The sequence below is a fragment of the Erpetoichthys calabaricus genome, chromosome 1, assembly GCF_900747795.2.
Source record: "Erpetoichthys calabaricus chromosome 1, fErpCal1.3, whole genome shotgun sequence".
Classification (NCBI taxonomy): Eukaryota; Metazoa; Chordata; class Cladistia; order Polypteriformes; family Polypteridae; genus Erpetoichthys; species Erpetoichthys calabaricus.
The window spans coordinates 157,121,628-157,265,806 of record NC_041394.2 but is presented as its reverse complement, the minus strand read 5'-3'; the positions used below and the strand labels follow the sequence as shown (position 1 = coordinate 157,265,806).

At 39.8% G+C, this 144,179-nt stretch overlaps 3 protein-coding genes across 4 annotated transcripts in view; 1 reads left to right on the top strand and 2 right to left on the bottom strand.

Annotated features, from left to right (window-relative positions):
* tmem121b (transmembrane protein 121B) overlaps positions 1–1,584 on the top strand; it is a 3,052-nt gene extending 1,468 nt beyond the window's left edge. Inside the window, exon 1 of the mRNA XM_028807937.2 lies at positions 1–1,584. This exon is cut by the window's left edge and continues 1,468 nt beyond it. The gene's annotated coding sequence lies outside the window, so the exon portion shown is untranslated.
* Positions 1,585–52,851: 51,267 nt separating this feature from the next.
* On the bottom strand, positions 52,852–134,082 carry il17ra1a (interleukin 17 receptor A1a). The gene is made up of 13 exons (XM_028807924.2): positions 133,658–134,082; positions 112,052–112,076; positions 98,016–98,165; positions 90,741–90,865; positions 75,985–76,108; positions 71,904–71,951; positions 68,214–68,380; positions 66,697–66,771; positions 65,156–65,219; positions 63,009–63,026; positions 60,403–60,507; positions 59,917–59,940; positions 52,852–58,132 (listed from the first exon to the last, which is right to left on the bottom strand). Exons 1-13 carry the CDS (start codon positions 133,763–133,765, stop codon positions 56,787–56,789), a joined length of 2,379 nt encoding a protein of 792 aa, XP_028663757.1. The 5' UTR covers positions 133,766–134,082; the 3' UTR covers positions 52,852–56,786.
* Positions 134,083–139,950: 5,868 nt separating this feature from the next.
* The window catches only part of nup205 (nucleoporin 205), a 193,212-nt gene continuing 188,983 nt past the window's right edge, over positions 139,951–144,179 (bottom strand). For both annotated transcript variants that reach the window (XM_051920262.1, XM_051920268.1), the window contains exons 39-40: positions 142,894–142,970; positions 139,951–140,220 (exon numbers count right to left, since the gene is read on the bottom strand). In XM_051920262.1, coding sequence (XP_051776222.1) covers positions 140,074–140,220; positions 142,894–142,970 — 224 coding nt within the window. In that variant the 3' untranslated portion in view covers positions 139,951–140,073. The remainder of the gene's footprint in view (positions 140,221–142,893; positions 142,971–144,179) is intronic.

The window sequence follows — 144,179 nt, the reverse complement described above, 5'->3', positions numbered from 1 at the left end:
AAAACAGATATGGAGACAGTGAGTGGTAAAGGCATAAGAACGTTGTCATGATGGTAAAGTTTAAACCTGAGTCTATTTGTACCATTAACATATACTTGCTCCCTATTTTTTAACTTAAAAGTATTTATTATTAATTGCACTTTAGCCAGCTTTCAAAATGTTTGCTCAAATGTGAATTGCTATTTCAACAAAATAAGGTAAAACTGAAACTATAGTTATTAGTTTATTTCCAATGTAAATATTAATAAACCGTGTGGCAGTATGCCATGATATACTGGTTATGAACAGAGTTAAAAAAGAATACAGAGTAAAAAAAATCCATAATCCATAAAGGATGTGCACACTTGAGATCAATGGCTTTAATTAATTACTCTTTAAGAATAGGGTCAACCTTTTTTATGGCTCTCATACATTCATCCTATATAGAGATCCTGCAGTTTTTCCTAAACTTTTTTTTTTATTTTAAATTTTTTTTGGCATATTCAGGCATTACTCATTTTAAATAATTCCATAAACCCATGAAAAGGGGTTAAAAAACCAAAGGGTATAAATGATTCAATTTTCAGAATGTGCTGCTTTTTCTTTCTTTTGGTTTTCCAAATATTCTACAATTCACTGGCTTATTCCAATGTGAATGACTTTCATTGTTTCATTATTGGTTCTTTGCATGTAGTTCTGATTTGCATAATTTTTGTTTTGAAATGAAAATGGCATAAATGTGTATCAGCGTAATTTATAGATTCAGACACAGTACACCTTTCAGTACTACTGTATAAATAAAATATTTTACCAGCTTGGAACACCTTTCAGCTTAATAACAATTATGTCTGTGCACAGTTTTCGCATGTTTTGCCAGTTCCAAATCCCTCCAGTAGGCAGTTAACTTCTTTGTATTGTAAATAGCAAATGTACTGTACCTTGTATTTTCCTTGAAAAATATCCCTAGCTGTATTAGTAGTTGTACTTGTTATAGTAAAACAGTGAGAACAGCAGTAACCCTAAATGTTCTTTTTTGGTTGATTGTTTTGGTTACTTATTATAGTGGTATTTTTGAAATATATCTTATTCTTTTGTATTCTTTATATGTTTCACAACGCACTGTAGGGATCTTTATTTGAAGATTCCCATCTAAGCTAAATAACAGTTGGTAGCCATTGCTCCTGAGCCAAGGGTATAAACAACTTTTGAAAACTTTTTATTGGTGAAAACGTTAGCAGTCACTGCCTTTTTTCCTGTGAATTTTTATATCATTTAATGAGCCATAAATCAATGAAATTTAGTTACATATACAACAGAACATTCTTAGGATACTGGAAATAAGGGCTAGAGGGTACAATGACATACTTTTAATGTAACTCTTCCAAGTACAGTAGTTTACAATCGACTGTCAGAATGCCGATTTTCCCTAGGTTTTAATGTGAGCTCAGTCTGTAAAATGTGAACCTTCTGTTAGTGCCCTAGCCAGAAATATTTGTATGCAAAGAATGTTGCGTGATCTACCTGTATTTCAAGTGCAGTTTAAATTGGTTGTTATCTCCTGGAGGTGTGCCTTCAGAAAATAAGTGATTGTTTCTTTCTAAATGTATCTTCTAAACTTAGTTTTCATTTTCCAAATGTGTCAGATTCTCAATCAGAAATATTGAAAAAAAACTCACACCAAGCACAATGAATATACAGTAAAATGGAGTACTAGGGTATTGTACCGTGTTAGCCATTATGAATGTAGAGAAAAGTCAAGCAAAATGACTCCTTTTATTGGCTAACTAAAAAGATTACAATATGCAAGGTTTCGAGGCAACTCGGGCCCCTTCTTCAGGCAAGATGTAATCAAATTTAGATTACATCTTTAGATTTAGATCACATCTTGCCTGAAGAAGGGACCCGAGTTGCCTCGAAACCTTGCATATTGTAATCTTTTTAGTTAGCCAGTAAAAGGTGTCATTTTGCTTGACTTTTCTCTACAGTAAAATGTAGAAATGCAGTAGTGATTTTCAAAGTGAGGGGCTAGATTTTGTTTAGTGATTACAACCTGCATCTTAGGTGTAGGTTTCACAACAGAAAGAGAAATTGTCTGTAGGAGAGGAGATAGCCATTTATACAAACTTTTCCTGTCATTCTGTGATGAAGGGCAATAGATTTACCATTCTGAAAATAGGTGCTGTTTATTGTAAGCAAGGTAAAGCCAGCTAAACATAGTGCATGCATTATAATATGTCTTAGAAAATATTGTACATCAAATAATATGGTACATAAAAGTCTAGATCAGTTTTCATCTAAGATCATAAAAGCACATTTATGTTAAACTAAGTAATATGCAAACGGAAAACAATTTGTGAAGCACAGTGGTGCAGTAAGTAGCATCGTTACCTTATTGAGGCTGAGTTTACTCCTAGCCCAGTTACTTTCTGTGAAGAGTTTGTATTTTTCTAAGTGTTCATGTGATTTTATCCAAAGCCTTGCTGTTGGGTGGCTGACAAATCAAGGGTGTGTGCTTGTTCCTGTGTTGTTCTTTTTAATGAAGGGGTTTTCCCATTTTGGATTATAACTCCTTAAAGATGGGTTCTGACATTTTCCACCATGGATATGATTAGAGGTCAAACTGGATAGTCAAATGGGTGAATAAAATAAATGTAATTGTTGCCTTGGTTATTCGTTTTTAAAATGTACTTGGTACAGATGACAGGAAGAATTTCTACTCATACTTCTGTAGACACTCCTCTCCGACTCCTCTCCATCTATCAGTCAAACTTTATTTTATATATAGTAGAAGCCTTTACAGTGAGCACCATGGAATGGTGCTTTACTTCACACTGTATAAAACAAACTAAAACAATTCAAGGTAATATTTTAGTCTAAAAGAATATCCCATTTTCTACATGAGTTAGTTCAGTGGAGTTCTCTCAGGGTGAGATTGTCCAGGAGATGCTGTGAGTACATTGGACATGTTTTCAATTCTGCATTGATTTTAAATTTTTGGGGGGCTTCTGTGTTAATAAACAAATCAGAAACCAGTGAAGTGCTATAAAATGTGGAGAGTTACTCATTTGGTTAAGGTGTGACAGGGCATGAAAGTGGCATCAGGGTGACATGGAGCAAGTGAAAGGTCCAGTATGGGGGAAAGATTGAGAAAACTGCACTGGCAAATGGAGAGTACTTTTACATTCCAATGTATGCAAATGGGCATCATCAGGGGCTGGTATACTAAGTTATGCCTTAGAAGTGATTTCTCCAAAGGTATTAATGAAAGTGAGACCTCACCATGGTGGTGGCAAGTATATCTCCTCCAAGCCTACAGCTAGCAGCAGAGAAATTCAGTGTTGAATAGATGCAAAGACTCCAGGGGTCAAATGAGGAGATTCTAAGCTGGTAGCCTTAAGTACCATCAGTTTGACCCTGTAAATGATTTTGCATCTTGGCATGAAAGTATTTCTTAGATAGGATTCAAAGGTTTGTCCCAGGTAGTTTGTTATTTTGGTGTATACTCAGGAGGACCAAGTGAGAAGAAGGTTTGCTGTGCACATGGAAGGCAGAGAAAAAAAGTAGATGACATGTGGGAAGGAAGTCTGCTTTTGTAGTCCTTTGGGAGTTGAGAAATTGGCAAAGTTACCCCATCAATCTTTCATCATCATCCTGCACTGGAAGTCCCAGTAGAGTAACTAGTTTAACTCTGGTTTCCTATTTTCTTTGATGTTTTATGCATTCTCTGTTACTATATAATCCATGTGTGTTTTTAGTCTGTCCTATTTATATTATACTTGTGGTCCTTGTTGGCATCACCCCAGGTGTGGTGAGACACAAGGTGGTACTAGCCTATTTCATTATGAAAGTGTATCTATTTGTAATTTTAATGTTATAGTTAATGGTATTCCCACCCAGTGAGAAGTGTGCTATTTTAAAAAACTCCATTGCAATGGGTGATGTACTAAATGTATATTGATTTGAATATTAAACTATTTTATGTCATAGATATATATTCATGTTAATTGAACTGTTGTAAATTATATGGTAAAAATCTGTCCTGATGTAAATCATAGTAGTTATTCTTTTAAAAATGAAAATCAGATATCAGAGGAAGCTTTACCTTTTAAACATTTTTATAGCCTTAGCACAATGATATGCACTTTTTTAAAAAAACAAAACAATCACCATAAACCCTCAGGACACACAGCATACAGCTTTTTCCAAATTCTTTTTTGGAGGTTAATTTAGCATAGTTTAACTACCCTTACAATATAATGTTTCATGCAAGTGCAGAGAAATGCAAATCAATGTAATGTATATGTGTAAATTTTGCACAAATATTTAATTATTGTAAGACACAGCTAATCATTAAAAGACGAGGACAACTGAAGCACCCAATTGTGTGCTGCATGTAGTGCCTACAGAAAATATCTACCTGCCTTCAGCTTTCAAGTTTCATTTTTGCAGGAATTTTTTACCTTCACCTATTATGCAACAAAAACTATATAATTTTACTTAAGAATTTATCCATGTGTTTAGAAAGCTAGTCAGTTCCTGTTGGATATACCAGTATAAACCTTGCATATCTGAATTGGAAATTCATGTAGGTTTACTTAAGTTTGCAGATTTTCAGTGAGACTCAATTCCGGGTTTTGGCTGGACCACTAATAGCCTTTCATCTCCTTTTTCTGAAGCCACTCCACTACTGCTTTGATTATATATTAGAATATAAATCTTCACTTTGGAATAACATTTTTAGCTCACTGAAACAGACTCTTCTGAAGGATTTAATTCTCCCCTCATTGATCATTCTATTCTAATATGTCTCACAGTCAATGGCACTAAAAAGCATACCAATAATATAAGTGTGCCATAACAATACTTCAATACAGGTATGGTGTTACACAGATGAAGAACTATGTTCACACTGTAGTTGGCCTAACACTTTGTATTGCAACATAAATAATTATTTTCAATTCATTAGGTCAGGCAATTTTTTGCCACATAATTTCAGTGTCAGCAATGTGCCAGACACACTGTTTAAGAATGTAGCATTAATTTTTTAGACTGTGTCACCAGTTTTACATCTGAGGAGTGCCGTATAGACTTGTATGGTTCTAATTTAGATCTTGATTGGAAAAGGAAGGTAGACAATACGGCTTCTTCAATAAGATATGCATTTCACAAATCCTGTTTAGAATAAGCAAAATGATGTGATGGATTTTGACTTTTCCCACTAGAAGTTTTGAATGTACATTTCCAGATTTATACCTTCTTACATGCCTCTCATGAAAGGGGTTCTGCTTTGATAAGCATAATCCAGAATTGAATCATTTAAAAGAGTATTGCTTCTGAAACCATGTCAGCAAACTGAAGTTATCACAAGCAGATTCTGATGAAGACGATTTACATAAATTATGTTGAAATGCCATATCCAAATTGGTAAATACCTTTGAAAAACCTCCATCCATCACTTTATTTTGCAACATGTTTAAGCAGTACAGAGTCATAGCGCTAGTAACACATTAACATTTTTGATGTTAGATTAAATGTATAAAACTTTGATATTATGAAGTAATGGGGACAAATAAAGTTCAATCTAATATAATGTTTATATAAATGACAGGAATATCAATTGATAATATTCTGTTTAATTAATTGCAAAACAGGAAAACAAAAAATCTTGAGGGGCAAATATTTTCTGAAGGCACTGTAAATGCTTCTGTATTAAACTCATAGGCATGATACACCATATTGTAAATGTGCAATGATATTTTACAGAATCATATGTTATAAAATATTTTAATGCACTTGAATTAGCATATTGTTTAAATGTCTATTAATATCAGTTAAAATATAATGTACAGCACTCTGTTGATATATTTGGCTTACAAATTGAAATATAAAAATTTCTAAAAGCAACATTTATTAAACTTAGAAGAATATATCATGTTAGTCACTGCAAAGCCAGTTATTTGTGGTGGCTTTGATTAGTTTATGGTTCTTGTAAGGATTGTGCCTTGAAAATGCCACAAATAGACAACATCAGAAAACATTTCTGTTGCCTATTCCTGCTTTCATGACCAAGACTCAATTTTTAAATACCTGTTTATCTATTTGAGTACATGGTAAGGTCTGTTTAAAATTCCTGCTAAGGTAGAATTAGGGAACAACATTTCCCATTAGGTAGAAATAAATGCAGTCCAAATTTAATTTAAATAAAGCCAGAAACCGTATTAAACGTCTGCTGCAGTTTCTCATTTTAATTTGTTTTAGAAAGAAAAAAAATTCTTTTATCGATGTTTAATACTGGTTGTATACTACACATTGCAATGTAAAAGGAACCACATTTATTTAACCAAGCACTTCTTCATTTTTAAATTCAGGAAGGGTTAGCCAAGACCAAGGACGAAATGGGAATAAGTTATTTGAAATAGCCTTAGATTTTTTCATCTGCAAGAATATGGTCAGATAAGCATACCTGGATAGTAAAAGGCAAATATTATTTCTAAGCAAAGAGCACAAAATCATTTTAAAAGGTGCCAATAAGAAAGTAATGAATGAAAAGTACATGGAATGTTTATTGTGATAAAATTGGACATGCAAGCAACTCAGTCCTGTATCATGCATACATGTTTATATTAAACTAAATTATTTTCCCAAGAATATTTGAAACCTTATGTCTGTGTTTAATAGTAAAGCAAAGGAAGAGTTCTGTTTTCCAGGAAACTCGATCTACAAACATGAACACTTTGCCAGTTAGGAAAGGGGTAGTCTTAGAAGTGATTGCATGTTTTTCTTGTTATAAGGCATGTAACATCTAAGCCCTACATGTGGATGAGGCCACTTTGTGCAGGATGTCTTTGCTGTAACTTCATAAGCAAATCTGCCTTTGTCAAAAACTAGTTATGCAGTTCTTGGCCTGGGTTTTTCCTGCATGGATTTTACACATTCTCAGCTGGGCGTGCGAGAATTTTGTTTCTCTACTCATTTTTCTTCCAATTCCCAGAGATTATTAATTAGGTTTGACGATATTGTAAATGATTTGGAGGAAGCAAAAATTGTGCAACACATATCAAATATAGATTTATCAGTAGATAGGCAACTTGGATTTAAAAGGCAAAAATTATGCTTAATTAATTCTATGACAAAACAACTAAATCATGTTATCAGGGAGGTATGTATGATATTTGTTTTTTTAATTTTTAAAAAGTACCATAAAGTATTGATGGTTACAAATTTATCTAAAACATAGTAAACAATGAGTTATACTTTGAGGACAAATTTCTACAGGGATTGGTTACATGACCACTGCTCTTTTTAATTCAATTAAATGTTTGAGATAAAAAAGATAAAGATAAATGTAAAAAGATAGTTAATCTTGTTATGTGCTCAGATGTCGGAAAGCAAGATTGAAAGGCTCATATACTTAGGCTCACTGCTGATGGACCTGAACAGAATTCAGACTTGGGCAGATATGTGTCGGGTGAAGTTTAATGTAACAGTTGTAAAGTTTTACCCATAGAAGTTAAAAATAATATAGTTATAGACTGTGTCCACCTTATGAAAATGAGTTGGGAATTTCAGTGGATTCATCAGTGGGTACAGATGATTCAAGAAGATGGGATACTGGGTTACACAGCATGTTGTTTTGAGTACACATTGTGGAAAGTTTTGCTTTGGCTGTGCATGAAGGTTTTATTTGGAATAGCATCGTTTCATAGTACATAACAAAAATGACTGTGGTGGAGTCCACAGAATGCCTGCTAGGGTTTTTTTCAGGACTGCAGCAGTGAGAAAACATTCGAGGAGTTAAATCTTTTCTAATTACGTAAATGAAGATTAAGAAGTGGAATGATATTACGTGTTTAAAATTAAGGGTGGATGAGTCTGTAACTTTAAAATTAGGTCTTCAATAAAGCACATGGGGCACAGATGAAAGCTGAGTAAATTTTGCACAAATATTAAAAAGTATTTCTTTCTGTGGAGAAGAATACTTATGTGAAATTAGTTACCAAATAATGTACAGTAGTAGGTAACAGTACTTTGATCTTGTCTTGAAATATTTTGAAAGAATTTAGGTGAGTAGGCATTGCCGAGCTACACTGACCCGAAGGGCACGTTCGCATCATATATTTATGTTTTTATTTTTGTTGAAAACTCTATTGATCTTATATGAGTGGGTGTATATGATGGACTGACATTAAATCTAGAACTGATTCCTGTTTTGTACCCATTATAGCTTAATTTAGGCTTCTTCTACAGTATATGCAACTCTACAAATTAGCTAGCAGGTTTAAAACTTGGATGAATGGGTAATAGTAATTAGGTGTTACAGTGTAATAATCTTAGAAAGTGAACAGTGGAAAATACAATAAAAACTAGCATGACATTCTCAAACATGCTAAATCCAATTTAGATATATAGTGGGGGCGGCACGGTGGCGCAGTGGGTAGCGCTGCTGCCTCGCAGTTGGGAGACCTGGGGACCCGGGTTCGCTTCCCGGGTCCTCCCTGTGTGGAGTTTGCATGTTCTCCCCGTGTCTGCGTGGGTTTCCTCCGGGCGCTCCGGTTTCCTCCCACAGTCCAAAGACATGCAGGTTAGGTGGATTGGCGATTCTAAATTGGCCCTAGTGTGTGCTTGGTGTGTGGGTGTGTTTGTGTGTGTGTCCTGCGGTGGGTTGGCACCCTGCCTGGGATTGGTTCCCTGCCTTGTGCCCTGTGTTGGCTGGGATTGGCTCCAGCAGACCCCCGCGACCCTGTGTTCGGATTCAGCGGGTTGGAAAATGGATGGATGGATGGATATATAGTGATCAGAGCCTATCCTGGAAGCACTGGATGCAAGACAGGAACCGACAGTGGGAAAGGTGCAAGTCCATTGCAGGGTCTACTCACACACATATCCACACCCACCAAAGGCTGTTTTGGAATAACTATTTATCTTAGGGGATGTGAGAGGAAAACCAGAGTAGCTGGTGGAAAAGGTACACAGTTACTGATAAAAAGCATAAAACCCCTAAGAAATACCATTAGGTGCAGGAATTGAGCCAGGGGCCCCTGGATCTGAGAGGCAGCAATGCTAATCCTCTGTCCATTGCTCTACCCTACAAGGTGGTGTTTTTTATTTTTTACAGTTAAAAAATGCAATCTCTGTAATCTCAAAAAATAAACTTACTTACCTTCTTTCTTGCAATTTGGTCAAATCTAATTTTTTTCCTTTTACATGTTTACCTGTTTATAATTAATAATTTAATTATGGCAATATGTTTTTCATTAAACACTGTCAATTAAAAATATTATTTTTGTTTTATTGCAAGTCTACAAAAATAGTCAATCATAACTATTTGTAATTTTAATTGCATTATTTAAATTAATTATATTTGTTCAAGAGAGGTGCTGAGGTGGTGTTTAGCACTTCTGCTGCTCAGCTCCAGGGGTCTGGGTTTGAATCTTAACTTGGTCACTGAATTTGCATGTTCTCCTGTTGTGTCTGTTTTTTTTTAACTAGAGATAAACACTTTTCCTCTTACATCCCAAACTCATAAATGTTAGGTGAAATGGTGAGTCTAAATTGACTCAGTTTAGGAAGGTGAGTGCCTTTTGTCTAGTGCCCCATCCAGGATGGGTTCCAGTCTCAAACTCTTTGCTATCACGATAAGCTGTGGCCCCCTGCTACTTTGTAATAGAAAAAACTGGGTCAAAAACAAGTGAATGAATTATGTAAATTAATTAAATATGCTGTAATTGCCATTTCTTTTAATAGCCAGTTCTATACTTTTTAAAATTGCATGTCACCTAGTTTTAATCTAACAGGTCAGCGAGTCTTCTTGCTAATTTAATATAACAAAACAGTATCATCACTCCAAAAGCTCCAAAGGGAATTTGAAAAATGTGCCACATCAAAACTGAACTTTTCATTAATTTAGTCAGATTTTGATGTAGTGGCTTTCAGTTATAATGCTGGGTTACTTTTGAGAGGGGAGAGAACTATGCTTTAAAATGAACAAAATCATATTTAATTAGCACTCTCATATCCAAAAAACATCAAAGTACATCACGGATAATGCTTCCTTTCTTGACGTTAAATGTGATGTTCCCTGATATGTTTATCCATATTTTAGTATACCATTCGTGATGGGGGCAGTGCCTATGTATATGCATCTCAATGTAAATAGAAGACTGTAAAACGATCATTATGGAAAGGCAGAGTGCTGTGGTCTTTATTTAAAAAAATGATAAAATTTCTGAATAGTTTTTTATTTGGTTCTCATTTTTTAAGTGCTACATTATATTACTCATGTGCCTGTTTTAAAATTTGTTGTATTTTCCCTCTAAATGTTGTTTTACAATCAAAATTTCTATTTGTCAGATGTTTGTATAGTGGTTTAATTCCAAATTCAGATTGCCTGCTGAGATGACTGACTATTTTACAATAAAGTATGGAAAGTTAAATCTTCTGGTCGACTGGCTTTGATCCATTTGCCTTTCACTAATGAAGTTCTTTAACAAAGCTTTTACAGCTGTGAAAACAAGGATGAACTGCAAATGAGAAAGTGTTATCAACATAACTGACACTCATGAGATCTATCACTGTTAAAATTCCTTAGGGAAAATTAAAGTACTTGTTTTAATTTTAAACCATATGCAATTATAACTAGAAGCTTTCAAGCACCTTTAACTATGAGCATTCTGCTTGAGAAAGCAACTATAGTTGATATCATTACAGTGTAAATGCATCTATTCCTCATATACTGCTATGTAAGAAGACCTTAACAAAGGCTTCTTTTGGTCTTAGTAACACATACAAAACATCAGCAAAGTGGTTATTCCTGTTAGTGCAATGTGGAATATTAATTTGATATGCTGAAAAATTACTTCTGAATATTAAGGATTCACATGTCTTCTAATGATGGCAATATGAAGAGAAATGTGTCCAGCCCACCAGCTCTAACCATTCCAAAATGAAGTTATTTTACTAGGTTGCATTGTACAGATGAATAACCTACAACGTATTTATTGATGCTTTGTAAGTGTAATTAAAGGCAAAAGAAGCCTTTGTTAAGGTCATCTTACAAAAGAGTATTTGAGTAATAGATGTATTTTTATAGTACCTAAAATGTTACCAGAATTTGTTATATTTCCAGCTTTAAAAATACTTCTGCTGTGAACAAAACTCACTTAGTCATTCATTTTTGTTTTTTTAATTTCTTAGTCCAATAGAGGGTCACAAGCAGTAAGAACCTTTTCCAGTAGCATAAGAGGCATGGCAAGAATTATCACTATCATTTATAAATTACTGAAAAAAGATTTTAATAAAGTAAACATATATAATAGTAACATAAAGAAGGAGACTGGTTATGTAACTTAACTTCTATTAGGAAATAGGTATAACATTTTCTGTTTTTTTTTTTGTTTTGTTTTTTTTTAATTTAAGTTGTCTGCTACATTTATTTCTCAGGTCTTTTAAAAATGTCCTTTAATAAAGTAATGTCATTACAGGAAGCCACCATTCCTTTTAGACATTTTTAGAAAGAAAATGAATGAACGTGGGCGGCACGGTGGCGCAGTGGGTAGCGCTGCTGCCTCGCAGTTGGGAGATCTGGGGACCTGGGTTCGATTCCCGGGTCCTCCCTGCGTGGAGTTTGCATGTTCTCCCCGTGTCTGCGTGGGTTTCCTCCGGGCGCTCCGGTTTCCTCCCACAGTCCAAAGACATGCAGGTTAGGTGGATTGGCGATTCTAAATTGGCCCTAGTGTGTGCTTGGTGTGTGGGTGTGTTTGTGTGTGTCCTGCGGTGGGTTGGCACCCTGCCCAGGATTGGTTCCTGCCTTGTGCCCTGTGTTGGCTGGGATTGGCTCCAGCAGACCCCCGTGACCCTGTGTTCGGATTCAGCGGGTTGGAAAATGGATGGATGGATGGATGAATGAACGTATCAGCACCACAGAAATGGAGGCTTGACATTCAGTGCTCTGTGTTAACCCTCTGGTTGAACATCATACCAATTAAAATGAATAATAGAAACTTTACCACTATGCCAGGAGTTGATCTCAGAAACTCAATTAAATTTTACCTTGGATGACTCTGTACACAATACTGTTCTTCAGATTCTTGTCAAATGAATATTACAAGTTTACAATGAAATTAAATGTAGTTGAAATCTTTCAACAAGAAATATTATTAAAGCATTACTTTGCAATAAATGTTTTTCATTGTCTTGGAATGCCACTAAAGACTAGTTCTAAAAATTGAAACTTGAAATTTGCATAAAGAAAACATATTGTAAATAATGCAACCTCCTTGACATTGGGTTCAGATCATATGGGTACGCCAGCTCTCCTCCCATATGTCAAAGATGTTTGTGCTAAATTGATTGGCCATGCTACCTGCTAATTGTAATTTAGAGTGAGCATGCATGTAAGTTTGTGCCACGAAGAACTGTTGTTGGTTTCTGCTTTGCATGCGATGCTGCGGAAATAAAATATGCCAATATTAGAATTGATAGGTTCGACTGAATTATGAATGAGAGCCACTCAGTAACTCAGAATATTAACCTAAAACTTACAGATACAAAAATGATTTAGTTCTGAAATAAAATTACTGATGAGAAAGAATACCACAAATAAACAGTAAAATAAAACCTAGGGCTTTTTGTTTATCTACACAAATATTTAACCCTATGTACCTGACTTACCTCAAAGCACCACAAGCACTCAAAGCTTGCTTACCTCAAAGCACCACAAGCACTCCTAAATTCACCTCATGTCTCTCTCTAGGTCTCTATGTGCTCTGGCCTGTCTTTTTCTTAACAGGTTAGCCCTTACTTCCATTCTCTTCCTGAAGCTGAATCTGGAACCCTGACAACTTTAAGCTCCATGCTGAGATTACCTCTGGGCAAATCACACTTCTTATGATAAGGGTGGCTCTATTTTTGCAACAGGGATCCCCAAACTAGAACTCCCTCTACCAACCACTGGTGTCACTGTACTCCAGTGCCTTCAGCATCCTTGGCAAGGCTAAGGACTTCTCCAGTCCCCAGGATTTTAAGCTGGTTTCTGCTAGCCTAGAGATGTTGTGGCATCTCCTAAATCCTCCAGACCTCCCTCTCTAGAATAAGTGTCAAGTATCCCTAGTATCTGCCAATTAGCCTGTGCTCCAGCAATCATTACCATTTCCTTCCAGGTCTCTCTTCTTTGTTTTCCTTTGGGTGTCCCTGCCTTTAGTCTATTGCTTACACATGGTATAAGGGGTATACCTCCACCTGAAGGCGTGCTTCATGCTACACTGGTGTGACATTTTCAACTTGTTTGCAATTGAGAATTGTCAATCAGTTTCTCTGGTGACATTTATGTCAGAGATAGCGGGGCATATAGTTATTTAAGAACTCAAGTCACATCACATTAATCACTTCTGTTTATAAGGTCTTAGTGGAAATAAATGCCAGTTTAGGCTTGTAAATTACTGATTCATTCCAGAAAAAAGAAACTTTTTACTATCTACTAAGAAATGTTAATTAATTAATTTTTCCAACCTGCAAAATGCATGTCTTCTAACATGTTTTCTTTATAGTTCATTCTTATCTATTGATTTTTTTAAAATAAAATTTAATGTTTTGTTTTTGTTTTTTGCTGAAAATAGCATCATCATAAATATTTGGAAGAAGTTAATTTAATTTTAATCATTAGTCACTTTAAAAGTCTGAACTGACAACTTATTCAGTTTGCAATTTCAATATTAAATCACCATTGGCCTGGTTGCGGAATCAAATGTTACTTATGAAGGGGAAAGGGTGAAATTAATGTTCCACACCACTTTTTAACATTCTGCTTTGAGATGAGAAAGCATTGACATTAATCAGCATAATTGATCCCTTGACAGATTAAAGGTTCTGTGCGGCAATTGGATAGAACCATCTATTTTCAGATGACAGCGGAAATTAAAGACAACGACAAAAATCAATACTGTACTACTTTCCCAGATTAAAATGGTCTGCGAAAGCAGGTCAGACAGTACATAGTGGAGAAATAGTTAGCAAAATATAAATGCTATATATGAAGAACTTTTGGCATTGAGTTGCAAAATAGTGCTTAATTCTTCATGATTCTCACAACATCAACTAATACATTTAAATGAACTTTTGATTTGTATGCACTTTAAATATATACAAATATAAATATATGCATTTCTATCTATCTGTCTGTCTATCTGTCTGTCTGTCTATCTATCTATCTATCTATCTATCTATCTATCTATCTATCTATCTATCTATCTATCTATCTATCATGTGTGTATGTATATATCCATTCTGAGGAGCAACTGAACTGTATTTCCTATCAAGAGAGTTTTTCACACAAGACAAAATAAGTTGTATCTTTCATGGTGAACACCATCCTCTGACTGCTACAGTATATTGGTTCAAAACAGTCATAAAGTATTGATTTAGAATCATCAGATTATTACCAAACGTTGATTAAATATGTAGTATTGCTAAAACAAACTCATATAAATGTCAACAAAAAAATGCAATAAACATGTCAAAATTACATGTTAAAACATTCCCACACTCATCTTGTTCAAGCTTCTTAGGCAGGCATTATCTCATCTCATTTGTGAAATCTTGTCATGTTCTTTACATTTCATTTCTTGTGGTTACCAGGGCTTTTTTGTTATTATCAAATAATATTCTGTACATGAACATGGCTGTTTGTAAACAAATAAAGTGCAGACATTTACCATAAATGTGTTTTTAAATTATCTTGATACCCCACTCTTAGGGATGCTCAGCCCCATTTACTTAACAGTTGCATGCAGTACATTGTAAGATCTGCTGCTTCACAGCTCAAGTGACTCAAGTTTTGTTTTAGCCTGAACACTGGTTTTGTGAAGCTTGCAAGTTTTTGAAGGTTTATACCTACATCTGAAAGATGTGCATGTTGGATTACCTGTAGACTCTATAATTTGTGAGTGTAGGTAAGTTTATTGAAGTGCACTGTAATTGACTGCTCTCCCATCTATGATTTGTTCCTGTCCTTTGTGCAGTACTGCTTAGGCAAGCTTCAGCTCCCTGTGGTCCTGTAAGGAAACTTCAAAAACAGATGCATATAATAAATGCATACTACTAAATGTTCACTTAAACTCCTACCTTGAATAAGAATTTGAAAACGAGGTCAGAAGTATCAAAATGACATTTTATCCCAAAGTACACAAGAAAAAGAAAAACAGTGAGAAGAGTGAGCACCAAATGACAACAATTAGAAAAATCTGCAACTCCACAAACTAACCAAGCTGATTTGTTTACCACTGCCTGCCAGGTGAGATATTTTCCCAAATGTCGCACCTTTCTATTATCACATTAGTGCTCTCTTACAGTGCACATGGCATTCTATGCTGTACTGGCTTCTGTTCCTTCTTATTAGTGAGGCTGTCATTTTATTCTCCTACTAAACTCAGACTTATATTACTACTGATTTCCACTTTATCATTCCACAACTTACAACATATATATTTTGAAATCAGAAATAATGAACAAGAAAGACATTTACTTTTATCAGATTATGTAAGTCATGTCTAGTGTGGTAACTGTTAGTTAAAGTAAGCTAGTACTTCTAGTACTTCCAGTACCATCTACTCAAGCAGCCATCATACTGATTCAAATAAGGCTGTATTTGTTTCTAAAATGTGTCTTGAGGAGTTCTCATGATAAATTCATGTGTCTTTATCATTGTACAAGTGTAGGCGTTGTGTTAATTTATTACTTGAGCAATGCAGAGGCCCTCTTTCTAAAAATCCCCACCTCCTACCATAACTAAATTTTGTTTTCCATGTTTGACCTTTTAAGAATGTGTAAAAGAAAGAACTGTAAATGATAATCTTGTAGATTAATATTAAAAGGGTGTACTTTATCTGTTTTAATAGAAAATATTTAATGGATCAAATACAATTCAAATTAAGGGTGAACAGAACATATTTAAATAGGTCCTTACCCCTTTTAGTCTTTTTTCTCCTTATGTCTAAAATGACATAAAATGTGTCAATATAAAAAATGCCTCTCTGAAGGCAATTTTTGGATTAAAAGAAACTGAATTAATGTATCATGTACTGGAAATAACAGAACAACCACATGATGACCGTTATGAGCAACCAGTGGATATAATATTCATACATTCCTTGTAGACACAAATTCACGCCCCATTTTACACTACCAGGTTCAAACAGAGACTCCAGGTGTATGGCTGCATGCTGGCTTTTTTGTCTAGAGAGTGGACCTTATATCATAGAAAGTCATTACAAGAGGGAAAAATTCTGGCACAATGATGATGCCCTCCTAACCAGAGTGTTCACTGGAACAGATAATACCAAAAGATTTTTCCTTGTGTAATATTATATATCAGCGATGCCAATGGAACTGTTTGGAATCTGAATATGAATTTTTATTTTTGAGTTTCTGCCAAATGCATTTGCATTTGTAGGCACTGCTTTGAATACAGTTGCGGTGATGATTCATTATTAGCACTATCGCTGATGTGGCAGCAAAACAATGTAACACCCTATGATGTGTATATATATATATATATATATATATATATATATATATATATATATATATATATATATATACAGTTAGGTCCATAAATATTTGGACAGAGACAACTTTTTTCTAATTTTGGTTCTGTACATTACCACAATGAATTTTAAATGAAACAACTCAGATGCAGTTGAAGCGCAGACTTTCAGCTTTAATTCAGTGGGGTGAACAAAACGATTGCATAAAAATGTGAGGCAACTAAAGCATTTTTTTAACACAATCCCTTCATTTCAGGGGCTCATGAGGCTGGGCAATGTCATGCACCAGGAGGAACCCAAGACCCACTGCACCAGCATAAGGTCTGACAATGGGTCCAAGGATTTCAACCCAATACCTAATGGCAGTCAAGGTACCATTGTCTAGCCTGTAGAGGTCTGTGCGTCCCTCCATGGATATGCCTCCCCAGACCATCACTGACCCACCACCAAACCGGTCATGCTGAACAATGTTACAGGCAGCATAACGTTTTCCATGGCTTCTCCAGACCCTTTCATGTCTGTCACATCTGCTCAGGGTGAACCTGTTCTCAGGAGAAGTTGGACTACCTGTGCAACCTCTTTAGGGTCCAGGTATCGCCTCGTGCTACCAGTAGTGACACTGACCGTAGCCAAATGCAAAACTACTGAAAAAACAGTCAGAACAGATCAGGAGGGAAAATGTCATTGGCCTCCACCTGTTAAGCTGTTCCTGTTTTGGGGGTTGTCTCATTGTTGCCCCTCTAGTGCACCTGTTGTTAATTTCATTAACACCAAAGCAGCTGAAACTGATTAACAACCTCCTCTGCTACTTAACTGACCAGATCAATATCACAGAAGTTTCATGGACTTGATGCTATACTCTGATTAAAAAGTGTTCCTTTAATTTTTTTGAGCAGTTTATATTCATCAAGATGCTGCAAACATTCCTCAGGGATTTTGATCCATATTGACATGATTGCATCACACAGTTGCTGCAGATTTGTCTGCTACACATCCATGATGCAAATCTCCCATTCCACCACATTCCAAATGTGCTATATTGGACTGAAATCTGGTAACTTTGGAGGCCATTACAGTGAATTCATTGTCATGTTCAAGAAGCCAGTTTTGAGATGATCTGAGCTTTTTTCCATGGTGTGTTAATTTGCTGGAAGTAGCCATCAGAAGATGGATACACTGCAGTCATAAAGAGATGGACATGGTATGCAACAATAATCAGGTAGGATTTGACATTTAAACAATGTTCAATTTGTACTAAGTGGCCCAAAGAGTGCCAAGAAAATATCGTCCCCACCATTACACCATCATCACCACCAGCCTGGACCATCGATACAAGACATGATGATTCCATGCTTTCATGTCGTTGATGCCAAATGCTGACCCAACCATCCAAATGTTGCAGCAGAAACAAGATTCATCAGACAAGGCATCATTTCTCCAATCTTCAGTTGTCCAATTTGGTGAGCCCGTGCAAATTGTAGCCACTGTTGTCTGTTCTTAGCTGACAGGAGTGGCACCTGGTGTGGTCTCCTGCTGTTGTAGATAGATAGATAGATAGATAGATACTTTATTAATCCCGATGGGAAATTCACAGCCCATCTGTTTCATTGTTTGACATTTTTTGCATTGAGAGATGCTCTTCTGCATACCTCAGTTGTAACAAATGCTTAATTGAGTTACTGTTGCTTTCTATCAGCTCAAAAAACTCTGTTCATTCTCTTCTGACCTCTGGAGTGACAACTACCACTCACTGGGTATTTCATTGGGTATTTTCTCTTTTTCTGACCATTCTCTGTAAAACCTAGAGATGGTTGTGTGTGAAAATCCCAGTAGATCAGCAGTTTCTGAAATACTCAGACCAGCTGGCCTGGCATAAACAACCATGCAGTGTTCAAAGTCACTTAAATCACCTTTCTGCCCAATGATGCTCAGTCTGAAATTCGGCAGGTCATCACAATGTCTACATGCCTACATGCATTGAGATGCTACCATGTGATTTGCTGACATTATGTTAACAAGCAGTTGAACAGGTGTATTTAATAAAGTAAGAATCTTTTGGAGATTTGGTGATTTGTGCATTAAGTGTATTACATCAGTCACTTTGTATGAGATCCGGTTCTGAGTGAAGATCATAAAATGAAGCACCAGGAGGAAAGAATTCAGTGAGCACTTGTCAAATATTGTGTGGTGGCAGTAAACAGAGAGCTAGATAGGCCCAGATAGGGTCCCAGTTCTTATTCTGCATCTGCAGCTTTATGCCACACTCCCATGCCATTAGATATTCATAGCTTTGAGTTATGATGTTTCTTTCACTTTACAACTTTGGTGCATTCATGTGAATTCCTGGTGGTCTTGGTGAATTATTTGAAGAAACAAGAGGATGTTGTTGATTTGTTACTTCGACTACACAAAAAAGCATTGGAAGATAAACTGTATCATTTCCTGAAAAGAACTAAAGACTAAAAGTATTAAATTTGTATCATTTCAATCCAAATAACATTCAATCAAATAAATGACATTCCTGGCTGACTAGGTTATATTTTTTTATTTTTTTACAATTCCCTAGAATGAAAGCTCAGTGTTATTTAACAACTCTTCGAATTCAGGTATCTTTGTTTTCTTTGAATTGACCACCTTATAGCTCCAGGTTTGTAGGGCATTCACGTGGAATTTACGACTCGAAAACTCCTATCTTCCATTTGTTCCACAGCACATGAACATGGCATTAAAACTATAAAGGACACACGCATACACACACACACGCACACACACACTCATCAATGTAATATTCACAAACGGGGTGAAGGAATGGCTACCCAAATTGTGCTGCTGACTATGCCATTTGCTTTTGCCTACAGTGTTTAATAGGCTAAAGGAGTCAGTACAAATGGGAGAACCTGCATGGTGGGAATAAAGTATCCTTGGTTGGTAAGTGTATATCAGCCTCTATATGTCCCAGAGACACCCATGTGTGGTTTGTGCAAAGTTAATAAGTTCCTATGTGAGGTACTGAGAAGACACTGGCAGTGTAGGCATCACTTATAATCAGTGCTCAAGTGGGTTTGAGTCCTAGTGTGTGCGTATTTGTGTAAAATAGTTGCAGGGCACTTAGTGTTTTGAGATTGCTGCTTCTGTTGGCCACAGGGTTTGGCACGTTGAAGAAAAATATCTTGCAATAGAGAACAGTATAGATGAGGTCAGACATTGTTGGTTGGTAAGTGGCATTAACCACCAAGTCTTTATTTGTCTCAGGAATACCCGTTAAGTTGTTCACATCACTAGTGAGCTCCTTTGTGGAACACTGAGAGTGACAGGCAGTGTAGGCATCACTCATAAACAGTACTTAAATGGTTATGGTCTGTGTGTATGTGTGGGTGACTGTGCATCAGTTTAGGGTACAAGAGTAAACCAACCCATAACAAATTTGGAAAATAATATCAGATTAGGACAGTAGACTCAGAAATGTCTAAATCCATATTGAAGTTAGCCATCTTCCATTGGACTGCCAGGTCAATGTAGGTTCAAGCTGTGAAATGGAAACCAGTTTCGCAGTTGGTAGACAAGACAGGTAAGCTGAGCCAATCATGCCAAGAATGGAAATGAGTTGGAAGGATTAAAAGTAGAAAACGGAAACCAGGTGTAAAGAAGACAACTTCTGTCATAATAGGGTTATTTTGTAATTATTATTGGTAATAAAGAAGAACAGCATAGAGAAGAAAATAGGAGTGACAGAAAGTGACAATGAGGTAGTTAGTGCATGAATGTTTAAAGTCAGTGTTTGAAAAACATAACAGTTGGCGTGAAAAATGCAAGATGTGAGTGTGCAGAATAGCCACTTCCAAAGTACAAAGCAGACAAAAACAAGTGACGGGTGTCTTACCTGAGGTATAATAAGAGTTCAGGTGAAGAGTAAGAGTGCAAAAGGAAATGAAAGAAGGGGGCTATAAGGAATGAAAAAGCAAATGGGGTTTCTTTCCATTTTTCTCCACTGCACCGTATTCTGTGTGAATTTTCTGTTTCATCTAATTGCCAGGATTTGTCTGCTGTTTGCACACTATGGTGGATGGCCAGGACCCTTGAGGGACACCTCCACGCTGCACGAAGTGCGGCTGGAAGTGTAGCAACGAGCACCTGGAGCACTTCCGGGTGGGTTATATAAGGGGACAACAGAGACTACTCTGTGAGCCAGAGTCGGGAGGAGGGAGACAAAGCTTGCCGGAGAGGAGTGGAGTTAGAAAGAATAAGAAAGAAAGAGAAAGTAAAGTATTGTGATTGTGTTTAGTGCTTGGACTGTGTTGTGGGCTCGTAGGGACGGGGAAGATATTCCATAAGAGCAAAGAAAAATAAAAAGCCTGTGTTTTTATAAGTGTGCCTCCCGTGTCTGTCTGTGTTGGGTTAAGCGCTGGTTTAGATAGATAGATAGATAGATAGATAGATAGATAGATAGATAGATAGATAGATAGATAGATAGATAGATAGATAGATAGATAGATAGATAGATAGATAGATAGATAGATACTTTATTAATCCCAAGGGGAAATTCACATGCTCCAGCAGCAGCATACTGATACAAAAAACAATATTAAATTAAAGAGTAATAAAAATGCAGCTAAAAACAGATAATAACTTTGAATAATGTTAACATAAACATACCCTATATTGAGTGGCCCGGTGCGTGCAAATTGTTTTTGTGTGTGAGCAACAACTTCTAAAGACCAACAATTTTTGAGTGCCAGTATTAGCAATGCATTTCTGTATATAGCACAAAAACAACTTATGATTATTTACTGAATTGCATATTTAATGTTACATATCAAAAAATTAACTGATAAAACTTTATAAAAAGCTTAATCTACTCAAAATTTCACAGAATATTTTTTAAAAAATCTCTTCTGACCTCTTCTGTGTTGCATAAATTATAAAATCATGCTTGGCCTCTCAACCATTTCTAGATTTTGCTTTCATTTAATTTATTAGACTAAATCCTCTTTCACAATCAGAACTCAAGGCCTGGAATGAGCCACAAATGTCCCAGAGTGTTCCTGTCATTTAGTAAATGTAACCATATCTGAAAATGTCTTTAGGGTTCCAGTTTCTAATTTTTCCTTAATCAGTATCTTGAACCTGATTTTGTGATTTAAATGCAAACACATCTTTCTCTAAAGCTTTAACAAGTTCTTTAAAGTTTGTCCCCTTAACAGATGACCTGCAGAAAAGTGTGTTAATAATTCTTAGTAAAGTCTCAATGCCACTCATCAGGCAGAATGTCTTTCCAAGCATCATCTCTGCACAGGTCCTCACGATATATACCACGTAATGCTGCTCTGATAAGTGTGCACTGGACTGCCACAAAAGAACAGCCATACCTTTTTGTTCACCTTGCATGACTGATGTGCTGTCAGAGGTAAACACTGATATCTGGTTTAAGTTTAATGTGTTTTTCATATAAAACTGTTGAATAGCCCCAGGAGTAGACAAAAACTGTCACATGTTGTTAATATTACTATTCCAGAGAACAGAATGGTTACTGTGAGAGCAAACACAGTTTTATGAATGGATTTGCTTGCATTCCTAAATTTAATACTTAAAATTAACATTTTTAAAACTGTCATATCAGTTGATTCATTGAATATCTAAGTGAAGTAGGCCGATTTTCTAATTTCATTTTAAACGTCAGTTTTGATTGTTAAATTTATGCACTCAATGAACCCAAAGGTATAATTCTTACTTTGCCAACTATCTGGTATTTTCACGTATTTGGCAACATGATGATGAATATCCTGGACCTGGAATTTATTTTCACAGCCAATTTGTGACAACTGCCATCTCAGGTGTTTGCGATTACATCAGGTGTGTTTCATTGGTGCAGCCATAAGATACCTAGACTTGCTTCTACCCTTTGGAGTCTGTAGTTGCCATAGTTCAACATGCGTACAAGAGTTGTGCCAATAAAACTCAAAGAAGACATTATGTGGCTGAAAAACAAGAATAAAATCTTCAAAGATATTAATAGTTCATTAGGATTTCCTAAATCAACTGTCTGGAATGGCATCATGAAAAAACAATGCACTGGTGAAGTCAGTAGTCACAAGGGGACTGGTAGGCCAAGGAAGATTCCCACTGCTGATGACAAAAGAATCCTCACTATGATGAAGAAAAGACCCAAACGCTTGTCCCACAGATCAGAAACTGACTTCAGGAGGCAGATGTTTATATATCGGATACTACTATCAGCAGAATACTTCATGAACAGTAATACAAAGGCCACACTGCAAGATGCAGACCAATAGTTAGCCACACAAACAGATTACAGTTTGTGAAAAAGTACTTAGAAGAGCTTGCAGAATTATGAAAAAAGGTCTTGTGAACAGACAAAGCAGAGATGAACCTGCATCAGATTGGGCAAGAGCAAAGTGTGGAGACAAAAAGGAACTGCCCAAGATCCACAGCATACCAGGTACTGGCACACTTATCTTCATTGGTAATGTAATTGCTGGCGGCAGTTGCACAATGAATTCTGAGGTGTATAAAAACATCTTAACTGCTCACATTCCAGTTAATGTCTCCAAACTCATTGGACAGTGCTTCATGCTTCAACAAGATAATGATCCCAAACATAACTGCTAAGATGTTTTTCAAAGTTAAAAATGGAAAATTCTTGAAAGGCCAAGCCTGTCAGGTCAGCTGGTTTAAATCCAATTAAGCAGGTATTTCATATGTTGAAGAGAAAACTTAAGGGAACAAACCCCCAAAACAAACAGGAGCTGAAGATGTCTGCATTAGAGGCATGGCAGAGCAGCACCAGGGGCCTCATATATAAATGGTGCGTACACACAAAAATGTTGCTTAAGAATGTTTCCACGTTCAAATCGCGATGTATAAAACCTAAACTTGGCATAAAGCCACGCACATTTCCACAGTAGCTCATACCCTGGCGTACACAAGTTCTCCGTTCTGTTTTGCAGACTGGCAGCACCCAGCATCAAAGTAGTGCTACTGTTCCTGTGTGGTTACCCTTTCTTTTTTAGATCCACATCTGTGATGCGGCTTTATAAATACACTCAAATTAACCGCATATTGTTTATTAAGGAGCCCGGGAAATGTTTACTTCCACCGCACCCGGGAAAATGGAGGATGATCCTTCCAGGGACGCCCGGAGTGCTTCCGGGTGCTCTCCTGACACTTACGCCACACCAGGAAGTGTCGTCAGGCAGAGCATCTGGAGCCCATCGGGGTCATTATAAAAGGGGCCTACAATCAGAGAGCTAGAGTCAGGAGTGGGAGCAGGACGAGGCTCCCGTGGAGAGAGAAAAGGCGGCCCACGAACAGTGAGAGAGAAGCCCGGAGGAGAGGTGATTGGTGCTAGGAGCACAGTGTGCTGTGCGGGACTGTTGTGCAGAAAGACAAATAAACGTGTGACTTTTGATAAAGATGTGGTCTCAGTGTGGTGGTGTCCGGGCATGTCTCACAATTGTTAATAATTAAACATGTGATTACACGGTGTCGCTGCTCTAGCAAGGATCTGGCGCTCTGTTCACGGATTTTTCCTGCCTCGCACTGTATTCTTGCTGAGACTGCCGCGATGCTGAATGTATAAAATAATTAAACACGTATTACAAAGATATTTCAATGTTACTTAAAAGTTTTGAAGAATTGGCGTTCTAAGCTTACAGATGGCTTAACGTCTATTACAGAGCTGATTGTGTGGCAATTAGGTATTTGGAGAAAGAAAAGGAAGGACAGGAATTGGCTTTAGTATGTTTGAAAGAGACAGTACTGCTACAATAAATTATTTCATCGAAGGTCGCACATGGTGCAGCAAGCATCTTGCGTAAGACATGAACAATCACTGCACCACCATGTTCCCATGTTTAATAACATGCTTTAACTCCTATCATCATGAAAATGATATCACGTATACATCTCAGTATTTTAATTATTCAGAGAGCTGTAATATTACGAATGTAATGGATTCTATGTCCTGTCGGAGGAAGAGAAAGCCCAGAAGCACGTAGTGATTCACACACATAGAGCACATAGAAGATCAAATACAAAACAAAGCATTTCACGTGCTACTTTAGTTACAATAGGATTTGAGAAACTAGTAAATTAAACGATTTTAAGATGAAGTTTATGATATTCTGCTTTAATGACAAAATAAACTACGTGATTAAAGTGGAAATTTCGAGATTAAAGTTGACATTTCGTGCTTTTTTCCCACTGTGTGCCTTTTTTTTTCTTTGTACCCATATAAGCTTTCATATGACACTCAGACGGTGGGCTACGACTTGCCTTTTCACTGAGACTTTGATATGTGACAATTTCTTTTTTATTTCGGATACTGTGCGACTTTGTGAATTTGAGCTTACGAGTTTCTCCGACACGCTATGTCACTCGATCAGCTTCCTTTTATTGATTATTTTGTAGCGGGGCTACATAGTTAGTGTTGTCAAATGTCAGTTCTGAGTGCGTCTTGTTTCCATTGTCCCGTTTGCTGTTTATGTGTGTATCAGTAAATGCCGTCCCCGTAAAGGGGGGCGGATGATGGAAGAAGACCACAGCCTCTAACCTGGAAAACACCTGTTCGCAATTAATCAATTACAGCCGTCACAAGGACTATTTAAGTAATTAGAAAGGAGAGGGGAAGAGAAGAGAAGATCTTCTCTCAACTACTTGCTGTTTTTCCACATCGCGCCTTTGCACCAGTTTGTTTTTCATTTTGCCGGACTGCTTTCATCCTTCATCTGCTGAGACCCCGGGGTCGATTCGCCATCCACCACACGGCGAGGAATCACGGTGAGGTTGTTCCATTTGCCAGGAAAATCAAACGACTCATTTACCACTAATTCAGTCATCTGTATTCAGGACAGTTTTTATAACCGGACTCAAGTTCACAATCATTCAGTTTATCATTCATTTTTGTTATTTGTGTTGTGTGTTATATGTTACAGGGGCAAGGGAGGGTTTTGTTGTATTTATATATGGTGTTGTCTCTTTGTTGATGTGGTGTAGGGATATTTATATTTATATATGTTTCTATTTTTGCATTTGTCTTGTGGTTTCATCTAATACATTTAATCAGTTTATTTTTACATCATCTGCTTTTTGCTTACTTGTATTTACACCGTCGATTGTGGGGGGAAAGTGTAATTTGTTAGAGGTACAGCTTGATAGTGAGATTCATCTCAGTAAATTATCCAGGCCACAGGTCTTGGAGGTGTAGTTGCCGGCTGGGTACGGGATCGGCCGTTACATAAGTGGTGCCCTCTCTGAGGAATCTTAATAAATACTATCGCAGTCTGCTTTTAAACATTTCCCCAATTAACATGTCTTTAGTGCGTGCCGAGCAGGACGACACCATTGCTTCGCCGCGGTGTAAGGAAGGAGTAGCCAGGGCGTGGCACGTCATGGTCAGAGCGTGTTCAGCGGTGCAGGAGGTGGTGGATTCATAGCAGTCGCTGTACCTCGAAGATCATCATGGACCTGAAGAGGAATGCCTGGAGGATGTCTCGCCTCCGTGGGAAGATCTGGCGCAACAACTAACCTGGCTGGATGAGAAAGTCCGCGAGGTTGCTGAAAGTGCGCTCGGGCGTGAAGATGCCTTGCGGGCGCACATCAGCAGCTCCCAGGAGGAAATAAAAGAATACCTCAATGAGCAAGTTCAACTCCTGGGGCGGGAAATCGTGTTGTGCCTCCAGAGGCGAGAGCAACGCTGGCAAGAAACTCTTCAGGGGGAAGTCCGAAGGAGTCTCCAGAAGTTACGTCAGTCACCCTGTCATTCAACGCCGTACGGGTCTCGTGGGGGGGGGGAATACATCAATCGGCCCTCTGTTCCTGGGGTGCGCCTTTCCTTTCCCAAGTTGGGGGCTCCATATAACATCGATGATGTCCTCAACTTTGTGGAGGACGGGGAGGCGTATCTGGCTGTTAACCCTTTAACCCCAGAAGAGCTTATGGGGGTGATAGGGGCATCCCTCTCGGGGCTGGTGCGGAGCTGGTGGCTGACGGCCAAGAAGAACATTAAAGACTGGGGATCCTTTCGTCGATCTTTCCTTGCGGCTTTTCTTCCGGAAGATTATGAATCCGAACTGGAGGACAAGCTGCAATCCATGGTGCAACTGCCTTCGCAATCCACCCGGGACTTCGCCTATGAATATCGGGTTTTGTGTTTGAAGTGGCGGCCGGCTATGTCTGAAGAAGAGGTGGTCCGCCGCATCCTTAATGCCTGTAACCCACGGTTAGCTGGGGGTCTCGGGGGTGGTGGGGTCGGTGGAAGACCTGGTAAAGGTGGGTTCGCAAGTGGAACGGGACTGGGGAAACTCAAAAATGTATTGGAATAAAGTACAAGCCAGTACACGAGAAACCCAGCCCCTAAAACCCCAGCGAGCCAAACCTTGCCGGTCAGAAGCCGATCTCACCATCATGCAAGCGAGTACGTCCCTCCTGATCGTCCCAGTGAAGCTGCGGGGGTGGCAAGTGGATGCGGTGGTGGATACAGGGAGCCATCACACCTTAATCCTCTCAAGCATGTGGAAGAAGATTAGCCGACCGACAGACAACTTAACATCTGCCCCGTCTGTCCGATTTGTATTGGCAGATGGGAGTGAACACAGGGCCCTGGGCAAAGTCCCCTTGAGGTACAGTGTACTCTCCACCACCTGGGAAATGGATACATATGTCCTGGATGACTGGCACCTGTCCATCCCGTTACTCCTTGGGCTGGACTCTTTAACCACCATGAGGATGACCATCCATCTCAGTCCCAGGGGGTATACGGTGCCGGGGGAAGGGGTATTCGAATTCATTCATAAATCCAAAGAAGATCTGGGCTCGGAATTCATTGGCTTTTACACAGCAGTGAGGAGTGACGCAAGCACCTCGGCGGCAGCCCCTGTGGAGGAACAGCCCGAAGAGGTAAGGCCGGTGCTGAAGAAGTGGGCCGAGGTGTGGACTGAGAAATTAGGAGTCGCCCGTGGAGTTACCCACGTGATCCACACCTCGGACAAAATTCCAGTAAGGCACCGAGCATACCGCGTTTCTCCACTGAAGAAGGGCATAATTAAAGAGGACCTTGTTCGAATGCTGGCCAGGGGAATAATCGAACCATCTTCCTCCTCCTGGGCGTCCCCTGTGGTCCTCGTGAAGAATACAGATGACACCTATCGTTTCTGTGTGGACTACAGGGGGGTTAACGGAAAGACGAGCCTGGACGCATATCCCATGCCCCTGGTTCATGAGATTCTGGAGTCACTGCATGGGGCTGCAGTTTTCAGCACACTAGACCTCCGCAGTGGCTATTGGCAGGTGCCAGTGGACGAGGGGAGTAAGAGGAAGACGGCAGTCATCACCCCTGAAGGCTTGTTCCAGTTCAAAGTCATGCCTTTTGGGCTTAAAAATGCTGGAGCTACCTTCCAGCGGCTCATGGAACAAGTCCTGAGGGGGCTGATAGGCAAGATCTGCTTTGTTTATATCGACGACATCATTGTTTACTCCCTTTCTATTAAACAACATCTCCAGGACTTGGACACCATCTTCCAACGATTTCATCAAGTGCACCTTACGCTGAACACAAAGAAATGTACCTTCATTCAACCCCACATCCGCTTCCTCTGGCACATTCTTTCATCTGAGGGGGTCGCTGTAGACCCCGAGAAGACCTTAGCCATCCGAGACTACCCCACGCCCATGGATTTGAAATCTTTACAACGTTTCCTTGGGTTAGTGGGGTGGTATCACAAGTTAATCCCCAGGATGGCAGATATAGCGGCTCCCTTGAACTACTTAAGAAAAAAAGATGTCCCGTGGGAGTGGACAACGGAGTGCCAGGACGCGGTCGAGCAACTAAAAAGCCATCTTCAAAAGCCACCCGTTCTGGCCCAGCCAGATCCGCAGCTCACTTTCCAGGTACAAACAGATGCCAGCAACCTGGGGCTTGGCGCCGTGCTCACTCAGAAAATCCACCAGGCTGAACATGTCATCGCTTACACCTCTCGAGCATTGCACGGCGCTGAGCTGAATTATTCGACGGCTGAAAAAGAGTGTTTGGCTGTCGTGTGGGCTGTGGAAAAATGGAGACACTATCTGGAGGGGGTTGAATTTGAAGTGTACACCGACCATCACGCTCTGACCTCTGAATCACCCGAAGACCTCCTCCCGTCTAACCAGGTGGGTACTACGCCTCCAGAATTTTTACTTTCAAGGTGACCTATCGGAAGGGCTGTGGCAATATCGTGCCTGATGCTGTGTCCAGGGTATCAGAGCCACCGGGGATGGTGTGTTTGGCAGAGGCAAAGAAGATGGTCCTCCCTCTGCCAAGAAGCCTTGAAGACCTGGCCCAAGCACAAGCCAACAGTCCATTCTGCCAGAACATCGGGGAGGGACTGGAGCAGCAGCGTACTGACCGGGTACACTTCGTGGACCTTCAGTGTGTTCTGCATAGGACCACTCCATCCTCCCTTGGGGGTCTGCAACACCAACTAGTGGTCCTGGAAGAGCTCCTCCCCGACTTTCTGAGTTACTATCATGACAGTCCTTTAGGTGGTCACCTTGGAAGGACAAAAACTTTATTGAAGTTTCTGGGGGTTGCGTGGTGGCCGTCTGTCCGGAAAGACATTTGCCACCACGTGAAGTGCGTAACCTGCCAGCAGCTCAAAAACCCACCTGGTAAACCGGCAGGATTTTTACAATCAACAATCGCTGATGGACCGGGGGAGACTTTGGGAGTCAACCTGATGGGGCCATTTCCTGTTACCAGCTCGAGGAAAACCGTCCTGATGGTGGTGATCGAATATTTTTCGAAGTGGGTGGAGCTGTTTGCATTAACAGACGCAAAAACCAAGAAGATATGCTCCACCCTGAAGAACGAAATCTTCACCCGCTGGGGGGTGCCGAAGAACATCGTCTCAGACCGGGGTCCGCAGTTCACAAGCTCTGTATTAGATGAACTTTATACAGCCTGGGGAGTGAAGAAAAACCTGACAACAGCTTACCATCCCCAGGCCAACATGACAGAGCGAGTGAACCGGACCCTGAAGAACATGATCGCCTCCTATGTGGGTGAACACCATCAGGATTGGGATAAATGGCTCCCCGAGCTCCGGTTTGCCCTGAACACCGCTGTGCATAAAGCCACAGGTGAGACGCCTGCTTTGGTTGCGCTGGGCAGACAGCTAACGGGCCCGCTTGACCGACTCCTTCCCAGAGCCCCTACTCCAGAAACCACCAGCTACAATAACTTATTTAAACTAGAAGAATTACAGCGGAGAATCCAACAGAGGTTGGTGAGTTCGACATCCAGACATGCCAAGTTGTACAATGCCCGGCATAAGGAAGCGCACTTTCAGCCAGGTGATTTGGTCTGGATTAGAGCTCACCATCTCTCGGATGCCAGCAAAAGGTTCTCCGCCAAGCTAGCACCTAAATGGTTAGGTCCAGCCAAAATCATATCTCAAACGGGTCCAGTCAATTTCCAGATCCAAAGGGGTATCGGCACTGACTCCAAGCTAGACACAATCCATGTGGCCAATCTCAAGCCGTACTTCGTACTCCCTTGTCCATGGTTTGGGGGGGGAGGGGGGGGAATGTAGCGGGGCTACATAGTTAGTGTTGTCAAATGTCAGTTTTGAGTGCATCTTGTTTCCATTGTCCCGTTTGCTGTTTATGTGTGTGTATCAGGAAATGCCATCCCCATAAAGGGGGACGGATGATGGAAGAAGACCACAGCCTCTAACCTGGAAAACACCTGTTCGCAATTAATCAATTACAGCTGTCACAAGGACTATTTAAGTAATCAGAAAGGAGAGAGGAAGAGAAGAGAGGAGAAGAGAGACCATTCGTTTTTCAACCATGCATCAACTACTTGCTGTTTTTCCACATCGCGCCTTTGCACCAGTTTGTTTTTCATTTTGCCGGACTGCTTTCATCCTTCATCTGCTGAGACCCCGGGGTCGATTCGCCATCCACCTTACGCCGAGGAATCACGGTGAGGTTGTTCCATTTGCCGGGAAAATCAAATGACTCATTTACCACTAGTTCAGTCATCTGTATTCAGGACAGTTTTTATAACCGGACTCAAGTTCACAATCATTCAGTTTATCATTCATTTTTGTTATTCGTGTTGTGTGTTATATGTTACAGGGGCAAGGGAGGGTTTTGTTGTATTTATATATGGTGTTGTCTCTTTGTTGATGTGGTGGAGGGATATTTATATTTATATGTTTCTATTTTTGCATTTGTCTTGTAGTTTCATCTAATACATTTAATCAGTTTATTTTTACATCATCTGCTTTTTGCGTACTTGTATTTACACCGTCGATTGTGGGGGGGAAAGTGTAATTTGTTAGAGGTACGGCTTGATAGTGAGATTCATCTCAGTAAATTATCCAGGCCACAGTTCTTGGAGGTGTAGTTGCCGGCTGGGTACGGGGTCGGCCGTTACTATTTGTTGGTTTAAACAGTGAAATTGTACCCCCGTGCATTTGCCATTGTCTTTTCACAGAAGGCTGAGCTTAAGGGCTATTTATATTGATTTGCATATTCAAAGAGACGTAATTCTGGGAGGAGACGGGGTGGGACAGCAGGCGCGTGCACGTGCGTTACTTTTCACGCTGACCGGGATTTATTTAGCAGAAGAACGTGGAAGTTGGCATATGCACAGATTTATGCATCTGGATTTTTTTGTGCGTAAGCACATATACGCTTTTGTCCGTTGCCATGTTATAGTGTGGATTCTTTGCACGCCGTTATACATGAGGCCCCAGGAGTGACACTGGAAGCAGTGGTGGCCAAGCCATTCCAGTGAGTCCCCAGAAGCAAGTTTCATTGTTGGCACCAGGCCAACAGCCAAGAAGATGAGATGGACAGAAAGTGCTTTGTCACTTTCCATTTTGCAGACCTGCTCATAGAGCATAACAAATACAAAAAAAGGACTGAAGACCAAGACCTAAAGAAGAACTGAAAAGACCTTTTGAGGTTTAAGTGAGAAGAACTCTGAGTTATACAAAAATGGAACTAGTCATAATATTAATAGATTTAGAGAGTATGTTAGGGACCTAGGATGTTCAAGCACAGGGTATTGAAGTCAGTTACCAATTGAAGAGGTTGTAACTGTGAATCTGCTAGAATACCAAAATATAAACTCAAAAATATTTGCCCTTAAAAGTGTAGATTCTGGGTGTTAATTATTTACATGGGGTAATTAAAACAATTATTAAGAAATACTGTAGATCCACACTGAGTAAACTGGAGGAATTTTCAAATAAAACTGGTACAGTAACAAGTCAGATGTGCTTCGATAGTTGGATATAGTCTAAGCGTTTCTAGGGTTGTCATCTGTGGTACAAGCACTTCTGAACTGAAGTGTAGAATTGTAGAACAGCAGGTATGCATATTATGAGCAAACAACCATAGAGATGGGCTACAGGGAGAATGACAAGGATTACGTTCCAATGATGTCTCTCCTGTTGAACAGGAAGACACTTGCTGCCCATGGTGGTGATGCCAGTACTGTATATACTGGTAAAGACTGATGGCAGTCTGTGTTACACTACAAGTGTAAAAAACAGGAAAGGCAATCTAGTTGGCCCCAAATGTATGAAAAAGGACAACAGGAGCTGGTTTGTGAACAGTTTATGCAGGGCACACAGGCTGTCACGTGAGCGGAGGTGATTGGCATTGGCCCCTGTGGGATGTTAATGTCCAAAGTTTTGAAGTTAATGGTACAGCTGCATGTGCTTTAATGAATAGTTCAGGACAACAGTCTGATTAGATAGACCCTGGCTAATTTAGTGAAAGGTGTCAACTTGTCTCATTTTGAACCACCAGACAGAAGATAAAAAAAGAAGATAAAATAGAAGTAGGACCAAATGGATGAAAGTCATCAGTCATCTGAAATAGGAGTATGTCCAAGTTCTTCGGATTGTCTTTAAAATAAAGATATTGATATGTTTGGAAAACTAATCACCTACAACCAGTGATGTAGTAAACCAGTTGTGATCGCAGGAAAGAGCTATGACTGCAGCTTGAGGTTGCATTTGTGAAACTGTTAGAATGATTAAAACTGTGATCATAATAGACATTATTCAAAAAATTATCAGAAGTGGAAGGTAATGTAGAGTAATATTTAATATTTTGATAATTGTACATTGTCATTAGTAAATAAATTGATGACATCTTTCTAGAAGTAAGCCCTTTTGATTTCCTCCTCCAGAGTTTTAGGAATTATTGATATGAAGAGAAACTGGACTGGTGAGGGTTGGAGGCATTCATCGATCTGCTTTAACTGGTTTTCCAATGGTACTTTTCTGTATAGACCTGGCACAGGAATTCTCTTAACTATTTGAGAACTCCTTCTGCCTCCAGGAAGAGAGTGTGGAGGGTGAGAGACAGGCTTTTAGATTTATGAGCCAGGCTACTAAGGAAGAAAATTGTATAAAATCAGATTATGAGCTGGATAAAAAGAGAGAGCAGACCAGATGATGACATGATGAGAGCTGACCAGAGAGAATCGAATGTAACCACAAGATTTTGCATTGCCTGAAACTAAACATCTAGCATTGAAAGGTTATATGGTTTGCAAATCCACATGCTATTTGCTTTTGTGTATGGCACTAGTTATAATATTTGAAGATTAAATCTTACTACCTAGAATACATAAATAAATGTTTAACTTTTTCTCCTGCCTGTTTTGGTACCCTAATTACCCAGGGTTACAAAGGTAAAACAAAGAGGGAACAGAATGGTAAGAATATGGGATTTTGGACATTCTTTTAAGGTCCACACCCTAGGCCCCCCTAGGACCCTACCACAAAACAACATCAACTCAGACTAAAGTTTCTCAAATGTAGATGTAGCTAAAATATTCCCCTGACCTTGCCTTCCAAATTTTTTGCACCTGCAAAGCACAGTGAAGACTGGGTGAATACAGAAAAGGTTGTAGTGTAAAGTGACTTTTCTAATTTAATAATACCTGTATTTATTTTGGTAGAATGCGATTCAGGTCTAACATGGTGCAACAAAAACAGCTGATTTAGGACTAAAAAGGAGTCTTCCAATAATGCATCTCTTTAAATGATCTGAAATTCAAGTAAATACCTAATAGAATGGCTCAGAAAGAAGAAATATGAGGTAAAGAATTGCCAAGTTAAAGTCTAAATCCAAATCCTTTTGAAATGTTTGGGGGGTGGGGGGGGAGTTAAATAGGATAATATATAGCATCGTGCCAAACTGAAGTCATTTTATATGGATCATGAGATATAGATATCTCTTGGTTGATGTAAGCAGCTAATGTACATGAAGTTATTTTTGCAAAAAGTATGATCAACACCAGCACTCTTCTTTTCCACACCAGAAAATCACATTTATGTGTTTTTTGTTAAATATAAACAATGGTCAATCTTTTGATGCTGTTTTATATATTAGATCAAAGGCACCTTTCCCATTGTGGCTACCACACCATACCAAAGAGTGATGTAGCTAATCAGTATGCTTTCCACAGTGTATTTGTAGAAGTTAATGAGGTTCCAGAGGGATGAATCGACTGTTGTTAGCCTCTTGAAAACGTCACAGTGCTACAGAATCTTCTAATGAGAAAGGAGAAGATGAGGAGCCATAAAAAGTCTTCAGTAACATGCACCCCAAGCCCAAATCAGCTTCTTTTTTTTTTTGCTGAATTGAGGGAAATTGATGCTACTGTGCCATTTAGTAGGGAGTATCCCCTCACTGTCTACTGCACCGTGATTGTTGGCATTCTGTCCCAAATCAGATCACAGTTTCTATTTTTTCAGTTTGGTTTTGACCTTGCTCCACGCATCTGTGCCATCCCAGATAAAGACGATGCATCACAGACGTTGAGCTGCAAACAGACTTCAGTGTTCATCCATGTTTCTAAAGTATGCAGACAGAGCCATACTCTTGTGATTTCAACACCATAAAGACATTGCCTGATCACTGTAATCCGTTAATTGTGATGTATATTCTTGTATGTTAGAATGTGTCTCCTTAAGTGGCACCCACTTTGAGAAAATTTCCATCAATTGATTAAAAACATACATGGAACATGTGGCCCATGATGTCATCATTTATGACTGGAGTCATTTTAGCAGCTTTCTGTATGAAAGGAGCAGGAACAATATAAATATTGCCTGACTGCCTTGATCGGTTAGGGGGACTTGGACATGTACCAATCTGCAGTTGATCTTCAATGTTCCCCCCTTTTGTTGCAGCATACTCAGACCCAAATAATCCAATTCAAAGTTACAGGAATTAAACTGTTGAGGCAGGACAGGACACAAGGCGAGTGACATCTCCTCAGTCTTACAGGATTAATTTTTAACTGCCAATCTTTAGGACAGTGACAGGCCAACCCGTGCAGACATGAAGAGAATGTGTAAATTCCACAGAGACCCAGGAACATGGAGGCAGCAGTGCTAACCAGTGTGCCACCCTGGTCAGAACACAGGCTAATGAAATTTAGGAAGAAATAATGCAACAATAATGCTGTCCTTATTTGCTAAACTCTCCAAAAAGAAACTTAAGTGCCTCCTTCATATTAACAAATGGAAGAATGTAGACAGTAGCAATTATATTACAGTAAAATTCTCTAGGCAGGTGAAAGGCCTAGCATTTTATCATTAAAAAGTCCAAATAAAGTGAGCGGCAGCTTCCCACACTTACTACGTTTGCATACTCTGTGTTGTTCAGAGCAGTTTAGAGCCCCGCATCTGCTCTTACTGGAATGGAAAGCAGAAATGTGGAGCAGGATCTGGGATTATCTCATCAAGTCTGGTGTCCTTAGATGTAACAGTCAGTGCTCCAACGTGCAAATAAGGTGCACCTGAATAAACGTTTATCTTAGCAGAGTTTGTTCTTTTTTCAAACTAGTTGCACTTTTAAGAGGCATCCTTTGTGCTTGTCCTAAAAACTATCAGAAGATGGAGCATGTTGATCAATGCATTTTATATACTGCTGAAAAAGATTAAAGGAACACTTTTTAATCAGAGTATACCATCAAGTCAATGAAATTTCTGTGATATTGATCTGGAAAGTTAAGTAGCAGAGGAGATTATTAATCAGTTTCATCTGCTTTGGTGTTAATGAAATTAACAACAGGTGCACTAGTGGGGCAACAATGAGACAATCCCCAAACCATGAAGGGTTTAACAGTTGGAGGCCAGTGACATTTTTCCCTCCTCATCTTTTCTGACTGTTTTTTCACTAGTTTTGCATTTGGCTATGGTCAGTGTCACTACTGGTAGCATGAGGCGATACCTGGACCCTACAGAGGTTGCACAGGTAGTCCAGCTTCTCCAGGATGGCACATCAATATGTGCCATTGCCAGAAGGTTTGCTGTGTCTCCCAGCACAGTCTCAAGGGCATGGAGGAGCTTCCAGGAGACAGGCAGTTACTCTAGGAGAGCTGGACAGGTCCGTAGAAGGTCCTTAACCCATCAGCAGGACCGGTATCTGCTCCTTTGGGCAAGGAGGAACAGGATGTGCACTGCCAGAGCCCTACAAAATGACCTCCAGCAGACCACTGGTGTGAATGTCTCTGACCAAACAATCAGAAACAAACTTCATGAGGGTGGCTTGAAGGGCCCGACGTCCTTTAGTGGGCCCTGTGCTCACTGCCTGGTACCGTGGAGTTCTATTGCCGTTTCCCATAAAATACTGGAATTGGCAGGTCCACCACTGCCGCCCTGTGCTTTTCACAGATGAAAGCAGTATCCCCCTGAGCATATGTGACAGACATGAAAGGGTCTGGAGAAGCCATGGAGAATGTTATGCTGCCTTTAACATCGTTCAGCATGACCAGTTTGGTGGTGGGTCAGTGATGGTCTGGGGAGGCATATCCATGGAGGGACGTACAGACCTCTACAGGCTAGACAACGGCACCTTGACTGCCATTAGGTATCGGGATGTAATCCTTGGACCCATTGTCAGACCCTTGGACCCATCGTCAGACCCTATGCTGGTGCAGTGGCTCCTGGGTTCCTCCTTGTGCACGACAATGCCCGGTCTCATGTGGCAAGAGTTCCTGTAGGATGAAGGATGAAGGAATTGATACCAAACCCAGCCACAGGGGATTCACAAACCAGTGTGTTTCTTCGTTCTGGTCCCAAGCCCAGATAAATAGGGAGGGTTTTGTCAGGAAGGGCATCTGGTGTAAAATTTTGCCAAATCAATATGCAGACAACAATACAAATTTCCATACCAGATGGGTCGAGCCCCAGGTTAACAATGACCGCCACCAGTACTGTTAGCCAACAGGGTGCTGGTGGAAATTGGGCTACTGTTGGCTGAAGAAAAAGAAGAAGAAGAGGGGGGAGACGTGTCCGGAGGCAGGAGGAGAGAAGGAAGGTAAAGGGAGTGGAACTGAGGGTACGAACTTTGAATGCTGACAGTATGACTGGTAAGGGGAGAAAGTTAGCAGATATGATGGAGAGAAGGAAGGTTGATATATTGTGCATGCAAGAGACTAAATGGAAAGGGAGTAAGGCCAGGTAGATCGGAGGTGGATTCAAATTGTTCTATCATGGTGTGGATAGGAGGAGAAATGGGGTAGGGGTTATTCTGATGGAACAGTAGGTAAAGAGTGTTTTGGAGGTGAAAAGAGTGTCAGACAGAGTAATGATTACGAAGCTGGAAATTGGAGGTGTAATGGTGAATGTTCTTAATGCATATGCCCTGCAAGTTGGGTGTGCAATGGATGAGAAAGAAGGTTTTTGGAGTGAGTTGGATGAAGTGATGAACAGTGTACCCAAGGGACAGAAAGTGGTGATTGGAGCGGATTTCAATGGACATGTTAGTGAAGGGAACAGAGGAGATGAGGAGGTGATGGGGAGATATGGTGTCAAGGAGAGGAGTGAAGAAGGTCAGAGGATAGTGGATTTTGCCAAAAGGATGGACATGGCTGTGGTGAATACGTATTTTAAGAAGAGGGAGGAACATAGGGTTACATACAAGAGTGGAGGAAGATGCACACAGTTAGATTACATACTATGCAGAAGAGTCAATCTGAAGGAGATTGAAGACTGCAATGTGGCGGCAGGGGAAAGTGTAGTTAAGCAGCATAGGATGGTGGTCTGTAGGATGACATTGAACATCAAGAAGAGGAAGAGAGTGAGGGCAGAGCCAAGGATCAAATGGTGGAAGTTGAAAAAGAAAGACTGCAAGGTTGAGTTTAGGGAGAAGGTGAGACAGGCACTGGGTGGTAGTGAAGAATTACCAGACAGTTGGGAAACTACAGCAGATGTAGTAAGGGTGACAGCAAGAAGGGTGCTTGGCGTGACATCTGGACAGAGGAAGGAGGAAAAGGATACCTGGTGGTGAAATGGGGAAGTACAGGAGAGTATACAGAGGAAGAGGATGGCAAAGAAGAAGTGGGATAGTCAGAGAGATGCAGAAAGTAGACAAGAGTACAAGGAGATAAGGCACAAGGTGAAGAGAGAGGTGGCAAAGGCTAAAGAAAAGGCGTATGATGAGTTGTATGAAAGGTCGGACACTAAGGAGGGAGAAAAGGACCTGTACCGATTGGCTAGACAAAGGTATTGAGCTGGGAAAGATGTGCAGCAGGTTAGGGTAATAAAGGATAAAGATGGAAACATACTCACAATCGAGGAGAGTGTGTTGAGCAGATGGAAAGACTACTTTGAGAGGCTGATGAATGAAGAGAACGAGAGAGAGAAGAGGTTGGATGATGTGGAGATAGTGAATCAGGAAGTGCAACGGATTAGCAAGGAGGAAGTAAGGACAGCTATGAAGAGGACGAGAATGGAAAAGCCGTTGGTCCAGATGACATACCTGTGGAAGCATGGAGGTGTTTAGGAGAAATGGCAGTGGAGTTTTTAACCAGATTGTTTAATGGAATCTTGGAACGTGAGAGGATGCCTGAGGAGTGGAGAAGAAGTGTACTGGTGCCGATATTTAAGAATAAGGGGGATGTGCAGGACTGTAGTAACTACAGGGGGTTAAAATTGATGAGCAACAGCATGAAGTTATGGAAAAGAGTAGTGGAAGCTAGGTTAAGAAGGGAGGTGATGATTAGTGAGCAGCAGTATAGTTATATGCCACGAAAGAGCACCACAGATGCAATGTTTGCTCTCAGGGTATTGATGGAGAAGTATAGATAAGGTCAGAAGGAGTTGCATTTTGTCTTTGTGGACCTGGAAAAAGCATATGACAGTGTGCCTCAAGAGGAGGTGTGGTATTGTATGAGGAAGTTGGGAGTGGCAGAGAAATATGTAAGAGTTGTCCAGGATATGTACGAGGGAAGTGTGACAGTGGTGAGGTCTGCGGTAGGAGTGACGGATGCATTCAAGGTGGAGGTGGGATTATGTCAGGGATCAGCTCTGAGCCCTTTCTTATTTGCAATGGGGATGGACAGGTTGACAGAAGAGATCAGACAGGAGTCCCCGTGGACTATGGTGTTTGCTGATGACATTATGATCTGTAGCAATAGTAGGGAGCAGGTTGAGGAGACCCTGGAGAGGTGGAGATATTCTCTAGAGAGGAGAGGAATGAAGGTCAGTAGGAACAAGACAGGATACATGTGTGTAAATGAGAGGGAGGTCAGTGGAATGGTGAGGATGCAAGAAGTACAGTTGGCGAAGGTGGATGAGTTTAAATACTTGGGATCAACACTACAGAGTAATGGGGATTGTGGAAGAGAGGTGAAAAAGAGAGTGCAGGCAGGGTGGAATGGGTGGAGAAGATTGCCAGGAGTGATTGGTGACAGACGGGTATCAGCAAGAGTGAAAAGGAAGGTGTACAGGACAGTAGTGAGACCAGCTATGTTATATGGGTTGGAGAGCTGGAGGTAGAAGAGTTAAAGATGCTAAGATTTGCATTGGGTGTGACTAGGATGGATAGGATTAGAAATGAGTACATTATTGGGTCAGCTCAAGTTGGACAATTGGGAGACAAAGTCAGAGAGACGGGATTGCGTTGGTTTGGACATGTGCACAGGAGAGATGCTGAGTATATTGGGAGAAGGATGCTAAGGATAGAGCTGCCAGGCAAGAAAAAAAGAGGAAGGCCTAAGAGAAGGTTTATGGATGTGGTGAGGGAGGACATGCAGGTGGTGGGTGTATAACAGAACAAGATGCAGAGGACAGAAAGATATGGAAGAAGATGATCTGCTGTGGCGACCCCTAATGGGAGTAGCCGAAAGAAGAAGACTGGCTGCCACGCTCGCCTGACCTCAATCCAATAGAACACCTCTGGGACATTATGTTTCAGTCCATCCGCTGCCGCCAGGTTGCACCTCAGACTTTCCAGGAGCTCAGTGATGCCTTGGTCCAGATCTGGGAGATCCCCCAGGACACCATCCGTCATCTCATTAGGAGCATGCATACAAACACGTGGGGGCCGTAAACTACTGAGTACGATTTGGAGTTGCTGCAATAAAATTTTGGCAAAATGGACTAGCCTGCCACATCATTTTTTCACTTTGATTTTGAGGTTAAATATTTGCCATTTAAACAAATGATTTCACATTTTGCACCTCAAAAACCCATTTGAGAAGAAGAGAGCATTTCAACATTTGGCATACTGTAAATGTATAATAAATGATGGTACATTAAACACGTCCACCATTTTACTAACAGAACCCCATACAAGAACACGTGCAGCATTTGTTGTTATGACTGCCTGTTCTGTAATTTATAACGGTCTCTAAATCAACTGGTGTTAGTGTGAATGCTGTGTAGGTGGTCATAGTTCATATGTGTTATTGTACATGTTATTACTTCTTTGGCCATGAGGTGTATTGACATCATATGCAGTAATTAACCCTTCACTTCTTCCTTTCAGTTTATAATGTTCACTTTAAGGTGTTTGCAAGTGCTTACATTTAGCATAATTAAGGATATGTCTTAACTTTCTGCAATACCAAGTGATATATTTTGTTTAAACGATCCACCATTCCACCCTAATAATGCTGATAGCCTTTGGGATAGAGTTACCTGTTACACCATGATAAATTACAGTAATGTATTTGTGGTTATTGCTCTTGAAAGTGTAACATGCTATGAAAGATTATGGCTTTATAATAATTCAGATGCACATAGGAGTGGGGTGGCCAACACAGAACCAGCCTGATGCTGTACACATGAAAGTGTGCTGCTGACACTTTGAAGCTGTCCTACCCATGGTGCAGGGGATGACTCCCTTCAAGGCTCGCTCCCCATGCTGGTCTTTGTAAGTCAAAGGCAGCCAAGACACCGCAGAGTGAACTCCAGAGCGGAGGCACGGCCATACCTTATGCGCTTTGGAAAATAAAGCATTTTTGAGAAAAAGGCGTCTTAGATTTTGTTGGCTTGTGTCAGGTATCTGAAGGCAAAATGTTTATTTTATTTGTATTATTTTTGCTTTTCTTTGTTTAAGTCACCTTCTGAACTTTATTTCGCAATTTCCGGTTATGTGTCAACATGTTATGATATACTGTAGGTCATTATGATTTTTTTTCTGTCACAGTTGTGTGATTTTGCTTTTTACATATTGCTGTTGACATTTTGTGGCATCATTCACAAGGCTGCAGCCATACTGTTTCTGATAATGGCTCTGGTAGCTAATAACTTGACAGAACGTTGTGTTGTCTGCCTTTAAAATCATTGCAAGCTTACAGCACACGTGCATAAATAAAAATCTACCACAAAGAATCTTATGATTAATTGCAGTGCAGGAAAGGCAGTTTACCTGCTTTTCTAACTATTCTTTCTTATAGCCCCCACACTCCTTCTCCCTAATCACTAAAATCGAGTCTGTCTTTTGGACTGTGTGCTTTTTTTTCCCCAACTCTGGTCATTCTTATGACATCAAGTGTCACCAACTGGAAGCTATCTTGCTGTGACATGCAGGCAGTGTAGTGTGGTGGCTAAGGCTTTGGACTTCAGACCCTGGGAGTCTACTGACACTGTCGCCATGAGCAGGTCACTTCACCTGCTCATATGTTAAAAGTTGACTTGGAAAAAGGTGTCAGTCAAATAATAAGTAATAATAACAAAGGGGGTCTGGTTCCATGGTACTGGCAGCCATCTTATATAACAAAGGTGTCCTGCTCCGATCCTGTAAGGCTGCAGTGGTTGTGGATTTTCCTTCTTGCCACTTTCTTAATCAGTGACCAATTTCTACTGTTAATTGATTACTTTTCCCTTCAGTTTAATTGTTGTGTTTTTAAGACTCTGTCCTCCGAATTGCTTTTTTATTCCTTAAATGGCAGCCAAACAAAAATGAAATATGAAGTGAGCCAGCAAATGACCATCTATTTCAGAGCCTTCAGACTCCTAGCTAGTTTCTTAAATAGAAGCCAGTTCTTCGTGTTAATTAAACCCGTCATTTAATTCAGTGGCATGTTGCTGCTCTCATTCTGCCTCAACAGACATTTTCAGAGACTATTGATTTTCTTTTTTCTAGGAACACTGTCACAGTGTTTTGTGGACTTGAGCAGATCAGCGTTACTGAGACCTCCACCTTTCTTTATTTTCAGAGATTGTATGATGGTTAGCTGGTTATGTGTTGGTGCATTTTGTCTGTCATTATTGTTTGGCTGATAATTAAGGAAAAACGAAATAATTTGGGAATCTGAGTCTTAATATTAATTGACTTGCTATTTAATGCAAAAATTAATTAGAGGCAAAAAAGCTGTGCACAAATTAAGAAAAGGGTGAAAATGAAAATCTGCAGCCACTGTAGATCCTCCAGGACCAGAGCTGGACACCCATTATATAAAAAAGCATGTTGCATCCTCAACAATTTTGCTCACTTTTGTGAAAAGTAGAAAAATATCACATTTTTAACAATTTCATTCCTCCATCTTGCAGGGAAAACATAGGGATGTGGTGGCATTATTGGCTTTCCAACCACTTTAAAAAAACTTCACACACCTCCAAAACAACAAGAGTGGACTCCTTTCTGCTCTCCATGCTGGAGTAGCTGTGCTGCAGCTGCCCATAGGAAGACTACTCGCATTATGAAGGCAATGGGAGGAAATGGGAGTCAAAACCGCCAGTAAGCCAATGGGGTCAGGCCTGTTGGGGATTGGAACTGATGTGGTGCTGAGGCATTGTCCGCTGCACGGTAGCACTTGGGTCCACATTTAAGATGACCCAACCAGGTAACCGCATGGAGCATCTTGTCTCTACTGCATGATGATCATTTTCCTCTGCTGTTGGAGGAGTTTTGTAAACTCCGCTTTTTTTATTGGCAGCACTGTCTGAGGTGCGCAGACCTGGGACTGGCCAGATCTCTGTAGGTGGGCACACCTTTTATTGGTGTGGTTGCTCTGATGGCTATCATAGTCAGGGAGTAGCTGTTGCTGTGACAGATTGGCTCCTTCCAATGGTGTCCTTTGCCACTGTTTTCAATGAGTGTATTATGAGGCACAGATTAATACACTCTCTGGGTGCCATGTCTGTTGCCTCAGAGTATGTTCCAACTGTGGTGAGTGATGTCTCAGTGAGGGAGACATTTTATTCGCAAATTCGGTGGTTGATGTGTGCCTGCGAGGTGACACTCCTCTGATCATGGGTGATTTCAATGCGACCACTGGCACTTACAGGGCTGACAATGAGGATTGTCTCTTCCCCATGGGTCTGGCAACCGAGGTGAAAGTTGCTCCATGTTCCTTGACTTTGCAAAAGGTCAGGAGCTGCAGATCATTGGATCCTGCTTCCAGCGCCCTGAGCCGCATCGTTGGACTTGCTACTCCAGTACCAGTGGTGCAGTGAGGGAGATCGATCACATCCTCATGGGCAGACACTGGAGGCTCGTACAAAACTGCAGGAACTACAGACATTCCCAGTTTGTGAATTCTGACCACAGACTTGTTGTTGCTACTTTGAAGATCCAGCTTAGGTCCAGTAGGCTACCACCTACTCGGAAAATGTTGCTGCACCTCCAAGATCAGGCTGTTTTTAATGAATTTGCACGTAGTTTGTGTGAGGAACTTACATACTTGGGTTTGACTGCTGATCCTAATGTGATGTGGGAGACCTTCCATGACAAGACCCTGAAGGTCGCTGAGGGTTGTGTAGGTGTTACCAGTGTGCCCAGAAGGAGGAGTTTCATCTCGCTGGGCACCTTGGATATCATCAAGAGGAATTGCAGCACACAGCTTGATGGCAACTCCGGTCTGTACCGGGAACTGAGAAGGATGGCTGCTAGGGCTCTAAAGGCAGATAAGGAGGCATTTGTTAGCAGAATCTGTGAGCAGGTGACACACCATCTATGGTCTAGTGACTCATATCCAAACCTTTTTCTTGGAGAGTCGCAGTCAGGGCAGGTTGACAGAACAGTCCTTACAGATGACCCTGCAATTGAAGATGTGAGTTCCAAAATCTGCTAATTACACCTTTTGGTAAAATTTACTGAACACGTGATTGTGACTTTTCATGCAGTTGGTCATGCACCGAAAATATGTTTGAGCTTCAAAACCTGCTAATTGCAACAGTGTAGTGCTACAGTTTTAGGGATTTAGTTTCAAAATCTGCTTACGGACCCAGATTTTCCTATTTATCTACAAAATGTATCTTTTACTTAGCTGATTTTGGAACTGAGCTCTTCAATTGTGACCTGCTGGGCTGGCTACTTTGAGCAGTTGTTTACAGTTGATCTTCCGGCAAGGACGTTGGACATCTCTGGATTCACGGTTCTTAAGGCTGATCCTCCAATTAGCTGTGAACCACCCAGTCTCACTGAGATTGCACAGGTGGTGAATCAGTTGAGGGGAGGAAGGGCTGCAGGGATCTGTGGTATCCGGGGTGAACTTCTCCAGGCTGGTGGTAAGGCTGTCCCCCTTGCACTGCAAGCAATCCTTGCTTCCATTTGGTAGGTGAGCATCATCCCAACTGAATGGAAAATGGGACATGTCATCCCTATCTGGAAAGGGAAGGGTGATCGCCTGGATTGCGGCAACTACAGGGGGATAACACTGCTGTCGGTGCCGGGTAAGGTCCTTGCTAGGGTCTTCCTTAATAGGCTCTGTGATTACTTGCTCACTTACCAGCGACCAGAGCAGTCTGGTTTTACGCCTAAGAAGTCTACCATTGACCACATCCTGGCACTGAGGATTCTCATGGAGCACAAATGCGAATGTCGGCCGAGTTTCTTTGCAGCCTTTCTTGATTTTCATAAAGCGATCAAGCTGCCCTGTGGGACATCCTGAGACTTTGCAGGGTCCCCCAAAGTTGCTGGATATCATAGCCAGCCTGTACACTGGTACTGTGAGTGTTGGGCAGAGTGGAGGCAGAACCTCTGCGTTTTTACCAGTTGATTCTGGGGTTCATCAGGAGTGTGTTCTTGCTCCTACTCTGTTCAGTGCTTGTATGGACTGGGTGTTGGGCAAGGTTGTGGGGTCCAGCGGCTGTGGGGCATCTGTTGGTGAAGATTCACGGATCTTGACTTTGCTGACGATGCTGTGATCTTCATGGAGTCAATGGAGGCTCTGATCGGGGTGCTTGAGAGACAGAGCGAGGAGTCTGAGTGTCTGGGCTTGCGAGTGTCCTGGATAAAAACCAAGATCCAGGCCTTTAATGACCTCTTGGGCACAGCCATCAGCAGTGTGTCTGTTTGCAAAGAGTGTTGACCTTGTTGAGAGGTTTACTTACCTTGGCAGTGACATTCCTTACCTTGGCAGTGGTGACTCTTCCTATGAAGTCAGTAGAGAAACTGGGAGAGCATGGGGAGGTCATGAGGTTGTTGGAAAGGGGTTTGTGGCACTCCTGATATCTTTGCAAAAGGATGAAGGTCCAAGTCTTTAGAGTCCTGGTCCTCCCTGTTTTGCTATATGGTGGCAAGACAGTGACACTATCCAGTGACCTAAGACAAAGATTGGACTCCTTCTGTACTGTGTCTCTTCAGGGAATCCTTGGGTACTGCTGGTTTGACTTTGTGTTGGATGAGCAGTTGCTAAAGGAGTTCTGAATGAGGCACATTACCTGCATTGTGAGGGAGCGTCAGTTATGGCACTATGGCCATGTGGCGCGATTCCCAGAGGGTAATCTGGCTCACAGGATCCTCATTGTTGGGGACCTAAGTGACTGGACCAGGCCAAGGGGATGCACATATAATACCTGGGTGCGGCAGATAGATGGTCATTTCCAGGGGGTGGGACTGGACTGCCTCAGGGTTGCCAACCAGGAACCGACCTGTCTTGCCATGTGGTGGTTGTGGCAACACGCTGTATCAGTACGTGCTCCCTGTCCTGACCTGTAGTTTGTTTTTTTCTTGTAATGATCCCTGTGACGTTTAGACCTGTTTGGGCCATACGCTCTTAACTCACTACAAAAGAAAAGTACTGTTTGTTTATGATTGCTAGCATTTTGTAAATGGTTTCTAACAACAATTTAAATAAATTAAGGTTTAGTGCTTTTTCTTAACCTACTGATGCTAAGCCTCTGTAAATATACCCAATCCCCCAGAGTTCAGTGGGTTCCAATGGCACCAATGACCATGGCTAATGTCCTTTCAGTGGAACGATACCCAGCCAGTCTTATGGAGTCATACTGTCTATTCCAGGAGCTTCTGCTTAAATCTGGTTGTATGTTGTTCCCAAATAAATCAGTTATTTTACTGTACAGACATCTAATGTTGTCTAATATTTCCAAACAGACACACAAAGGTGGACAACCTACAAAAAAAAAATACAAGAAAGTAATTCATACCTGGACTGTTAATGCCAAATTAACTTCTTGAAACAAACAACTATTAAGGCATTGGAAGTCGGAACATCAACAGAGGAACATGAGCCAACAGTCCATTGACATAGCAGGCACACGAACAAGTGAGACTTTGGCTCTTCATCTGTACTCAGATGGCATGGTTTGCAGAAAACTTCCAAAAGCAGGATGAATCCATGAATTAGAACCAGACAACACTGACTTGATCCCCTTTGTGAGCAGCAGGATGTGTCATTCAAACCATTATTACCAAAATAACTCCAATAAATGACACAGTCATGATAAACACCCCCTTTTCCTTCTCTAATAAATATTCCAGGAAATTCTAAGTTACATAAAAGCTGGTGTGTCTGACCTTCAGCACTATCTTGTTTTTAGATTTTTTGTGGATGTTTACATTTGAAAAGGGCCTTATGTTACACTTTAAAAAATGATCTGTATGTAGCCACCTACTCTAAGCAATAAGGTGTTATACAGTAGTACAGGCAGATATACTGTGTGTATCATTTTGATTATACATCATAGTGACATTGGCTACAGTACTGCTCACTGCACATCTAACAAGGACAGTCTTTATTCCCAAAACGTCTGGTCCCCCTCTTTATGACAGTCTACAAATAAGTGGTACTCTTGGGAATCAATCAACACCCGGAACCATTTAGCCAATATAAGAAGTATACAATTAGACTGATGATATTCTACATAACAGAAGATTGTAATTTAATTGACAAACCTCAGCTTGCCCCTACATTTGCAAAAGGCAGCACACAGTATCTGTGGTTACAATAAAAGTCATGTGTTTTGATTTATTTAATCAACTGTGTTGTATGGTGTTATGTGTGTTATGTCGTTACCGTTATGGTGTATTGACTGCCAGTAGAATGAAGGCTTTGTCTCCGCCACCTTGCAGAATCTGCCATTCTTAAATGATGACCGTGACCTGTTTCTGGCCACCAGCCTGACCTTTAAATAGTCCTGACCCTTCACTCTTACTCCTTATCTTCTGGTGGAAGATGTTCTACAATACTTTCTATCCACTGATTCAACACTCACTTTATATTCAAAAACCTTCCAACACATTGGGTTTTTCCACTTGAGACCCAAACCCTTTATCTTTTTTTTTTTATTATTTACAAATCACATACTCCCAAGTATCTTCTTGATTGTACAAGCACTTTTTCTTATACCATATATGTAGCAAATGTGCTTAGGCTGTAGTTATTAAACGACACATCTCTATAGCTTTAGTCTTTAAGTTAATATACTGAATCAGTGAACCATACAAAGGAAAAATACATTTTGATAAGTAATTTCACCAAGAAAATGTAAAATTACTTATTATTCAACACACAGTTGTCTTTCTATTTTAAATGTTTAATGAACTATAAACTCTTTGGCAAGGAATCATCCCACTTAACCTTATAAGAAAGAAAAAAAAAGTGTCAGTGAGAAAAGCTTCTTACAAACGTTCCTAAAAATAACCACCAAGTGAAAATGTACCCACCGCCTTCCAGTGGCACAAGAGCGCCATTAATGAGGTTCTACTGCCACCTCCTGGAATTACTAGAAGTGCATCATTGTGTTTACTACTTCAGTATAAACATTTGGAAGGTCCCATTTTACTATAATTACAAAATGAAGACACTCTGTTGTATTTCCTATAATTCGGCAAAACGTGTTACAAGTTCCTGTGTAGACTTTATATTACCCGTGGCAGGCATCCTTTTATTTAAAAAGAGAAAAGGAATACACCTGAGCAGTGAGTTGAGAGGCATAGGAATTGGGGAATGGTTAGCACAGGTCTGGGTCAACAAATTAAATGTGTCAACACAGAATCATCCAGGATCAACAGAGAAGTTTGTGACCCTGATAGCATCCTAAGGTGAGAGGGTGACACTGTCAAGGGCAATGCGTAAAGAGAGGGGTCTGTTGGTGAAGAAGAAGTGGAAGTACACAATAGCGAAACTAGAGAAGTCTCACTTCAAAAATGTGTTAATTCATCTGTGTCCTGAAGCTGGAGACACAGTCGTAGATGGGCGCAAAAATAAAAAGTTGAAAGAAGTAAACAAGAAATATATACAGTGATCCCTCGCTATATCGCGCTTCGCCTTTCGCGGCTTCACTCCATCGCGGATTTTATATGTAAGCATATTTAAATATATATCGCGGATTTTTCGCTGCTTCGCGGGTTTCTGCGGACAATGCGTCTTTTAATTTCTGGTACATGCTTCCTCAGTTGGTTTGCCCAGTTGATTTCATACAAGGGACGCTATTGGCAGATGGCTGAGAAGCTACCCAACTTACTTTCTCTCTCTCTCTCTCTCTTGCGCTGACGTAGGGGGCTGTTCGCACACCTAGACGATAGGGACGTTGCTACCTTCTGTGTGCAGCTGCTTCCTGAAGGACATGCTGCACGGTGCTTCGCATTCTTAAAAGCTCGAAGGGCACGTATTGATTTTTGCTTGAAAAACAAACTCTGTCTCTCTCTCTCTTTGTCTGCTCCTGACGGAGGGGGTGTGAGCTGCCGCCTTCAACAGCTTTGTGCCGCGGTGCTTCGCATACTTAAAAGGCAAACAGCCCTATTGATTTGTTTGCTTGTGTCTCTCTCTATCTCTGTGACATTCTGTGCTCCTGACACACACTCCTTTGAAGAGGAAGATATGTTAGCATTCTTTTAATTGTGAGACGGAACTGTGATCTCTGTCTTTTCATGGAGCACAGTTTAAACTTTTGAAAAAGAGACAAATGTTTGTTTGCAGTGTTTGAATAACGTTCCTGTCTCTCTACAACCTCCTGTGTTTCTGCGCAAATCTGTGACCCAAGCATGACAATATAAAAATAACCATATAAACATATGGTTTCTACTTCGCGGATTTTATTTTGCGGGTGGCTCTGGAACGCAACCCCCGCGATGGATTAGGGATTACTGTACAGGTATATGAATGCTGAAGAATCAAATTTATTGTCAATACATTTTATTGTTCTTCACAGAGTAAAGGCTCGTGACACACATATTTACAGGTATAATGTATACCATACAACTTGATAAGATATGATATGATGACCATGTAAAGTCAACAAGTAGTACAATTGAGATAAAACCGCTGATGACAAGGGAGCGGGAAACAAAAACCACAGTCCAGTCAGCAGCTCTCCTGCAGCAAAGAAGAGCCTGGAGGTCCACAGTTGGGTCTAACGAACAAAGAATGTACTGACAGACAAAGGGCAACAAAGTTGAGAAGAACTGCCAAGGAGAGGACAGAACCCAATATAAAGAATTCAGTCAAGTACACAAGTCAGAATTCCAAGATTACAGAAAGAACAGATAAGCAAAGTTAATTGGTATAACTTTATTTTATAAAATTTCATATGAAATGCACTTAGTTGTTTAGTTTTAACCAACAGTTCCATTGTACAAACACATCTGCTGACTCACAAATTCCATTTCTGGTTAGCATTTTGAAGGCACTTTCAGAGACTATACAAGGAATGAACGACTGACACATTTTCTTCTTGCAAATGTCTGCCATATATGTGATGCGAAAGTTCAGATTCCAGCCATTTTAAAATTGCAATTCAAAATTTACAGTATGTTTTTCATTTCACAGTCCAAACAGTCATAAAGTGCTTTACAAAATAGTAAAAAATCTCTAGGCCAGAATAAAATGATGAGACTATTTGCACTGAGAAATTCTTAAAGGTAAGCGGTGTGCATTTTATTTCAAGCACATCAGTAATGAACAAAGGTTTATATTTTTATATTTCAGTGTGTGGTTTTCAGAGGAATCCTGAGGTACTTAATGAAATGTGCATTTGAGAAACCTAGCTGATAATATTCTAATACATCAATTTCAGAAAAAAGTTAAAAATATTTTTAAAAAAAATAACTTCAAATTTTGAAAATAATTTAGTCAAAACAGTTCTAATGCAGCATTAAACATCAAAATTAAAATAAACGATAAAAAAAAAATCTTAATTTCATTAACAAAATGTACACCAGATGACACAAAATCCAGCAGGGAAAACCAAAGCAAATTACAAAAAAGCAGAAATGGGGTTAACATAAAACAGTTTCTAGGTTTGTTTTTTGTTTTGTGATCAACTATTTATTGTAATAAAAATAACAAAGAGAATAATGCAGTCCAGACCAAACGACTCCCACCTTCACAGCGTCTCCCCCAAACATGACATAATAAAAGAACAGTTGAAGATCCATCTAATGGCACTCAAGGAAGTTCAAACGAATTTTTTGATAATTGGGGTGTCTACTAAAACTACTGAAGTCCATGAGCCAAAGACAACTGGAGGGAAGAGGTTTATATGCTGCCATACACACCAGTACGCAGAAGGTGGACACATGTCCTTCAGCAGATGAGAAGAAATAAGACAGGGAATGAAGTGGAAGAGCAGAAAGGAGCACAGAAAAACTGAAATCATACATCAAAGTAAAAAGGCAACAAAAGAAGAATAAAATGCGACTAAAGGGACAGGTGCCCACAATTATTAATCAGCCAACCAGCTACACTGATCTCCAAATTAATGATGACAACCAACTTATATTTGCTATATAAATTTGAATACTACATTGAATTATTTTGGCGGGTTTACTCATTTCATTTTTGCCCATCATTACCATTTGTTTAGAGGGGTTGTGCAGTGCCCAACTTGTCCTAAATGTTTAAATGACTCTGCTTGTAACACCAATTTCCAACTAATGCCTTCAGCTGAAAACATGCTAAAAATTGGATAAACTTGGATACCAAAGCAACTTTCTCCTCACTTTTAAAAAATGCATTTTTAATGCAAAGATCCAGCAATGCTTCTGCAATAATATGAGGTGATTTTTTGTTTTTCACAAACTCAAAAAAAGCTTCACACCATGCAACAAACAGCGCATGTTCATTTCCCACGTTTCATAGCTTGTCAAGCAAAACTGTTATAATTGGAAACAACATGAAGGGGGCATTTGCCATCAAATGAAATATCTAGCATTGCTTTATAAAATAATATATTAAACCTATTAATATGTGGCAAGCTTTCACTCTGCTGCAGTACTAGGGTGCTGTACCGTGTTAGCCATTATGAATGTAGAGAAAAGCCAAGCAAAATGACACCTTTTATTGGCTAACTAGAAAGATTACAATATGCAAGCTTTCGAGGCAACTCAGGCCCCTTCTTCAGGCAAGATGTAATACAGAAACTCTTTTGCAGTAAATGGAATAATCAATGCTGCTCTGCTTCAAGCTGTTACAAATTAATAGGCTACGTAATTATTGCTCACACTTAACATGTTTTAGAGGACATGGTAGAGGCAGCATTAACACACGCCAGATATAAACATTAAATCATTCCATGCACACATACTGTACATTCCCAAAAAGAAGAGTCAATCTAGTTATGTTGAATAAATTAATGGAATTACTCAGCTCTGCTGCTCTTCTGGTTATTGACCTACAAAGGCAGTTGAAGAGACAAACAAGCATTGACTGGAAAGCCTGAAAGAAGAAATTTAATCCAGAATGTCACAAGTGTACATTCCCATATACTGACGCCAAACAAGTACTGAAATGAACATACAATGTCAGATTGGATAACATGTTAATATTATTTCACACATTTTTTGGTAGTAAACCTAAAATAAACATATTTTCAGGAACATAATTTTTTCTCATGTCTACTTTCCTAAAACAGAAATCAGACAAAAATACACTTGCAGAATTCAATTGACCAAAAACTCCAAGCCAAACCAATTTGGGGTGGTCTCTAAGGCCAGTTGATACTTCACGCGACGCAATGCATGCTCCAGCGGATGCTTCTGCTACGCAAGCATTGTACTGTTTAATACTTGTGCGCGTGTACTTTACGTAAATCTGGAAGATTCCACCAGGTGGCAATGCGAGATATCATCACGGTGAGAAAACGTTCGGCTTCGCGGTTTTGTGAATTGGCCTGAAACATCCATTAAATTCCGAGGACACCTTTCCACAACATCTCTGAAAAGGATGTTTAATGATTAAATCCATCAATCCAGGGATGCACCCATTCCAGCTAGCATTGGGCACGAGGCAGAAACAATCCCTGAACGGGGCATTAGCTCATCGCAAGGTGAATACAAGCACACACACACACACACGTGTCATTTTAGTGTCACCAAATCTGCATATCTTTGGAAGGAAACCAGAGCACACTGTGGAAACCCAGCAGGAAAACATGTAAACTCCAGGCAGGGAACACCAGGGACGTGACTCCCTGCGAGACAGCAGTGCCGTCGATCCGCCACCTTGTCACCCCAATGTGTGTAACGAAACGAAATTAACGATTTATCTGGAAAATGTAACATACACACTTTAATGCATTTCATCATGAAAGTGATATCAAGTATAAATCTAAGGATTATAAATGTGCAGAGAGTTGGAATATCATACATTTAATGTGTTCTGTGTGGCGATTGCTGCTGTCAGGACTGGAGGAAGCCCCAGAAAAAAAAGACGGCACAAAAGATGGTACGTGAGACTTTTAAATTGTATTGTGTCATCACGATCGGGAATATGCGACTCTTGAATATAAAAGAACCATGAATGCATCTGTATGTCGGCATTTTGCTTCACTACATTGAACCATTCATCAAACATCAAAGCGCGCACATCAATCCCGTAGGATCCTCAAAGCGGCTTTCTGTCACATGTAGATAGTAAACAGAGACTCTGATGTCACATTCCAACTTTTATCACACTACGCCCCCCGACTTTTTGCTGGTACTGCAACTCGCACATGCGTTGTGTTAATTTCTGAGGGCCTGCTCAGAGGACGCATCAAATGAACGCTGGGAACACGTGGTGGCCATGATGCATGCGCGTATGCATTCTGAGCGTGAAGTATAAACGAGCCCTAAAGAGTAGCTGGGAGCACATATAAGCCTCATAGTCCAGCAGAACATACGAAATACCCACCAGGAAATGAGGGGAGCCAAATGTGAAGTCAGTATGTAGTGATGACCAAGATGATGATGATGGAAGAAGGAGAGAGAGAATACACAAGAAAGTCCAATGAAAGAATTCCATATCCGGTAAGGGTAACAATCAGCCAAAAATCTATTATTTAAAAGAAAAGAGCTAAATCTCCAGTGAGAAACATGGGGAGAGTAGCAAGGCTGGATGTAGTTACAAAAGAAAGCACTTGATATCTTAGAGAGGGCAAGGAAAATAATATATTTAAAACTAAAGAGCCAGACAGAGACATAACACGAGTATAGTTACACTACAAGCACATTTGATTTAACAATTTAACACCCCACCAAAACGAGTTGCAAGGGAAAAACATGCAAGATGCTATCTGTATGTGAGTAGCACTAAATGCAACACACACCAGCATAGTCATCTAGAGAGCCTAAGTCAACCCTCACTTGCTCAGATAACCTGACATGTCAATTTTTCTACCAGCAACACTGATTTGTCACCTTATAAGTAAAAGAGTGACAGATCCTTACTTGACATACACACTTATCATGAGCAAGTGCTGCCAGATTCGACTTCATCGTCTGGATGCTGTGCAAGTAGCAGCCTTTTTAGAGAAGCTCCATATTTATTTATTTATTTATTTATTTAAAGAGCTTCTGGAAAAAGCCAAATTTCCCCCTGCAGACAAATGAAGCTCTATGTATCTGGTTTCTTTTATTACCGGAACTAAACCACAGGTGTTGTTTCAGTGTTACATTTAGTATACAAAGTAGCACGTGTTCATGCCAATTGCATACTTCTCCATTGCAAATGTTCACTCATGAATGTCTAAGCAGTTATTGTGTCTCAGTCTTGAAAGGAGTCTCAGGAAGCAATCACAGCGCTGCCCACTCATCAACATTCCCCCCAGCTGACTTGAAGCAGGCAGACCACACAGAGCCGTAGGAGTCCAAGAAACTTCACTACTCGCTGCCTTTTTTATGGTGACTACAAGGAAATCACAACACAACTGTCATGGGTAATTGTGGAGTGGTTTTCCAATTTCACATCGGCACTTTCTGTGAGCACTTTCATCCATGACGGATTTCCATGTCCTATCACAAGTCATATCACCTTGTACTAAAAATAAAACATATCCTTATATACAGTAGAAGACAAAATGTTAAATGAAATGGTGCTGTCCATTTACTGGCAACCAGCATCCATCATTATTCCGAATTTCTAGTTCATCTACCACTGCTTAGCTGCTGCATACAAACATCAATTATTGAAGAAGTTTCCAAAAATAATTGGAATTATGAAATGAAGATTTGTTGAATAGATAATACAAAAAGCAGTAAAAAAAAAAGTATAAAAGAATGAAAAAAGGTTAATTTATTGTACTATAAAATATATATTCATACATTTTTACATTGGTAGTTTATTTATAAGAGGACTCAAACCCCCTTAAACATAAAGATACTCATTCTGTGTAAGCACAAGCTTTAAGTCACATGTCCCATCAGGTTTAGAGTAGGTGAAACACTTCCAAGTAATTTTTACCTTCATGAACACTCATGTCCTGAATAGGCTGCAACTCCACCACTATGTAAAATTGTTTAATGGTAAGGATAACAAAAGGAAATTCTATTGCAGAGGGACTAAGCAAACAGAAGCAAAAACAAACTTAGCATGTTTATGTAAAGAAACCGTGGAGTAAAGGAATGCAATGAAGCAGCAGAATGGAGGGCCTATTTACCAGCAGACTTACTGGTACATTTATGTCAGTGCTGATAAACAGCTTCTACCCTTGGAACATAAAAGTCGACTGGCAAAAATCCAAGAAGAAGTGCAATGTGGAGTGTGTGATTATGCAAATAAGATAGCAGTTTACAGTTCCCAACTGTAGTATCAAATAACAAAGATGGCACAAGTTACATTAATTTACAGTGTTGTTCTTAAGAGAATGATCACTCCAGATTTCTTTGATTAACCAGAAGAGGAAGATGTGACCCAATAACATTTATCTTTACAACAATGAAGATCAGCTGCCAAAATCAGAATCAGGGAACACATGGCGGCTAGACATTTCTGAATAGTAACTGACCTAAATGAGACAATACCACTTTAAGGAGCTCACTCATAGTTACTCCTAATATCTTACTACTACGGCCCATTCCCTAACCTTTTTCCTACATAATCCACAACCTAATAAATATTGCATACCCCTCAACCCCCATTTATAAAAACTATATACATAATAAAACAGTAAAGAAAACCATGAGAATTACTGGCCCCATCCCTACCCATTCCCTGTCCTCTGTATACAAAACATTTAAGTATAGGGAATTGTGGGAAATTGAAGCCCATGGTGGTTAAACTGAAACAGCATCCCAATAAACCAGAGGAAACAGTCAGGAAAAAGCACACTAACAAGAGAGAAGACTATTAAGACAGGTACTGTATTAGCCATGAACCCTCTAATCTGTATTACTCAACACACATCTCCATCATTCTGATTGAGAATCAGAATATATCTACAATATCTACAACTGTATGCATAACTGTTGCCAAAGTAAAGGACATAAAGTTCATCTGAGGTGGATATAACAGAAAAAAGCCGAGGGCAATACATACAATGAGATCAAATATATAAAGTGCCAAAGAATGAGAATGAGATAATAGGCTGGTGAATAATGCAAATTATCCAGGATGGAAATCAGTGCAGCAAAGAGCCAGTGGGGATAAACTTATCTGCTGCTGCAAGAACCTATTCCGGAGAGTCGTGTGTGAAGTGAACCAAATCAAGATGTGGTTTTAGCTTTTCAGAGGTAGAGCAGGAACAGTTAAAGACCATGAGCTCAGGCTTTCTTAAATGTGGGATCCATTACTTTCCTGTGTTGATCTGTAAAAGGACTAATTATCAGGGGAAAAAAAAAAAACTGTCGCCCCCATATGCAGACTTTTTTCAGGATAATATGTTAGTTCGTGAACCCTAAAAATGTAATGATGAGGGAATCGGACTCTATTGAGTCAAAATACACCCTGTGTGCTCACATTGTCTCCAAAACAAAATTCAAGAGATGTAGGAACCATATTGGCAACACACTGTCTTCTCGAGGAGTATGTTTAATTTTAAGGACGCTGAGTTATTGCTGCAGAATATTTACATCAGAATTATGACAAGCAAAATAGAACTTCAGAGAATTATTATTGCCCATTCTTCTTTGATACAGACAATATCAGTTCCATGTTCGTTTAAATTAACTTGCATGGTTGTATTCAAGGTGTTGGTGTGATGGTGTGATGGACAGCAGGTTCCTTATATTGCCGAGTTAGAGCTGTCACTATCAGCAACATTCATAGTGGAAGATTAAATCTTCTTTAGCAAGTTAAAGGCAGCTAAATGTGTTTAGCATCATCGAAAGGACACCACCTTTGCTGCAATGCAGGCAAACGTTCTGTGATCACTCCCAGAAATAAGTTTGAGAATTAACAGCCAAAGAGCAAGCAGTGGTAGATGTAGCATGTGGAAGCTTTACATCATCATCACCATTAAGCGCCACACAATTCTATCTCTGCATTTGTTTTCATGATTAGTGGAATGAATTTACCTTCTTTTAATAAATCAGATTTGAGACACATGGTATTTAGTAAAAGTATCAGAGTCTCAGGCTTTCCATGTAGCAGTCTTGCTGCAATTTTATAAGTTCACTTATAGCATCAGCATCATCTAGATCAGTTTGGTAGGTAGAGTTAGGCAGTAATGACATATACCCTTGGTCTGTCTCACTGGACTGCCTCTTACCATTATTCAGCTCTGTGCTGCACATATTGAAGTTTTCTTGCTCTGCAAAAGAAAAAGGAAATTGTGCATTCTGCATGTTTTGGAGAACCTGAAGCTGCTTCCAGGATTCAGATGATAAACTTGATTCATTACTGCCCATTTTAGTTTTTTCATGAGGCAGCTCTAGGGCAGTTTTTTCATACATAGCAACTGGAGATTTCCAAAATGAAGTTTCAGTTCTAAAACAGCTCAAGTTGCCTTCCTGCTGTGAGGAAATATGAAGCTCAACTCTGTCACAACTGGTCTCTTCTCTGTCTCGTGTGTTTAGCTCAGACATAAACATTTCACAATCTTCAACTGCAATACTAGGCAGAACAACTTGGGATAAAAGATTTTCCTTCACCTCTGAAACAATAGGTTGTTGGACACAGACCTTACCAGGAACGTTACAGGTCATAATGTTAATGATGGATCCCATGACAGGGTCTTCTGAAATGTTGTCATCTAATGATGTATATGTCATTTCTTTTTCTGTCTTCACACACTCATTATGAAACCAGTCAGGGTTCTGTGTCTGATATTCCAAGAAGTCTTCAATTGCATTTCTCAATTCTCTCCCACAAGGTTTTTTAAAGTATTCATCTGCAGAAATACCTTGTACATGATGAATCCTTCCTGGTTGATGTTTCTCCTTGTCTACGATCCGGAAGTAGATCTCTTCAAAATGTTTCATAAGTTTGTATTTCACACTGATGTTAAAAGGGTCAGGAATATCCTGCTCACTGCTGACACCATCAAAATATGCAATTATATATTTTCCAAACTGTGCCGGGAGCTTGAAATCAGGAAGGATTAGATTTAAAGCAGGAGTAAACATGTCTCCCATCTCAGAACAGATATCCTCCTTAAGAATAACACGCTGTGATGTCTCTTGGGTCAACATTGCTTGCCATTTCATTTGTACACCCTTTGAGCAGAGGATAAGTATTTTGTTGGAGGAATTCTCAAATTCTTGCTTCTGCCAAGCCAGCCAGTTCATGTGTCCCATTTCTCCAACTTGTTGTGTATTTAGGAGATCTAGGACAACATCTATACCACATTCTGCTTTCAAGAATGCAGTAAATTTAAGTACAATCTCCTTGTACATTGGGTGGTCAAGAGAGTACAATATGAACACTTTTCGATGGGTGTCTTGTTCAGTAAAGCAATCATTTCCATTATCTGTAAGTAAAAAAAAAATTCAAAATTCAAGCTATTTGCAATTAATTCTAACTCAAAGACCTTGGAATTAGGCACATTAAAACTATCTTTCAATATATTATCATTCATTAGCATGCTGAATTGAAGGAAATTATTCTAATTTTACTTTCAATATCAAATATTAAAATAACTAAGTAAATACATTTTTGAAAAGTCATACAAGAAACTCATGTTTATTAGCTTTCTTTTATTGGGTGTTAGGGTTTTAGATATTTCAGAAAAGTCTAACACTTCATCCGCTAACAACAAATGTGGTATGATTGCCTTAAAGACTTTTATTTAAACAAAGTACCCCTTTAAAGCTGTCACAGGAGGCTGGGGGACACACCCAGCCGGGACTCTTGGAAGGACCGGGAAGGTGGCATATACATCCTCCGGGCCATGAGGGGGCAACCGCCCTGGTTCTGGAGAGGACCACGGGAAAGGAGCAAGAAGGCTCAAACCCATTGGGGCCCATGGCCACTGCCAGTTGGGCACCCCAAGCCTCAGAGAGCCCGGGAAACATTCACTTCCACCACACCCGGGAAGATGGAGGAAGAGCTTTCCAGGGATGCCCGGAGTGCTTCAGGTGCAAGAGCAGCACTTCCGCCACACCAGGAAGTGTTGCCAGAAGAACATCATCGAGCACCTGGAGCACGTCTGTGTGAACAAAAAAAAGGGCCGCCTACCTACAGTCTGGGAGCTAGAGTCGGGAGTGGGAGCAGGACGGAGCTCTAGTGGAGAGAGGAAAAGGCGGCCCACAGATAGTGTGAGAAAGGCCCATATTAGGGGTGATTGGTGCTGGGAGCACTGTGTGCTGTGTGGGACTGTGTTAAATAAACATGTTCTTTTTATAAAGATATGGTCTCAGTCTGGTGGTGTCCGGGCGTACCTCACAAAGCTTGGTGGTGTAATGTCAATAAATAAACAAAATGCTGCACACCTTTTGATGTTCATAACTATCAATTTTGACACCTATGAAGTACCTTTATTTGAGTGCTAGAATTAATGTCCGGATTGGGATTTAGTCTAGATGTGTGGATGATGAAAGTCAAAAAGAGCAGGGTGTGTGTGAATACGCACAGGCAAACGAGGTTAGCAAAATCTGAAGACATGGGGAAGACATGGAAAAGCAAAAAGAAATTCATTAGCTCAAAGGAACATTTTCACAAAAAAGGAAAATGGACAAATAAGAACCAGGAAAACATAAACCCAGGGAATTAAACTTAAAATATACTCAAGAATGAACCCAAATATGTAAAAAAAGTGTATATACATATTGTAATAAAATTAAATAAAAACCAAAAAGCTAGCAGGTTATTGACATGTTGCTGCAAGTACTGTATGTTGTGGAGCAACTTCTGCACGCTACAAAAACAGGCAGGCCTAAGGAGAGGCAACAATTCAAAAGTGAACAGTGGTCCAGAATCAGAACTGGCTGAATGTAAGGGTCAAATATTGATCCACCCTTCCATAAAATAATCCTGTTTCTGCTGTTTAGGGTTACAACTTGCATCCATCCATCCATTATCCAACCCGCTATATCCTAACACAACTTGCATATTTGGCTAAATACAAATTAGTATTTAATAGTAATAAGTTATATATTATTTCAGTACCTCTGTTTTTAATATCTCATTTAGTAATTAAAGTAGATTGAGCTGCAGATATTATCAGAATTTTATCAAATTGAAACTAATATCACATATACTTAACACTGTCAGTCTTAATATTTTCAAGGAATATTTTATAAAGTATCCACTTACCTTCATCCGTCTGAATTTTAACACCTGAAAAAATTGTGTATAAAATTATTATGTTTTCTCAGACTTGTGGTTAAGATGATACATACACTATAGTATAAAAATATCCTTGGCAAAAAATGAATATTAGAAAATGTATGCCCTCCATAAAGCTAACTAATTTCAAAAATAAAAAATAGGGTTCATTATTATGCCTGAGCTCCTTCCTATACTGCATTTAGGAGCTGGCATAATCCGCTATTAAACAGTAAGCCTTGTTAGTTTTCATAAGATGGAATGAGATGCTTAGTACAATACCTATTTAGAACATAAAAAAATATTTTAAGTTCTGGTCCCCACAAAGCTGATCTAGTAGCTAATTCAATGTCATTTATTTAAAAAATTCAAGTAAAATTTTAAAGAGCACTAAACCTTTTCTCCAAGCACAGAAATGCAATTTAGACTAACAACTGGAATACACCAAGAAATTAAAACTATATATACACTTACCTAACCCCTTGTTTCGCTTCTTTTTAATACATATTATTGCTAGGACAATGAAGAGGAGCAGTCCAAGCACAGGGATGACCCAGTAATGTGAGTTGTTATTATGAACTGTAATGACAATGACACCAGTTACTACATTCTTATAAAAATGGTAGACAATTTTCTGATATTTTTCATAGGGAAAACAATTAAAAATGCAACAGACCTGTTGTTTACATCCATGCTACAAAGACAGCAGTGAATAACATGAAGGAACAATCACACAGTTAAAGTATTGTTTAGATCAGTCTCTTTGTACGGGGCAGTCAGGTTTAAAAATAGTTTGGTAATACCAATCTGCAAATGTACCTATGTCAGATGTTGGTATGGAGCAATATACTATGTTTTGTTGCAAAAGAGCTTCACACTCATCAGAAACCATCAGTAGGTACTGAGTGTTTGAAAACAATGTTGTCATTAATTGCCATTTAGATGAAGAGCAATGGCTAACAGCATTTTGCGAATTTTCTGAAGCAGACATAATTTTCGTGTGAAAGTAAACCCTGTATTTGTGTACTATGATGTCTAACAAATTTACTGCGTACTGTACTGGACTCTGGATACAGTGCATTTTATGTGCATTACTTTACCCTGCTGTAAACAAAATCTCAATAAAGCCCACAGTTTGTAACATATATTTCACTGATGGCAAACACATAACTTCAGAATTCAGAATTTGATATTTAAATTTTCAAAATAAAGGACTTCATTCCATTCATAGCATCAAAATGCCCAAGCTATATTCAACTAATTTCATTAAGGCAATGAAATACTACCCTATAAGGAACACAGAACTGAAAAAATGAAGATTTCCCCTGCCTTATTAGAAAAACATAATATAAGTTATAAATGACCTATGCCGATGGAGCTGAAGGGCCAACTAAAGCCCTACATACATCATCAAGAAAATTTGGAAGACAAAGGGAAAAGTTTCTTTGGGTGAAAAAAATTATTGTATTGTTGGGGCTGTTCCATTTCCAGCAAAAATGAGAGCTGTAGGAGGAGGATCATAGATGCCCATCTTCTAATACATGATCACGTACAGTAAGTGGTGGCTTTTCAGAGGATGGGTATTTCGTAAATTGTGTTATGACTGAATATAATGATTCTGTGTAATTAAAAAATATGTTATAATGCTTTTATTTTATGGTCCTTGAGGGTCTGACTTTTACATGAACCCATGTGCCTGTGAACTAACACCATATGTTAGTTTGAGGTGGCAGAAGTAACACAAGTGGATGCTTCAGGATTATTAACACACACCCACACTCTTTCCTATTATCAGCTGCTAGTTAATCAATCATGAAAATCTTTGTGATGGCAGAGGAAAACACATGAATACACAGGGAGAATGTCAAACTCCACACAGATGGTGCTCAGACTCAGGATGTGAACCGTAGAATATCAATGTCAATGTCAACTTTATTTATATAGCACATTTATATAAAACAACATCGGAATGCTGTGGCCAAAGTGCTTTACAATAATAGAATTAAAGAAAAACATACAATTAACATGAATGACATAAATAGAAATAAAATAAATGAACATAAATAATAAATAGAAGTAATGTTACATAATCACAATGAGGAAAACATCAGTATTACTGAAGGTCACGGAATACAAGTGATTAGAAATGAGTCTTTAATCTTGTTTTAAACAGTTCAATTGTAGACGACTCCTTTATGTGATGATGTAAGGAGTTCCACAGGCGAGGAGCAGCAGCTGCAAAAGCCCTGTCCCGCTTAGTTTTACACTTGGCACGAGGGACAACAAGAGACAACTGACCAGAAGATCTAAGCACTCTGGATGGCTGGTGTAAAACACACAATTCGGATAAATAGGCAGGTGCAAGCCCATGTAAAGATTTAAAAACTAGCAACAAGATTTTAAAATCAATTCGAAAACTGACAGGCAGCCAGTGTAAAGAAGCTAATACTGGAGAAACAGAGTCATACTTTCCTGCCCTAACCAGAAAGCGAGCGGCAGCATTTTGTACCAACTGTAAACTGTGTATCAGGGATTTGCTAATCCCAGAATACAGCGAGTTGCAGTAATCAAGGCGAGAAAAGATAAAAGCATGAGTAGCTTTCTCAAGATCCCTAGAAGATAAAAAAGGCTTGATCTTACCTAATAGATGAAGCTGGAAAAAGCAACTCTTGTCTACAGAATTAACTTGTTTCTCAAAAGAGAGGTTACTGTCAAAGTTAACAGCAAGATTGCGGACTTGAGGTTTGCAAAAGACAGAGAAAGAGCCGAGAAGTTCAAGACCAATTTGGGCTTTAGCTGATGGACCCACTATAAGCACCTCCGTTTTATTTTGATTCAGATCAAGAAAATTATTAGCCATCCAGGATCTTGTATACTGTATGTAATGGTAAACTAAATTTTATAATTGAACAACTGTCTGCAAAGCACTGCTTCTACAGTGAACAAAATAGGATCATAACATTCATGCTTGCAGTTGCCTGCTGAAAACTGTCTTTTCTGGCTTATTTTTTAAAAGTCACCTTTCTGACTTTAACACAGTAACAATGAAGAAGCAAGACACTTTAAAATAGTTGTGTTACCTATTAATACACCAACACCTGCAAAATATGAAAAAGAAAAAAGAAAACATTAATTCTATTAAAGTGGGGTCATTTTTATTTCCTTAATGCATATTGAACACAGCTAAGCAGGCATTAATAAACAGATTTACTATTACACCAGATAATGGGAATTCAAGCTTCACTTTGCAGGTAATTACTAAAAAGTAAAATTAAACTGTAGTTATCTTTAAGTTTTAACAAAGTATTAAATGATTACTCATATATAGGAGTACCAATTTGAGAATGAGCAAAAAATAAACATCAACAGTGGCATGATTTAATATGACTATGGGATTTTTGTTAAGATTGTGAAGTATTCCAGCTGCAGGTTCACTGACCTTTTCTTATCATCAGTGCAGGATTTACGTATAAGCTACACAAGCTATAGCTTAGGGCCCCCGCCTTCTTGGTGGCCCCCAAAACAAATTGTCCGAGTGAGCAATTGCCATATATACTTAAATATACTACAGCATTATTTGTCCCAATCAGGCCCGGCCTTAGGCATAGGCGAAGTAGGCGACCGCCTAGGGCCCCGGCGTCCGGGGGGCCCCGGATCGACTCCTTGGTCTAATTTTAATGCATTTCACAGAGCTTCCAGGGGGGCTCCGCCCCCTTCAGGGGGCCCCTGGACCCCCCTTTCACCTAGGGCCCCATAATACCTAAGACCGGGCCTGCTTATCATCTCCTGTCAGATGATCATAAAACTAAAACAGAATTCTGTCAGATTGTACAGGCTCCATATGCTAGTGTTAAGAACTATATTTTTGAAAAAGGTACAACTATGTTGATAATGAATAGATTTCAAACACAGATTATGAATACTGTTTAACATAAGAAATCCTGTATCCATCAAACAATTAGAAAAAAAAACAAACTTGGAACTGGTGGTGAAACTAGTACGTCTCCACCAACCAGAAACCAAGGCCAACATATTGCCCATTAAGAAAACTGAATGGTTTAAGCTTCTCTATCAGATTGATAGAACCACCAGTGGCATTGTCCTTAAGCACTTGTTTTGCTGCTGACTTCATTTAACGGCTATTAATAGATGACTAGTGTTGAACCCTTAAGCTTTTTTTTTTTTTTTAGGAACTATTTTCTGGGTACACCAGAGAGCTTATAAGAGAATGGAATATTTATTCACACTCTTTCTGTTTCACTCTTTATAACTGAAGAACACAAACCAAAACAAGAAAGGCATCACTTCCACCCCACCCCTTCTGGACCAAATAAATAAATTCATCATGTCTCCTCCGGACATCACTAAACAGCTGCTAGACAGCAGACAGAGCAGACTGTGCTACTGAGTGCTTGGTTTCCTTTTCCTTGCCAAATGGTGAGTCTGCAGCACTACAACAACCTTGTTTTGTCGTTTTACTTCTAATTTATACCAACCTTGCTTTGTCTATTTACTGCCAGCACAATCTGGCAATTAAACAGGGTTTACCTGATAGAGTACCATCTCTTTATTATCTATTGTGTCCTTTCATTTTAAATTACTTACATTATAGTAAATGGAACGGACACTGAACTTTCTGCATACCCTATGCTACTGGCATTTGCTTACTCCACAGTTCTTCCCAATTCTGATTTACCCAAAACTCTTTGTTTCCCCATACTTATAAATAAAATCTTAATCAGTTCCATTATCTAACAGTTCTTTTACACTGCATGATTCTTATTCTTTATCTTTCTGAGTAAAGATACCCTAAGCTAAATATGTTAGAAAATGTCAACTGAAAGATAGCAGACAATCACAAAAGAAAATATGTGAAGAATAGTAACTAATGAACAGTTATATACTCTCCATAGTCCAGATCTCAATTATAAATAGTGTCATGTGAAAGAAACAAAGTGTGGAAATGTGGATACACACACACACACACACACACACACACACACACGCACGCACGCACACACACGTACAGTACATACACATATACAGAGAGAGAGAGAGTGTACTTTAAATCACATTGTACTGTATATAGTTTATTTTATTCATTTTATTCCAGTGCAGGAATGGTTTCATAATGTTACAGCTTATTCTACCTGATGTGCATTCATGAAATAGTGTTATGATGCTCAAATATTGTATTTAGAAAACTATTTGAAAAAATGAAACTTACACTTATTAAATATTTTAGCATGACGTACACAGTCATTTTTACATCTGAAAAAAAAGGGTTGAATCTGAAAAAGACAAAAGTCTCATTATGAATTTCACTTTTTACAATTCAAAATGAAGTTACACAATAATGTGCTTTTCCTTGTACAATTAATTCTTATTGAATAATTATACAAACACGCTACTACAAATACAGTATGTTGCTTTAGAAATGTAGACAAGTTATAATGAAGTTCCCAAATTCAAATAAGGAATAAAGTCAGACTAGAAACCTGCACAAAAAATGTATTTAGGATCAGAAGAAAACTGTAATCTGCACCCTTTCAAAAATAAAATCTATTCAGTTATTTTTAAATGAATATAAAGTATATCCAATAAATCTATTATATATTATTTTTTACTACAATTAGCAAAAATCTACAGATGCAAATTAATTTTAGTACATATAGAAATACTATACAAATAATTACTGAAGATATCTAGGCACTATAGAACTGAAGTCATTTTTGCTTACTGTTCAGACAGTATTACTTATTTCTTAGGTATTCATTTATGTAAGGTTATTTTCTAGTATACATTAGGTATTGTGCTGCATAACTTTATAAGCACCGCCCAAAGCCTGCATTTTCTTTCATGCTGCAATAAATTATAAAAAATATAGAATATTTTAGAATGGTATTTTTAACAACGTTCCTAGGTTTGATTCCTTTTAATATAACTAATGAAAAATGGTTTACGTTAAACTATCATAAACGACTGGCTGCTTTGACTGAAATTTGGTGACGTTATAGAAAAAAAGTAGGCAACCCGTGTATTTTTATTTGTTGATAATAATACTGTACTAAGTACAGTATGCTAACATGCTGCACAGCGTTGACAGAAGCCTGAAGACAATGAGTGGCTTTGGCCTGTTTGAAGCATGCCATTGTATGCAAATGAAGGTCTCCAACAGAACCTATGAACGGTGTAGACAAACAGCACCACTTATCAATAATGTGGACTGACATGTAAAGAAGGGGAGGTGTCTTAGATAAGAAAAAGACAAGTCATTTACATGTGCCTTGCAGATGGAGCTGAGAAGTGGGTGAAGGGGTGGACGTTCCTGCTAAAAAACTGTTTTTTCCAAACACAACTGTTTTAAGTTGTATATTTGTTGTGATCAATTAAAATGGAATTCCTTTGGATTGATAACATACCAACTCCTCACTGTGTGATATAAAAGGTAAAGGTGGATGGAAATTGTTTATTTGTCTATCATTGCATGAATGTGCTATGGATGTATTAGGTTAATACATTTGGCATCAGATTGTCTAATTTGAAGTGGGACAGAGGGAGTAGCACCATGTTTTCTTTAAAAACACAAATGGTGACAACTGCAATGATGTTGTAATATATATGAATGATATGCAGAATTCCTTAACCTTCACTACCATTTGCTGCATCAGAAATGTTTTAAAGTTTATTTGAAGTTTGCATTTAGCACTTTTTAGCTTTCCTATTATTTACCTTTATTTGGAAAACTATTGCACCTAAGAAACTTACCTCCACGGAATAGTTGCAACAACTTCTCTTCCAACCAGATGTTGAAATTTTCACACTGGCCATTTTCAAATTTTCCTGCAGCATTATTATAAATAAAAACATTAAAGAAGCATTTTTAAGATGAAATACCACTGCTTAAAGTATCACTTTAATCATCTGAGGGTATCATTACAACTATCTTAAGTATGACTCTTACAATTACAGTATAAATCAATCGATAATTAACATGTTACATTTCTCCGTTTATTTTATAAATCTGGTCAAGTTTGAACACCTTTCTGAAACAAGAAAATAACTGCTAATATCTGCTCTATAAATCTAAAAATTCTACTGAATGATGGTAAAACTCTGACTATGTTTATTTATTTATTCAGTAGCTATTACTGCTATGGAATAAATAAATTCTTTCTCTCCAAATGTTTAAATAGGAGGATGTTGTATAGACCAAGCATAGGTAATTCCACGCTAGGTCAGGTGGTGGCAGGGTGCACTAAACCTTCTCCTGTTATCTCTGCAGACCAGCCGTGGGAAAACCTGTCTGATTCAGAGCAGAGGACGTCACTTCTGGCACCCAGAAGAATATCACTTCCGGCACACAATCTGGCAGAGGAACATCACTTCCGGTTCCCTTACGTCACTTCCTGTCTGGCCGCCATCTTTGCAAACCCTCGGCAGTTCTTTTTTGGATTCCGTACTAAGAACATCTCTATACTATTTAAAAGCCTTTTGCAGCCAGGAATAATATACGGGTGGCTGCCCAAACCTTTTTAAGTGTGTCGATTCTATTTATTTTACAATACGTTTGATACAACAACTTTTTAAAATAAGAATTAGGGTAATTACTTTGTTGTGCATAATATCTATTCTTTTTTCTGTGTCCACACTGTAGCCACACTAAGTTTTTAACAAAGAAAGCACTGTGTAGATTTTCATTTGATGTTTCCACTTTGTACTAAAAGACTAATAACAAATTTAAATTAAAAAGTATTGTGAACAACATGGTGAGGCTGGAGAAATGTAGACCCAGAAGAAGAAATGGTGTTTTTAATAGCTGTACAGCAACAATGTCTGCAGTGGGCTGGCGCCATGCCCGGGGGTTTGTTTCCTGCCTTGCGCCCTATGTTGGCTGGGACTGGCTCCAGCAGACCCCCGTGACCCTGTAGTTAGGATATGGCGGGTTGGTTAATGAATGGATGGACAGCAACAATGTATCTTCATGTTTGTGTCAAACATCTAAAATCTCGGGAATACTTTGGTGCATTGGTTAGTATGGCTGCTTAACAACTCCAGAATACATAGTTCTCATCCCAGCACACTCATTGGACATGGCATGTTCTCCCAGCTTCTTTTGGACTTTTCAATGGGTGCTCCAATTATCCCACCATACTTTAAAAATATTCATGCCGAATTAAACAGAAAATGTAATATATATGCACAATATGTAAACAAGTAAACTATTCATATTCTGAAAATAAAGCAACTGTTGAACAGAAAAGACAGGAAAATGTTACACTTACAGAGAATGTAATGTTAGTGATTTCTTCTTTTTTCTCAGAACACTGACTTCCATCATAAAAGCTCTTCACAAAAACCACATACTTTTGCGCATCATGGTCCAACTTAAAATAAACAGAAGCCTCTTTTTCATTTGTCTCAAGTGAAATATTTGGTTCCCATAAGTTTCCTAGAAATGTTAAATCACATAAATGTCAAGCTTTAACAGAAGTATGACTGAATTAGTGTTAGTTTCCTAAAAATTAGTAGCCACTTCAATTATAAGATATCTAATACATAAAACTCAGTATCTGTGTGTGTGTATATATGGTATGCAAATTCACTATGTTGGACAGATCTCTGCCAAAATTTGCACACCTCTCTCATTTAATCAGTTGAAGACTATAGACTGTCCCAGCACAAAATTTGCACCTTGGGGTACCTTTGGTTTTTTTCAATCATTTTAACTAATGTTGAATGACAGTGACAGTTGGTGGCTCAGAGCAAGTAAAATACCAAAACAAACTGAAGCCAGACTAGCAAACAAATGGACCAGAGCTTAAAACTACTTATCCAGACAATGCTGGGTGCTTCTTCTAGTAATAGAGAGCAAAATATTAATATACTCTGAATATCAATTAAGTCAGTTACAAAGTCTACCTTCTTTTATAAGCAAATACACAGCACACTTATTGCACTATCTCTGTATACTGTATATTTGCATACTGGATTTTTTATTTAATAATGGATTAATTTTGGACTTTCATGATGCTATTGTTGTTTTTTTTTATATGACTGTGGTCTTTGCTACACATTGTAGTGTTTTACAGAAACATGTGACACGGTACAGACAAGGCCAAAGCCCTCACCTAAAACAGAGTGTCTTACTCTCTACAAGTGAGCAGGAAGCAGCTGCCCCAAGTGAAGAAATGTACATACAGTGACTGACAGACAGACAGACAGACAGACAGACAGACAGACAGACAGACAGACAGACAGACAGACAGACAGACAGACAGACAGACAGACAGACAGACAGACAGACAGACAGATAGATAGATAGATAGATAGATAGATAGATAGATAGATAGATAGATAGATAGATAGATAGATAGATAGATAGATAGATAGATAGATAGATAGATAGATAGATAGATAGATAGATAGATAGATAGATAGATACTTTATTAATCCCCAAGGGGAAATTCACAAATGCCTTGCTCATGCATGAGAAAAAAGGAACCTGTGACACTGACCAGCTGATCAGCTCAGCAGCAGCATAATGTTGGACAGTGATGGTGAAATGGGAATAAAGTACTCTGACAAAGTTTTCAATTTACTGGTCAACTCAGGGAATCACAGTCAGTTATAGTCGCAAGTTTTGGACAATGACTCAAAGAATGAGGTCTTGGAAAAGGGTGGTAGTAATGAAGCTTTTGCAGTGTTGCTGAGTGACAGGGTGAGGAGTTCAACAGCCCAACAAGAACTTGGAGTAGAACTCCTGCTCCTCTGTATCAAATTTAGCCAGTTGAAGTGGTTGGCATGGGAATAACTCAGAAGGAGACCTTGCTGCTAACGGCCACAACTCACTCTGTTGCTATGGTGACTCTCATCAGATAAAGCAGATCAAAATGAAACAACATTACAGACATTTTCAGGTCTCTTAAAGAAAGGCATATGACAATGAAAATTTATTTCATAATTTGGTGATTTGCTATTTTTTTAATATTGAGCTGTGGTAGTGTGTCCAGGGTCCATGGCAGATTAGTGCAGGTAATAGTACAGCTCAGATCCCATGAGTGTGGGTTTGTGGGAGAAAACCCAAACAACCGTGGAGCACTATAGGGTAAAGTGGCTGATTGTTGGTTCATGGGTAACAGCATGATTAGCTCAGCTCTCCCTTGTTGGTGCTCCAAAGGTCGTTAATGAGACCCCTGAAGCCATGCAGCCATAAAAAGTCTGAGAAGGAGAGAGAGAGAAAACAACAGAGGAACTCTGAGACAGACAGAAAGAAAAAGTGAATTGGGCAATGGGGCCAGTGCTGTGAGATGGAAGCATTGCAGTCAGGGACCTCACAGCAGATCTACAATGGGCAGTGAAGGATGACGGTCAGGATCTTTAGCCAAAAGAAAGTTGACAGCAACTGCACATCTCTCAGCCCTGCTGAGAACACCCATTGGAATGAGCAGGGGATACTAATGACAGAGAGAGAGAGCACTGGTGTACAGCACGAGGGCTGATAAAATTAAGGTTATAACCAAATTGTATGTATCATGGACTTAATTGATTACTCAGTTTTAAGACATTTCACTGCATCTTGGATTTTATGGATAATTTATTGAAGAGTGTTGTACCTGCAGTTTTAGCACTGGTTGAATAAAATAGCACTATGCACTATGATGTATCAATCTTGTTCTTGTATGCACTGATTTCAATAGTCCATCATAGTTCAGGACTACCAAAGGACCCGGGTTCAAGAAGGAGATGCCAGCTGCAGGTAACCCAGGCACCACACGAGTTCTATGTCTTGTAACTCTTCAAATTGTACACCACAGCTAAATTGGACTGTGTACAGGCATAAATACATTGTAGACCTACAGCATTTGATTTTCTCTGTAATTAAAATATGAGCTTAGCAAATGTATATTTGAAAGTTCCTTATTCCTTCACCCTATCTCCTCTGTATTTGTGCTTTCATATACAGTACTCTGCATCACTTTTATTTCATGAATATAAAGGAAGAGAGGGTAATCCTAGTTGAAAATACATATTAAAAGCAACAGAATGTCCTGGAACTTCAATGTTCAAGTTTATATGCAGAAATTTGATTAACTCCTTTTCACTCAGGGATTCCATAAAACATGCCATTTGAACAATATATTTGCATACAATTATACACAGCAGTTTCCCTAAGGATGTGAATTTCATTACCTCTCCATTACCCTCCTGAAACGGGTGACAATTCTCCTTTATTGTGAATTTATTTACACACATACATACATTTTAAACATGAAATCTAATTGCAACCTGTGTCTTCCACATGAAATGTCAATGAAGGAAACAAAAATACTGTCTTTCACTAGTCACTGAAGCAAAGGTCTGATTAAAATTACATGCAATTTGAAACTTCACTGTTTCAGCTGTCTGCGGTGGAGATGATATAAATTATTTGACCAGTTTGACTGATGTCATGAAAGTGCTTTTTTTTTCACTGAAAAACTACGTTTTGAAACGCCGCATCCAATTGTAGACACACCACATGACATATGCTGTGTTTTTTAATTTGGAAATACAGGCACCAAATTTGAGTTTAAGGAAAGAAAAACAAACTGGAGAAAAACAAATGAGTATTGGCCACCCAAACCAAGCTGTTCTGAATGAATAATAACACAAAAAAGACATGGAATTTCTTTAATTAAAACATATTCTTAAAAAAGAAGGACAAACAGTTATTTTTAACAAATGAGTTTTAAAAAATGACTTTTGGAATCCATATGAAGGTTTCCAGTAATTTTGGGTGATATGTGCCAGTGATGACCACCAGAGAATAGGATAGTAAGGTTATACATTATTAAAAAAAACAGTAAGCAACATTTAACCCAAAACTACGAGAGGCTTTGACCTTCTTGTCATAACTAACTGAAAGTGTATTTTACCTAATATGTGTTTATTTACCATTAACAAAGATTGTAAAGTAAAACATTGAAACATACCACTTAACTGGCATGGCTTTGTTCTATTTATTCTAGGATCACTGCAACCTGAATATGAAAGAGATCAAAGATATAAAATGTACAAATCTGTAATCCTTTATATTGTAGCACTGCTATGCTAAGCACATAATAAATGATTATCACTTATTGTCATTTGACGTTATTCAGATATGGTCAATATATACAATTATCTTTATATTTTCTTAACCCACTTATTTTTGTTCAGAGTCTTCAGTAATACTAGTTCATCATAACACTATCTAATACAAAAATGTGAAATGTTATCAATTTTGCTTTTAAAGAACTCTGTTCATATTATACATTTACTCCACAACCCCCTTGATTACACAAATGTATTGTTTGTCTGGACTGTTGTTAAATCTTAGTAGTTTTTGTTAAAATCAGGTTCTGTGCTACAGACAGCAACTAAAAACTTAACACACAGCATTCTAAAAAGTAACATATACTTTAGGAAGGAGTTTGCACTATATAGCACCAGTAGTACAAATATCTAACATTTAACAGCTTCACTGTGCAACCTAAACAGGAAGAAACATTCATCAAAGCGACAGTCCCACTAAAGTACAATATCCATTACAAACTACTGAAATTAGCTTTAAGTGGTCTGCCTGCTAGATAAATTACGCAAAATTATTCTTTTTATCAAAAAACTGTTCAGATTGTAGTGTTTAAAATATTGACTTCAAATTACATTTATGTGCCATTTATTGTAGTATTAATAGTCTGTTCTTTGTAGGCTGCATGTTTAACGGTTAAAGATAAATAAGTGAATGGCAGATGTAGAAGCAGATAGGGACAATAAATTGAGACAGAGACCAAAACTGGCAGTTTTGTTTGATTTCAGCAGTTTTGATTCAAGCAGCATGTCTCCATCTACAAATTTCAGATCACTCGGGACCTCCTTGATAGTCCCTGTTACTGCTCAGAAAAATTGCCTAAGACTTCTAATTATACATAGTTAATACTGAATTACTTTATAACATTAAGTACTGAAGACGATACAAATGGACTGGAAGGTCTTTTAAGACAATTTTAAACATTAAAGATTTACAAATTAAGTATATTTCAATTTTACCTCTTTAATGAGTTTAGTTTTTTCTTTAACTTTTCTTTTAATGTTTGCAAAGCATTTCAGCAACACTTATGTAAAACAATATGCTGTATAAGTTAATTCTATACTAACTGAAGGGGTAATAATGCCAATCCCAGAATTATACAGTTGTTTTCTTTTAAACTTAGGTATAAATACATATGCATACATTTCAGTGTTAATTTTGACAATACATTTTGATTTAGCTTTACTCTTAGTCTGCTGACTAAATTGCATTTTAGTTTTAGTCACATTTTAGTCATTTAATTATTCTTAAGTTTAGTCTAGTTTTATTCGACAAAAGGTAAATTAATGTTAGTTGAGAAAAAGTAAATTGGTTTTAGTCAACTAAAAGTAAAAGTAAATTAGTCAAACAGTCAAAATCAGGTGGATATCTTATTTCACATATGAATATGTACAGATGCACATCCTGTACCTCCAAACTATTATATTAACAAGCACACTAATGAACCAAACCAACCACATGTAGTGATTACTGAACTTAAAATGAAGAGTAGGTGTAGAAAGGATTTCCTCCAAAAGATCTTGATCAGATACTGTCAACTCTGGTCTGTCATCACAGTTTTCTGGCCCTCAAAATGCCTTAGTTATGCTGCTATATTACCAAAAAATGTATATGACAAGTGCTTTTACTACATTCTTCACATTTTATGGGTTATGGTCATAAACATTAGTTTGCCCTCAAAAACCAAATGAATAACACAAACTTAGTGTTTGCATATTTGTATTTAGCAGTGAATCAGTGCTGTTTTCACGTACTGTACGTGTGCATATCGTATTAATTGGGAGATGCGCTTCAAGCTCTTCAAAACATTTTCTGTTAGTATTAACAAATGGAGCATTTCATTTCATCAATGATTGTGACAAGCTAAACAGCCACTTCGTTTGAAACCTGCCTCGATTTTTAATTGCTATGAATGTTTTCATCACGGCCACTGTGTCCGTATGTGTAAGTGGATGCATGCAAAATGGTTTCACCCCCAACCCTGAACTGTATCCACCAGTTACAAAATGAATGGATGCTCAGACAGCGGAAGTGTGTGAGACACTGTATTAGAAGTGATTAATCCCCCTGTCATTTCATCTGTAACAAATGTATTACAGTACAAGCTAATGTCACACACGTGTGTTTAGGAGTCAACTAAAGGGCTTGAGTACATGTAATTCCACGTCGGACCAGGGGGTGGCGAAGTGCACTAATTCTCTCTCTCTCGATCTCTTGCAGACCGTTCTAGGGAAATCCTGCTCGGCTCTGGGGCAGCCAACAACGTCACTTCCAGTTCTGGTCCTGATGACATTACTTCCCTTACTGGCCTTTAAACCCGCCATCTTGTTGATACTAAAGCAGTTCTGTTTTGGACTCAGTCATATGAGCATGTCTGTCATATTGAATCAGTTTTGCAGCCGGGAAAAATTATACTTCTGGCTGCCCCAAACCTTCGCAATGTCTTATGGTCATTCCTGTTACACTAAACAGTTACAACTCACATCTGAGGCTGAGCGCATCTGAGGGAATCCGTCTCTTAAGTAACTCATAAAGGGATAAAACTGGGAATAACAAAGGCCTATGTGAGTCTGTGTGTTGGCTTTTCTTTCATTAATAAGCATATTTTGCCCAATCACACGCTGAAATTCTCCAACACACAGCACTGCCAGACATGACTTCTGCTATTTTTCTTTTCGACGTGTTGATGCGATTCTGTATCATCACCACTGTTCAGACTTTTTCATATGTAGATTTTACTCACATTTTTCTCACATTATTATTGTGTCATCCGAAGTTATTCATATATTTCTGGTCACTCAAGAATGCACTACCGACCTTGCTATGGATGTGACATCCCTACTAGCAGCACACCTAAAATAAACCGACACACTTGATGCGTTAGTATTAGCAACGTCAATAAGGGCCAGAGGTAACGGTATTGGCGTCGGGCATGTCGCCACCTAACATACATACCTAGACATAAATCTCAGGATTGGACCCCTCTTTAGGTTTGTGGTGCTCTTTACTGTTAGCTTCATTCTACATGGTTTACACTGGGTTTTATTTCCATCAGCGCTGTAATTAAAGTTGGTCCATATGTCTGACCGTTATTTTTACCTGAGAATCACGTTGGCTGACATAGTGGAGCAGAGTGGATCAGGATTCTAGCTGTCGTGATTATTTCCTGATGGTGCCCAAACTGGTTTTAGCCAATTACAAACATGCACACAAGTTTTTAAAATTAAACCGCTGCATTCAAGCTTGTTATTTGTTGGTGGACCATGTCATGTATAACAGAAATGTGCAAAAAGCTTCACATCGCTCATTGTCCAGTGGTCTGTTTGTAAACATTTTCGTTTTGTTTTGTTTTCATCAACAATAACTTTAAAAGCGTCCATCTTAGTTTTCGTCATTAACGACATAGTTCTATTTAGTTTTTGTTCTATTTTCATCACAGAAAAAATGTCGTTGAAAAGAAATTTTTGTCTTCGTTCTTATCATCAAAATTAACACTGATACATTTTTGTGTAAACTGTTATATCAAAGTTAATCTAAAGAATGGTTAAAGCTATGAAAATTCTTAGAAACTACATTTCTCCTTTTATTGGTGCGTGCAGGTGGCTTTTTCACAGGCCAGCTATGATAAAATTATATTTCATACCCGCAAAAACAACAAATAAGTACCTTCTGCATTTCAAACTCCTCAGCATCTACTGTTGCATTTCTGAAGCCTGGTTAAGTTATTAATGTCATAGAAAACAGCCCAATCCCACTGCCTGTTTCCATATGCAATGAATTAAACTGTAGATGCTCAATAATAGGTGCATCAAAATGCAGACTAAATTTGGTCCATATTTGGACTAGTTTCCTGCGTTGGCAGTATTCACATTTCAGTGGTTGATTTTAAAGCAAGCTGAAATTCTAGTGCAAACTGGGTGTAATATGACTAATTTACTTCTTACCTGGAATTTCAACACTTTTAGATATGGAATTAATTGAATCACTGTTAAGTTGTGGAAGATGGTATACTGAGACCAAGTACTTCTGTCCAGGTCCTGCGATGAACCTATTGAATGAAAATGACCACTTGTAGGTCGTAGTTTGGAGAAAAGAAAGAAAGAGGGACAGGGAGTGAGAGACAGAGAAAATATAAGTGTTACTGTTGCCGAAACATTACATATTACAATGTGTAGAACTATTTCTTTCTTTAAAGCTATACAATAAGTTGATGCCTCAAGCAAACATAGTTAAAAGTGAGCTGACTTAATTGTTGTTGGGAACTATAAAGCTTCTGGCTTAATGGGTAATTATTATTACAGCATCAACTACAGTTGACACAGCCTCAAATGATATGTTACCTACACTTTGGAATGATCTGCAAGTAACAATGCAATGCTGCATCAGTCTCAGTATTTAATTTATGATGTACAATTCATGCTACAGCTGCTGGTATTTCTGTACATAATAGATTTCAGTTTAATATATTTTTATTAGTTTGGGAACCTGGTTATTTAATCATAAGATGGTTCCACTGCATCCCTGTGCTCTGTCAATAAGACAAACATACACAGTAAGAAAAAGAAAAAAACAGAATTTACAAAGAATTTTCTTTTATTCATTGTCACACACGTGTGACTAGGAGGACATTGTATGGACTAATTCCATGCCAGGCCAGGTGGTGGCGGTGTGCACTTAACCGTCTCCTGTTCTCTCTACAGACCAGCCGCGGGAAAACCTGTCCGATTCAGAGCAGATGACGTCACTTCCGGTTCCAGCGCCCAGAAGAATATCACTTCCGGTACCCAATCTGACATCCAAAGAACATCACTTCCAGTTCCCTTACGTCACTTCCTGTCTGAGCCCTTAAAGCCGCCATCTTTGCAAACCCTCAACAGTCCTGTTTTGGACTCCGTACTGAGAACATCACTGTACTATTTAAAAAACCTTTTGCAGCCAGGAATAATATATGGGTGGCTGCCCCAAACCTTTTTAAGTGTGCGAATCTATTCATTTTACAGTGGCGTAGTCAGCAGGATTATGACCTCCTGGAGAGAACAGAAGTCAGACCAAAACAAAGACTCGACACACTATACACAATGCAACAAAAGGCAAAAATCGCCGAGTGGGGGTCAGTTGGGGTGTGTCAGGGAAAGCTTGAGGATGCTTCGACCCATCATCCTGTTAAAGGTCCGGGGAAGAGTAGAACTGGGACCCACAGAATAGAGCCTGGTGTGTCTGGGAACACACTGGGGACTTATTATGGTCTCCCGAGTATGGGGACTGCCCCTAAATATCCCACAAAAGGCAAGCTTTTTGATGAAGGTGGGAGAAACCCAGGCTGGCAGGTGAAAAACCTAATGGCTTGGACATATAAACCTGCTAAAGCAGCTAAAAAACAGGCAATGGCTTTATGGGCTAAGGTGGTTAGTTGGCTAAAACCACATAAACAATCGAGCCATCAAATAGCGGAGCAGGTGGCCTGCACTTTGTTGCTCCATACCCTGCCCAAAAAAATCGCTCAGCCGGCCTGGGGCTATACTGATATTGTCTCGCTAGCCGTGGCAATAGAACACCTCAGGGCAGAAACCGACTTGGGAGTATCAGAACGGGACTCGTGTGAACCCAGGCGTACTTGCGTCCCTAACATAGAGTCTCGTAGCTACAATGAGAAGCGTATTCTAGGGGAACCTGGGACGCGTCGGCCGGCTCTGCGAATCGATGAAGGGGTCTGCAGAGTGATATGGGGGGAGGCACGGTGTGTGCTCACTAACCCTCTGGCCTTTTCACATACGGGGGAAGTGCTAGTTAATGGAATTAAGGTTATAACTTTATTTGATTCCGGCAGTAACATTTCTATTGTTGCTCGCCATCTGGTGTTACCGCGACAGTGGCTAAAGATTAAAATCTGCATTACCTGTATTCATGGGGATGTCTGGTATTATAGATCTGCTAACTGTTATATATTTCAGGACGGTGTATTAAAAAAGTTGCCGGTGGCAGTGATGAATAATCCTCCCTTCCCTGTGATATTAGGCAGAGATTGGGTAGATATTAAAAGCGGTAACACAGACGCTTCTTCCCCAAGATCGCTAGGTTTAGTCACAGACGCAGAATCAGCACCCTCAACTTCTTCCACGCCGTGTATACAGCCAGCTGGGGAGCAGAGTTCGGCCTCTGGTGATGATGGGGAAACACCCGGAACATCTCAGCCAGATACGTTATCAACAAGCGCCGAGTCGACTCGGATGAAATCCCACCCCTTGAGGTCAAATCCGATCCCCTCACATGCTTGCAGTTTCAATTCAGGCAGACCCTGGCTTCATTTAAAAGGGAGCAGTGGAATGACGACTCCCTTAAGTTTGCAAAGAATGCAGTCGTTCTGATAGATGGCCAACACACAGTACATCCGATGCCACAAGGTCCTCACTTTGTGTTAAATAGATAGATAGATAGATAGATAGATAGATAGATAGATAGATAGATAGATAGATAGATAGATAGATAGATAGATAGATAGATAGATAGATAGATAGATAGATAGATAGATAGATAGATAGATAGATAGATAGATAGATAGATAGATAGATAGATAGATAGATAGATAGATAGATAGATAGATAGATAGATAGATAGATAGATAGATAGATAGATAGATAGATAGATAGATAGATAGATAGATAGATAGATAGATAGATAGATAGATAGATAGATAGATAGATAGATAGATAGATAGATAGATAGATAGATAGATAGATAGATAGATAGATAGATAATAACCTGTTGTACCGGGTGGCAGAACATGAGGGAGAGATAAGGTCACTGCTGTTAGTGCCACGGACTTACCGGCGACAAGTCTGTGAACTAGCACATACCCATCTCCTGGGAGCCCGTTTGGGACCCAAAAAAACACTTGAGCAGATTAAGCTCCGATTCTTTTGGCCCAGGATTAATGAGGAGGTTTGCTGCTTTTGTACATCCTGTCCGGAGTGTCAATTGAGGCAGATTCCTAGGAGGGACCGTGCTCCTCTTGTTCCATTACCCTTAATAGATGTCCCTTTAGAGCGTATTGGGGTCGACCTGGTAGGACCCCTAGAATCCTTAGCCAGAGGTCCTGGTAGATTATGCTACCTGGTTTCCGGAAGCTGTTCCGCTGCGCTCAGCTACTTCAAAAGCTATCGCATGGGAATTAGTAGGGGTCTTTGCGAGAGACAGCACCCCTAAAGAAATCCTGATGGATCAAGGGACGCCTTTTACCTCGCAGATGTTCAGGGAGACTGCCAAGCTACTTCAAATAAAACATTTAAAAACCTCGGTATATCATCCTCAAACCAACGGTCTTGTAGAGAGGTTCATTCAAACTCTCAAACAAATGTTAGGTAAGGTAGTCAACGAGGACGGAAGGAACTGTCATCAGCTCCTCCACCTCGTCCTTTTTGCATATCGGGAAGTCCCACAAGCCTCCATGGGGTTCTCACCTTTTGAATTACTATATGGACGACAACCCCGGGGCATATTAGACATTGTTAAAAGAAGGCTGGGAGGAAAAGGCCATCCCGTCAACAAATATATTGGAATATATTGCGCAATTACGTGATAGATTTGAAAATTAGACCTATATTGAAAACGCACATTTGAAATTAAGGAGAGGAAGGGACTTGTTCATTATTTGGTGAAACAACCGAATCGTCATCCCAGCGAGTGGATTTATCATGTCAATTTGCTGAAACCGTGGAAGGACAGGAATTTCAAGCCCTCCTCCGGACAGCCCTGCTCTCTCTTTGCTCATAAATTACACCTTAATTTCGGAGATAATCTGACTCGTCAACAACAACAGGAGCTCAAAGTAGTTATCCTGTCTGTTCTTGAGGTATTAAGTGAAAATCCAGGGCATGACATTGTGACGAAACCTGGGGTTATAGTCCGAGAACACCCGTACAGAATTCTCGAGGCAAAAAAGGCTGAAGTGGAGCTGGAGATCAGACGAATGCTGGACCTTGGTGTGATTGAGGAAAGTTATATTCCCTGGTCCAGTCCTATTGTCATGGTCAGTAAGCCTGATGGAAGTTGGAGGTTCTGCAATGACTTCCGTCGGATTAATCAAGTCTCCCAGTTCAATGCCTATCCGATGCCGCGAGTGGACGACCTCCTCAAACGGTTGGGTAACTCCAAATTCTAAACTACATTAGATATGACTAAGGGGTACTGGCAGGTTTCCTTAACGGAGTCCGCTAAGGAAAAGACAGCGTTTAGCACCCCTAGCGGGCATTGGCAGTATCGTGTTCTCTCATTTGGATTGCATGGGGCGCCTGCGACATTCCAACATCGGGTGGACAAAGTGCTCCGTCCTCATAATTCATATAGTGCTGCCTACTTGGATGACATTGTCATCTATTCCAGCACCTGGGAAGAACACTTACAGCAGGTTCGAGCTGTATTGCAGTCACTAGCAAAAGCTGGTCTTCGTATTAATCCGAAGAAATGCTACTTTGGGTTAGTCGAAGCCAAATATTTAGGCTATCTAATGGGCTGGGGTATGGTGAGACCACAGTGTTCTAAAATAGACGCTATTTTGAATTGGCCCTGTCCGATAAACAAGCTGCAGGCTCAGGCCTATCTCGGCTTAGTGGGTTACTATCGCCGGTTTGTACCCCGGTTTTCTGAGAGAGCAACGCCCTTGACAAACCTCACAAAGAAGGGGAGACCTAATCACATGGTATGGGATGAGACATCTGAGGCTGCATTCAGTGACCTGAAAATGGCCCTTACGTCAGCTCCTATATTGAAAGCGCCTGACTTTTCTATGCCTTTCATCCTCCAGATGGAGTCTTCGGTCACATGTCTTGGAGCCATACTGAGCCAAAGTTTCGATGGAGTTGAACACCCCATTATGTATCTGAGCCGGAAACTGCTGGATTGTGAAACCAGGTATGTGGCAATAGAGCGGGAAGCTTTGGCTATTATATGGATGATTACTCAGCTGAGATATTACCTCTTGGGGTGTGAATTCACTCTTGTGACAGACCATGTGCCATTACAGTGTATGGCCTTGCATGGGGAGTCGAATCCATGCGTCACAAGGTGGTTTTTAGATCTACAGTCTTATAAGTATTCAGATGTTTACCACTGTGGTGTACTGCAAGCCAATACCGATGCCTTTTCTTGATGCCACGACTTCTCGGACAGGTGCGCCCGACCCGATGGGTCTGGGCTGGGGGGTTGGGGGATGTGGGGGATGGGATGTCACACACGTGCGACTAGGAGGATGTTGTATGGACCAAGCAAAAGTAATTCCACGCCAAGCCATGGGGTGATGGGGAGTACTAAACCTTCTCCTGTTATCTCTACAGACCAGCCGCAGGAAAACCAGTCTGATTCAGAACAGATGACGCCACTTCTGGTTCCGGCTCTCAGAAGAATATCACTTCCGGCACCCAATCTGACATCCAAAGAACATCACTTCCGGTTCTCTTACGTCACTTCCAGTCTGATCCCTTAAAGCCGCCATCTTTGCAAACCTTCAACAGTTCTGTTTTGGACTCCGTACTGAGAACATCTCTGTACTATTTAAAAAACCTTTTGCAGCCAGGAATAATATACGGGTGGCTGCCCCAAACTTTTTTAAGTGTGTCGAGTCTATTCATTTTACATCATTTATTTATTTATTAATTTAAATCTAGTCAAATCACAGTTCTTGTTTGAGCTACTTTGTACTGTAGTTCTGATTTCACCTTCCATTTATAGTACAAAAGACAAGCAGGATCATTGAGGGTTTTATGATGCTTTTTAGAACAAGATCTGCACATAGCCATTTCACAAATGTTCTGATCAATACAATTGACTCTGTTTATCCTTTAATCGTGTACTACATTGTAGTGTTAGCTTGGGCACACACAACACATATCAGACTAAAAGACAAAACATTTCATAAAACAGATACATGAACATTTTTAGGAAATACAACAGTTATTATTTAAATGTTTCAACTAAACTGATAAATTCAGAAAAATTGTGTAGGTTTTGATGGAATTTTTAAACTATATTCAGGCCTCATACTGTACAAAGATTTCAAATTATTAATTTTTACAAGTATTAGTAGAAAGTGGCTTATTTGGAAATATTCTTTATAAGAATTAACTAAATTGAATTAACCTGATTAGGCAGAACTACTGTTTTTGTCTTTCTAAAGTCTACGACAATTTTTTTTTGTCTTCAGGGATGAAAGAGTATAGTAAAAACTGGTGATATGTCAAAAGAAACTTTATAAATTGAGAATGCTATTGAAATATTGTTAAACTATTACAATAAGGAAACAAACTATATATATAAATTACACTGTGAAGTATTAAATATGCCCATAAAAATCGATAAACACCATCCTAACCAGGTTCTAAACTTACTCCAGATGTTCAAGGGTGTTGCTTTAAATGACTAACAAGGCAATGCCAGCACAACTTGCTATTTGCCAAGTGCTGAAGGCAGCATGAGCGTTTGACAGCTACAAGTTTTTGGAACAGAAGCCTGTGACAACTTGCTGGGACTTTTGGAAAGGCAACTTAGAGAGCTAGACAGCTTTTCAGTGGCATCAAGTGTTGTGAGGATGCCGACACCTGAAAAGGTGTGCCTAGAGTTGTGAGAGAAGTGCACAAGTTGCAAAAGTAATAGTTTGTGTTAGGAAGGTCAAAGCAAACATAGAGCTACTATTCAGAAGTCAACACATAGACATCATGTTAAGTGGAAAGGGCAAAGTAGGCACCTGGTCAAAAATTAAATGAACTGTATAGATGTGCTGAACAGCAAATAAATACAACAAATGCATACCTACAAAAATGGGGGAACCACAATTAAACATAATTAATTATACACAACTTCTGCCTGCAAAGAAGCCAAAGTTATTTGCTTGCTGAACCAGTTTCCTGACCTTCATTCTTGTAAGATTTATTAATTTGATGAACTTATGTCATTGGAACATTAGAACAGGCCATTCAGCCCAACAAAGCTCGCCAGTCCTATCCACTTACTTCTTCCAAAAAAACATCAAATCTAGTTTTGAAAGTCCCTAAAGTCTACTGTCTACCACACTACTTAGTAGCTTATACCAAGTGTCTATCGTTCTTTGTGTAAAGAAAAACTTCCTAATGTTTGTGTGAAATTTACCCTTAACAAGTTTCCAACTGTGTCCACGTGTTCTTGACGAACTCATTTTAAAATAACAGTCTCAATCCACTGTAATAATTCCCTTCATAATTTTAAGCACTTCAATCATGTCACCTCTTAATCTTCTTTTGCTTAAACTGTATAGGCTCAGCTCTTTTAATCTTTCCTCATAATTCAACCCCTGTAGCCCTGGAATCAGCCTAGTCGCTCTTCTTTGGACTTTCTAGGCTGCTACGTCCTTTTTGTAGTCTGGAGACCAAAAATGCACACAGTATGCCAGATGAGGCCTCATCAGTGTGTTATAAAGGTTGAGCATAACCTCCTTGGACTTGTACTCCACACATCGTGCTATATAACTTAACATTCTGTTAGCCTTCTTAATGGCTTCTGAACACTGTCTGGAGTTCAATAGCTTAGAGTCCACTATGGCTCCAAAATCTTTCTCATAAGTTGTACTCTCGATTTTCCGACCGCCCATTGTGTATTCAAACCTGACCTTTTTACTTCCTATGTGTAATACTTTCCATTTACTGACATTAAATTTTATCTGCCACAAATCTGCCCAAGACCATTTGCTATCCAAGTCCTTCTGTAATGATATAACGGATTCCCAATTATCTGCTAATCCACCTATCTTGGCATCATCTGCAAACTTAACAAGGTTGTTATTTATATTCCTATCTAAGTCATTTATATATATTGAAAATAGCAGTGGCCTTAGCACTGACCCCTGTGGAACACCACTCTTAACACAGGCCAATTCTAATGAGGTTCCTCACACCATAATCCTCTATCTACTTCCTGGGTCTGAGCCAATTCTGCATCCATCTTTTAGTTTGATGCCCAACCTCTTATGTGGCACCTTATCAAATGCTTTCTGAAAGTCAAGATAAATAATATCATATGCTACACTTTGATCATGTCAATGCTGAAACTGATTTTTGTATTTGAATTTGAACTAATATTTCATTGCAACTGGTGGAGGAGAGAACGCTTAAAGCATGTGCATGCAGCATGCAGTGATTAATGTAGTCCACAGCAAAAGTGTTCAGAAAATGATGAAGAATATATAGAGACTTTGTACAGTCAATAAAGAGATTATTGAGTCTAGCAATTCTGAAAATAAATTGTCACAATTATTGAAAGAGGAAAAGAGGAATGATAAATGTCAAAGCTTTGTGTAGTCTTATTCCTTCCAGTAATGATAATCCCAATGCAGTTATTTCTGAGGACTGTTTATATCTTTGGACTGAACAAGTTAAACTTATGGTTGAGGAGAGTATTGCAGTTATTCATATAAAGACATTAAAAAAATTGTAGAAAGTCTAAAGGAACATATTTTAGACATTATTCAGGCTATAAGAATGGCAAATCCCACAGTTCCTGTTTCAGTATATTCAGTAGCTCTAGAGGAAAGCTTTGGGATGATGGAGTCTGGCGAAGATATCTATTTTGATTTTAGAATGCTAAGGCAACAGTCAGAGGACAACTTCCCATAAGAATAGAGAGCTCTAAAAGTGCTGAAGAAAGGAGGTTTCCAGCCAGCCTTGTTAAAGCCCAAATAGAGGCACTTATATGAGGAACCACAGGGTTTGAACTTATGCACTTGCTTTGTAGATTGAGGAAACAAAAAATGAACCCTCTTCTTTCTTAATATTTTTTACCCAGATTCAGGAGGGGAAAAGTGTGAGGAGAGGAAAATGTAGCAAAGGTTACATGTAGCAAGGTTAAAATGTAACAAGCTCAACTCTGCTTATCTTAGTGAAGATATTAAACAAAAACAACTAGAACTGAAAGCCAGGCAAAATTAAATCTAGCAATTAAAATCCAGTGTAGAAGAGAGGACTGGTAAAAAGCCCTGGTTTCCCTCTGAAGGATTAACCAAAAGAAAACAAAAGAAAAAAGGCTGGGCTATGACAGACAGTGGCCGAACTGAGTAAAGGAAAACGGAAACAAGTTCTAAAAGTGCAGTTCAATGTTAAGGCTATAACAATGAATGTGAAACAAAAATGAGATGGCAAAAGCAGCAAAGCTAGAAGTGACAATAGCAAAATAGAACACCTAAGATGGTTGGGATTTGGGCCTCTAAGTGTGGTATAACAACAACAGCACTGTACCTTTGTCCAATTAAAACAAATAATGGAACAAATGTTTACTTCTATAGAAGTTATCTGTGTGGATACAATGCTTTACAAATAATAATAATACATTTTATTTTTATATAGCACCTTTCCCATGCTCAAGGCAGAGTATACAGTATATAGCATTGTACTAAACCAGATAAATAAAGAAGATTAAAACAGTAAATTCAGAGAAAAGTCTAACAGACAACATAATTGATGGTCTTGCACACACACACACAGGTTACATGAGCATCTTGACACAGAGGTAAACTGAGAGAAGGGTAATAAAGTCAAGTAGAGCTAAAAGCCTTCCTGAACAGATGAGTTTTGAGTTGTTTTTTTAAAAGAATTCATGGAGTTAGCTGACCTGATTAATTTCGGTAGGTCATTCCAGAGTCTGGGCGCTATACAGCTGAAGGTCCTGTCACCCATGGAGTGTAGATTAGTGTGGGGCACAACAAGATTACCAGAATCAGAGGACCTTAGTGGGCGGACAGGCACATAGTGATGGAGAAGATCACTGATGTAGTTTGGCGCAAGGTCATTTAAGGCTTTGTAGGTTATTAGTAGAATTTTATATTCGATTCTGTAAGACACAGGGAGCCAGTGAAGGCGAAGCAGGATGGGTGTTATGTGCTCGCTGCTGCTGCTCCAAGTAAGGACTCTTGCAGCTGAGTTTTGAATAAGCTGGAGCTGTGGTATAAGATTAGAAGGGGCACCTGCCAGTAGGGAATTACAATAATTGATGCGGGATGTGATAAAAGCATGAACGACTTTCTCAGCATTAGAAAAGGAGAGGAAGGAGCGAACATGTGATATGTTACGGAGGTGAAAGTAAGAATGTTTCTTAATGTGATTTATGTGGGCAGAATAAGAAAGGGAGGAATCAAAAATAACACCACGATTCTTTGCAGTAGAGGCAGGTCTGATGAGATCACCACCAAGATGGACTGCGAAAGAGCTCATTTTATTAAGTTGCACTTTAGTCCCAATTTGCAGGAGTTCAGATTTGTTGCAATTTAATTTTAAAGATCGCACTTTTTGAATTCACAAAGTTTGCTGTTTTTGTTATAATGACATTTTTGAACCTCCTGTTCGTGCTGCTGGAAATCCACCGCGACAGCAAATAATCTAGAAATCTGAAGCAAAACGACCCGATCGAAAAATCTCTTCCCATGAGTTGCACTGCGAACCCGAAGTCCATTCCTCCTGAAAAATATTCAACACCCCTCACAGTCAGTGGCCAAATAAAAGTTCGAACAGACTTAAGCCGGTAGATGCCTTAGCAGCAAACAGGAGAAAGGGAAAACAGTTCCCCAGGAGGTCAGGTCATCATGGGCCACCCTCTGAACTACCTGTTTCAAAGTCTTGTTAAATCGTTCACTCAGGCCATTCATCTGCAGATGATAAACAGTGGGGCTCAATTGTTTAACTGCAAGGCTCTTACACAGCTGCTTCAAGACATGTAAAGTAAAGGGCGTACCCTGGTCAGTTAAAACCTCATGAGGAATGCCAATATGCGTGAATATTTCTGGGAGAGCCTTAGTAACAGCTTGGGCATTGGCCTTCCACTGAGCAGCCACCTTGGGGTATCTTGTTGCATAATAAACCTACACAAGCATAAACTGATAACCATTCTTACTCTTGGGAAGTGGGCCAACAATATCTAACCCAACCCTTTCAAAACAGACACCCAAAAAAGGCACTAGTGAAAGGGGAGCCCAAGCAGGTCTCTGAGCAGAAACAATTTGACAGTCAAGGCAAGACCTATAAAACTGCTCCACATCTCAGCCCATACTCAGCCAATAAAAGCATTTCGAAATGCAATCCCTCGCCTTCTCCATGCTGAGATGACCCTCCAAGACATGGGTATGACGAATTTTTAAAACCGTCTCTGTATGCCTGCTTGGGACCACCAACTGTTCAATCTTCCCTTCCCCTAGGCAATCAAAAAATCACCAGACATAAGAAACCATCCTTAAATAAAAAGTGTGGTGTTTTGAAATACAGGCTCTCCAGCTCCAAATAGAGTCATTTGTAATATGTGCTTGTTTAATTGCAAAGTCTAAGCTGCTGTCGGTCCATTGCAGGTAGGCAAACTCTGTATGAGCATCACTCCCCACTCTCCCAGGGCCCGACACAGCACCCAGTTCTTCTCCAGCCATTGTTTCTCTGGGGTCTGTAGCTGCTGTCAGGCTTGTGGAGGTTGAAGGTGCGAGTGACTGATGTGAACAGTTCTCCAATTGTCCTGGACCCTCAAGTGAGGGTTTGTCCCCCATCTCACTGGACAAATCAGGTTTAATCTCTATGCTGGCTCCTTGACCGACCTTGTCAGCAGTGAGCCTTTCCCTATCCACTACAGCTCTGCAGGTGGTTAGAGAAGAGGGAACATTTAAAACCAGCCACTGACCTGGCCTTACGCTCACTTTCTGTCTCCTCTCTTGTGCAGGAAAGCTATCTATTCTTTTGAACTAAGAAGGGAGCAAATGCAGGACTACAACATTGTCATTGCTTACATGCTGCTTGTGCTTGAGTGATTTGAGAATGTTCCTGTCTTCAAAAAAATAAAGCTGATTTTTTTGTAAACTTGGACTCGCCTCCTTCTCTCTTGTGCAAACCTATGATCCACACATCACAAGATATATAAATATATACTGTGACGGACGGCTGAAACCCTTTCCCGGCCAGGAGGCCATCATACAGGAAGGACCTGGGAAGCAGATGTTCACATGGTACTGCCTCCCCTGTTTTGCAGTGGTGCCTCGGATTCCTTCAGGGCTCTACTGGAGTTGGAGTTTGGCACAGCCCTGTTGGGTTTAATGGTGGCCGCCATTTGTAGCTGCGGAGCCCTACTATACAGTATGTATATACTATATATATATGTAAATAAATAAAAATGCATGAGTGTGTGTGTGTGCGTGTATGAGAATATAAATATTTCATGGTGCTATGTGTTCAACACTGTGTCATGATTATGCTACATTTTTTTTGTTTTAAAGATCTATGTACATAATGCATGGTCTTTTTTCATTGCATTATTTCTGTTTTTGTTACTCTCTGAACCATTAAATTTTTTGAAAGATTAGATCAGAAAGATAAGCAGTAGAGTGAGGCAGAGGTATTTTATGGCAAGACAGGAAGAGGTCTCTGTACAGAACTTAGGTTAATAAACAGGAGATAAACAACTAAAGTAAAAGGAAATGGCAGACTCAAAGTCAGTGAAAATATCAAAAGCAACATTTTTTCTTGAAAGAAAAAAAAATATAACAAGCAAAAATTTGCCTTAGTGGAAAAAGATATTTTCCTTTGTTAAAATAAAGTGCAGACAATTACTTAACTTCTTGCTTGCTTTTACATAGGATGGCTATCAAAAGTACACAACTATGTCTCTGTACCATCACACAAATGCATACACACGAAACATTGCCATTATCATTGTACAACATTAAAATACTATAGGGGGAAAAAAAGAAGGAAAAAAAAAGAAAATCATAAGAGGATCAAATTATATTATAATTTCCTGATATTTATGTGTAGTATTGTGCAGTATTTTAATTATACTATATTTGTAAATATGTTACACACTCTCATACAATAAACACAAGTGTGCTTCATAAAAATAAATGTAACTGAATTTTATTTTCAGTAAACTTTAGTAAGATAATGTAACTTTTTCTTTGTGAACAAAACTACTGATTCTGTCTTACACTTTAAGTGCAGTCTAAGAAAATGTCTCAACAATAAAGTATTGTACAGCAAAATATTGCAGAATTTCACACAAAAAAAGACATAAGGGTATCCTAAGCACTGGATAATGAACTGAATGATTTAATGTCACTGAATGATTTAGGGTAACACCATCAGATTAGTCATCCTATTTACAATGCAACACTTGAACGTCCCTTACACACAACCTCTCCCTCCACTTCTATCTGTCTGTACTGCCAACCTTTGATGCACAGCAGATTAAAACATCTGCCAAATGTCACTTCTCAAACCTTACTTTGCACTGGAAGAACAGACTAACATTGTTAAAGAAAATTTTTCAAGAAGGAGAGAATTCACAGTTTTAACTTTTGAGGCTTGACAGTCTGGTGACACTAAAGCAGACTTTTGTGTTTATACAATTCTATGTCTATAATATTTTTCACTGTGCAATTTTTAATAGCATTCATTAATCATTTGTTGCAATATACTTACATAGTTTATTTGCTGAATAATGCTGAAAAGGTACCAATTAATTTGTGATTCTTTCAATGCTTCCACTCATGTTTTGTATGTTACCAATTCTAAACTGTACATCAGTTTTAAAACCTAATTAAGTTCAGAGTTACAGGGACTGGAGCCTATCCCTGCTGTCTCTAACAACTAACCCAGGACAATGGACCAGTTTATTGTAGGGAACAAAAACACACATCCACGCTCATTCATACCGATCCAATTTAGAGCTGCCTTCAATACATATTTTTGAGATCTAAGAGGAAAACTGGAGTTTCTGGAGTTCCCCCACAAAGACACAGGAACAAAATGCATATTCTACTAAGAAGTTAAACATACATTTTTAAGTCAGTATATGACACATATTGTATAAAATGTACTCAGAAATTCCAAAATATACGAGATGTGATCAAAAAGTTCAGTGAATGTTGATGCAGAGCACCATCCAAGAGCAATGCAAAACAATTCAATGCAGGTTCTGACATGTCCATCCTAGAGCCTAGTTTGTGACAAGTTTCAACTTGATTGATACTGTCAGTCATTTTTGAGACACTGTTGAGTTCAAGTGTGTTTGTCGTTAATAATGGATATCGAGCAACGCATTAACAAGAAATTTTCTTTCAAATTGCAAAAAGCTCAGGAAACCTATCAGATGTTAAAATCGGTTTATGGTAACACTGTTTACAAGTGGTTTGATCAATTTCGTAATGGATCGTAAAAAAATCAGGACGTCCTTCAACATCAATAACCGAGGAAAATGTTGAAATGGTTTCATTCTTCATCATGACAACGCTCCTTGTCACACATCCCTTCTAGTACGACAATTTCTGTCGAATAAAAACATTACGCTGTGTCCACATCCACCTTATTCACCGGATCTGGCACCGTGTGACTTCTGGCTGTTCCCTAAATTGAAAATGACCTTGAAAGGCAAACGATTTCAATCCATTGAGGATATCCAGGCAGCCACAACAGCGCAACTAAAGACACTCTCGAAAGAAAACTTCCAGAACTGCTCACAAAGTGGCAGGAGCGTTGGGATAAGTGCATTCAAAGTGGAGGAGAGTATTTTGAGGGTGACTAGTAGTGGTAAATCTTGTACTGTAATAAACATTTCTTTTTTAAAACATTCACCGTATTTTTTGATCACACCTCGTACATTTAGACTTTTTAAAATTACAAAGTTTTTATAGAAAGTGAGGACTACTGTAAATATTTCTTACCGGCTGCTTGTTAAAGTTGACTTGTGATGTAATCTTATTATGGAACATATAATTAATGCAGAACAATGAATTGTCAGATGCCTGCAATATTTTGACCTGAGCTCCTTTAAGATACTTGATGCTGGCTTTAAAGAGAAAAAAAAATCATTTTAAATATGTATGCAGATGTACTAAATACAAAATACTTATTATGTACAGGACAATAATTTAAAAATCAGATTACAGTAAAAAGAACTATAATCAAGAAGCACAATTCAAAAATACAAATCAGAGGTATTTTCAAACTGACACCACATTATTTATTCAGTACAAAAACATAAAATTGGTTAGTAAAAAAAAAATCAATATCTGCAGATGTAAGGAGAGATAAACTTCACAGATGGTAACAAACATATTGACAATATATTACCTTTTTGTTGAACACCACTCATTTATTGACTTACTTTCATCAGATTTTTTTTAAATCAACCTATCTCGATGATAGACCAATCCATTTCCACGAAATATGCAATTAGTAGCACTAGCTGGATTGTATTGTTATGAATTACAATGCTGCTTGGCAGATCTTGAACAGTTGGACACTTCCGGTGTGCAGTCTGCATGTTTTTCTCATGTTTAGATAGGTTTCTCTACACATTCCATATCATGCTGATAGCTGAATTAACTACTGTAAACTGGTTCAATGTGAATTAGTACAAAAGTACATGCTGCAATGGACTAGTATCCTATAACAGTGTGGCTCCTTTTTTGTGCTAAAGAAAGCATCTACAGTATCTTCTCTGTGATCCTGTAATAATTGAGGAGGTTCACAAACTGAACTGCATAGACATCCATCTCCTATAGTAGATACTTTTATTTTCTTCTGAGGAATTCCAAAATGATTTTAAGCCAGTAAACTGATAAATTTTTTCTAATATATTCTGGGTTTACCCTGGTCCTCTACCAGTGGACTTTGCCTGATACACTCAGAGTGCAAAGCACTGGCATTGTAACTACAAGTCTAAACCACCTCAACTAACTCTTTTCAATCTATAAAAGTACCAGCTCTATTCGAAATCCTGCTGCACTGCTGAACTTCTCACCTTATGTGAACAGTGAACCACGCAGCCCTGCCTGCATGTTAACTCATTTTAACCACTTGTCCTGACTACCAAAAGCTCATGATGATAGGTGAGTAAAAGAATTTGGACTGACAAGTAAGATGAAAGCTTCATCCAAAGATTTATTTCCCAATTCACTACAATGGCCTGCAGAACAGCTGCTGCTGCACCTGTAAGGCTTACAGTAAATGTCTGCTTTCCAACTGAAATCCTGAAGGACCCAACACAATTTTTTGCGGCACAGGACTAAAATTAAATAGTAGTGAATAATAATAATAATAATAATACATTTTATTTATATAGCGCCTTTCCCATGCTCAAGGCACTTACAGAATATAATAAAGAACGGCAGAATATACAGTATATAGCATTGTACAAACCAGATAAATAAATAAAGAAGATTAAGACAGTAAAGTCTGAAAAAAACAGACAACATAATTGATGGTCTAGCACACACACACACAGGTTACATTAGCATCTTGACAGAGAAGTAAACTGAGAGAAAGGTAATAAAGTCAAGTAGAGCTAAAAGCCTTCCTGAACTGATGAGTTTTGAGTTGTTTTTTAAAAGAATTCATGGAGTCAGCTGACCTGATTAATTTTGGTAGGTCATTCCAGAGTCTGGGCGCTATATAGCTGAAGGCCCTGTCACCCATAGAGTGTAGATTAGTGAGGGGCACAACAAGATTACCAGAATCAGAGGACCTTAGTGGGCGGGCAGGCACATAGTGATGGAGGAGGTCACTGATGTAGTTTGGTGCAAGGTTATTTAAAGCTTTGTAGGTTATTAGTAGGATTTTATATTCGATTCTGTAGGACACAGGGAGCCAGTGGAGACGGAGCAGGATGGGTGTGATGTGCGCGCTGCTGCTGGTTCGAGTAAGGACTCTTGCAGCTGAGTTTTGAATAAGCTGGAGCTGTGATATAAGATTAGAAGGGGCACTTGCCAGTAGGGAATTACAATAATCGATGCGGGATGTGATAAAAGCATGGACAAGTTTCTCAGCATTAGAGAAAGAGAGGAAGGAGCGAACACGGGATATGTTACAGAGGTTAAAGTAAGAAAGTTTCTTAATGTGATTTATGTGGGTGGAATAAGTGAGGGAGGAATCAAAAATGACACCAAGATTTTTTACAGTAGAGGCAGGTCTGATGAGATCACTGCCAAGATGGACTGGGAAGGAGCTCATTTTATTAAGTTGCATTTTAGTCCCAATTTGCAGGAGTTCAGTTTTATTGCAATTTAATTTTAAAGAGTTCTGCTCCATCCAGGTTTTAATTTCACTAAGGCAGGTTGTGAGCTGAGAAAGCTCTGATGAAGTTCCACTTTTAACATTGAAGTAGAGCTGGGTATCATCTGCATAAAAATGATAACCCAATCCATAACTACGGATAATATGGCCAAGGGGAAGCATATAAATACAGAAAAGCAGAGGACCAAGGACAGAGCCCTGAGGGACTCCTTGTGTGACTGGCACGGAGTTGGATCTGCTGTTGCCAAGACTAACAAACTCTTGCCTATCAGTCAGATAGGACTTGAACCACTGGAGGGCAGTGTCAGAGATACCCAGCATGTTCTCCATTCTGGACAGCAGGATGTCATGTCTGACTGTGTCAAATGCTGCACTGAGGTCTAACAGAATTAATATGCTAGTTTGTCCAGAGTCTGCTGCCATAAGCAAATCATTGGTTACCCGTAGCAGAGCAGTTTCACAGCTGTGCCGCGCCCTGAATCCAGACTGAAAGGGTTCCATCAAATTATTAGAGGTTAGGTAATTGGTGAGTTGGGAAGCTGCAACACGCTCAAGAACTTTTAACAGGAAAGGTAAGTGGGAAATAGGCCGGAAATTGTTAAGATTGTCAGCATCAAGGCCAGACTTTTTTAACATTGGGGTTACAGAAGCAATTTTAAAAGTGAGCTGCACGGAGCCAGTGTCAAGGGATGAGTTTATTATTGTTGTAATAGATGAAGGTGAGCAGGCGATATGATCAGTTTCATTAGAACATTATGAAACATAATGAAACCAGCCTCACCATATAGCCTGACACCTATGCTGGTGCCCTCTTTTTAAAAGCAGTTTTGTGCTCTTCGGAGTGAACACAAACTTTCAGTCACACATACCAGTTCTTCTGATTGCACATTCAGCTTCTTACTAGTTACATCAAAAATGGTTAATTTATTTATTCATTTATTTCACTTGTCTTTAGCTGTGCACTTTTTGAGGCACCTTTCATGCTAGTATGTTTTTATGGACTACTCCTCTAACTTTCTCCTGAATCAAACTACAATGTGTGCTTTTCTTTATACAAACCCTGTGACGCACACAAGTTATTCTACATGTGCTTTCAAAGTATATACATGTCTATACTATTTTAAGAATCCACTTAGGTTATGTGCCCAATTCAAGTGCCTTTTAAAAGGAAAAGCAGGAATACAGTCAGGGACCTCTAATATGAGGCATTCTTTTCCAGGATACAATTAGATTTGAAGGTATCAGTTCTCACCCTAACTGTATCAGTTCAGCTGTGAACTGTTCCAGTGCATACTGAACAATACAGTCTAATAGGTCAAGAGGTCAACAAGATCTGCAAACAGCAGAGATGCAACAAACCACATACCCTCCAAACATCAGCAGCATCTTGATGTATTACCCATAAAAGCCAAGACCAAGAAAGGAAACAAGAGACACAAACAGAATTCAGTGCCAATATGGAAATGACATACCAGGACGTTTGCAAACACAACTCTCAAGGACAAAGAGCAATGGCCCTGGAATACCATACCATTACAACACCCATACAAAGAATACACTGTCAAAAGTTTTTTCTAAATCCACAAAGCACAAAATAGACACTTTTGTGTAACGCAAGCTGCAAAATCAATCAAATCAATATCTGAATAATTATTAGGAACATACATAGAATATAAATGATAGAAAACTGCACTTTAAAGAGCTCAAGAAGCTTAATACTATAAGCAGTTGAAAGACTAAATGAAAGTTTGCAGTCTGACAATACTACAGCCTGTTGATGGTTGAGATGGATAAGAGAGATATAGGATCAGAAGGATAGCAGATAAGCAGAAAGTCTAAGCATTCCAAAGGCGTTTTTAAAGGTAAGCATCATAATCACTCTAAAGTTACAGGGTAAATGTGATGCAAGCAAAAGCATGAAAAGTGTAAGCTCATCCATCACAGAGACTGCTTTATTCTTCTCATCCCAGTCAGACAATTTGTTACATTTTAAATACAACTTCAGCTGTGATGAAGTTCTGTCATCACAAGACATAAAGTAAACAAAATAAAAACAAACATAAATAAACAAATAAAATACAAAAAAGAAAAAGTAGTGAATGTTGGGCACAGCAAAATGTTAATCTCCCCCACACCCCCACCCCCACCTGGAGCAGGGTCAGATATTGTCAGGGTTATCCTAGTGTTAGCTATAATAAGGTATGACATTAGCTAGTTATTTATTTAATTTGCTAGTCATTGATATTCTATATTTATCACCCTACAAGGTAAGTACCATTTTCTGTTCCAGAATGCAGCAGCAGGTCTCAATATATGCTAACAATCTGGCATCTACCCCTCTCCCATCCAATATTGGTCAGCAAATGCATAGTCTTATACAGTAACAATCAGATATCTAAACATGATTCAACCCCAACCCACCCCATGTACCATAGCGAAAACCATATATTAACAGCACAGAAAAGTTTGTGATAGACCGTCTAAAATGTCCAGGGTTCTCCATGTCATGGAGCTGGCTTTCCTGATAACTTTGTTCAGACATCGTGCTTCTTTTGAAATCAAGTTCTTTTGAGCTTCCACAAAAGACTGCAGCATAGAACACCACACTGGCTACTATGTACTAGTTTCATATGCTCTAAATGAATAACAATTACAAAAACGACAGTCACACTCATTTTGATCTAATGTTGCTTAATGATAGGTAATATTTTTTTAATGAGTTCACAACAGGATATATTTTCCCTATGCTCTTTCCATTTAAATCAAGATGAATGTGTAGTAGCATGTCGTAAACTGAGAGAGAGTGAGAAGTTAATTACCAAGGCACACCACCGTTTATGGGCAATCAGATGGTCAGTTGAGTAACCTGGCTAGAAGCACAAAACAAAAACAAGACTAGCTGCAGATTAGTTAAATTTGGTACTGATCTAGTTCTTCTGTCCACTGCAACAGAAGATCATTTTCTCTTAGAACCATACAAAGTAGTCTGGCCTTCTTGATCTGCTGCTAGCACGGTACTCTATCAGGTATGCTGCAACAGATCTATACAGTCCAAAGGATGTTTTAGTTTGTTAAGGAAAAAGGAAACATCTAGAGCAGATGCCTCCAACACCCTAAGCTCCAGAAGGGGTACGGATTTTAGAATGGAGCCCACATCAGCAGGAAAAGAGAGGGAGGATGAATAAAACAGATCATACTAGAAATGAAAGAAACAGTTATACAACATGTCTGGGTTAGTAGTAAGAGAACCCTCCTTGGTTTTAACGGCCAAAGTCGAAGAAAATGAATCACATTTCTGAAGCATGAGAGCCATAAGTTTTCTGGATCTCGATCCCAAAATATAGTAGCGCATCATGGTGTGGTGAACCAAAATCTCAGCACGGTGTAAGGGCAGAGAATTTGCATACCAAGCCACTGGCAAAAAGCAATAGAAGCAACATGAAGGAAACCTATAACCTATCTAGCAAAAAGGAGGATCTTGAGTTGACCCGGCATTGTCAGAAATACATTTTTCAAGCTTAGGAGCCAAATAAGTGATGCATTTAGGGTTCTGAAGTTGTATTACAATCTCCATTGTGGTGCCTGAGAGAACAGGGAGGGCAAAAACATCTGAAGTGTAGCACATTTATAATCAGAGCGGTTGAAGTTAAGAGATTAGCATTAGTAATAGAAGCAGCTAGTGAGCAAGAAACAAAAAATATAATCACTGTGAGACTGGTACTTAAAGCAGGGAGAAAAAAAAGATCTCTTTAACAGAGGGTTCAATTAAATGATACAAGTCATTCGGATTAAGATCAGCAACATATTTACACAAGCTGCAAGCAGAAGGTAGGAATCCATGCTCCAGAAGAGAAGAAGATTTACCAAGGTCTGGTTCAAGGACAGCATTAGCACCTGTGTCAATAACAAATCTATAATCATGAAGTTAAAGAATTTGTCTAGTCAAGTCCTGAAAGAAGGTGCATTTGATAGGAGTGGGGGCATACAGAGCAATAAATCCAATCTTCTTACCACTAAGCTAAGATATTAGATACCAGTACCTACAATTAGAATTGCATCCAAGTCACAGAACCTTGAGCAGAAAAGGGGGGCTGTAGAAGTATTGCAACTCCACACTTGCGGGAAGGGGCAGATGACATTGAGACAATAATGTATTGTTTAGATGCATCTTGATTAGGGACAGGTTGTTGTTATGGCATCATATAGTCAGGCCTTTCACCTCCCTGCTGTAGGCAGCCTAATTGGTTGTATTGGGGCTACATAATAATATTTGTTTTTATCTGTGCTGAGAGTTTCTTTATTTTCAGATATTGTGTGATGGACACAGCTTGCAGGTCATGTTTTGGCTCATTTTATATCTCATTATTGTTTGACTGCTAATTAAGGAAAAAGAAACAATTGAGGGGTTAGAGTCTTCAAGAACAAGTCAATTAAAATTATTTCAAATGAAGTCATTAAGAAAAGGGTTAGAATTAAAACCTGCAGCCACTGCAGCCCTCCAGGACCGGAGTTTGAGACCACTGTCTTAAAAGATATAACAAATTTTTTTTTTGCTTGTTAGTAAAAAATCTGTGGAGAGATTATTAAGTGAGTTTTAAAGAATTCACCCTAACTGTAATAATAATAATAATAATTCATTACATTTATATAGTATGTAAACTTCTGACTTCAACTGCACATTTAGAAATAATATTTAAACATATAAAACAAAATCATTGCCAGTTTACAGAAATGCTGATTAGAATTATTGTATAATACCAAAAATATTTTCCAAATGAGTTTGTATTACTAGATATATATTTTTTTTGCTCAGATATGTGGTTGCTCAGTTGTTGGTACATCTTTTGGAATTAATCAGACAGGACTATTTTGCAATGATTATCAGAACATTTTACTGTTTATGTAGTAAAACAGAACCGTACCATCTTGGGCAGATTTCCATTTAATTTCCAAGACAGGAACTTGACTACCATTTTCATCTTCAATCAGATTAATTCCTATCTCATCAGAATTCCACACTGGTGCAGATGGCGTCCATTCAGCTGAATGAAGTAGGTTTTCATAGCAGTTATCTATTAAACAAATGTAAAAGGAAAAACAATTATAAAGTTCATTTAAAATTATCTTTTATAGTAATATTTATTTCTTCTCAAGTCACAATAAAATGATTTACAGAGTCACCAGCTGAATTAATAAAAGTTTTCAATAAAGGCAACTTGCACGATCTCTAGGAAAAATTGCTGCTTAGTCCTTTCAATCTACCCTTGACTGCTGTTTTATTCATAAATCCCATGCACAATTTACATTTGAACAGCAGTACCTTTAATATAAACTTCACAGAAATTCTACAGATTACAACTAAGAGACTGCATTAATGAAGAAGTGCAGTTATTATGCTTGTTCTGTCACCAAAGAAGGTGAAGGATGGTTCCAAAATGGCACATTGAAAAGACGAGTCTCCGGAATCACTGTGTTTGCTCATTATTAAGCATTCTTCTGCTTTAAAATCATCTTTTAAAGAATTTACCACGGAGATATGAGAGGAGCACAACACAGTTAAATTTGAGAAAAAAAAAAAAATTGTCTCAATGTTACTGCTTTCCAAGAGGGGCAACAGCAGCAAACCAAGGAAATCATTTCTATGAAAAAATAGCAAGACATGCTGGCTAATCTAGGGGTCCACAACTGAAGATGCAAAATACGTCTTACTGGTTTACCTAAGGAGTAGAAGGTTCTGGCCTGTTGGCTCCATAACCTCTAAGTTACTAGTTTGGTTCCTCTCTCTCCAAGAAAGAGGGACAGAAGTTATGCAGGTTCACCACATGTTCTCAGACCCCCAATCATCATCAACATCACACCCTCATACTTTCGGCCTTCTGTGGTTTATTGATAGCCAAGAAATTCTTAGGGCTTTCATGAGATTTCAGCCTTTGAAGTATAATGGATCAACACTTCACTTCTTCCCTGAGTTCAGCCGGAATACAGCGGATAAGTGAAAAGTATTAAATCTTGCCATGTTGAAGGCCAAAGAATCTGGTCTCTAATATTTCATTCTGTACCCAGTTACTCTAAAGTTGAGCTCCCAATCTTCCTTCTGAGTCTATGAAGGTGTGAACGAGGCTCTCTGTGTGACTAACCTTTTTGTTTCATTGAGCAAGCTCTATGCTCCATGCTGCGTTTCCAGGTAATCAGCTAGGATTCCGGATGTGTTACTGTTTGTAGTCTATATTTTTTTTTAAGATGACTGTACATTAAATTATTACTTTTACTATGATTATTGGTACTTTACATAACTTGGTGTGTTTGTTATTTTTGACTGTATACTCATATTAAGGCTGGTTAACTCATGATATTTGTATCTCACTCTGTCTAGTGGTTTGGGGTTGATTCTTGACAGACTGTGGCTCCCTGGCTTGCAAATGATCAGAAGTTGGAAAATAAGATTGAAACTGTTTGCCACTGGTTTGTGCAGCCATTGCAGACTGGCATTCCTCTACCTTAACTGCCGTTTACTTCATTGGTGACTGGGAATGTGGGAAAGTGACAGGATGGGAAAGGGAGGTTTGTTGAGTTGGGAGCACAATTGGATCTTATTTTGGGGCCAGGTGGGTTGCTCTTGGAGTTTCATTATATATCAGGTTCTTAGTCCATTGCTGTTTAGCATTATATTTCATCTATACTTTATGCTCTCTCTCAAAAACTGCTAATTTCACTTTCACATCGAGGAACATGCACTGTTTAAACTCTCTGAGTTGTCAGTAATGTAACATTGATGTGCTACATCGTTTGAATATGGATATCACTCTTTTATAGGCGACTCATTTTAAAGAGCTAGATTTTAGGAGGCTTTCTAATTGACAGCTTTATGATGCAGCAAGTTCTTGTGCTGCATCTAAAAATTGTGGTGTGGCAATTTTGCTATGCCATAACTTACCAGTTGATGATATTGCTTGGGGTAGGGTTTGGACAGATATTATAAAGGCCACATCACATTGCAGGTATTCTCACTGAACTTTGTGGAAGGAAAATTGCTTTTATTACATGTTATGTTTCTACCCCATTTGACACTGACTTTTGCAAAACTTACTGTATAGATTTGCTACAATTCTCAGATTACCCTTTGTGCCTGGGCATGGACGCTAACAATGTTAGAAATCCTACCACTCACCCACCCAGAATTTAACACATATCCCTTCATCCACTGAAGTGTTTGGACAGTTTCTTGGTGACTTGAACCTAAGCGGAGGATGCCATCATCTATATGCTACATCGATCCCTCTCTCACTTGGACAGAGGCAGTGGTGCTGTAAGAATTATGTTTCTAGACTTCTCTAGCGCCTTCAACACAATCCAACCTCTGCTCCTTAGGGACAAGCTGACAGAGATGGGAGTAGATTCATACCTGGTGGCATGGATCGTGGACTATCTTAAAGACAGACCTCAGTATGTGCGTCTTGGGAACTGCACGTCTGACATTGTGGTCAGCAACACAGGAGCGCCACAAGGGACTGTACTTTCTCCGATCCTGTTCAGCCTATATACATCGGACTTCCAACACAACTCGGAGTCCTGCCACATGCAAAAGTTCGCTGATGACACTGTTATCGTGGGCTGCATCAGGAGTGGGCAGGAGGAGGAGTATAGGGACCTAATCAATGGCTTTGTTAAATGGTGCGAATCAAACCACCTACACCTGAACACCAGCAAAACTAAGGAGCTGGTGGTGGATTTTAGGAGGCCCAGACCCCTCATGGACCCCGTGATCATCAGAGGTGACTGTGTGCAGATGGTGCAGACCTAAAAATACCTGGGAGTGCAGCTGGATGATAAATTAGACTGGACTGCCAATACTGATGCTCTGTGTAAGAAAGGACAGAGCCGGTTATACTTCCTTAGAAGGCTGGCGTCCTTCAACATCTGCAATAAGATGCTGCAGATGTTCTATCAGACGGTTGTGGCGAGCGCCCTCTTCAACGCGGTGGTGTGCTGGGGAGGCAGCATTAAGAAGAAAGACGCCTCACGCCTGGACGAACTGGTGAGGAAGGCAGGCTCTATTGTTGGCATGGAGCTAGACAGTTTGACATCTGTGGCAGGGCGACGGGCACTAAGCAAGCTCCTATCAATTAGGGAAACTCCACTGCATCCACTAAACAGTGTCATCTCTAGACAGAGGAGCAGCTTCAGCGACAGACTGCTGTCACTGTCCTGCTCCACTTACAGACTGAGGAGATCGTTCCTCCCCCAAACTTTGCGACTCTTTAATTCCACCCGGGGGGGTAAATGTTAACATTATATAAAGTTATTGTCTGTTTTTACCTGCATTATTATCAATCTTTAATTTAATATTGTTTTTTGTATCAGTAAGGTGCTGCTGGAGTATGTGAATTTCCCCTTGGGATTAATAAAGTATCTATCTATCTATCTATTTATTTATCTAATCAACTGCTATCATGCCATTAATCCCTCCCCAAAAGAATTATCTTTCTTCTTATAACAACATAAATCAAAATTTAGAATAGACTATCTTTGTATTTCTCAATCCCTTTTTCCCATTGTCCATAACTCTATACTAGTTCCAATGTCACTGTCAGATCACAAGAGTGACTAATTTACATCTTTCACAGATTCAGTGTTCTTGAAAAACTACCATTATTTTCCCCAGTTAAAAACAAATCCAAACAAATCAATTAATTGTTATTACAGGAAATATTACACAATGTCCTAAATAAATAAATTATGAATTTTGGTCTTATTACTCTAAATTATTTTCCTCAGATAATAGTAATTTCTTTATGGGTTGAAATATATATATATATTTTTTTTCTAACCTTGATATCCCTAACATCTCAGAGTAAGAGGCTTCTTTACTGGATGCCCCAATTTCAGTTAAGGAGTTACAACTACCACTCACTGCCATGAATAATAGCAAAGCTCCTGGCATTGATGGGATGCCACCAGAACTAATATTCACATTTTTGAATCAGTTATCATGATTACTTTACGGCACAAGCAGAATAAAGGCCATATATTACGTCAGAATTAAAGACCCCTCTCCCTTATAAATACAAACAGTAAATTATTAGCTAAACTTTTAGCTACTCATCTTGAAAAGGTTATTCATAAATTAGTTCACACAGACAAACCTGGCCTTTGTCTGGGTGAACTAATTCTCATATGTCTTCAGATAACTTACACTGATTACTCCATGCCATTGAATCTGCTCTTAATTTAGAGTCTCCTGTTGCTTGTTTGTCTTTAGATGGCAAAAAAGCCTTTGATCTGCTAAACTGGGATTATCTATAGTTAGTTCTGCATCACATGGATTTTGGTGATTGATTTATTAATTTGATTAAAACATTATCCTCTTTTTCAGCTTTTGTATTTATAAATTCTTTAATGTCAAATCCTTTCCTATATTGAGGGGGATCTGTCCAGGGTTGTCCACTTTCTCGTCTTGTTTGCATTATATCTTTTGGCAACAGTTGTCTGTAGTTGTGTTGAGATCTCTCCTATTTGCATCTCAAGCATCTCACATGCCATCCCTTTATACACCGATCTCTTTTTTTCCTGAATGACACTTCAGCTGATATTACTAATGTCTTAAATTTGTTCAATAATTATGGGAAAACTGCTGGATTTAAGATCATTTGGAATAAATTTGCACTGTTTCCACGTAATTCTAAGTGCCCCATTTATAGTATTTCTGCCAACATTCCTCTGTCCAATCAGTTTAGATATTTTGTGAGATTTCATATATATACTGTATATATATATATATATATATATATATATATATATATATATATCACTGACTAAAATCTCTATTATATATGGTCTCCATATTTCTAATACAATCTAAAAACATCTCTCCCCATGTCCTCACTTTTTCTGTCCCTTCCTGCAATCAAAATGAATATTGCTCCCTGCATGAATTTTGCCAGTGCGGTTATTCCACTCTCATACCCCTTACATCATTGGCACTATAATAAGTCACTTCTCTCTGGATTCATTTTGAATGGTGGGAAACCACAGCTGAAGTATGCAACTGTAACTTGTGTTAAAGACGCTGATGACCTTTCTTTGCCAGACTTCAAATAATATGATTGGACTTTTAAGGTGCATCCCTTGTTAGTATGGTTACATTTTCTTAATTTTTCTCCTTCTTAATTAACCCCTACACCCCAGACCTTTATAGCTAGTCCTTACAAACCAATATTCTATTCTGTAAATTTCTTCCCTTGAGGTCTTGTCGACTTCATCTTGGCCTGGTTATGACTTTTGCATTAAAGTGCTGGTGCTCAGTTGAAAAAAGACTTGCTTTTTTACCAAGATGAAACAAACAAACACCTATAGTTAATAATTAATTTATACTAATTTTTGGACACCCATGTGCATACCCTCCTTGCTCTCTTCAGTGCATTATGACATTGGACTGTGCTTGTTTTGGGAACTGACTTCAATCTGCCTGACAATGTGTCTGCCTTGTGGTCTGGTCTACAGTTGTGCATTTGTTTTACTGTATACTAAACTGTACAATTCTCTTTTTTAATTCAGTCTTTCTTCTTGCTGATGATTCCTATTTCTTTTATGTATACTAAACTGTACAATTCTCTTTTTTCCTTCAATCTTTCTTCTTGCTGATGAGTCTTCTTATTAGGTACTGCAGCTGATAAAATCATTGTTGCATCTAGTTGGAAATCCCCAGAATTGATGACTGCTCAACACTGGCATATTCATTTAATTTAATCTGTTTAGAAGTGTCCACTGCTAGAACAATGTTTCTTGTAAATATATTAATCTGTGTGTGGCTGTGATAAGTGGTCTGTGGCATTAGGCAGTTTTTAAGTAAATAATCATGCCTGAGAGCAGGAAGGCTCGGAAGGCAGGAAGGCTTGTGTGCTGATGACGTTACCACTCAGGGGTTAATTGTGGTGCCCAGCTGATTGCATACTCATGTGTAATTTACGAGGGGATCAGCTGGGTGCCTAATTCATACCTCAGAGTGGGAGGAGGTCATACCTGCTGGGTGGCAAGAGTAGAAAAGAGAACAGATGGCGAGAAAAGACAGAAAGGGAAAGAAAGAAAAAAATGGAGCTGAAGAGGTAGAAAGAGGTAGAAAAGAAAACCCAACAGCAAGAGTAAATATTTAAAAACAACAAAGAAAAGAGAATATCTTTTCCCCCAATATAATAGCTCATTTTAAAATTATATTAATTAGGAACAGATCCTCTAAGTGACAATTTAATTTTTTCATTTTCAAATAGTATAGAATATCAATTACCTACTGATTTATATTTAACAGGTGGGCCAGGATTCTTCCAGGTAAGCAAAATAAATCTGTGTGTTAGTAGTGTGGTATAGGCAATTACAATCAATTTCTCCTTCTCCATTTTAAGCCTATCCAGGAGTACACCAAACACAACTGTTAATGGATTAGCAGTGATTGTGACACCAAGGCTGTCTAATAGGCAATCAAAGATTTTTCCCCCCAACATTTGCAGTGTTCACAGGTTGAATCTTGGCCTGGATGCATTTTGGACAATTGTAACTGAGATAAATGTGATTGATAAAAGATTTAAAGTTGAATAACGGAATGCTTTGTGCATATGGAGCTACAGTGTATTCTATGCATGGCTGCCACTGCTTTTATGAGATGTTATTTGAAAGATCCTTTCCCCACTGTACCCTCCGATCTTTGAAAGGAAGAGACTTTAAAATATTTTTATATATTGTTGTCTGAGTCTTCAAGACTGAACAATATTTCTTGTGGAATGAAATTGGATGGGAGGTGAGGAAAATTGAGCAAGTTCCTTTTATCAAAGTTTCTAAGTTGAAAATAGTAATAAAAAAAAAAAAACTTGTACAACCTAATTTTCACAATAGGTGAAGCAAAGCTGGAGGTATATATGGGCTTAATGCCTTAAGACTCTCCTCACAAATCCAGACTTCTGGACCTAGTACATCAAAAGGACGGTGATTAGGCCTCACAGGAGTGGGTCTGCATGTCTTGGCCAGGAGGTTTTAGACTAACAGTCCACCCTGTCAACCTGAATATCTGAGACCAGAAAATGGCAGAAATCTAGCCAAGATAAATGGTAAAAAGAATTACCATTGACAGTGGCTTAAAGGGAAGACTAGTCTAACCTGTATTCACAGGGAGTCACGATGGTATCGTTCAACCACCTGTGTCATCAGTTTTGACAACTCCATAAGGGCTTTACAGGTGGCGTTGATTCGAAATCCACCCTTTCCCATGATCCTGGGTAGAGACTGGTCAGAGAGTAAAAGCGGTATCACAACAACCACTCCCATCAAACCATTGGGCCTGGCAATGGACGGAGATAATCTGCCCCAAACTGTCCTCATGGCACGTACACCGCTGGCAACAAAGAGACATGTGGCTACCCACTGTGATGCTGCGGAAGTTGCGGCAACGACCCCAGACCCTCAAACACCCGGGTCATCAACGTCATGAATGGACACTCTGCCCACTGAGGTCAGTCCTGATCCTCTTACTACACTACAGTATCAATTTAGGAAAACACCGGCCTCCTTTAAATGAGAGCAGTGGAATTGTAATTCTCTTAAGTTTGCCAAAAATGCAGTAGTAAACAGTCAACGCACCTTACATCCCATGTCATCCGGGCCCCACTTTGTTATAGAAATGACTTATTATATCAGGTAGCTGAGCATGAGGGGGAGGTTAGGTCATGGTTAGTAGTACCACGGACCTTTCAGTATCAAGTCTGTGAACTTGCGCATATCGACCTCCTAGGTGTCCATCTGGGAGCCGACAAAGCACTGGAGAGAATCAAACTCCGATTTTTTTTGTTTCCCCTTCCCCTGATTGACATCCCATTTGAACGCATAGGAGTCGACATCGTAGGACCCCTTGATCCCTCTGCTAGAGGACATAAATATATTCTAGTCCTCATTGACTATGCTAGTCATTATCCTGAGGCTATCCAATTAAAAGTAGCCAATTCCAAAAATATTACACAGGAACTGTTAGGGGTCTCTGCGAGAATTGCATCCCTAAAGAAGTCAAGACGGACCAAGGGACACCTTTCACCTTGGAGATGTTCATGGAAGTTGCCAAGTTGCTCATAATCAAACACTTAAAGACTGCAGTATACCATAATCAACCTGATGGTCTTGTAGAGAAGTTTAATCAAACTTTCAAATAAATGTTACGCAAGGTGGTCAGCAAAGATAGAAGGAACTGGGACCAACTCCTCCACCTTGCACTTTTTGCCTTTTGGGAAGTGCATCAAGCCTCCTCTGGCTTCTCCCCTTTTGAGTTACTATATGGGCGACAATCCCATGGAATACTGGGCATTCTAAAAGAAGGATGGAAGGAAGAGCCCCCCACCCACCTTCCACTAACAATCTGGGGCATATCGCACAATTACACACCAGATTCGCAAAAATTAGACCAACATTAAAAGAGAATATGGAAAAGGCTCAAGCAGTACAAGCCTGAAGTTATGATTGTTGGACAGTACTTCAAGAGTTCCACCCCGGAGACTGTGTCATGATCCTCATGACCACCTTGCACTCTAAATTAATGGCCCATTGGCAGGGCCCTTACGAATTTAAGGAGCGTAAAGGGTTCGTTGACTACCTGGTGAAACAACCAAATCATCAACCAAGCAAACGGATTTACACCGTCGACCTACTGAAGCCGTGGACGGACAGGGAATCCAACCTTTACTCCGGCCAGCCCTGTTCTCTTTTCGCCTATAAAAAGGATTCATTCAGCTATTTGTATATATAGGAGTGACAGGCATATTTAAAAAGTCATTTACATATAACCTCTATTATCATATATTTCCTTGTTTTAATATCACTACCTCGGTTACCTAGGAGGGATATATTGGTTCTAATATGTGGGAGTTAGTTTACTTGTCATCCTACAAATCATTCAGCTAGCCTTCCATCGGTTAGAATCAGAATTAGTACACCATTTAGTACAAGGATTTGGGACCATCTGAGGTACACAACATATTTTTCTGCTGAGCTTCCCTGGCTGTGGTCTTCCAGGATGAATCTCATAATCATTATATCCCCCTAGCCTTACCAAGCCAGCACGTGCTGTTCTTCACCATAAGGGGTGCATGCTATGCATCGCTAAGATCAACTCAAGGGGCATGGTTGACAAGCAACATAAAAACTCAGAATAGGCCTGGTAATGGGCTCCAGTCAGGTATCTTGCAATTTAATAAATTCACTTTGTGAAATGGAGCATTGGTTGTAATTTAACAGCTCACTGGTTATAATTTAATTCTTCCATAAAGCTTAAACAGATCTGTCATACTTGAGCATGCAGAAAAATCAACACACAAGAACAAAAAAATGTCAGAAGAAACACTGAGTCATCATGGATGTAACCATCTTCCTGACATCTTTTCCCTGGCTTTTGACAAAAGTAAAAATGGAATCTCAAGCAGAATATCTCTCCCTGAAAGTACTGTAGGTCTGTTGCACTAAATTTAAAATAACAGTTAACATACAAATAAAATCTATTTGCAAAATTCACTATGGAACAAGCCTTATTTGCATACCTGATGTTAATACAGGCGCAGTATAGTCTTATACTACCAGAGGCTTCAGCCTCTGAAATGGGCATGCAATATGATGCCTTTCTGTCAACAGGTTATGAGGAGCAGAAGGGACACCAAATTGGCACAGAATTAGGAAGGCCCAGAGAATATGCATTTGATGAGCATGTACACAGGACCACAATTAGTGGAATCCCCTGTTAATAAAAAGGATGTTTTGGAAGCAGGCACTCCAAGGGTCCTAGAATGGCAGGTGAAGCCAATTCAATTCATTTAATGTAACAGATGGCACACTGCCACCTACACAAATAGGCAAACAGACTGAAAACTGCTTTGTGTGTATTTCCCTTCCAATGAAAGCTCAGGCCCAGCTTTTAAAGGGCACCACTGAGCAGTCTGACCTGGATGAAATTAGATTTTTGTTAGTGTGTCCCAAAGTCAGAGAGATGGGCCAATCTAACACCAAATTACCCCAATTAGACTGGGTCATTTCCTACCAGAGCCCAGATAAGTCTATGTATGGTTTTACCAAGGAACCTCTTAAGGTATTGTAAATAGGTAAAACCCTAAATAACAAGAAACAAGAAATAATGTTAATTTATAACCAATAATTTCAACAGACTGATCATTAATAAATAACAAACTATACCTTAAAATGCCAGTAAATGTTAAAATATTACAAAAAGGAAAGGAAATATAAAGAAACAACTAACCCCAGAATTCTAAAGAGAAATATTGTTTAATTACAAATGGAATCCAAACAGAATTACTTTTAAAAAACTTAACACATGAAACAAGCACCAGGCAAATGTATCTACACATCTACTAAGAAGTCAGGCTACCTCTTTTGCGGCATAGGGGCCGCATAACACCTTACCTAAATTCCATACTAAAATTTTGTTTACGATAGAAAAAAAAAAAATCCATAAAATCAGGTCCCAAGCCAAGTTACTTTATAAATACCAAATCAGTTTAAATGTAGGCCTTGTGCATGTGCTTTTGGTCACTCCCCATGACCTCCCACCAGTAACCATGTATGGCTTAGACAAATGCCCTTTTTAAATATTGATGACCTAATCACAATATCAATTTTGCTATATTCCTGAGCGATTCCTTTGCTAGAAACCACAAGAGGACACAGAAAACAAAAACTTCAAGAAATGGAAGCTTGAGGTATTGCTGACATTTGGCAGAGTTTAAGGATGGCCAGAGGGGCCTGCCACATGACCCAAAATGGATACAATATGTTACAGCTGGATGATAAATTACACTGGACTGCCAATACTGATGCGCTGTGCAAGAAAGGACAGAGCTGGCTATACTTCCTTAGAAGGCTGGCGTCCTTCAACATCTGCAATAAGATGCTGCAGATGTTCTATCAGACAGTTGTGGCGAGCACCCTCTTCTACGCGGTGGTGTGCTGGGGAGGCAGCATTAAGAGGAAAGATGCCTCACGCCTGGACAAACTGGTGAGGAAGGCAGGCTCTATTGTTGGCATGGAGCTGGACAGTTTAACATCTGTGGCAGAGCGAAGGGTGCTCAGCAGGCTCCTATCAATTATGGAGAATCCACTGCATCCACTAAATAGTATCATCTCCAGACAGAAGAGCAGCTTCAGCGACACACTGCTGTCACTGTCCTGCTCTACTGACAGATTGAGGAGATCGTTCCTCCCCCAAACTATGCGACTCTTCAATTCCACCCGGGGGGGTAAACGTTAACATTTAACATTATACAAAGTTATTGTCTGTTTTTCACCTGCATTATTATCATTCTTTAATTTAATATTATTTATTGTATCAGTATGCTGCTGCTGGAGAATGTGAATTTCCCATTGGGATTAATAAAGTATCTATCTATCTATCTATCTTAAATAAGTAACAAACAAAGTTTCCTCCCATAGTCAAAAGACATGCAGGTTAGGAGGCAATACTAAAGCACCCCGTGATGTATTTGTATGTGAGTGTGTGTTCACCCTGCGATGTGCAGACACTCTGAACAGGGGTTGTTCCCGACTGCACCCATTGCTTTCCAAGACTGTGTCCAGCTCACCCCTGCCCTGGATAAGTGGGTTTAGATGATAGATGGATCAACGAATATTATGATCTGTCCTGCCCAATGTAACTCTCACTTGCATTTCATTAATCCTTAACAGACAGAGAAATAGTCTGTACAATTTCAATTACAGATTACTTTACTGTTCAGATTTAGCTTGATAGATGCTATTTCAACTTGAATATGCTGTCTACAATATTTTCCTCCTTTACACTTTCAAAAGATGCCCCTTTAGGCAAAAAGATCCTCTGCAGTCAGCATGAGCAATTAAACAGAAGTACACGTGGCTGTGGCTTATGCCTTCCTGTACAAACAATGGTGTGGTGGTGTAAGCAAACCTAAACCACATGTTACACTGTGACAAAAAATTTAAAAAACAAAAATGTGACATCTGTCTCTTTGATGAAGCAAATTTGTAACAGAGAATGCTCCAACTTTGAAATCACTTAATAAGGCACACCAGAATGTTACACTATGCATACACTTAAAAACTTCTTAAAATAAGAAGGCCCCTTTTTTGCCACAATTAAAATACGTAGACAAACATTACAGACATTACAAACATTATCATGCAGAAATCATACAATCACTGTTCCATTACAGGTTTAGAAAACAGATAGATAGATGTACTTTAAAATGTGACTAACACGTTATTGAAACACACAATGAAATTAGATTTTCTGTTCAGTTTATTGTGCCGCTGCCTGGAGTCACTAAAATGCTAAAACCAGAAAATCGGTGTAGGACTTACAGATGGTCAAAACTTTCAGCCAATTTTCATGGTAAGCTTGTGTTTTATAAATCTCGATTTTGTGTAAGGAATTGCTTACACACATTTCTGAGCATATGCAACTTTCATACATGATGCCCCAGATGACCACACTGGAACAAGCAGCATAATCTGAGCCATTAGCAGCAATTGAATACCCTGGCCCTTTTAGCTCAAATTAGCTGACAAAACAATGGACACATCCATCTATCCATCCATTCTCCAACCCGCTGAATCCGAACACAGGGTCACGGGGGTCTGCTGGAGCCAATCCCAGCCAACACAGGGCACAAGGCAGGAACCAATCCCGGGCTGGGTGCCAACCCACCGCAGGACACACACAAACACACCCACACACCAAGCTCACACTAGGGCCAATTAAGAATCGCCAATCCACCTAACCTGCATGTCTTTGGACTGTGGGAGGAAACCAGAGCACCCGGAGGAAACCCACGCAGACACGGGGAGAACATGCAAACTCCACGCAGGGAGGACCCGGGAAGTGAACCCGGGTCCCCAGGTCACCCAACTGCGAGGCAGCAGCGCTACCCACTGCGCCTCCGTGCCGCCCACAATGGACACATTAGGGGGAAAAACTAACTAGGAAAAAAACAAGGCAACGTAAAAATAAATCCAGAGGGTAGGAACTAGGCCAAAAATAATGTACAGTTGAGAAGAAAGTAAAAAACACAGAACACTCACCAATGCAACCACAGCCACTTATATGAAAATGCTACATAATAAATTCTGTATTCATGGCAAATAAAGGTCCTGAAATTATGAAGACACTACTCTTAAAAGAACAAAGAAAATTTTCTTTGAATGACTTTGCATTTTACTATTGGGAACTTTGGGTATAATCTCTGAGCTCTGAGGTTCCGATAATGCTGATCCCTGAGGTTATAACCAAAGCATCTTAAATTAGATTATAATAGAATCCACAATCTATAGGCTCAGCAATTACCTCCCACACACTGGCTTTTGCTGAAGCCAGTATTTCAGGCGTTACCTTCTTACTCTGCTATGTTCTTTCTGTTAACACTGAACCAAAGGTCTTTTCTTTAATCTGACAGCATCTGCATTATCTGTTTATAGGCATACTACTTTGGGTAGTTTAGTGTCAGATATAGACCAAGGCTAAAAAAAAGTTATTAAAGGAATTGACATATACCTACAATTTAAGTCAGTCGTCAGCGTGGGGAAATAGACTCATATTTTTATTTCATTTCTTTTTAAGTATATATTTTACACATAATATACTGTTGTCTATAAACTGGGCTAAATGTGCAATATACTATACTGTATCACTAACGGATATTTTTATGTTGTTCAACTTGTGTGTATTATGTGTTGTAGGTTTTTTGTTTTCCACAGAAGTAGTGTCGTTTGCTTTTTTGTACCCAGCTGTAATTTCGTTGTAATTTTATTTACAATGACAAAGGTTTTCTATTCTATTCTTTTAAATTTAAAGTACCAGCTAATTTTGTTAACCTCTCTCGGTCCACAACATCTCAATCTTACATTCCAAGCACATTTTATGCACTAAAGACAAACAAAACATTAAATCACTTACCTCGGATAACAGTACAGCTCAGGCCCTGTAGCAAAAAAAAAAAAAAAAAAAAAAGTAAGCAAACTTAATCATTTGTTGCACACTGAAAATATGATTTTGCTTTCAAACAAGAAGTTAAATCATGTAATCAGAGAACTGAATAATCTTCCAGAAGTACAGCTGCTGAACTGATCCTGCAATAAAAGGTGGGAGTAACCACTCTTCTCACATTATGACTCTCCATTAGAAAACTCTTTGTATATTACAAAACATAACTTTAATCAGGAAAACAGTTGTAATAGTAGTAGTAGTATTGTCATATATATGAAATACAGTGAAATTCTAACTTGCACATTTGACCAACATACAACACATTGACATCTCTGGCACTATAACAAGCAAGAACGTATTAACAGTAGATGTTAGTGCTGCCACATCACAGCATCAGGGAGCTGGACAGAACAGTTCACTTCAGAAACAGACTGACTGTTCCTCTACAGAATATAGGCCTTTCTTGCCAAGGGAAATATTTCACTTCTTCTTTCATCAGTACTAGTGTAAGTGGAAGGGTTAATAAGCAACCTTTTTATTTATTTTATGTTAGTCTTTGATGGGAACATATTTTAGCTACCAATTTTTAATGTTACCTTCTGTCTGATGTTAGCTGGGTATATGTCACCTCAGTTTCATTTACATGCTAGAATTTTGTCTTCCATTTTGCTTTAAAGACCTCTAAAGCAGATTTTGTGACCAGGCTATGCATTACTACTTCATGTCATACTGTAACTATGTACAGTATTTCTTTAAACTAATCCTTCAGTAACTAAAGGCTTTGACAACAGGCTCTCAGCATGGTATGTCTCATCAATGCCAGACATAATTTGATTCTTTGTTTCCATAGAGGGTTAAACAGCAGCTTCAGATCTGTCAGGTTCAATTAATCAGCTAACGATCCATTTAAATTCACCCCTCAACTAACTACTTACTGTATTCCGTATTTTTATGCTGAAGTCACCAACTTTAGAAAAACCTGTGCTCAGCATGTTTCCACTCCCTTATTAATCTTTCTGCTTCGCAGGTGATTTCAACAACTGTTCAGCAGCTGCCAATGTTCAATGGACAAAGAATTCCCACAGACCATGTGAGCTGATGTGTCTTTCAGTCAAAGTTTTCCTGACATTTTAAACTACACCCCTCTCCTTTTTTTTCTTGAAAGTCTTCAGTAACCTATAACACTGCCTTGCTGTAATAATTCTTACTTCCTTGTTGCCAATTTCTGCCATCTGCCCCATGCCGCACCAAGAGATCCAGTACTGGAAATGAAAAATCAAGCTGGAGGGAAAACAGAGAAGTGTGATATTGTTTAAAGTTGAAAATCAGAGCTGCTGTACCGTGCAAATGTTTGGAAAAAGATTAACATTATTTTATGTGAGATGTGTTCAGTTTTTGAGTCTCCTGAAGTGGAAAAAAACAATATCCAAAATACTGACTAAAATATGAGACACAAACTGTTGCAGACAGCAGTCCTATTGTCAAAACACAGGTGACAGAGTATAAATGGGAGTATCACATGTTAAGCAATTAAAATTTCTTACTGACAAAATCAAAGATAAAACAGTCAGTTGAATCTGGTGTTAATACCCACACAATATAATAATAATGTTCATTCAACTAGTTAAGTAAATGAGAGAGCAGTGCTTGGACAAGCAACTAATGAAGTCAACCATTGCAGGGTTCCTATTACTTGCTCTTGCAATTTTCTGAGTCTCAGTTTGTCAAGTACAAGGAAGAGCCTATGAAAATTGGTCATGCCGAATAATAACAATACTACTGCTAATAATAATAATAATAATAACACATTTAATGATGAACATCAAATGACATGAAGGTAGAAAAGTTACTGTAATTACATTTCAAAATGTGCAAAAATCATGTCAAATATATGTATAAAATACTATAATTTTTGGTCATGCTTCAGTTGTGGAACAAAATTTATTTAATGCTCTAGGATAGATGAAAGGCATATCAACAGTCTATACTCTCTACCAAATACTGTTCACATTATTTGTTGGCCTCCATCACTTGGACTGTCAGGAAGCCTTCCTGATAGTTCCCTGACAATGATAATTCCTCCAAGTTCTGATATAAGGCCTCTCTCTCACCTGATACCATCACCCCCTTGCCATAAGAGGTTTTTCTATGTATTTTGAGATGTCTATTCATATTCTGTACCCTTTTTTCCATTACCAGCTAATAAGGACAGAGTTTACCTCAGTAAGCATCACAAACAAGGCAGGAACCAACCCTGATCACAAGTACACACAACTGACCACTTCAGGGAGACAATAAGGGCAAGCGTTGGCAGAGTGCACAAGTATGGCATGTGATGGACTAATGTGCTACCCAGAGCAGATTCCTTCCATCTGACCCATGTCATGCTTTCCAGGAAAGCTCTGTTACACCAAATGAGACAACAGTGAAAATGAAAAAAATAAGCTTGAGGAAGAATTAAAATGTGACACTTTTTAAAAGTGGAAAAATTACATTTTCAAAATTTGCTCATGCTAACTCTCACTGTGATCATGACAGCCAAATCAGAATTTTTCTTTCTTCTTAACTGTCTTGTTTTTTTGTTATTCTGGTGTGTGTTCAGGCCACAGTGTGTGTGTGTGTGTGTGTGTGTGTGTGTGTGTATATATTATATATATATACTGTATATATATATATTGTCACAAGCAGCTGGGGGACAAACCCAGCCAGGATGCCTGGAATGACCGGGAGGTGGCGTATTCGTCCTCCGGGCCACAAGGGGGCAACCGCCCTGGATTTGGATAGGACCACAGGAGAGGAGCAAGGAGGCTCAAGCCCATTGGGGCCGTGGCCACTGCCAGGGGGCGCCCCGAGTCTCAGAGAGCCCGGGAAACATTTACTTCCGCCACACCCAGGAACATGGAGGATAATCCTTCCAGGGATGCCCGGAGTGCTTCCGGGTGCTCTCCTGACATTTCCGCCACACCAGGAAGTGTCATCAGACGGAGCACCTGGAGCCCATCTGGGTCACTATAAAAGGGACCGCCTCCCTACAATCAGGGAGCTAGAGTCAGGAGTGGGAGCAGGACGAGGCTCCCGTGAAGAGAGGAAAGGTGGCCAAGGACTGTGTCTATTGATGAAAATAAACGTGTGCTTTTATAAAGATGTGTTCTCAGTCTGGTGGTGTTCGGGCATATCTCTCAATGGCACCCGAACAGGGACCTTCCGCCTGTTCCAAGGCGGAGACCCATATTAAAAAATATTTTGTGAGCAGCTCGACACCTCAGACTACCACACACATGCGCCACATGGAAGTGGCCCGCACACACACCACGGACGGTCCGCGAATCACCCAGGGGCTGCCAGCGGTTCACCGAAACGCTGTCTCCCACCTGATGGGGGAGAGGAACGCCAGGCGAGACCGGAGAGCTGTGGACTCCCCAGTGGTCACTGCTTCCGTGAGGATCGGGGTCGGCACATCCATGTATGCAGCAGGCAGGAAGAGAGAAGCTCCAAGGGACGGGATCCAGGAGGTGAGTCCCAGGCCCAGTGGCAGTCAGCCCGCGGGGGTCTGCCTGGGTCTGCGTTGCCGGCTGAGGTGTGTCGATCCTTACAACAAGGCCGGGGCAGCGATGCTTGAAGGAAGGGAGGATCCACTGTGCCTTGAGAGGCTGAGGCAGAGGTGCTGCAGCGGGTTTCACCAACCCCTTGGGAGAACGGAGAAGATGGCGGCGGACCAGAAGTCCCTCCCCATGACAGGCAAGGGATTGGATGGTGTGTCTTGCGTGCCCACCGATGATGGGGTAGAGGCGGGACCAAGGAACGTCCTTCCAGAGCAGGGGGAGGGCCCGATGCAAGGAGGAACAGAGCTCCACAGGGCGAAGCCGGTGAGTAGAACCGATCAAACGGTAACTCCTCCGTCGGCTAACACTCTGTTTGTGCCTGTGGCTCGGCGTAACCCGGAGGTTTCCCTTCGGTTCACCGAGCCAATTCTACAGGTAATACACAACCTCCTAGACTATTTAGTCGAGCTGAAGAGGACGGCGATCGCACCACATCAGGAGGCAGAGCAACACGGTGCTGGAATCTCTGGCAGGACGATCGTAGCAGCGCAGGTAAGTGGAACTTGCGGCGTAAATAAAATAGGAGACGCGAGCGAATCCGTCCCGGTATCATGTGGTTCCGGTGACCCAGTAGCCGCAGCTCAGACAGTGGAGGCGACGCGAAGGGCTAATCGCCTGGTAGGGGTGGTGCCTAGACACTGGCTGATGAGTGCCGTGGGTCCCAGTGCACTACCGCCAGCGCCAGCATCAGTTTCATGTCGCTCCACAGGGGTGCAGACGGCAAGGATTCTCTTCCTTTCCCGTAGGGAGACTCAAGCCGTCGGGGCACCCCAGAAGAAAGGGAAGCACCAGAGAAATGAAGCCGGCTCCTCCCACAAAGGGAGACGTGAGCCAATACGCTCACGTACGGAGACGGATAGGCCTCTGCGGGTGCAGAGGGAAGCCCCAGAGTCAGCGGGGAAACCAAGAGTGCGAGCAGTCCCAACAAAGGGGGCGCAGAACCCACGAAGGGGTTGCCGAAGAGGTGAGTTGCAGGGTTCCGGTCGGAGGGGGGAGCGATGCCTGTGCATGGCACGGAAGGACACCAGATGGTGTCCAGACAGCATGTCCGTCCCTGTTTCTGCTGGTTGGTTGTTAGGACCGGACCCTGGATTCACAGTAGGGCCTGCTTCGTGGGGAATCTGCCCCGACGGGTCCTCACTGGCGATGGGGCAGTGTCACAAGCAGCTGGGGGACAGACCCAGCCAGGACACCGGAAGGACCGGGAGGTGGCGTATTCGTCCTCCGGACCATGAGGGGGCAACCGCCCTGGATTTGGAGAGGACCACAGGAGAGGAGCAAGGAGGCTCAAGCCCATTGGGGCCATGGCCACCGCCAGGGGTCGCCCCGAGTCTCAGAAAGCCCGGGAAACATTTACTTCCACCACACCCGGGAGCATGGAGGATGATCCTTCCAGGGACGCCCGGAGTGCTTCTGGGTGCTCTCCTGACACTTCTGCCACACCAGGAAGTGTCGTCAGACAGAGCACCTGCAGCCCATCTGGGTCATTATAAAAGGGGGCCGCCTCCCTACAATCAGGGAGCTAGAGTCGGGAGGGGGAGCAGGACGAGGCTCCCGTGGAGAGAGGAAAGGTGGCCCACGGACAGTGAAAGAGAAGCCCATAGTAGGCGTGATTGGTGCTGGGGGCACAGTGTGCTGTGCAGGACTGTGTCTATTGATGAAAATAAACGTGTGCATTTATAAAGATGTGGTCTCAGCCTGGTGGTGTTCGGGCATATCTCACTATATATATATATATATATATATATATATATATATATATATATATATATATATATGCGGTGGGTTGGCACCCAGCCCAGAATTGGTTCCTGCCTTGTGCCCTGTGTTGGCTGGGATTGGCTCTGGCAGACCCCCCGTGACCCTGTGTTTGGATTCAGCGGGTTGGAAAATGGATGGATGGATATTATATATATATATATATATATATATATATATATATATATATATATATATATATATATATATATATATATATATATATATATATATATATATATACACACACACACACAGCAGGGTCTCGCTTATTCGACCTTTGCTTATCCAACATTCTGTATTATCCGACGTCCCACCGCAAAAAAAAAAAACAAAAAAACGCATCAATCGGCAACAAGAACTGCAAGTTGCGAGCATGAGCGTAGTCTATTTTTTGTTGCCAAGTTCATTTTTTCAGTTAAAATTTTCTGTTGTTTTGTTGTAAAACATGATTACAGTGGATTATGTGGCCTGCCCTATCTGGCGTGTGTGCATGTGTGCCTCTCTGATGCTCGCGTGTGTGTGCGCGCATGTGTCTCTCTCGCTTGCGTGTGTGGCAGCGTGCCTGTGTCTCTCTCGTGCATGTATGCATGTCTCTCTTTCTCTCACGTGCATGTGTGCATGTGTCTCTCTTACTTTCATGCGTGTGTGCGCATGTGTCTCATCCGCGTGTGTCTCTTTCTCGCATGTGTCTGTCTGTGTCTCTCTCTCCCACTCTCTCTCTCTCTCTCTTGCTGCACAGGGAGAGACTGAACACATGCAGAAATCATCGGCGCGCACAAACCGAAAGGGAAACTGGCTTGTTCGTATACCGAGTGTGTGGTCATGAACAGATGCAAACGTTTGGCGAACTTTTTGATCATAACCCAATTTGTACACGTTCAGAGACGTTCATGAACCGAAAACATTACGTATTAGGTTCATAATGTGTAAAATTATAGCATAGTTTGACATTTAATAGGCTTTTTCTTAACACCTCCCATTATCCGACATTTTCGCTTATCCGACGTTCTGCCGGCCCGTTTATGTCGGATAAGCGAGATTCTACTGTATATAATATATCTATTATAAAAGGAAATCCTGGAAAGCAAAACAAAAGCAAGGCGACGATACGTGATCCTCTCGGAAGACAATTTTAAAGACCCGCGAGACAAAAGAGACTTGCCACAGTGCAAGACACGCCCTACTTACAAGACAAGACCACGGGCAGAAAAAAAAAATCAGTAGTGTAAAGGCAGTCACGCAGCACACACAGCTCCATGGCTCTCAGTGCATATAAAGTGTATAAGGTCAATACGGTAGAAATGAAATGAATAGGGTAGAAATGAAAGGTCGACGACTAAATGAAGACGAAAGAAAAGCGCGGAGAAAAGAGACTCAAATGCGGTGGAGAGAAAAAAATGCTAAAAAGAAAAACAATAATCTAGGTGCAAATTTAGAAAATAAGGAAAGTGATAATCAGCCCAGAACAAGTGGAATTGAAAACAAAGCACGTCCAATAGGGCTCAGAATTAAAAGATTAGAACCTCATAAACTGGAGCAGTGTTATACGTCCTGCAAGAAAGAGATTTAACCACGCCCGGGCCGGAAATAAAGGACAATTATTGTTATTACAACGTCAGGCGAGATAAGTCAGTGAGCCATCATTTAAACCAAGTCCACAGACCTCTAACTAAGCAGTTGTTGGATTGCTTTTGGCAGACACGCATAATGTGCTCCCAGCTCTTAAAACAACGACACGCAACAAGCAGAACAGGCAGCTTGCCAGCAGGTTGAAGCCTTTTTTGTTTTAAGTGACTGATAGGTCCGATTGAGGGGGACGGAGTACAGCACGGAAGACTGATAGCGGGGTACTGATTGATGCGGTAAGGGGGAGGCAAGACCCGGTGGAGGAGGGGTCGGAGAGGGTGCTAGACAGTTGTGTTTAGAGTTACAAAGCTGGCAATTGTTCAAGTAAAACTTTTGTGACACTTTATTACATCAGTCACTACAGTATCAAAAAAAAAAGATAGTAAAGATCTCATTAGCGCAAACAAAAGGTGATTAATCATCAGAGCCAAGTGTAATTGAAAAAATAGCAGGACAAAGCAAGGTCGTCCCACAACAGTTAAAGCAACGACAAGTTTAATTTCAAAGAATACACAATTCGGTCAGGTGTATATTTATGATGACAGAGAAGCGATGCGAATTTTAACAGGTGACAAGTAAGGTGATGTATATATTCCGCGAATAACATTAGACACCAAAGGAGATCGTGATATGCCATTTGTATTAAAATGATTACAGTTTACCGTGAGAATAGCTTTTGCTATGACAATTAACAAATCAAAGGGACAACCATTAGAAAACGTCGGATTATTTATTAGAGAAATAGAAACAATATTCACTCACGGGCGATTATATGTTGCGTTGTCACAATGTATCTCCAAAAATGGATTCAAAATTCTATGCGATCTTGAAGAAAAGGTAATTTCATATATCCATCCATCCATCCATTTTCCAACACGCTGAATCCGAACACAGGGTCACGGGGGTCTGCTGGAGCCAATCCCAGCCAACACAGGGCACAAGGCAGGAACCAATCCTGGGCAGGGTGCCAACCCACCGCAGGACACACACAAACACACCCACACACCAAGCACACACTAGGGCCAATTTAGAATCGCCAATCCACCTAACCTGCATGTCTTTGGAATGTGGGAGGAAACCGGAGTGCCCGGAGGAAACCCACGCAGACACGGGGAGAACATGCAAACTCCACGCAGGGAGGACCCGGGAATCGAACCCAGGTCCCCAGATCTCCCAACGGCGAGGCAGCAGCGCTACCCACTGCGCCACCGTGCCGCCCAATTTCATATATTGTTTTTAATAAACCTTTAAAGTAAAAAGTGCACCTAATGAACCTGAAACAATTCCAAAGAAAAAAAAAGCTTTTAAAATTGTATATCCGATTAACCAAACAGCGGCATGGTGGTGCAGTGGGTAGCACTGCTGCCTCACAGATAGGAGACCTGGGTTCGCTTCCCTGGTCCTCCCTGCGTGGAGTGTACATGTTCTCCCCGTGTCTGCGTGGCTTTCCACCGGGTGCTTCTTCCCACAGTCCAAAAACATGCAGGTTGGGTGGATTGACGATTCTAAATTGTCCCTAATGTGTGCTTGGTGTGTGTGTGCGAGCCCTGCGATTGGTTAGTGCCCTGCCCCGGGTTTGTTTCCTGCCTTGCGCCCTGTGTTGTCTGAGATTGGCTCCAGTAGACCCCAGTGACCCTGTAGTTAGGATATTGCAGGTTGGATGATGGATGGATGGATTAACCAAACACAGGGGTTGGCGAGCAAAGCGAGCAGGGGGCGGAGCCCCCTAGTATATATATATATATATATATATATATATATATACCTATTTATATATTAAAGAGCTTCTGTAAAAAAGCCAAGTGTCCCGCGGGGACAAATCTAACTAAGTCAGAGTTACTGTAGTGTACATCAAATATATTCAGCAATTAACATGTCAGTAACTGGGATTTATGCTTTGACTAGCTGTGTTACCCTGCTTCATCCAGGAAAGTTCCTAAGATAAAGGGTCTTGGTTATAGTGCCATCAGATAATCAGATGTATCGGAACTATGCAATGTAACTAACCAAGAACTTTTCTGTAGGCAATATATATATAATTTTTAAACGCTGGGCTAATATTATTAATTCACTGGAGCTCCTTACACTTGACCATGCTACATACAATTGCCCATGAATAACACATTCCTGACATAGATTAAATCTTACTTTTTCTAATGATTTGTCTTTTGTTAATGGTTACTGTAAAGCACAATGTTACAGGAAACCATATTCTTCTGAGATAAAACAGTTAATTAATTAGTAGAAACAATGTAAATTTGGGGTTATATTTATATATATATATATATATATATATATATATATATATATATATATATATATATATATATATATATAAAACAACACTGAAATGTTCAATGTTCAAATTTCTGTTCATAAAATAGGGCGGTTTTTCCTTTCCTTTAGTAAGCTCTGAAAGAGGGGCAGCCCTATTTGCAAAGTCAGGAATGAATCTTCTGTAATAACCCGCAAGCCCCAGAAAAGCGCGTACCTGTTTCTGCGTTTTAGGTCGGGGGTAAGCAAGCATTTCTTCCACTTTTCTCAACTGTGGACGAAGTAAACCCCTGCCCATGGAGTAACCTAAATAATGAGTCTCAGACATACCCAGTTTACATTTCAAGGACAGCCTGAAGATGTTCTAAATGCGAATGCCAATCATTGCTGAAAACCACCACATCATCAAGATATGCCCCAGAATATTCAGAATGAGGACGCAATATCTTTATCCATCATACGCTGGAAAGTTAGAGGTGCCCCATGAAGACCAAACGGGAGTCTCGTAAATTCATGAAGTCCATCAGGAGTCGCAAATGCTGTTTTCTCACAACTGTCAGCCTCTAGAGGCACCTGCCAATAACCCTTTGTCAGATCTAGCATGGAGATATAGGTCGCCTGACCCAGTTTTCCAACAGCTCGTCAACACGGGGCACTGGATAAGCATCAAATTTAGAGACCTTATTCAAGCGCCTAAAATCGATACAGAAGCGAACCGAACCGTCTTGCTTTGGGACTAATACGACCAGACTACACCAGTCACTCTTACTTTCACGAATTACACCTAATGTCAGCATCTTCTTGACTTCTTTGCGCACAATATTTCTATTATATATATATAATTTCACCCTGTAGCACATCATGAAATGGTAGCATTAATTAGATTTGTACTATTACAAAGTTTTGGATAGTTTAGATCAAAATCAGTACACAAGCAAACAGGGATCATTTATGGAAACAGTTTACTCCACAAAAACTGTGGAACTAAAAACGGCAACCAATAAGAACTAAGATAAACCTTAGTTTATTCGACTTTCCATCGATATTAAAAGAACAGCAAACCACAAATCTAACTTTGCAATGCACACTACATACATACAGTAACAAGCCAACTAAACTAAACTCGACTTTAGATGTGGGTATTTACCTTATTTACACAATAATTTGTTTTTTAATTTATCCAGTTTTGAGTTTATCATACAAGTCATATGTTCACCTGGTGAAGTCAAAGGGTAAGGAGTGGAGTACCATAGTATTTTTTATTTATTTATTAATATGGCTTTAGCCTGAAAGCCATAGCAAGACAATAAAACTAACAAAGTAAAACATGATTCTAACTTATCACAACCTGCTATGACATTTGTAAGCTGCACATTTATTCAGCCCATGCAATTAATAGAACATTTAAGCATTGTACAGAAATGAACAAGTAAAAAAAATAATATTGTGAAGTATGTATTGACCCTTTCTTGGTTTTGACTGTGGACTGCCCTTTAACTGAGCTGCACTAGCGTTAAAGCTAATCAAAGGACACTGTTGCTGCTGGTTAGTCTTCTCTCTGCCTCCCTTTTCTGCTAGGGGCAAAACAATACCTAATTTCATAGCCACAGCACTTGGCACCCGCAATAAAGCTTTATAGTGTGTTTCCTAACAATGTCTTTCTTCAGCTTCCCTGAACTTTTTCCTTCCACTTCACTGGTAACTCTGTATGCCACACATCATTTCCTGTCCAGGACACCTCACTTCCGCAAGTAGCCTTAATTTGCACAAAACGAAAAGTTCCCAACAGCTGGCAGTGTTTCTCTCTGCAATTCCTTCTCAGTGCTGAGCATAAAAAAGGGCATGGTATGTTTACACAGCCTACTCTCTATAGTGTTATTATTGACAAATAAAAACCATTTTCTAAAATGTCACCAAATTTCTACTAAACCAGTCAAAATATTTTTCAGGTTTTGGGATATTTCATTTTTCTATTATAGGGGTTGTTTGTACTCTTAAGTATTGATATATCAAAATGTCCTTTCTCAGCAGATACCCGCTGCTCTAGATGTACAATCCTGCCAAATTTAAGCTTTTTTAAATAAGCAGGAAATAGTGTTTTTTTTTTGACAAGCGAGTGAGTGAATGAGTAAATCAGTCAACTTTGCATTTTATAAATACAGTAAAGAGGATTGCTTATACAACAAACATGATTTTTGCTATTTTTATACATTTTAAACCTAGATTTAGTTTGCATTTATCCACATACATAAAGGTTTATAATTTGTAGTACTCTATATGAGCTGTAAACAAGGCCATTTTGAAATGTAAACATCCAATGACAACCTAGAAAACAGAGCTTAAGGTAAGGCAATAAATCTTTGGCATGGCCAAGGACTTGCTGGAATATTCTCATTTCAGAGAGAATTGTATCATTTATGGAGCTACTTTTATAATGTATATTTGAATAACATTTAAAACGTTTGTATAACAAGAGAGTTTGTTCACTAATGCATCATCTTTCAATCACAATTGTTTAACATCAAAGTACTGTATTTTCAATTTTGCTAGATCTAGTCTTTGAAAATTTAGTATGTCTGCAGAAAACCAATCCAACCACGGACAAAATGTTCATATTTCACACCAACGGTGACAGGAGTGGAATGTGAACCCAGGATTCTGGAACTGTAAGGTGCAGTGCTAACTTTGCACCAAGAGTCAATCCATCTTAGTATACTATTAATTTGAAAGTGTTGTGCTACTTGTGTATTTAGTGGTAATGTAATGTACTGAGTACTGATAACAGGGAGCAAGCATAGAAGGGTCTGTATTTTTTGTGGTAATACCTTAGTTAGTTCACTTTGTTAAGTTTCCCAAATTTTAAATGCTTATTTTACTGTTAAAACGGCACCATACACCGTTATTAATTGCTCCTTGTTAACTATGAAAAGCAAATGTCTAGCAGTCCTCCATCGAACCTGCTCCCACTCTCTTGTTATACAAACATTTTAAATGTTATTCAAATATACATTATAAAAGTAGCTCCATAAATGATACGGTTCTCTCTGAAACCAGAATATTAACAACAAGTCCTTGGCCATGCCAAAGATTTATTGCCTTACCTTAAGCTCTGTTTTCTAGGTTGTCATTGGATGTTTACATTTCAAAATGGCCTTGTTTACAGCTCATATAGAGTACTACAAATTATATACCTTTATGTATGTGGATATGTTTTAATAAAATATATGGAAAGTAGCTGAATAAAAAAAATTGAAGGATTAAGTATTACTAAACCCTTTTTTCAAATCATTTGATGATACACTCAGAAAGGAAAAAATCTATCACATAAAAATGACCTGAGGTGGCAGAATGAAAACACTAACAACCCATAAAATTAAAGAAGATCAATTACTGATAATAATTGACTTCTACTTAATCAAATCAAATACAAAAATCAAAAAATGGATTGGAACAAAAACCTGCCACTCCAGGCCTCCAGGACTGAACTTGAAAACCATTGTCCCACAGACTGTGTATTTAAGTTGTTCTATGATTGCCCAGAGGATTTAAGTAAAGGCTGATTTATATTTCTGCATCCTGCCGCACTGCACCACAAGCACATGCCTGAACACTACTTGGCGGTGTTGGTGCAAGCAAGAAAAGCAAGTGCTTTATTAAAATGCAGGCAGGTTTTGCCCACCAGGATCACTGTTCATTTTGCTACACATTTTTCTTTCATAGACAAATGCATTTGTCCCTCACTATTTCCACTTTTTCATATATTTGCCAACTTACAAACCATATGACAAACTGAAACATACTTCAGGAAGTACAGTGTGCATAGAAAAGAATCACCCTCTTCAAAATATTTGCATTTTGTTGCTTGACAGACTGAAATGAAGACACACAAGAAATATTTTTCCAGCTGTATTTACTCAATGCAAGTAATAACAACCAAGTGAGAGATATAATAGCAACAGTCCAGAAGAAAAAAATAATAAACACGAATCACGAGATGGTTAAAGGATCATTCCCCCCCACATCCACCCCACAAAGACCCCCCAACCCCAAGTGTCAGTACTTTGTGGAACCACCTTTTGTTTTGATTACAGCCAAGAGTCTGTTGGGATACTTCTCTACCAACTTTACACATCTAGACTGTACAATAATTGCCCACTTCTCTTTAAAGAACTGTTCAAGCTCAGTCAAATTGGATGGCGACCATTGGTGGACTGCATTCTTCAAGTCATTCCACAGATTTTTAATACGATTTAAGTCTGGGCTCTGACTAGGCCATGTAAGGACATTCGCCTTTTTCTCCTTCAACCACTGTGTAGTCAACTTTGCTGTTTGCTTCAGGTTATTGTCATGTTCGAAGGTGAACCTTCTTCCCATTGACAGCTTTCTGGCAGAGGGCACCAGGCTTTCTTCAGGAATTTAATGGTATTTTACACCATCCACTTCTCCTTCTTTCTTGACAAGCACCCCAGTCCCTGATGCATAGAAACACCCCCACAACATGATGCTACCACCTCCATGCTTTACTGTAGGTATGGTGTTTTTTGCATGATATTTACTGCCAGATATGCCATTTGGTGTTGAGGCCAGATAGTTCTATTTTGGTCTCATCTGACCATAACACCTTTTTCTGTTTGGCCTCAGAATCTTTAAGGTGTGTTTTGGCAAAGCTATGTAGAGATTTGATGTGGCCTTTCTTGAGGAGTGGCCTTTTTCTTGCATCCCTGCCACACAAGCCACATTTGTGGAGCATTTGTGATATTGTTGTCATATGCACACAAAGCACAACACTCTTTGCCATAAATTCCTGTAACTGCTTCAAAGTTGCCATAGGCCTTTTGGTAGCCTCTCTGATCAGTTTCCAGTTTGGAGGGACAGTCCTATAAGGGAAGGGTCCTATTAGTACCAAACACTTTCCACTTCTTGATTATGGACATTACTGTAATCCTACGGATTGAAAAAGCCTTTGAGATTTTTCTTTGTATCCATCTGTTGACTTGTGCCTGTCCACAACTTTATCCCTGAGATCTTTTGACAGTGCTTTGCCATCCATAATTGATTGTTTGCTATCAGTTGCACTTTCAAGCACTGGAATGTTCTAGAATGTTTTATGCTGAACTAATCAGAATGATTGCAGTTGATCACAGGTGGAAGCCAGTTAGGTTGGTTAGTTACACCAGTTTCAGTTTACCACTATTTTTACAAGAGGATGATCCTTCAATCTTCTCAGTAATTGTTTTTTTATGAACTGTTTGCTATTATATCTTTCACTTGGCTGTTATAAATTGCATTGAGTAAATACATCTTGGAACAATATTTTTTTCTGTCTGTCTTCATTTCAGACTGTAAAGCAATAAAATGGGAATATTTTGAAGGGTAATTTTTTTCTGTACCCACTTGTATTATCGTGATATTTCCCTCTACTCACCCTTTAACTATTTTCTTCAGGGATAAGTGTACTCATCAGGTTTGTTACTGGGTTGGTCTACTGTTGCAGCTTGAGATTAACACACACACACACATAGGCATGAACAACATACGATGTTTTAGATATATCTCAGACCTAAATATTACTTTTGATTTCCAAGAATATATTTGAGCAAACAAAGCCTAAACATCCTTGGCTATAGGCCATTTATCAACCAATGAATGTCTTACTTTAACGCACTGTTCATTATTGGACAGAGCTCTATGTCCTCAGCTGACAAACCTCAAAGTTTGGCTCATATGGCACTTCCTCACTGCTCCAGGCGCTCGACATATTTACATTATTACATTAATCACTCTAGATATGAAGACCAATTATAGAAAGTTAAAAGCAATGTGGTATTTATTAAAGAGCAATAATACCAGTAGAGAAAAGCAAAGTCTGGACATACATAGTCTTTAGAAAAAGGTTTACGAAAAGTTAAAGATGTCAAAGATGAATGTCCCAAGGCGGTATTGATCTAGCAATCGAAGTTGTTCATGAGATGCTTTAGCTGACAATCAGATGAAAATGGCCACACGTTACTGGTGCCCTCTCCTGATGTCGTTCTGTCTTCTCCTCTTGATGTCGCTGCTCTGTTGTCTTGTTGTTTATTCCGTCATATTTATTTTAAAAATCCACATGAGTTTCACAACACATGATTGTTACATACACCTGATAGGCTAGCTGTCAATATGATGGATAAATTTGCTCAAACTCTTTATTCTGTTTGAGTACGTCAGTTTCCCAAACAGTAAAGTTTTTGATGTTTTAAGAATTTTCCTGTCACAAGCTGTAAACTGGTTTGGCAATTTCTAGTCTTTCTGTTCGCTGGTTGTAAAGTAATTGGATATAGCTTGAAGCATTGGCATGTCTTCCATTCCCAGGCTGTAAACCAATTTAGTAATTCTTAGTCCCACTGCCTGAAGCATCTCCTGGATTTCTGCTTCATTTAAACAGAAGCTACTGTGATCGATATTTGTAAAATGCAGGAAAACAGGATGCATTGATGTTTAAACTGCCCATACAAGTGGCCTGTATTATATTCATCTTATTTGGCTTGAGCAAACTATAATGAGGAGGCCATGGAGAACGACTTTCGGACGGCTTCGAGGAGATTCTGGTCCATCATCTGGCGTCTCAGGAGGGGGAAGCAGTGCAGTGTCAACACTGTATATGGTGGGGATGGTGCGCTGCTGACCTCGACTTGGAACGTTGTGGGTCGGTGGGGGGAGTACTTCGAAGACCTCCTCAATCCCATTAACATGCCTTCCAATGAGGAAGCAGAGCCTGGGGACTCAGAGGTGGGCTCCCCCATCTCTGGGACTGAGGTCACCGAGGTGGTCAAAAAACTCCTTGGTGGCAGGGCCCCGGGGGTGGATGAGATACGCCCGGAGTTCCTCAAGGCTCTGGATGTTGTAGGACTGTCTTGGTTGACACGCCTCTGCAACATCGCATGGACATCAGGGACAGTGCCTCTGGATTGGCAGACCGGGGTGGTGGTCCCCCCTCTTTAAGAAGGGGGATCGGAGGGTGTGTTCCAACTATAGAGGGATCACACTCCTCAGCCTCCCTGGAAAAGTCTATTCAGGGGTCCTGGAGAGGAGGGTCTGTCGGATAGTCGAGCCTCGGATTCAGGAGGAACAGTGTGCTTTTCGTCCTGGTCGCGGAACAGTGGACCAGCTCTATACCCTTAGCAGGGTCCTGGAGGGTGCATGGGAGTTTGCCCAACCAGTCTACATGTGTTTTGTGGACTTGGAAAAGGCATTCGACCGTGTCCCTCGGGGAATCCTGTGGGGGGTACTCTGAGAGTATGGGGTACCGGCCCCCCTGATAAGGGCTGTTCAGTCCCTGTACGATCGGTGCCAGAGCTTGGTCCGCATTGCCGGCAGTAAGTCGAACCTGTTTCCAGTGAGAGTTGGACTCCACCAGGGCTACCCTTTGTCACCGATTCCGTTCATAACTTTTATGGACAGAATTTCTAGGCGCAGCCAGGGCGTTGAGGGGGTCCGGTTTGGTGGGCTCAGGATTGGGTCACTGCTTTTTGCAGATGATGTTGTCCTGTTTGCTTCATCAGGCCATGATCTTCAGCTCTCTCTGGATCGGTTCGCAGCCGAGTGTGAAGCGGCTGGGATGAGAATCAGCACCTCCAAATCCGAGACCATGGTCCTCAGCCGGAAAAGGGTGGAGTGCCCTCTCAGGGTTGGTAGCGAGATCCTGCCCCAAAGTGGAGGAGTTCAAGTATCTAGGGGTCTTGTTCAAGAGTGAGGGAAGAATGGAGCGTGAGATCGACAGGCGGATCGGTGCGGCATCCGCAGTAATGCGGGCGCTGCATCGGTCTGTCGTGGTGATTTACCACGATCAATTTACCAGTCGATCTATGTTCCTACCCTCACCTATGGTCATGAGCTATGGGTAGTGACCGAAAGAACGAGATCGCGAATACAAGCGGCTGAAATGAGTTTCCTCCGCAGGGTGTCTGGGCTTTCCCTTAAAGATAGGGTGAGAAGCTCAGTCATCCGGGAGGGGCTCAGAGTAGAGCCGCTGCTCCTCCGCATCGAGAGGAGTCAGATGAGGTGGCTCGGGCATCTGATCAGGATGCCTCCTGGACGCCTCCCTGGTGAGGTGTTCCGGGCACGTCTAACCGGGAGGAGGCCCCAGGGAAGACCCAGGACACGCTGGAGGGACTATGTCTCTCGACTGGCCTGGGAACGCCTTGGGATTCTCCCGGAAGAGCTAGAAGAAGTGGCCGGGGAGAGGGAAGTCTGGGCATCTCTGCTCAAGCTGCTGCCCCCGCGACCCGACCTCGGATAAGCGGGAGACAATGGATGGATGGATGAAACTATAATGAAAATATAGATACAAAAATTGCAGATTTTGCACACCAGTACACAACTGTACATACTCGTAGTTAATAAACTGTTGGGATCTGTGTACGTTTTACATTTACTCAATATGTAGTCACATTTCTTTGAGAAGGAGCACTATACACCATAGCTACACTGTAGGCTACATGTACTACGGCATATGCTCAACATAGAAGTATAAATCAGCCATAACATCTGCTTTCAAAGCAGTTTGGAAAATATGAATAGCATCTGCTAGCAGCACAGGGGAACTAGGCAAGAACCAAAATGTCCACTTACCCACCACAAGGCCAAAACAATGGTATTATTCCAGTCAAGCAAAACTTGAAAAAACATTCAAATTACAGACTGCTTTTTGAATGATGTAATTAAAGCTACAACAGTACGTTACACAAAGATGACTATTTTTCAATCACCCAAAACATTCAGGATGAATATCGTGCCATAAACGTGTGGTCTACTGTGGTGTTACGGGTCCACAGCTCTCTCAGCAAAAGCCAGTTTTTAAATGAATGATCACCGTGCTCGCAGCGTAGTGAGGGGCGTGGTAGTGTGGCTGAAGCGGTTTCCTGGTGGATTCGTGCTGCGGGCGTTTCTCACCTAAGTGCACACGTGAGAGATGGTCCACAGCATAATTGTTTCCGGGAACTGTTGATTGCCACAGCAATTATATAGAGAAGCCCGAGATGGTTAGGGGGGAGGAAAAGAACAAGGGAGGAAAAAAGAAAGAAGGGACGGAAAGAGAAAGACAGAGGTTGCTGGAGAGCGAGGAGCAGGAGAGGAGAGAGAAAGCCGGTGTGTGTGAGAGAGATAGAGAGAGAGCGTGCGAGAGCGCGAAGGTGAATGAGAAAGAGCAGGCTCGATTGCAGTTGGACTGTGGTCCCTAGCGAGGTGTGTAGTTAACACCTAGGGCAGTTGATGGTAGTCGCTCCCACTGAGCATTTGGAGAACAGTGGGAGTGACTAGTGAGGAAAAGGACTCACCGAGGAAGACAGCGGGAGTCGGATTACTTAGTTTTATAATCTCCAACATGGGAGTCCTGGCCGTTGGGAGAGAAGCTAAGTCATGGTCTGGGATGAGAGCACGAACGAAGTTAGGATCGGACGGCCTCCAGACCTATGTGTTGTGTGAAAGAAAGGACAGCTGCAGAGAGAGTGTCTCGCCGGCTGCAGGGCCCTAACGGGAGAAGCAGGTGAGACGCTAATGTAAAAGAAGCACTGGGCTTTTCATTGTTTTAATGTTTTAAAGGACTGCTTCCAGCAACGTTTTACCCTCATCGTCTTTTTAAAGGGTTGTTTTTTTTGTAATCGTTTGTTTTTCTAATGGTTTTAAACCTCCACAGTTCTTTTATGGATTATTTATTTATTGAAGATTGTTTTTTGACAAAGCACTGCACTTTGTGGACACTGTTGTGATTGTGGTATTTTAATAAAAGCACTTTTGCACTTTGTACATTATCCCCATGCTATGTTGTTGCCTCACTGTCTAGCTCATCTCGGTTATATCTATCGACGGTGTTGGGTTCAAGGGCTCCCTAACAGTGGATGGGAGCATTGGAGCAGAACCCGCATCGTCACATCTACCTGCAAGCTTGGTTTTGGGACACTTACTAGATGAGGATAGTCTCCCTCCAAATTTCTAAAACTGAATGTTGTGTCAACATGTGTACTTGTAAATACTTTAACCACAATATTGTCTGACTGTTAAGGCATGGACATAAAAAGTGTATTCTAACGAGTCTGTAAAATTACCTCCGCAAATATAATTCAATGTAACTAATTACAAGAAAAGACTCGGTTCACATCTGCAGTTTTTTACTAACCAAAACATAAAGTCAGTCTTAAGTTGAAGCAGAAATGGTTACTTATTTGGACAAGTGGTCAAAAAAGGCTCTCACATGAACATTAAACAGAAACCCTAACATGCTCCTTGTTTCACAAAGTAAATACACAATACACAATGACTGATTTGATGCATAGTATCGGGGAAAGTTAGCACATTACAAACGTTTGCTACCTCATGTCCCAGCCAAAATCAACAGAGTGTAATTGCAGAACCGCAGTACCTAAGAGTTCAGTCATGTAATACCCCAGCATCACGAAAAACCCATCGCATTAGACGATGGTTAACATTACGGTCCCGTTACACTATGGTTAAGATTAGGGTTGTAGGAGGGCTATCTGAGTCAAAGGGCGTTTTGTGACTGTCGTTGTGGGCATTACCTGACCAATGCCATATGTATAGCAACTAGACCTTCTCACCGAAATTCGCATCATTGCTACCCACTCTTCCACTGGGAAGTATAGGTATGAAAGAAAACCCCTTTAGCAAGTCGTTCGCATTTCCTTCCTGCTTGTAGATGTTGCCAAACAAATTCGATATGCAAATCAGAACAGTATGAGTCACTGGTTCTAGTCATAGATGTATATTTATGTACTGTATATCGCCACGAATTCTTGTAAACCATCAATTTGACGCCTTTATAACAAACAAAGCACCGCGGATCACATCTGTGACATTAAAATAACACAGACTGCGTAAAACATATCCGTCCGACAACTTGTAAACGATCCATCAATTATCTCTAAATGCTTAATCTAATTTATGGCCGCGAGGGCTGGAGCCAGACTGACATGTTGATTTGCAAGTTGTAAACTAACTAATCCGTCCATTTTGTTAACCTCATTCTGTAACAAAGCGTGCTACAACTCTTCAGCGAGGAGAATCACGCGCGATACTAAAGGTCGAAAGAATATAAAGCACAAGCGAAATATATTTACCAAAATGATGTATTTATTACTATCATTGTTATATGACTGCCGTGATCAACCTTCCGTAAACTGCCTCAACATTGCTCCCGCTTCATTTGTCACCTTTAACATTACCGTTCTTTTTTGCTAAAAGGATGAATGCAAATAAGACAGCATTTAGATTGCCTTAATTTTCACATTTAGTCACATTCACTGTCTTAAATCTGTGAGGGCGCTCCGTGTCTGTCTTCCGAGATGAGTGGAATATACAAATCATTATACATTCACATATCCCGATTCTAGGTGCCGATCGCCTGTCAAAGCAGCATCCGGCAAGGAGGAACAGATCCTGGACGGAGGTCATTTGCATGTATATTCACAAATCGGGGGCAATTCTGAATCAAAGGTAAACTTAACAAACACTTTAAACGTGTCAAGCAACCCAAATGTTCCAGAATAAAATCACACTGACACGTAAAGAACATGTATACAGTGTACTGTCGGCGGGTTTTGCCTATCTCGTGCGGATTTCGTGCAAATAGTCTGATAAATACGTGTCTGTCCATCAAAGTGGCTGCGAAAATGGCTGAACTGGGACGGCAGCTCAGTTTCTTATAAATGTATAATTTCCAGTGTTGGAATGAAAGCCTTCGTGAGAACGACTGCAAATGTGTTTATGAAACTAAGATAAGTACTATATTTTTGAGAAATGTGAAAAACATAAAACTATAAACTAAAGGACATAACCTGAAGCAGGCCAATTTCACTTGGAACTGCTGTTCACCTGTTAGCAGAAAAAGAAATACCTGTGTGAGTCGCCACCCTAAGCTGATGTCTTAAATTGAAATAGCAAATTCCGTGTACTGAGTCCGAACGGCCTCCTCCTCATTGGTTTACTTTAAGCCGACTACAAGGTCGGCCGGCCGCTCATCTCACCTGCCCGCGCGCTACCGATTGGCCCTGATTGAGGGTTTACAGCACGCGTGTACGCCGGGATTGAGGCTGCTCTTCGGTCTGGCTGCAGTTTTGTGAAATGTTTTACAATACTTACATAGTTTGCATTGTTTGGCTAAACGCTTGTCGGGAAACGTTCAGTTATTCTGGTAATTTCTTAAACTGTATTTAATCGGTCAGATCTATTAACGAGCTAAAGTTTTAGAAATAATGCCTTTGATAAGACGTGTTCACCTTATCAGTAAACGGCCTGCATAACAAGCAAGAAACAAACTTACCGTCTGATTGCAGGTTATCGGAGGACTTTCCACTAACAAGCTTGAAGTTAAAACAAATAACCCAAGACAGAAAATCAGGCCCAAAATAATGTGGAAATGGTTAACCATTTTGATGATCCCTCGTAAAAAGGCTTTTGCGTAGCAGCTTAATTTAAACAAAAGAGAAAGTTGACATTGAAACTGAATCACTCCTTTTTCCGTTGAGTAAATAAAAATACTGTAAAACTGTGGAACAATAGTGTCGCTCGCCGGTTCCGATTTCTAGCACCAAAGCAAAGCACAACGGCTCACTGCTTCACGTCCGACCTGAAATACTGACAATAACTTTCCGGTTTCTGTATAAACAGTAATAGAAAAACCCCTTTATGCGCGTCATTTGCAGTAGCTTCCTGGTTATGGACGCCGTGAACCAAATATATTATGCAAATCACAACAAGCAGAGGCAGCGGCTCCTGACAGGAGGTGAAGCGCGGCAGCGGACAGCTCCAAGCGGGAGTTAATGTTTAACGCAAAGCGGAGTGTTTGTATTGCAGATTTCTGCACAATCACATAAAGGGCATTAGCACAGCTTATACTGGAATTGTTGCTATCATGCAATGCAGGGTGGACATACCTGTTGGGCTGATCGCCACAAAAATTATAATAACACATACCGCGTGAGTGGCAAGAAAAGCATCAAGCCTTGTTCATACACATTGGACCAGTATTGCAGAAAAGTTGTTAACGGACACTGACAGCGTGTTAGCCACTGTGCTTTAACTCTCAGAGCCAACCATTTCAAGCTGTCAGGAGATTTTCAATGAGGACAGCTGTAGGAGAAATGAGCAGAACATTTCTGGAAAGAAAACGTCTTTTCTTATTATGTTTAAAAAGTGAACCTTTACAAAGATGCTTTATTTTACAAGCTGATTACGTTTTTTATGTTAAAGCAGCTGGTTGTTTTACTTGTCTACTAATGTTTTGATGTTAGCTTAAGAATAACCTGAATGTCTGATGATTGCTTTAGGCAGAAAATGAAATGAGCTCTGCTAATGTGAATGTGAGTCTGTGCAAAAGTCATTACTTAGTTACATTCTTTGCTGTTGGCTCCCATTTATGGTGTCAGAAGTGTGAGCTAAAAGCAGTTGATTTTAGAATTTTATGAACTTTGAATGATGAAGTCAGTAGATGGACTGGGAGAGCATGGGGGGTCATGAGGTCGTTGGAAAGGGGTGTGTGGCGCTCCCGATATCTATGCAAAAGGACGAAGGTCCAAGTCTTTAGAGTCCTGGTGCTACCTGTCTTACTATATGGTTGCGAGACATGGATGCTATCCAGTGACCTGAGATGAAGACTGAACGCCTGTGTCTCTCTGGAAAATCTTTAGACGCTGCTGGTTTGATTTTGTGTTGAATGAGCAGTTGTTTATGGTGTCCCGATTGAGGCACATTATCTTTATTGTAAGGTAGTGTCAGTTAGAGCACTACGGTCATGTGACGCAGTTCCCTGAGGTCGACCCAACTTGCAGGATCCTTATTGTTGAGGAACCGAGTGGCTGGACCAGGCCAAGGGGATGCCCATGGAACACTTGAAGCAGGAACAGCAGGTTTATTTATTACAGCGGGAGCTACCGCTCTCCTTTTGGGGTCCTAAAAGAGTTCAGAAAACTCACATATATGGTTGAAATAGTTTACTGTCAAATAAATGCAAAGAGTACGCGACACGTGTTTCGCCCTCATTCTGGGCTCATCAGGCGTACACACTCCACTGCACTCCCTCTCGGGAATCGAACCTCGGAAAGTAACCACCCATACAATCAGATTGTGACACAGACTACGAATGCCGTGAATGTAATTACCCCGATCTACATTCTGTCAAATAAACGAACCACACGCCGTGGCGCAACGTTAGGGGCATTGCCTCTGGCGCTGACGTCCGAGGTTCGATTCCCGAGAGGGAGTGCAGTGGAGTGTGTACTCTTTGCATTTATTTGACAGTAAACTATTTCAACCATTCTATGATCTGCTCCTCACAAACTGAGGGCACCGTGGCGGATGTTAGCAGATTGCTGGCCAACCACAAGCGTTACCTGGTAGGTAACCACCCATACAATCAGATTGTGACACAGACTACGAATGCCGTGAATATATATATATATATATATATATATACACACACACTATGGGACTTTGCCCCCTGATTGCTTCACTCGTCAACCCCCCTGTTTCTGCTGTGCACCAGCCACTTCGCGACTTTGCCGCTCGCATATGTGGATTTCATTTTCACCAAACAACAAATCTTTTAATTCTCACAGATATGTCTCTTTATTGGGAGGCAACACTACTTTTCCCTGATGGCAACACGATTTAGACGATCTACAAGTCTCTGACTTAAACTTTAAAGCTGAACAATATCTACATACTTCTGATCTCTTTACACTGTTCCGTTATTTTACTGAGTAATAATTTCCATTTGTTAGCGCTCAAGCGATTTTTACTATCATTTTTGTAAGAGCTGAGAGCACATGAACTGTGTCTGACAATAGCATTCACACAAATGAGAAATTATTGTGCTGTGTGCGTGGTTGTAAATGTTTGAAAGGAGGGCAGGACGTTTCAAAATTTCTTTGCAAAAAGTCTTGTCTCGCGGGACTTGAAATTATCTCCGAGAATGTCTCGTCACAACATTTCCTTTTATAATAGAAATATATACATATACTCCTCATAAAAATTAAAGGAACACTTTGAAAACACATCCGATCTCAATGGGAAAAAAAATCATGTTGGAAATCTATACTGATATGGACTGGATAATGTACTAGGAACAAAAGGATGCCACATTGTTTGATGGAAATGAAAATTATCAACTTACAGAGGGCTGAAATCAAAGACAACCCAAAAATCAAAGTGAAAAAATGATGCGGCAGGCTAGTCCATTTTGCCGACATTTCATTGCAGCAACTCAAAATTGTACTCAGTAGTTTGTATGGCCCCATGTGCTTGTATATATGCCTGACAACGTCAAGGCATGCTCCTAATGAGACAAAGGATGTTGTCTTGGGGGATCTCCCAGATCTGAACCAAGGCATCACTGAGCTCCTAGACAGTGTGAGGTACCACCTGGCGGCATCGGATGGACTGAAACCATAATGTCCCAGATAATGTTCTATTGGATTTAGGTCAGGCGAGTGTGGGAGCCAGTCAATGGTATCAATTCCTTCATCCTCCAGGAACTGCCTGCATACTCTCGCCACATGAGGCCGGGCATTGTCATGCACCAGCATAAGGTCTGACAATGGGTCCAAGGATTACATCCCGATACCTAATGGCAGTCAAGGTGCTGTTGTCTAGCCTGTAGAGGTCTGTGCGTCCCTCCATGTATATGCCTCCCCAGACCATCACTGACCCACCACCAAACCAGTCATGCTGATCGATGTTACAGGCAGCATAACGTTCTTCACGGCTTCTCCAGACCCTGTCACGTCTGTCACATGTGCTCAGGGTGAACCTGCTCTCATCTGTGAAAAGCACAGGGCACCAGTGGTGGACCTGCCAATTTTGGTATTCTATGGAAAATGCCAGTCGAGCTCCACTGTGCTGGGCAGTGAGCACTGGGCCACTAGAGGACGTCGGGCCCTCAGGCCACCCTCATGAAGTCTGTTTCTGATTGATTGGTCAGAGACATTCACACCAGTGGCCTGCTGGAGGTCGTTTTGTAGGGCTCTGGCAGTGTTCATCCTGTTCCTCCTTGCCCAAAGGGGCAGATACCAGTCCGGTGATGGGTTAAGGACCTTCTACAGCCCTGTCCAGCTCTCCTAGAGTAACTGCCTATCTCCTGGAATTTCCTCCATGCCCTTGAGACTGTGCTGGGAGACACAGCAAACCTTCTGGCAATGGCACATATTGGTGTGCTAGCCTGGAGAAGTTGGACTACCTTTACAACCTCTGTAGGCTCCAGGTATCGCCTCATGCTACCAGTAGTGACAGTGACTGTGGCCAAATACAAAACCAGTGAAAAAACAATCAGAAAAGATGAGGAGGGAAAAATGTCAGTGGCCACCACCTGTTATACCATTCCTGTTTTGGGGGTCGTCTCATTGTTGCTCCTCGGGTGCACCTGTTGTTCATTTCATTAACACCAAAGCTGCTGAAACTGATTAACAACCTCCTCTGCTACTTAACTGACCAGATCAATATCCCAGAAGCTTCAATGGCTTGATGGTATACTCTGATTTAAAAGTATTTTTGAGCAGTATATACTGCACACACACACACACACATAATTATGGGATATATCCAGTCCTCCAGAACGTTAAATGAATGACATGTAAACGTAGTACAGACGTTTTCTTCATGCTCATTGGGATTTTTGCAGAAATTGAAACAAAGAAAAAGCTACATGCGATATTTTTTTGATGCCATCCAAACACACATCAGACTGAACGCAAATGGTGAAAGCCCATGTGGATGGTCTGGTTTGCTGCAATGAGCAGAAAAGCACTTGGTTCAATCCGCACTCACCTGATGCTACAAATGACAGAGAAACACTCAGTTCAGACATCCGTGTAGACAGAGCCATAAGGACATGTCTCTTAGAGTTGTGGGACTGTAGAACAAACTACCAAGATATGTAGTTGAAGCACACACCTCGTCAACATTTAATAAGAATCTGAATGAGATATTGGGATAGCTTAGTTATTGGCTAAAGAAATAGGCTTGATGGACTGAATGTTCTCCCCTCACTGGTCAAATTTCTTATGTATTCTGTTTTTATGGGCATATAAACAACAGACATGTGCCTTAAGAACTGACTGAGAATGTACTGTGCAAGTGGGAGATGAAGATTTACTGGGATCCCAAATCCCCAAACTACTGGATGAGAATCTTTGATCCTTGAGAAATAGACAAGTGCAGGGCCCCATTGTGTCTAACTATACCCAGTCGGGAGGTAAAACGTGAAATGTTGACAGTCAAACCTGCTCAAGAATGGCATAACTAGCCTTTATGTGTAGCATGGAAACAGCCTCTGTAGGCATATGGGCAAAATGGAGAGAAGAGTGATGCCAAAAATCCCTGCACCAAGATGAACAAAGGTTGTCCTTATCTTCAGACTTGTGTCAATACTGCTCTTAGCTGTTCCCTCGAGAATATTGTTAGTCTTTGTTAGACTAATGTCCCTCTCTTTCCCTGAAGGTTGAAGGTCACATAACCCACTGTTGTTCCATTGCTTTGCTTGTTCTTGTAGTCAACTGCATTTGGAGGTTCCAGTCACTGTAGGATAGCACTAACTTGGTTCCTCCTCCTACTCACTTTGAGTTACTCCTGCCATGCTTATAAACAGATATATCAATACCAAATTAGTGCTTCCTTTTTGTCAATACTCCAAAAGTACACAAACTACTTCACAGTGATAGAAACCACCACAATTTTACATACTAATCTTGCTAAAAATATATTACATTTGTAGCAACAGAATGACATTTTTGGAGATTTTAATGATCAGGTTGGCTTCAGAGAATGGATAGGGTGTTACACAGCACTTTACCTTAATTTGTGCTTTGACAATAAATCAAGGAAGACAAAAATATAGAACATGCAAACATTAGTAGCTGCCCTTGTGTGTCATAACATCTACGGAAAATGTTATGTTTAGGGGTACTAGTCGTTACAAATGGCTGGGTATGAGTGTGTGTATGTGTATAAAGTAAAACAATTGTGTATAAAGCAAGTACGCTCTCTGAAAAAAAAAGAAACATAATGACTGAGCAAAATAAGTGCATACAGTATGTGTCCATCCGGTTGCTATGTCACTGTCATTTCAACAAATGGCACACCACATTTCTATTAATAAAAGGCATTGCATTTGTCATTCCAAAAGATGGTGCATCGCAAACATTTGTAGTAAGGCATTACAAAATACATTCCATTATATGGTGTACTTTCAAAGATAACTATCTATGGAAATAGAGGTCAATGTTGATTACTTAGATTGCAACCCATCTTACATAGGTATCAGAAACAGAAATATAGTATAAAGCAATAAGGTTATTTATTAATGATATTCTTCATCTCTGTCTACGCAGAAGGCTTGTCACAAATACCTTTTCTTGAAATGACCCTAAAGTATAAAAAGAAATCACTTTAAAGGAGAAAATACATCTCAGTGTTAGATGTATAAGTTGGCCAATTACTATTTCTACTTTTGTGTTTAATGTTCATCTACTCCATAGATACTCATTAAAAAAGACATTCATTTTATGCCTATATTTGTGACAAATTATGAAAAGAAGTTAAAAAAAAAAATCCATGAAAACATTTTTATAAGACAGGTTTTAAAAAGTGAGTTTTATTTTCATATTTGAAATTCATACAAACAAAAATTTAAATGAAGAAAGTATTTTACAATTATTTTCATAGTATCAGGAAAGTCACTCCTTTTCAGATCAGCCGGAGGAGACCTCTGATGCGCCTTACAAGAGCCCGAATGAAAGTGTATTGAGAACGGACTCTGCAGTAAAGCCCTTCTACATCTAGGAGTTTCTTCTGTAATGAGTCTCCAAAATTGTTTGCCACATCAGTGCGTAACTGGAAGACAACAAAATGCCAAAGTTAGTTTTATAATTTAAAAGCACAGTTATGTACTTCTGAGAAACAAAGGACAACTGCCACAATGTACTGATTTTGTACCAATGATAGCAAGCTCTCTACAAAAATAAAAAATCAAATTTCAATTCACTACACATTTAATCAATTAAAAATGGGTATATCACAGAAACCAGTTATTTTTCAGGACAATGTTCAAACACACCCAGTCTCACTTAATCCATTGTAATTTAGCACTGGTAATAAACCTAAAAGTACGAGTATGGAATATACTACAGGAGGACAACTATCCCCACACCCCTTCCCCAGACACACACAGTACTCGAGTTGTAATAAAATCACATGGAATGACAAACTTTATAATATTAAGCAAAAAATAGCTTTCAAAACAGTATTCTGCTGGTATGTAGTGGATGAAACACAACCTAAGAATATTTCTATGCTTTTTGCCATTTTATGGTAACCCTAAAACAATTCTGTTGTGTGGGGCCTCGAACAAAAAACACAATGGCAAACAAAAAGCCATAAAGGAAGTTTTAGAACAAACAGAAACTAAAGCATTGTTCAAATCAAGCAATAGTGATGGCAATGTGAATTGATCATCAGACATTGCCAAGGATAGTGAAACTGATGCAAATGGCACTGTAAAACCAAGCTGCTATGACTTCGGTCACTTGAAACTTCACCAAAGTGCGACAGTAGCTGTGTGACAAAAAGGTAAAAGTATTGTGATCAAGTGCAAGGACAAGCCAGACATTTCTTTCCCTAAGCACTGTTCACAACACGGCAACTATCCATGTTTATGTCAGAACAAATGGGAAGCCACTAAGCCTTGCACTGTGGTAGGCTGTAAAACTACAAGGAGAAAAAGAAAAGTGTGCCAAGAAACAAGCATCTACTGCCCGGACTGCAAAATCAGGCTGTGTGTTGCTGACTGGTACAAAACACATCAAACAAAGAGAATGTACTAAATCTGCACAATGCTTTTGGCACATTTTTCCAGTGTAAACATAATGCTAAGGAGCTTAATAGTAAGAACGCTACAATTGCTAATCAATGTGTCTACCCAGTAAAAAGGCTGTGCAAGAAGTATTAATGAAGCAAACTACAATATTACAGAGCCAAACCATTGATGTTGAGCATCAAGCAAAGTAGATTTACTTAAATTAACCTCCAATTAACCCAGACTGTCTTTTTAAACTGTAACAATCTGGGGCCACACAAACAAATTATCATACATCACTCAAAACAAGTGTACTCTTGTTTGTCTGATACGAGAGTGAACAAAGCATCCCCAAAATAAACACAAACTGAAATAAGACCGTTAAACTGGACTCCCTACCCGCTACCACTGGCAGAATGGGAAAAAAGCAGGGTTTCATCCTGACTACATGAACTATCTCAAGTCACAATTTACCATCTTTTTCTCCACTATATTAACAAATTATTAGGGCCTGATACTTTACATATCTTAGATGACCCCATCCCTTTAAGTGTGAACTTTTAAAGAAATCTCTGAAAGGCACTGGAGAGGTGGTATGTTCAGAACAAAAACAACCCTGCAATTGTTATACTGCGGTACAATGTGATCTGGATAATTGATGAAAGTTCTTTTCGTTAATGACCATATCATGTGTCTCCAATAAAGAGAGCCATCAACATATAACACCTGAAGAAAATGTTGGTGGATGGCACTGAGCCATCCAGTTCTTCATGGGCTGTTCTAGTAGTCTTGCTTTCCAGACTCAATAGTTACTATTACTTGTGTGTTGACTATTGGGGATTAAACGCTAAGATCAATCATAATGCATAACCTATGCTTTTGGTGCATGAGATCTGAAATCCATGCAGAGGGCTACAATATCCAGCTCTTACAGAGTGGATATGTACAGGTGAAGATAAGAGATGACAGTAATCTAAATTTTGCAGTCCTCACCCCTATGGCCTTATACCACTTTAAAGTCATATCTTTCAGATTAAAAATTAAAGGTGATGTATTAATGTTTGATGCAACAAGTTCTCAGGGGCCAATATGGCAAGATGTTTTGTCTATAGGGGTAATTGTCTTTTCCATAAACAGTGAACATCATCTCAAGATCTAGACACTGTATTTATTCCCCCAACTCAAAACAGGCTTGACTCAACCTAAAAAGGAGAAATTCCAAACTGGTGTGACTCAAATTCATTTTTTTTAGACTACGTGGTGTCAGATAAAGGGGTAGAGATGGGCCCAGATAAAATAACAGCCAAGTCAACTCGGACTACCCACAACCCCAATAAATTTTATGAAGCTTCGTGGCACTTGTGAGGTAGTATCATAAATCGTGCCATATTTTGCAGAAATCACAGCACCATTAAACCAACTAAAAATATTATATTAACAAATAAATGGGTGGATATATTTAAAATTACATTTGGCATTTATCAACTCTCCACAGAGAACAGTAATACATTATATTTTACTATTATTATTACTATTATATTACTATTATATTAATAAATTGTCTAATATATTGATATGCAGTTAACATTGCTTGCAACATCTTCCTTATTCTTGCTATTTTGTTTTACTTTAAAACTGAATCTGATTTAATAGAGGCAAACAACTAATTAAAATAAAATTAATTTTATTAATTCTATTTAATTTCAGCATACCTGATCAAGATCTTGCCTACTGACTCGAGACACTCCAAAGCTTCTTGTAACATTGCCTGAAAATGCTGCAAATGAATCTGCAGAAAAATAAAGCATGATATCCACAATATAGCTTATATTTTTTTGTGAATTAACACAGGCAAATAATAAAATCTTTCTCACAGTCTAAAGATATTCCCCACTTGGTAATCTGTTGCATGGAATAACAATAGACAGATTGGCTTCTTGAGAAATCAGTTTTGTTTTGCCAATTTTTGAACTCAAAAATTAAAAGGACCTGTACCGATTGGCTAGACAGAGGGACCGAGCTGGGAAAGATGTGCAGCTGGTTAGGGTGATAAAGATGGAAATGTACTCACAAGTGAGGAGAGTGTGTTGAGAAAATGGAAACAGTCCTTTGAGTGGCTGATGAATGAAGAGAATAAGACAAAAAGAAGGTTGGATGATGTGGCGATAGTGAATCAGGAAGTCCAACGGATTAGCAAGGAGGAAGTAAGGACAGCTATGAAGCCGTTGGTCCAGATGACATACCTGTGGATGCATGGAAGTGTTGAGGAGAAATGGCAGTGGAGTTTTAACCAAATTGTTTAATGGAATCTTGGAAAGTGAGAGGATGCCTGAGGAGTGGAGAAGAAGTGTACTGGTACCAATTTTTAAGAATAAGGGGGATGTGCACAGCTGTAGTAACTACAGGGGGATAAACTTTTTTTTTTTATTAATTTTATTGTAATCATTCCATACAAATAGATCAATTTATAAAAAAAAAAGGACTGAAGACAAATCAAACCCCACCCCTGAGAAGGAGAGCCTGGCCAAAGGAGAATTGCTAAGGGCTTTTTAATAAGGCAAAAATAAACAAGGAACAAAAAAAAAAAAAAAAAAAATATATATATATATATATATATATATATATAAATAAATAAATGGAGAAGGAAAAGAAATTCTTATTCTAAAATATTATTGATTAGATCCTGCCAGGTTTTGAAAAAATTCTGTACAGATCCTCTAACTGAGAATTTGATTTTTTCCAATTTCAAATTATATAAAACATCGGTTTCCCACTGACTTATCAGAGGAGAGTTAGGATTCTTTCAATTTAACAAAATAAGTCTGTGTGCCAAAAGTGTAGTCAATGCAATCACAGTTTGCTTGTCCTTCTCCACTTCAAGTCCATCTAGAAGAACACCAAACACAGCTGTTAATGGGTTAGGAGGGATTGTGATACCAAGGCTGTCTGAAAGGCACTTAAAAATTTTGGTCCAAAATTATGTTAATTTGGTGCAGGC

Bases quoted from the DNA above. Each gene is read 5' to 3' on its own strand.
- il17ra1a (XM_028807924.2), bottom strand. From the start codon at position 133,765: ATGGTTAACCATTTCCACATTATTTTGGGCCTGATTTTCTGTCTTGGG. The intron at 90,866-98,015 runs GTACGGTTCTGT...TTCTCTTTAAAG, and splicing joins ATGGAAATCTGCCCAAGATG to CCAGCATCAAGTATCTTAAA. The intron at 68,381-71,903 runs GTATGTTTCAAT...TAACATTTCTAG, and splicing joins AAAGCCATGCCAGTTAAGTG to GAAACTTATGGGAACCAAAT.